Genomic DNA, 121,608 nt, shown 5'->3' on the forward strand with positions numbered 1-121,608 from the left:
TTCAGATTTGTTTATCAGTACCATAGCAACGCTAACTTCCGCTCGGATTATCAGATAGGAACCGTCCGTTGCCTCTTTGACCCATTTTCAAAATGATTTATCTTACTGATCTATTAACTAGCATTCTTCAGGTATTCTCTTTGCTGAGTGTGAGTGCTCTTGAGCAAGGCAGTTCACCCAGATCTTTGGGCCCTCTTTTTATTTGTTTAGTTGTGTTGCTTCAAGAGCTAAAATGGGTCACATGAACCACTGCTTTAAATTCACCTTACTGATGTCATCATATCATGACAAATAATTCAAATTTAAACATGACTTTATTTGAAATAAAATTATGTGGTCTTATGGGAAAAAGAAGAATTACTGAATCTCACTCTGTTTCTCCCATTGTTATTCTTTTCTCAAATCCCCAAACTTGACCGTAGCCCATGTTTGTCTCTTCATCTAAATCTTATTGTAAGTGACAACAACTCTGTTTACATGGGGGCTCTTCCCTCGATTAGTCTTTGTTTTACTTACTCATAAAGTCTGACGTCAGAACCCAGGATAGCTCTTCCTCCCGAGGGACCACCAGAGGATGAGCTGTGAGAAATAAACATGGTTTTAAAAAAAAAAGGAAAAAAATAGCGAGATAGTTTCAGTGTTTACTTTGCCGGATGTGTGATATACCCTACAGAACTGGAACGATAACAAAATAAAGTTGACCACAAAAATTGACCACTGTGGGATACTATTGTGAACACGATGAAATGATAATCTGCCAAAGAAGATCTGAAGTACATGCTGAGAGTGAGACAAATAGTCTACCAACAAGCAATACAGGTGTCACTAAAGAAGCTGACATTGTCTTAAAGAATCCAGAGTACAAAGTGCTCGCTGACATTGTGTCTGTGGCCAAAATGAAAATGATTGATGCCTGATGATTGAGGTATATGACGCACCCAGGTGTATACCAGGGGACCAATGTCAATTACATGTTTATGTACTACATTTACAAAATGATTTAAAAATGCAAAATTTTTAACTAAATGGGGGGACTTGAAGTAAAGTGTTGACATTTTCTTTTTAAGGTTATTTTTTGGGCTTTTCCACCTTTAATGTTGACAAGACAGCTAGGTGAGAAAGGGGGAAGACATGCAGGAAATCATCACAGGTCAGATTCAAACCCTGGACCTCTGTGTTGAGGCATAAACCTCTCAGTATATGTGCGCCTGCTCTACCCACTGAGCCAACCCGGCTACAGACATTTTATTTTCTAATGACCTGACGACATGGTCATCTTATCATGTCTAACACACATTTGGAAGTAATGCTTGTAATTGGATTGTTCCTCAGCACATACAGATAATATATAATGTAAGAGCCAGTTAGTACCAAATAAGCTGAATTTATTATTGTTGTCAGCAGCTCAGTTTTTCTCCTCTTGTAAATAATCAAACCATCAAATTGTAGAAAAACAGGACTGTTTAATTGATTGTGTCATGCACAGACCAAAAACAACTTCTCTCTTTCTATAAGCTACAGAGGCATGCAAGTCACGTACAACCAATAAACAAAGCACGAATAATCTTGAATCTTAAATCAGAGATGGGTTTATATTCTTAACCCTTAATTCCGCCAAGGAACTGATATCTGAGATAGATATATTGTGTTTAAAGTCATCTTCTGAATGAATGTAAGGGGACTGTCAAAGGTACAAGATTTTTGTGTAGTGGTATCCAAATACAGTATATTTCCCTATCTGCACCAGATGGAGCCAAGCAAAACTGAGTGACACTGTTTACTAACATATAATATCTATATACTTTAGCGATAAATCTTCCACTATGCAACTTCAGAGGGAAGATTTACAGCAAGTTAAGGCAAGTTTTGTTTAAGGGCAGTTGTTATTGAATTCAGCAGGAATTCAGGCTGATGGTTAAATGTATTTTTGGTCATATAAAGAACGTTTTTCAGAAGAACTTTTGTAACTGCCTTATGTAAACTGCAATGAATGAATAGGAGTGAGTGGGCACTGACCTCTTTAACACTCTATAAAATCATTCATCTCATGACCTATTAACATATAACAAGAACACCACAATAACTGCTGTGTCTTCCCAATAAATACATTTGAGCCAGCAAGTCTGTCTTTTTCCAATTACAGACTTAAATTCTGCTGCTCTCCATCATTTGTTGTTGAGTTCAGGCAGGGCAGCTTAACATGGACCCCTAATGTCTCAACCAAGCACAGTCCACTGTCTCTCCCTGCAGGGAGTTACACCTCCCCTCAGCAGATCAGATCATTCCAAACAAGGAGCCTCTCATGGTGGGGCAACAACAAGTTCTAGACAGGCCGAATTGAATTACACATACAATAACATTTACATGTTAGGCCTTTAGTGGATACCCTTATACAGAGCCGTTGGCAGTGTGTGCAGGAGTACAGTAAGCTTCAGTTCCGACAGTATGGAGGAAGTATTCAGATCATTAAAAGCAGCAATACCAAGCTTTAAAAATACTCAATTAAAGTAAAAGTCCTGTATTCAAACTTTTATTGAAGTAAAAGTACCGAAGTATAAGCAACAAAAAGTATCAAAAGCAAAGTACTCATTTTACAGAATGCCCCTCGTCATATTATTATATTATTGATTCATCAACATACAAGCATTGCTTTTATTTTGTAGTGTAGTTGGTTGAGGTGGAGCAAATATTTACTGTGTCATACACTGTGGAGTAGTTTATTTATATAATGCATCATTTTAGAAACTGATTATATGTTTTGTTTGTAAAATCCTAATATGAAAAGTGACTAGCGACTTTAGCTGTATATAAGATGTAGTGCAGTAAAAAGTGTAATATTTCCCTATGAAATGTTGTGGAGTTGAAGTATAAAGTAGCATAAAATAGAAATACTTAAAGCTTTAGGCTGCGTCTCATTTCTCTATCTTACCCCTACCCCTTAGATTTGCGCGCTCCCGTGAGAGTAAGTGCTCATTTTGGTCGAGGGGTAGGGCTAAGGGTAAGGGCTATATACCCCTTAACGCCAAGTAAGAACGCAAGCTTACTTGAACAGCAAGGGACCCAGATTGAATATCAATGACATTCAAAACAGTGATAACTGAAACAGATATACAACACACCATACAGTGTGTATACAAATATTTATTGCAAACAGACCTAAGTATGTATGATGATGAAACCAAGTGGCGTCCCATTTCATAGGGGTATGTTTTCACCCCTACCCCTTACCCCTTGTTTTTCGAGGGCCAAGGGCTAAGGGGTAGGGGTAAGGGGTAGGGGTAAGAAAGAGAAATGGGATTCAGCCTTAGTGTGTAACTTTTTGATATAATTGAACGTCCGTTATATTTAAGCCATTGCCAAATGAGTTGCTACAAAGCTAATTAAGACTATCAGCTCCACACAACTCTGTCAGTATTTCTCAGTATGGCTATGTTCAGAAGATTGTGTCGTCCGGTGACTTTCCCGCGCAGAAGCTCGAGTGAAGATAATTACCTCTTCTGAAGAGTCCACTATTCTATACCACTAACACCACTATAGTGTGCACACTTGTGATGGGGGGTCACACAGTGCAAGATACAACAGATAAAATAGGAACGTTGACATCATGATGATGCTTGTACACATTGGGCAGTTTTAATGTTTGCTCTCGTACTGTTGATGTTGAAGATTTTTGATGAGGCCCCAACACAAGTTGCTGCAGCTTCTGTCAATGTGAAACCAACTTCACCACAGCTTTACATTGATAGCTGATCACATTTAACAGGCTGTTGCTTCACACACAAATTAAGTTTTTGGGCAAGTTCAAGCAGGATGACAATTATCATACTGCTTCTTGTCTTATTTTCCATTTGGATGTGTTCACAGACTTCCCTATCATCTAATGACCCTCTTAACTGAATAATATTTAAAGGATTGGTGCACAATTAGGCTGTCTTGAAATTATAATGAGATGAACATTGTAACAGTCTTTGCTTGATATAATTATTCCTTCTGTTTATACAGGCCATTAGGCGAATTCCCTAACATACCTCCAATGTACGTGATGGGGGGACAAAATCCACAGTCCTCGTTCTGTGTAAAAAAATATTCAAACGTTTATTAGAAAAGAGGTTGCGCTTAAACAATGGGATTCTCAGTGGAGTGCTAAACCCAAAAAATCCAATGAGCATGTTGCAAAACAAATGCGAAAAGCCAGCATCTCACATTTCACTTCATCTTCAAAAGCTTATCTGAAATGAATATGAGGCTTAAGTATCCTGTGCTAGTTAAAAAAAGGAACAACAAGGAAACAAAGAGAGAATTTGGTACTAAAAAGTCAGTTTCTTTAAATTATACTCACTTGATTGTCTAACTCAGACCGCTGAAGACGCAAAATGAAAACTATGGATTTTGAAGTGCACATCTCCTAACAGCTAGTATGAACAGGAGGAATTACTACAGAAAGCATAAACTGTTTATGGACACCTGAATATTGTTTCAAGACAAACTTGCAAAACTGTGAACCTATCCTTTAAACCACCATTGCCAAGGCTCCCTCTATGGGGATCTTTGGTTGGATGCTATTTAGAGGACTCTGTGCCTATGGATCTATCTAATCAGGTCTTTATCAAATGAAGCTCCAGCCTTATTGTTCACTTTTGTTGTCTTTTTTATTTTAATTGATATTTTATAGGCCTACATCGGGGAAAAAAGTGTGTGTCCTAGTAAAATTAGCTCCTCCATTGTTTCCACCAGCGCTGACCCTGGTTACCATACACGGCAGCAAGAAATAAAAGTATATCAGCATATAGTTTTGGCTCATTGCCTCTTGCTCATTCCTGCCTTTCCACACGGTGCTGATAGCTCTGACCACAGCAGCTTTACTTTACACATACACAAGATGCACTCAGGCAGTAACGAGGATTGCTGTGGTTCTCTTACTTCTGAGGAGTAACAATTGTGTCAAGAGGAGAAAGAACTAACAAGCTGAAACAAGTACTGCTTAATGCTTCATTTGTTGATGTCAGAAGCCTAGTTTTTAAAACTCACAACAATAGAACAGCAGCTGGCACAGATACAGGCTGAAATTATAATAATTTACCTGATTTCAGTTATCTTTCACATGACTGAGATGGCACATCAAGTGCATGGTGTGTAAAAGCAAACACCCCACCTCCAAGAAGAGGGAGGCCAGCTTGATAAAGAAGTGCAAATTTGATTATTTGTTAAGTGTTTCAGCTGCTGTTTGGTATCTGAAGATTTGACACTTGGCTCTGATAGGATGAGTAATACTGCAGAGCTAATAGTGTTTATCTATAAACCTCATGAGGAGCAAAGATCATCTGCTCTGTTGCTTTCAGCCAAGTGAAATTTGGAAACACAAAATGTGAAAGGAACTATGAAATGTGTGGTGGCATTAAAGTGCTTAAAAAGCTTCTCTACTTTTACAGGCAAAAGAGTCGCTGCTGTTTATCTTATGTCTCCTTCTTCTTCAGTGCATTTCAACATTATTCAGGATATTGGATACCGAGCTCTGCCACACACCCTATTTCTGCTTTAAGAGTATTTACATCTGACTTGTTCATTGGACATAGTGTTCTCTTGGTCCTGGAAAGCAGGACGATTTGGCAACAGGCTCAAGTCCAAACTTACTCGTCTCATCAGCTTACCCCCACAATTGTTTTTCTGCTCTCAGTTCTTTCAGAGAGCTATGTGCTAATCTTGCGCTCCTTCCAAGAAAAATACATTCCTGAATGCTGCTTTCATGTGTGTCACATTATGAAGGAGAAAGTTTTTCCCTGCAGACCTGGCAGGCAGCCAGCTCTCCCTACAAAACAACCCGGCCACGTGCACCGTCGCATGGGAGGGGAAATAACTTGCATATGTCTTCTACGCATATAACACACAGGGAATACATTTGCACCATCTGACCAATTCACTGTGTATTTGAACAGGTAACCACAGTCTGCTGACTGAAACTACACTTGGTTCGTTGATGCCGCTGACAAGTGACAGACAGGAAGCCAGAAAATAAAAGTTAGTTTGAATTTAAAGTGTTTTATTTATATGGCACAAATTCCAATTTATTTTGCTGTCCAATTAAACCATGCATCTTCTGCTGCATAACAAGTTGGTATGATTAAGTGTTCCCTAATGGATAGAAAAAACACTGCTACTCCTTAAGCAAAAAAAAAAAACACATTTAAAATCCCATTGGATTATACGAAAAATGCATTTTCACATTTAAAAAACAGGGCTGTTGTTTTAAGCTCATTAAAAGTTGATGTTTTGGAGATACATGGTTTACACAGGACAGCAATGTTTTACTTTAGGGGCACGTAATATTACTACATTATCTATAATGCAATTATAATATTAATTTTAAATTTTGTTAAATGTGTGTCTGTATATGTCTGGTTCTCGTCAGGTTTTGATTTTAGGTTCTGAAATAATCACTTCTTTTTTTAAATATCTGATCAAATCAAGCTCTGGCTTGTGTTGATGGCATTTCAACATACTGAAGATTGATTTATTGTAAAAATCCATCACATCATGCATTTTGGGCTCTGTGTGGAGCCTCCATTGTACTGAGGAAGATTCACGAACAAAGAGCGCCACAGAGCCCTGAAACAAAGAGAGACAGATCATAAGCAACACAAAGCAACAAGTAGATTTTGTGGAACTACAACCGTGGGAGGAGCAGATATAAACAAAGCTGCTCTTTTTGCATGCTGTTTGGGGATGTTGTTCTTACATGGTATTTTACCCCTTCCAGAATATTCTGGGGAGCAGCTTGGTGCACAGAGCTCTGCTGTCTGCTCTGTGACCCCTCTGAAGTTACACTGATTTCCATGAAGCTTTGGAAAGGGAGAGGAGCTGCAAGCCGATCCCCCGTCTCTTTAGCGTCAACAAGGCCCTGATCTGAACCAGCACCAATGTTCTGATGTCACAGCGCCTGTACATCTAGGCAGGACTAAGCGGCATGTGGGCGTCACATGGCTAGAAGAGACTCTTCCGTGGTCAGATCATCAGCTTTGTTTTGACGTCAGGGATTAATTCATGACACCCAATTCAGTTATGGATACCACAGTTATCACTCACAGAGCAGAGAGAGGCTCCCAGGAGTTTTAGAGCAGAAGTGAATTGAAATATATATACATATATATATATATATATATATATATATATATATATGTATATATATATATATATATATATATATATATATGGTCCATCTAGGGACGTGCATTACAAAATAGCTTAGGCTATAAATGCTGTGGTGTCTGGCATAGGTCTATGCCACATACTTGGTCAAAACAAAACTCTTTTCTTGAATAATCCAGTGTGTTGACCATCATCAGAACATTTTCTAGCCTTTTGCCATTGCTCGTTGGGTGCGTCTTTGGCTTTAAATTAGCTATAAAAACCTGTTTTGTTTTCACAGTGTTGTACATTACTCAGACCCATGCAAGGAAGAACTCCAAGACATGCAAAGGCATAACAGAGACTGCTGCAACTATTCAGCCCTAAAGACAAAACATAACTGCATTTGGCCATGGACGAATCTGCACACTTAAACACACAAAAACTCTCTGTGTTTCCCTCGAACACAGCACATAACAAAGCCTTATGAAGTCCTCCAAAACTCTCCGTTAATATGCCCTCCCATTCAGATACCTTGGTGCTGGGGGGATAAGCAACTTTGACTTGTTTTGGTTTGTCTCCCTTCAGTCTTGTTGTGATCTGTTTGGAATGTGACCCGATACTGATTTTAAATGTAAAAAGGAAAAAACATCTGAACAACTGATTTCCTCACGGCAACCTTGACAAGTCTTTTCTGCTCAGACATGTCCTGATTGGATACATTTTATATCCAGTTTTATCTACAAAAGAAACAGGTTACAATGGTGCCAAATGTGTCCTGATAAGACTGATGCTACTTTAACACATTACATATTTGAAGGATTACATGGTTAGACAGCTCAGATACAAGAAGGGCTATAAGAGGAAGTCTGGTATCAGTAGTCCTTGGTCTGCTGACTGTTTGCCAACCACAGTCTCTAAATAATTGTAATTATACAGCGCATTATTACATTCAAATGCACTGCAGACATGGTACAAAAACACATACAGTAATAATAGATACAAGAGTATCCAGGGTCAAGTTTACAAAATGTTTTCATAAAGCACCATTAGGGCCATACATGTAACACACTGTAAATGTGAAAAAAAATAATAGAATTTATACTAAAAAAGGACATATACTGTACATGTTATTACTTACCTGTTTTCTATATACACCAGCTTTTTTTTAACATAGCCTAAGTAGCATGCCACCCTTGATTTCACTACACATATTGTATAAGGATCCTTGAAACCTGAATCTAAGTGTTGAGTAAATGTTTCCATCTTCCAAAAAACAAGGACTTCTCTTCAAAGTCTGTTTGTTGAAACTCAGTTGGCATGTTGCATGTTGACATGAAGCATATGACCATTGTCATTGTAATTGTAATTGAGGCCTCATGTTTTACTTTACTCATTTTATCTTGAAAACTATAACTTTGAAAAGTGGATTCCTCAGGGTGAGAAGTAAGGCCAATGTGAGGAAAACAGGTGGATTCATATTTGAATCACTGTGAAAATCCACCCATTTACTTTCAAAGACATTTTATTTTTGGCAAATATACAAACTTCCGAGACTTTTCAAGGTCCTTGTGCACTTTGTTATATTGTTATATGTTAAGTGTATCTCTGTTCTAATTAGCTTTAAATCTCTGTGTTTCATAACACTTCTAGTGTTACCAAATTGGCATATGACATCAAGCAACTTTGGGAATAAAGTAACGCTCATATGCCTAGCTGGCATGTTCTTGGCACAATATAGAATACTGACTACATCCGTTTTTGTGTTCTTGGTCATAATTTTCAAGAACTAAATGTGCTTATTTTGCACTAATTGGTAAAGACAGTTCAGTCTGACAAGAGTCATCAATGATGTTGACATTTCACAGATGGCAACATCAAGGATACAACTCAATGAACCACACAGCCAACGTTAGCCAGACTATGGCAAGTTAGCAAAAATTCTGACTACATCCTGAATAGTAATGATAGTGTTAGTAGTGTTAAGGATTTAACTTGCTCTTGGTTCAGGAGGCCTACTACAGTTTATACTGGAGACACTTATGTGATTGGTGTTTCTGTATCTTTTGAAATCCTACAAGATGTTAAAAGGAAGGTTTCTTTGTATGGAAGCTGGCAAACAACTTGAGCCCTTACAAACAGGAACATACAGTAGTTTGACGTATTTGGAATTAGCCACTACACAAGACAGCCTGTCATGTAATATCCAGAAACTTCTTCATTTATGTGAAAAACACATCAGCTTCTCATGTGTGTATGAGTCACCTCATTGCTCCATAGTGCCACAACAGCAAATCTATGTTAATACAAAAATATATATATTATTGATTTAAAAGGACTGATTTCTAAACTGCTGACACACTGAGCTCCTCTCTCCTCTTTCTTTTCATCTGTGTGCATTCATGTCCCAGTAATGCTTGTTACTAACTTAGCTCTTGTCTTTTTCTCGCCTTGCAGTTTTCGATGGATTGGGGTGGCACCTGGATCGTGGTTGCAGCTGCTGCCATGGTCCTGCTCGATGCTCTGCTTTGCCTTGCACTGTTACCACTATTAGTTCTAGTCATAGTTCTATTATATTTATTGGTACTATAATTGCCACTGTTTATCATACCGACTGCTATAATTATTATGAATCATATTTCTCCATATCTGTATATCTGTATCTGTGTCTCTGTGTCCCAACCAGCAGCGGCAGATGGCCGCCCACCAAGAGCCAGGGTCTGTCCGAGGTTTCTGCACGTAAAAAGAAGTTTTTCCTCGCCACTGTCGCACCAAATGCTTGCTTGTGGGAAATTGTTGGGTTGTGTTGTGGTGTAAATTATAGAGTGTGGTCTAGACCTACTCTATCTGTGAAGTGTTCTGAGATAATTCCTGTTGTGATTTGACACTTTAAATAAAATTGAATTGAATTGAATTGAATTGAACTGAATTGAATTGAATTTTCAGGACGCATACTGTTGAGAAACATTTTTTCCATAAGCTGCATGGACCTGTGACAGAACTTTTTTCCATCGTGAATCAATCGTAAGTCCAACCTTGCCTCAAATAGTCCTATTTTCTTCCAGCAAGTTGTTCCCAAATGTTTCTATGACACACTGGATACAGGCTCACATTCAGTGGCTTATTTGTTTATATGTTGTTTGTGCCATGCAACCATCTTGTAGTCAATTGCCGTTTAGAAATGTAATTAGTGATTGGGGATACACTGCCACTGCAAATTGGTCCAAAATGAAACACTTTGTCTCTTTTTGTTTCATGTGATTACTTTAACCTAATTTAGCCCTGAACAAATACTTGAAATGATCAGTTGTGGTCAAAGTTGGTTTTTTTTAAAGTCCAATTCTGTTTGTTTGTGAGAGAGAAAAAACACAGGATGTACAGATTTCTTAGAACACATCGCTAACCAAGTTGTTATTCCCTGGATCTAATTGCTTTTGAAGCGTCCAAAGAGTTATAAAAATCACGTTTAGATTTTAAAAATATTTGTATTGTAGTATTTGTAGTTGTATTTATTTATATTGATTCTACATTGTATGTATTTATCTTTCACTTTATGTTTTGAACATTCTTGTTTTTAAACTCTTAATTGTTGGCCTTTGGATGTTGTCTTTTTTGTACTGGAAAATACAAAAGTTATAAAATCTTTTTTTCTCTAGAGTTGCTCTTGGTTATTTTACCTCAGAAAACAATATTTCAGTTAATCAAGAAAACAGATAAAGACCTGTTGAGCATGTCCACCTTAACTCTGGGTACAATGTGTAAACCAACCAATGTGTAGTTTCCTTCCAAAATAAGACGTTTACCTTTTGAAAATCACAATAAGCAGTGATGGAGGAAGTATTTAGATACTTTTCTTAAGTAAAAGTATGAATACCACACTGTAAAAACACTCAATTATAAGTAAAAGTCCTGCATTAAAAATGTTACTTGAGCAAAAGTATGCAATTTACTTAAACATATATCTTATTACTCATCCATTAATGTGTAAACAGCATTTCACTCTTGTAGTTGTCTGAGGTGGAACAAAGTTAGAACTATTTAGTATCAGACTGCAACTAATGATTATTTAAATTTAATGAATCATTAATCTTTAAAATTGTTTGGTTTGTAAAATAAAAAGTCAAAGTATAGTATTTAAAAAGTGATAAAAAGTCATGTTATAGTATATCGAAAAAAGTGATAAAAGAAAAGTGATAAAAAGTCATGGTATATAGTATGTTCAAAAATGTGATAAAAAAGTCATAGTATAGTATATCGAAAAAGTCATAGTATAGTATGTCAAATAAAGTCATAGTATAGTATGTCGAAAAAAGTGATAAATAATTCTTAGTATAGTATGTCAAAAAAGTGATAAAAAGTCATAATATAGTATATCTAAAAAAGTCATGAAAAAGTCACAATATAGTATAACAAAAAATACAGAGTATAGTATGTCGAAAAAAGTGATAAATAATTCTTAGTATAGTATGTCAAAAAAGTGATAAAGTCATAGAACAGTATGTCAAAAAAGTGATAAAAAGTCAGTGTAGCATGTCGAAAAAAAAGTGATAAAAAAGTCATAGTATGTACTGCATGTTGAAAAAAATCATAGTATAGTATGTCGAAAAAGTGATAAAAAGTCAGTGTAGCATGTCGAAAAAAAGTGATAAAAAAGTCACAGTATGTACTGTATGTTGAAAAAAATCATAGTATAGTATGTAAAAAAAAAGTCATAGTATAGTATGTCAAAAAAAGTGATAAAAAAAGTCATTGTATAGTATATTGAAAAAAGTGATAAAAAAGTAATACCATAGTATGTCGAAAGAAGAGAAAAAAAGATCATAATATAGTATCTCGAAAATAATCATGGTATAGTATGTCGAAAAATATGTTGAAAAAAAGTCATAGTATAGTATATCCAAAACAATTCATAGTATAGTATGTAGTAAAGTGATAAAAAGTCGTGGTATAGTATGTCGAAAAAAGTTTTAAAAAGTCACATTTTAAAACGTTAAATGGTGGCACAAATGTCAGGATGTCGGTCGGACACCAGGACGTTCACTTTTCCTTCATGATCAGTCAGATACAAAAAGATATTCGTTGGTTAATTGTTCAGGACTCATTCTTTAGTTTAACCTTATTGAGACTAAGGGCATACAGCTATATATAGCTTTTCATTCACCGAGGAGCAGAACCTGTCAATTTCATACATGAAAGTCATTTTGTAAAAGCTTACAAAGGACACGTTGAAGGCTTCTTTTTGTCTAAATCTACTCTATGTCTAGTCTATAATAACTGAAGGTTGAAATACCAGAATGGTCTAGTCTATAAAACTGAAGGTTAAATACCGGAATTGAATCCTTAAAAGAGCTAAGTGAAGCCTTAAATGTGTCTTAGGATTTTCTGTCTGTGTTTACGATAACGATTAATCGGTTTAACCAGTTAATTAAAGGTTTATTTAAGTAGCGTGATGTTGTAAAGATAAGGTAGTAAGGTTAGTGTAAAGGTATAGGTTCAGAAAATGTAGAGTTTAGCGGGGCTTTCTAGGGTTTGGCATTTATTTACAACCAAAATTATGCTTTATGAACTATTTTCCACACAGTTGGCTTTAATAATGCTTTATAGTTTTCATTAGGGTCTGTGTCAATGTCATGTTGGTCTAAATTCTAAACTTTTGGCAGTTTTATACCTATCCTTGTCAAGTAATGTTTAATATATATCTAGTGACTTTAGGACAGTGGTGGCCTAGAGGTTAAGAAGCAAGCGTGGGACCAGGAAGTCGCCGATTCAATCCCCCAGACCAACAGGATAAAATCTGGGTGGGGAAAGTGAAAAAGCAGTGCTTGTCCCTCCCACCGTTGAGCAAGGCCCTTAACCCCAACTGCTCAAGTGGAGCTGCTCAGTGGCCAGCACATCAGACTGTGATTGTACTGGGCAGCTTCCAGGTATGAATTTGTAACCGTGTGAATATGAGAATTTATTCTCAATCAAAACATTTAAAAGATGAGATTGTGCACTTGTTACATATTTTTTTAGCCTTTTATTGAAAGGCTTCTAGATTGAATCTTCCCTCCCTGCTGAGGTGTCCTTGAAGGGAACCACTAAGATTTGATACCTAAAAAAGCAGACAAACGTCAAGGTTGTTTTTAAATGATATAAAATCGGTTTTATTCATAATAAAAGATGTGAATATGCCACTTCCTCTTCATCCTCTGACATTTACAAGATTGTTATAGTCTCTTATTTCTGGTCCTGTGTCATTCCTTTGATGACGACAGCTGTGAAATGACGCCACACCACTGCAAATCCTACTGAAAGACTCCTGTCAGGTGTCAGGTTAAGATAAAGGCTAGACCAAATGTTTAAATTCGTCATTTATTTTTCTATCTATTTTTAATTAATTGTTTGGTCTGTGAAATAGCTTGTTTCGTCTGATTCACAGTTCACCAAGTATTCAGATAACAATGATATAAAACAAACAAAAAATCCTCACGTTAGCTGGAACCATCTCCAAAGTTTCATTTGAAAGCAATTTGGTCTGACTAAATCAACACAAAGTATTTTACAAGTATAAAACCTTCTCACTGAATCTCTCATCCATCTTCTGCACATCTCGCTGTCCTCCTACTTTAAGATGTTTCAGTGAACAGAACCCAGAGAGTTTCTTCCGCTTGGCCTTCAGCCATGTTTATAGCTTTGTGTGACAGTGTTTACTTCACTGAGCTGCTTGTTTGTTCCCATGTGCTTATATGTGGCAAAAAAACTGGGATCTTTGTTGAATATTCATGTAAACAAGGAACAAACTGTACAAGAGGACACTTAATGAGATCCATATATGAGCTGAACTCTGTGTGGCAGATGATTCAGTGGTGAGAAGAAGCAATAACTTTTGTTTCTTGTTTTTTTAATGGGAAGAAAAAACACCCAAAAAAAAACTGGATTGTGCGTGTGCTCAATATTAGAGCTGTCACTGGTCAAACTTGTCTGTAATGGATGTTTTGAACCAGAGTGTAGCATGTCTCCAGTGAACCGTGCCCTTGGCAAGGATATCGTTTAACTCACAAATGTTCAAGTGTACATGATGTACCAATCCAATGGCACGCAACATGCTAAACAGAGGCCCTCTACTATTACCCTTACAAAGTGTGTACAGCTTACATACCAGTCAAAGTTGGAATGAAACACTAAAGACAAACATCATTTCAATCTTTTTTATTATAAAAAAAAAAACAATTACAAAACATTGGCAAGATTGTGAATCAACAATTTGTATAAAAATATGTTTTTTTTCAGTGCGTGCCAACAAAATCACACAGCTGACCCTGAAGACTTCTTTAAAAACAGTTTAACTAACTTTTTGGAAGTTGAGGAGAATAAATAATCCTCGAGACAGTTTTTGGAATGTTCTTTGTCCATACATTTCAGTGGCATCTCCAGTTTAAGGCACGACTTGAACGCTGAGCACTGTACTCTGGTTGAGCTTTAAGAAGCGCCCCGCAGCACCAAGGCATCTGGCTTCCATCAAAAGCTTCAGACCACATGGCTCAGAGGTCTCCATCTCCTCCTGCTTTGTTTAACAGCTGGGAGAATTAATGTACGAGCCTTGTGCAGCTTTATACACAAACTGCTCATCCTATTTTATCACGGTGCTAAAATCAACAACCAAAGCTTGACACTTCAGTGCCTTAAGTCTTGCATTAACACAACACCTCTCTTGGAATTCATCCACATACCATCCAAGTTCTTGCAGAATACATTCAGCTCTATTCATCTCCACGAGAGAATGACTCCCTGAAACTCCCATGTCAATCTTCAACTGCAGATAATTAAGGCATACGTATTTTTCCCTTTTACATTATTGTGACCTGCATGCATAAAATACATCTACATCTGCTTACTTGACTTGTCTGCTCCACCATCACACCTTCAGATACAGTATATGCTTAAGTAACAGTAGAAACCACCAGGCACATGGTTGAGTCACACAATGCATAGCAATGTACGGTGTTCAAATCTACTGTGTTGCCAGGACAAGGAGAGTTGGAACGTTAAGACAATTGCACTTCTAAACATGTCAACTTATCAAGAGCGCTTTTCTTCAAACATTTGAACACCAGGTGCAACTCCAACTCTCCTACTGACAAATATCAAGTGAACTTTCCCCCCCCCCAATATGTCCCCAAATCCCCTTCCAAAATTCGCTTCACATGAGGGAATCGTTGATTGGGAGGTATTTGTAGCTCGCCTCCTAAAAAGGAGCCAAAAATCACTTGGGGAGGACAGGAACTGATGTGGAGAAGTTACTTTCCTCGGAACAGAACAGGGAAGTGTCCACTTTTCTTTATGACCTGGAAACAGAATGGCCGCGCCTCCACTGACATCCAGTTCCTGTGAGCTCCGTCTCCTGAACTCTCCGTGGGGCTCCAGTCCCTCTCCACGAACACTCGGTGGGACCAGGTGCCATTTATCGGAGAGTAGTAATCCAGGAGAAGACAAATCTCTTGATTTGTTTATTTAAGTTAAGTCGCTTGACGCTCAGGTAGGGCTGATGGTTCAACACGTCATGCAGCGAGGTCTCATGTTTAAGGGCTGAGGGTTGGGGTCAACCTGTAGGCAGGAAATGAAATTAAAGACACATAAGATAAATGTTAAGTAAGCAGATAATAAAAAAATAAAAAACCGTATATATACACATACAATTCAGCTGTGATCTCAAGGTTTTTTTTGGTAGGAAAGAACATTTTAAATATATCTACACAAAAAAATACTTTTTATGCCAATCAAACAACAAATAAAGGTTGTAGGTGGGTGTTGTTTACAGTCTTTGGTGACTCACCTCGCTGTATATCGGCGGAGGTCGGAAGCGAAATTCTTGGACAAAAGCCATGAGGGGCCGCTCCAGGATCCCACTCAGGTCTTCGGCGGGTTGCAGGACGACCGTATTGTGGCGCTGCACGGCCTCCTCCTCTGTCACCACGGAGCTGTAATCTGGAGGGGCTGCAGGGAAAGAAGCAGGATTAGTCTACTGGTCTGACTCAAAAGAACAGTACAGTTCCAAACACTAAGCTGCTGAGTCATCACTGCAGTTAAAACTCTTAAAAACCCACATAACATTTGTTGCCTTTTGCACCAACAAACACTGATTTGATCCAACATGAATGTCTGCTGAATCAAAACCTACAAAACCCTAAATTCTACTCTTTAACCTGAAAAGAGTCCCTATGCACATCTAGACCTACACATCTCTGTTGTATTCAAAGGACACTTACGCTCAGGCTGCTCGGGGATGGCCATGCGCAGCCACTCAAGGTTGACGCTGTACTGGCTGCTGACGCTGGAGGTCCGGCTGCCGAAGGGATGGAGGGGAATGGTGCCTATGACCAGCGGCAGCTCCAGACACATCTTGGATGTCCCAGGAACATCAACACAAACCTGGTGAGAGGAAAAGAGGAGAATCTTTAGTGACATATGTGAAAAGTGCAGCAGCAGTGTGCATGAAAAGAGGGAATAAATCACTAAAATTCCTGAGAAATAAAGCAGTTGCTGACCAAGCTCACCTTGAGCATGTACTCCACTTTGATGATGCGGCACTGCAGGACGGAGGGACCCACAGGTGGGATCTTAATGGCGCGACCGTGCCACGTCTCCCTGCATCTGGCCCCCACAATATCACCGCACAGTGTGGCCACCACCGCGCGCTTCTGCTTCATGGTGCCACGGGCGATGAACGTCTGTGTCTGAGTGATGTAGGCTCTGGGTACAACTGATCTGGAGGTAGCGTTGTCAAATTCTGCAAACACAGGTATCATCTCACCTGCGGAGAGAGAAAGTACGTTAGAAATTGCAGACACTTCTAAACTAGCCTACAAAGACTGCGTTTTTAAGAGGGAGTTGCTTTAGCTGGTAGCCTCTCACCTGGCGTGTAGCCTTTGCGGTCGATCTTTGCGGTTACAGACACCTGTCCAAAGTTGCGGTACCATGCTCGTGCCATTTTGTCCTTCGTTCCAGCCTGTGGTGCCTGGGAAGGTTAAAACCAAATGAGCCAAGTGCCTCAAAAACACCCAGAAAATCATGAAGTGTGCAATGACAGAATCATGAAACATGAGGGCTGAGATGCTTACTAGTAAGGCTGGCGTGTTGATGTCAATGGGCTCGATGACTGTAAACTCCTTCTTGATCTTCCTAACGGTGGCCCACGGCCTGTGTAGCTTAACTTTGACCCAGTAACGGATGCTGCCGTGTTTCCCCTCGAAGGAGGTGACCAGCGTCTCCTCAGGCAGCTGGAAGCTGAATGGAAATTCATGTCTGCCAGCAGGAAGGACTGTCACATCACCGTTATCTGAGAAGAGGAGGGGAAAAAAAGTAGAACATTTTCCATTTTGTTCATTTGATTTCAAGAGAACAGGACAGTGAGTGTAACTTCCAATTCCAAGATGACCAGTTTCTTTCTGTTGGTGTCATAATGTGAACATAAAGTTATATTACACTCATTCAGCACAATTGAATAATAAAAGAGTCTTAATCTTTACTGGGACCAATTAAATGATTCTGTGATGATATGAAGGCAGCTAATTACTTTATTTGAAGGAAAAGAAGTGCTGATAAAACTATGCTAAACCTGCACAACTAGTTCAAACTTTTAAAATACACATCAGTATTCTTTAGAAATACACATAAATAGAGTTGACTTCCTAAGAGAGTAAGAATAGCGTGACTCTTGTTGAAATAGAAATCTCTGTCTTTCTCCGCAATCACAAGGCTTCTCTTCTGTGCTTGCTCAAAGGGGCGGTTCCTGCTCCATTGTGCTGACTGAGAACATGTTCTCCTCTGTATAATATACAGCCCGTCTCAACGGCTCTGTTTTTTCTCTCTTGCTGCACAGGTCCAACAACATGTGTTTGCGTTTAACAGACTTGATGTGTTTTGTGTCCCTTTTGTGAGCTGGAAACTCCGTCTTTATTTATATAACAATATTGTCACTGTTTAATCCTCTTAATGGGTCAAGTGGATTGTTATGAGCTTTTTCCTGTTCTGCGGTTTGTACATGGTCTGCAAAATACTTTTGAAACATCACCAAAATCTTTAACCTTATGTTATTTTATCTTGCAAAACAGTTTTTTTTTTTTTATAAAATACCAAATCGAGCAGTGAGACTGAACACTGCAGGAAAACATCATCAATTAAGCCGATGAAGCCCTGGCTGTGAATTTCCTGTCTAGCAAAACAACTCCGTGCCAAATTAATGAAAGCAGAAACCGGAAGTTCTCCCACATCGCTGTGGAGAAAAACAACCCTGGAGTTTCTTCGAATGACGAAAGGTCTGATGTCAGAACTATTTCTTTCAATAAATACAATGATAAAGGAGTGCAAAGACAGCTGTTGCAACATGTTTGCTCTCTTCCTACATAATGAGGGCTTTTATACTTCTATCTTATCTATACGTATACTATCCAGTTATGACCAACAACAAAGCTTCTTATATGGCCGAATAAATAACTAACAGTCCCCTAAAAATGCTTTTGTCGATGAATGACTGGATGCCGGAGTACTTGTTTTGTGCATTTCCTTAATCTGGATGTTCAGTTTTACCATAGAATTTCTGGTTTTACTTCAAGGAAGTAGCCACAAACAAAGAAAACATCTCTCGAAAGGCTCCTGATAAAAACATGTGAACTCAAGTTTGACTTCATTCACAGAGATGAACCTATTATTAACTGTGCATCTACAGCAACAACACGTTTATAAATCATGGCATAGCCAACAAAACATCTCAGATGTAAGGAAAACAGCTCACTTCCAAAAACAAGTTACAATTTGACTGCACTGGACACTAATACAACCAGAAAAAAAGCAGGACAATGTTCACGATCCGTTTAACTCGCATGCTAAAGCCATGAAAACCATAATATTCCCAGTCTGCTGACAAACAACCAGTCCAGTGTCCCAGTGACAAATAACCCACTTTCACTATTGTTTCATTCGCTTGGCATAAGCTCACGGAGAGGAGGCTGGTTTTGCCGTTTTGATATCCTACTAGCTGACACTTTGATAGGTTTACAGACAGGATGCACCCCCTGTAGTCTTCCCCATCACCGCGCCTGCACAGCGGACTGACCTGCCTGCAGCAGCACCTCTCTCCGGTTCAGGTACTCCACCTCGTCGCTGTAGTTCTGGGTGTATGCGGTGCTGGAGCCGGCGGACCGTGACTCGGTCCAGTGCACTTTAGCGAATCCCTCGGCGTGGAGTTTCAGTGAGTCCACCCGACACTCCCCGGACAGGTCCACCACCACCCGGCCGGACACCACGTCCCCGCTGCTGAACACCGGAGGACAGTCCCCCTCCGGAGAGTCGAAGAGGATGTCAAACTTTTTCAACTTGTCGAAAATCATTTTGCAGCTTGTGCAAGTCCTTTCAAACGCAAAAGTGAATGCTTCCTTTATTCTAGTTCCGCAGTATATTAAAGAGTTCTGACGTGGATCTTGAGACGACTTTCTTTCACTTGTCTAAAGCTCTACTGTGAGCACTTTCAGTCTGCAGCATTATTTAGGCTGAGCATGTGGGCGGGATTTCTACATTTATTATGTAAGGCCTCAGGAGAGGGTCGAAGGCTGATGCTGCTTTCAGGTGCTCCTTCCTTGGCTCCGACTTTTCATTGCTGCACTTTTATTCTAAGTAAGACATGTAGCGGAGGGAGGAGGGGGGGTTGCACTTTTGTTTAAAGCATCATAACACAAAGGAGAATGTTCTCATCAGGCCAAAAAGTATATTTCCTTAATTTACTGATCAACCTTCAGGTATCACCAGCTACAAAACGTAACAAGTCTGGACAAATACTAAGAACAAAACCACCTCATGATGTCAACATTAACAAACATGATTAAGATAAAACTAGAAAGAGAGAAAAAAAATTATGTATCACATCTTCACAACGTTTCATGACAGTCACCCACCTGAGAGTCACATATTTCAGTCCTAGTTACAACTTAGTTGGGTAACTTTGTGCAGCTCTTTTCATAACACCCTTATTTCCGTACTGAGCTTGAAGGCAGCATAATAAACATGCAGACAGGGTGTGGAGGCAGCAGAGAGGAAAACAGGGCCTGCTGGTGATTGATGGTTACAGGTTCTTAGAAGAAAACAGGCTTACTGAGCATGCCTCCATCTGGCAGAGATCCGCCCCGCACAGCTCAAAGGAAAATAGTTTCACTCTGGACCAAAGCTGTTTACTCCACTTCTTCCATGTCACTTTGAACATACTGTACATAGCACATGGAAAACACACAGCTATGCACAAAGGCATTCAACTTATGCCACCAAACAACTGCAGTCATTCTAACGTCAATAATAAAGGGATCCCACACAGATATTACAGGAAACGCCCCAATAGTTTTTGTCTCACAAACTCTGCAACCAAACAAACACTACCTCATTTCTCAACTGGGTTACTCTCTTCATACAATTCAAAAGTCCTCAGAACAAAAATCAAGTTTGGTCTGTGAAAAACAAAGTTGTTTACTCTTTTGTTCCCTGGGAGTAAAGAGTTAGCGCTCCAGTGCCACCAACAGGCAATGTGGAAGTGTGCACAGCTGCAGGACTGCCAAGATGTTTTTACACAGCCCGACAACTGGACTGGAGATTAGTGGGAATCTAGGAAAAGTTGTAAGACTTTAGGTAGATGGTGCTCGTAGAAAACTGGGCCTCTGGAGGGGCTTTCCAACTTACTATCTCCTCACTGTTATTTTACTCATTGCAGGTTAGTACAAAAGTAGAAAGTACTAGAAAGGAGGTTTCCCTGCATCTTTCCTTGAGTATAATCAGTTCCTCCGCCCAAATAAATGTGAAATTATCAGCAGAATTCTTTTGTCATATTTGGGAGGCCAGTGTTCCAGTTTGCATCAATTTGTCAGTTTTTGCTTAAAATACATTCAGGAAGTTCTGGCCTTTGGTAAACTAAAGCCCAGCCTGCCACCTGCTGGTGACCAGAAGCAGCAGCCTGGCGCTACCAGTTCCTGCCTCGGTCTTGATAAGATGAATGTGTCTCTGCACAGAATGATGGGCCTGATAAAAAGTCCTGCTGTGCAGATGACTCAGTAAAATCACCCTAATCATGGCTAAAAGCATGTTACCACTGCTGCAGGCTAAAGTAAACATATTTATCCATGTGAGTTTCTCTTTGTTTAACTAAAGAGCTGCTGAGTGCACAACATTGTAGAACAAATATTAGCAAGCCGTATACTTTAGAGCAAAAGGGGGGCTTGAGAAAGTGTCATTCTTCAGTGGCGTTTGCATGAGAAGCACATACAAAAAAATCCAATCCAGTCCAACTTCTAAAACTGGAACAACTCACAAAAAACACAACAAACCTCTCCACTGAAACCAGACTGACTCTCAAATACATTCCTGTCTTTAAAAGGGAAAAACAACTGTTTATGAACAAGTTAAAAGATAAATGAGATGATCATGACACCATATTGTAAAATGAATGGAGAGCAGCAGCAGGCTGTGTGGTAGACAAGGACGGAGCCAAGGGGAGCCACGTGTTGTTTTTCTGGTTGCTGCGGCGACGCAGCCTGCATTTTTTAAACAGCCCCCACCCCTTCCTTCCTCTCTCCTCTGTCTTTCACTTTCTCCTCATTTCTTGTCCCAAGTAAATGGTACCCAACACAACATCCTTATTTCTACTTTTTTAACATATTTACCGCTTTGGTCAATCAATTGCACATGCAACCATAATACAAGTGATTCTGTTTCTGAAAGGATTTGGAGTTTATATGAGAAGGTTAAAGCACTGTTATTTCCTGGACAGATTCTGCAGTTAACATGTGTCTATACAGAATGTCGGTCTGAGAGACATTTACAGGTCAAACCACCCACGTACTGACAGCTCCTTAGCCTCTCTACTGGTAGTAATTGTCCACAATCCAGAAAACAAAATTGCCTGTAATTTGACAGAAGAGTTCAAGCTCCATTTATGAATCAGTTACATTAATTTTTCAGATATTATGTGTAAGGGACAAAAGAGCACAACGAATACTGATGATTGCAACACTGTATTTGTTCATAACAACAGAAGCATATTTCTATACCATTTGTTTTGATTATTTGAGATTTTATTTGACTTTATACATTTCATGATTAATCTTGAGTTGTGTTACTTTTTATAGAAGATCTTATATGGTCTATCAGAATATCCTTAATATAATATTAATATCCTCTCATCAGATAAATTTGGTAATTTTGGGTGAAATGCTATCATATCTCATTTGTATTAGTATTTGGTAGCCATCTGCTGTTAACACTGTATTAAGCCAACCAGTACTATTATGCCTCCAAACCCCCAGACCCTGACCCAAAACTGCAGTATTGAGAAATCCTGTGTAGGGACACCAAGTCTAGTTTAAATACAAATCAAAGTACTTCACCACAATGATGCAAACATTGTGTAAAAATCCAATATTGCCATAAAAAAATCATATATTATCAGATATCAAAAGGGATAGATACCATGGCATAAATGCTCTAGAAAATGTCTGACAAATGACAGATTGATATCATCTTATGGTATATAACGCAATATTTCCCCACCTCAATGCTTGGTCCAGATTTTCCTGTTTCAGTGCTTAAACAATTACTTGATCAACATAAAATTGATTATATTATATTGTAATATTGATGAACTATTAACTGCTGGTAATTCATAAAGAAAAAATACAACAAAAAAAAATATTTATGTATTTACAGATAATTCTTCTGCATCTCTTATCAAATTAATACTGTTGTTTAAGTGGTGGTCTAAGTTAAAAGTTGGTGGTAGTCTGACTTTTCAGATGTAGACTGTGGGTATAAGCCCGCTATTGGCCACATATTTCATGCAGCATTCTCCTCCCCTTCCACTGTCTATTTTGCATGGGCACCGTCGCTGCATCCTGGGCTTAGCACCACCAAAGACCATTGTGATTGGGTTGTGTTTTTTTCCTATAGCAGAATAATAATAGGAGCAGCAGCAGCCAGACCTATCATATTTGGTAAATGGTAACTGATGGTAAATGGTATCTATGCCCATTTAAATGACATGTTAAATATTTCATACTAAATAATAAATATAAAAAACTGATGAACAATCCATTATTGAAATATTTGTTAGTTGCAGCCCATTAGTACAGCATCTCAGTTAATGGGTGATGTGTTACTTTTCTGTAGTCATTGTTTAGTCTGAAATGTGGGCTAGATATTAACATACAAAACCTGCCCAATGCACCTTTAACCACTGTGCATACACAGCTGTTGCAGCAGCAAATGACATGGAACTGAGACACACAAATTATATTCTAGATTCAATTACTCTGCAACTTGTTTGGCTGTGTGCATTCTGCGAAAGCGACGACAACAACAACAACAACAACAACACAAACCCTGCTCTTATCTGAGACTCAGCCTCTCACCTCCATTCATGTTTACCTGTACGACCACACTGGGGAATCAAACCAAGTATATTGTTTACAGAGCATCTAATAAAACATTAACCACTGGTTACAGTTTATCTACTTAGCTACAATGGACTATATTCTCTGCCTGTCTAATTTTAAGCTGCCAGTGCCTTCCACACCAGGGGAATTTCACACTTTACAGAGTTATGTCCTGTACAACACAGCACTTAGTAAACCAGTTGTGTTTATTTGGACTCAGCACTAATGGATGTGTTTAATGTTAGGATTAGGTTGTCGGGCAGATGTATCTGGACGACCCAGAGTCAACTTGTCCCCAGGTTTCCATGCAGCACATTTGGCCCAGGTGGCTTCATTTTGCAAACTGCAGCGACTACAAGATACAGTGGCTACCAGCTGGCACTTGGAAGAGCAAATCAGCAGTTATACACCACAGAGAAAGAAGTTATGCATCAACCCGCTGCAATACATGCTGATGTACAGTTACAATGTATATCACAGCAAAGCTACAAAGGTTGAATTACTGATACAGTAGGGGACAAATGAAAACACAAAAACTACAACAAGGTCAGCACAAAAAAAACACATTTTCATAGAAGTGAAAGCAATGTTCTGCATTTTCAAATAGTCAGTCAAGATTTTATTTCTAGTCACCTTTGTACACCTTTGGATTTGCTTTCTTCCCTGAACAAGCACTATTGAAATGCTTTTATTTAGCTAAATAACTATAAAATACAATTTTAAATTTAAGGACATTTTACATGCAAAACATATGACAATTTTAATTGAAGCAACCTCACCAGCTGCAGCTGTAATTCACCTTGGTTTTACTTGTCGTTATTCTACAACCAGTCTAATAAATAAACACAGTAAGTATAAATACTGTAAACACATGGAGTATGAACCGTTTAGGGGATTAACACCATCTGCAGCCTTCACCACTGACCTCGGATCAGATGCTGTCTCTTCCTGAAGTATGTGATCTTGGAGGTGTAGTCGTTATAGACGGCGTTCATGCCACGGTTCTCCAGCCAGTGTGCTGTGGCCACCCCTCTGCCCTGCACCTTCATGGAGTGCACTCTGGTGTCCCTGCGGAGCTCCAGGACCACCTGGCCGGACACCACCTCCCCTCCGGTGAACGCTGCATCAGCCGGACCATCCAGCTCCAGCTTGAAAGACTTAATGGTGTTCACCATCGTTTCTATGAGTGAAGACAGTTAAACTGTTTGACAAGGCTGAGGGATAGACACTAACTAATACTCATAGGAGGTGTGTGTAGAACTGATTTCAGGTGTTTTAAAAACCACACAGCAAATATCCAGAGCCAGCTGGAGGCATGAAGGATTTAAACATCTAGGGCTCCAGGACACCCTAACAAGCAAATTATACACGTGAAGTCCTGTAATAACTTTTCAAATAATAGTATGCAATGTCTTGGGCTGCTTTTAAATTTCCATTAAACAGAACATAGGCTACTGTTGATTTTTGCTATTTTCTGTTAGTGATCTTATTATAAGGGTGGGGTTGGGTGGTTCTGCATAGGGTCCCAGACATGCCAGGGCCAGCCCTGCCAGTAGCGACAGTTGTGTAGTCTGTTTGTTGTTTTAAAACACGTTTTGGAAATGTTCGATATCATGGTGTCAGGTGTTGTGATCTTGAACAATACAACAACGAGGTTATAAGGTGTTACAGTATACTAACCTCTTTAATATGCAGACAAACGTTTACATTACAGCAATACCAAACAAATAAACAAAAACATACAAACATTCATACACATGGTCAAATAACTGAAATTCTACTTTCAGTCAACAATATGTAAATAATATTGTATTAACAACTGACTGTCATGATTTTGAAATAGTTCTTTTACAACTGTTTCTGTGGGTCTAATAATATATACATTGTCCGTTGTGCGGCCGGTTTATCGTGCATTTTATAAACGGCTGTGTGGGGGTCTCAGCCAATCAGGATTGAGAACCACGACGGTTTTTTAAATACAGTTGTGAACGTTAAACTCACCGGCAGGACAGGAGCAAAGTAGTGGTCTTCTCAAAGACGAGGTTTATGGTGAAAAAGCCAAATTGTGTGTTCACTCCGTCTGGACGATGTTCAATGGAAGCTCAGCCTTTATAAACGAAGGTTTCAACGCCCAGAAACACAGCATTACACCAATGATCAACAGTACGCCCGAGGCACGCCCGCCCCCTTTAACAGGAGGAGGACCTTTTTTTTCTTCTTCTTTTTTTCTTTATTTAAAGAACCACACAAAAACTGTCAATAAACCGTCTCTGTCAAAAAAAACAAAACAAAAAAATATATATATATATATATATATATATATATATATATATATATATATATATATATATATATAAAAATAAAGAAATAGAAAAAATAGGGAAAAAAATGATAGGCTACAAATACAATTCCATAGTGATGATTTTTGTGGTTGCACGTGAGCTTTTATTATAAAGGCAGTGTGTCTTTCAGTTTGGTATCTCTTTTTTCTTATAAAAAAATGCATAGAAAAAGAACAAGTAGGCCTGCAGAACATATGATGAGATAGGCTACTTGAATTATGTAAAGACGGTATTTCACAAAGTAGTTAAAAAATTTAAAACCAAAAATGTAATGTAAAATATATTTTAGAGGAGAATTTCAAATCACCTCAGCAAAACGTAGTGTCTCTGTTTTGTTTTGTTTTAGTCATGTGTCTAATTTGAAAGAGTTCCTCACATTATCATGATGTCATATGTTGGCTTAAACTAAAGTTTATGACATTGGGTGATCACTGAAGCAGCTGTCTTTGGAAAACCTTACAGGAGTACCTGTTAATAATACAATTCCATATAGTAAATACATTTAATCACTGGAGAATTCAGTAAGAAATAAACTTCCTTTGTATCACTTTAAATAAACCTATGCGGAGACATTTGCATGTAATGTGGTCAAATATCTATAACTATTGTTCAAATTAAGCCTTTAGAAGCATGTCCTTGAGCAGGTCTTACTCACCCATTAGATATTTTTAAACAACAAGGTGCACAACAAATGGCATGAATATGAATATGAAAGTGAATATGAATTTTTCATACATTCCATGGTCTTAAATTAACATATCTCTCTGAAAAATGTATCTTTATTTGGCATTGCTCTTGGCACAACAGAAGGGCAAAATCAAAGAAGAGCTGTCATGTTCCTGCAGGCTGCAGCTGTACCTCACCTGAGCTTGTTGGCCAGCTGACATTCCAGCCCACACCTGGACTGCTGCCTTTTCGCCAGGTTGATGACCTGATTTACTAGATTCAGTTTATTCATATCTGCTTGCCTGCCAAGAGAGCCTGCATCTTAGGATCAAGGCTGTGTTATTGCTACAACACAGATTGTTTTCACAGTTTTGTGGTCAATCATGCTTGAGAGAGAGGATGAGAATCTTTCTGCGACATAGGCACTAACCTTCTTTTTAGCAGTTATCGTTGACAGTGTAAACAAGGTGGAAGTAGGACAGTCAAGTCCATGGCTACTCCCCCCTTTGGCCTAAATAAGACAGGCGAGGAGAAGGTTTATGTTTAAGCCACCTAACTGCTAAACCTGCACTTGCACCCTGCTTCAACATTACACAGTCTGATGGCCCATGTACTCTTCTAAGTAAAAAATGTTATTTATTAATCAGCCCAGCAAGATTATGAGAATTATGCAGTTCATTAAAAAAAACCACAAAACTAGGGGGTGATGACAGAGTGGCTTTAGTTACAGCATGACAAAATGAGTGCTGAACTGGCTGTAGGCAGGTGGCTGCAAGATCATAGGTTTGGCCATGTAGTCTTCACTGTGGGAGGTGCGGAAGTGCTGATCAGCCAGCGGAAACCTGATGTTGCTCTGATTAACAGAAAAAGAGGCAGACAATATCATATTATTATATAATATTACACTGAATGATGAGAAAAATATGAACCCATGTACAAAGAGATGGGGATGCATCACATTCTTTTTCAGGAGAATCAAGTACTACACTGCTGCTGCTGCTGCTGCTGCTGCTGCTACTAATACCATTACAATTACACAGTTGAGTGGGAAGATTTTTTATTTGTGTTTATGATCTCTCACCCTCTGCTGTGACGGACAAGGTGTCTGTCTGCAGGTCTTCAAAGGGAGGTAATCAGTCTTGGTAGTGCTACGGTTGAACTCATGTTCTGCCAAACAGATTAAACATATTTAATATCTATATATACCTCCATTTAAGCACACAAACACAACCAATCCGTCACCTGGTCCACTCAGTATGTTGCTCGGCAGCTGAATGGCTGGTCTGGCGCGTTCTCCCTCCTGTTTGCTGTTGTGTTGTTTGGCCGTGGATGTGTAGTACAGGCCCGACAGATGAGGTGGGCTGAACTGTACATGGCTCTTGGTCATCAGGTCAGCCCCGAGCACGTGCACTGGATGCTCTCTGTGGTTCAGCTACAGGGAGGAAAATAGTCAGCATGATCAAATATGACACATCAAAATCAACTCGTAAGTCTAAAGGAACATGTGTGAAAAATGTTCACTTGATTAATGTAATTATGTACCAATGATATTACAAAAACAAATAACTATGTAGAAGATATGTTAGCTCACATCAGAGAAGGAGATTCTGTTGGTGGTGACATACATCATCGCTTTGTTGCACCTCGTATCAGTGTCCCCCTTGGGTAAGGAATGGCAATTTTGGTTCTTCCTAGTCACAACAACTGGATCTCCTGGGATTAAAACCAAATAGAACAATCCAGGAAGGATAACAGAGACAGATTAATAGAGTAGCATTTTATCTGTATCACAATGCTGTGTAATCTTAGTTTGATTGGTTGAAAATAAAGGTAAGACACATTTACAAATAGTCAAACTGTTAAAATGTAAGCACCCATGTTCTTAAATGTGCACAACAGTCAACAAAAACCATAATCAGTTTTTTAAGTAACCTGTTCATTACAGTTAGCACAAAACAATATCAGTTTAGTACAGGTTCCTCATATAAAGTAAACAAACACGAGTTCAAATTTAATTAACAAAGGATTTTACTTTTGTTCTTTGCCCATTTGGGAAATTCTTGGTATTTGAAGGCCCTAAGCAGCTGCTTAGTTTAGCTTAGTTTCTTTATAGAATGGAAGACATCCTCACCATGGCAAAATAAAGTAATAGATCTGAATTGTCAGTTTGCAAGAATGAAAATTGTCAGGACATTAACACAGGAAACACTCACCTAGCTTGTGGTGACAAAATGCTTCTCTGGATGTGCATGACCATAAATCCTTAGAGAAATTTCCAAGACTGAGCTTCAAATGCTCCTTCACCACAGCTGGCCTGTATCAAAAACACATGTGTATAATGCTTTTGTTATATTTGTGTGGAGATAAACTCACCACCAAATAATCTGAACTTTCAAAGAGTGACAATAATAATTTTGAAATGTAATATTTTAGACGTTAAGGCCTGTGAGTTAAATGTCAATGTTTCCATCCAAGACACCTCAAACATCCTTGCATCCCAAATTTAAGCATGCAGTGAAACCAAGAGAGGTCTGAAATGAGATCTGAAAGGTTACACCAGGCCCTACAGCCATAGTTTCTTCTACTGTTTGATGTCTGCTTGTATAGGGGAAAGAGGAGCGAGATGGCAGAGAGCTGCAGACCTGCAGACAGTGGGCCAGCTGAATGATGCAGCGTGGGTCGTCTCTCTCTCGACAATCTTCACAGGATCACCCATAGTCACTGAGGAGTGCTGAAGAAAGACATTGTTAAAACAGTCAAAGTCACAGTTTTGGGCTAATAAAACGTTCTTCATAGAAAGCTTCATGTAAAGGTCAACCCCTCATGCACATAGCTGAGCTGCATTCTATAACCTGAGTCTGTCAGTCTGTGAATTCTGAGAAAACGTCTTCTCCTGGAAAGAGAATTTAAAGATTAACAAACCACTTAGGGTTGTTCCGAAATCTACTTCTGTGCCATGACTAAACCAGTAGTAATACACCAAGGGATGTAGACAACAAAAATATAAATTTTGGGGTCAAAACATTTCAAATTTTGATTACGCCTTCTCAACAGTATAGGGGAAATTATGCTTTAGTACCAGTGATTAAATAACTATTCAGATCTTTTACTCAAGTAAAAGTAGTAATACAACAATGAAGTACTCTATTCAAGCCCTGTATTTAAAATCAAGTGACAAAATGTCAGCAAATTGACATAAAGTATCAAAAATTAAAAGTACTTGAGCCCCTGAATGGCTGTTTTGATTATTGTTACTGATGCAGAAACGTGTGAAGCATTTTAATGTTGTAACTAGTCTAGGTTGAGCTACTTTGAATGATATTTTATATGTTTATCATATGTTTTGAATGTAAAATCTTAATCTTCAAAGAAACTAGTGGCTATAGTTGAAGTTCAAACATAGAGGAGTATAGGTCTAAGGTAGGAGGAAATGGAAATACCCAAGTTAAGTAAAAATGTGCTCAAAATGGACGTACTTACAGAACTTGAGTAAATGTAGAATTTTTGATGCAGCTTTTAGTCTCAAAACTGTTGCTGTTTTAATTCAAATGTGGAGTGTGTCTGCTGCTAATTCTACATTTGACCAAAGGAGTATACAGGAAGGATTCTGGATTATATCTGAGCTAAAGCAGAGACATGAGGATGCTAAGTAGAGTGTGACAATTTCTTTTTCTTTCACTGTGACTTTTAAAATCAGTGTTTGAGTCTTATGGCAACAGTTTCTTTCAACAGTTGAAATGTTTGGTTGGATAAAAAACCATGATAGCTCATGATGACCAACATCTGCTGCTGCCATTTTACCTTTTCTACAGGTTTAGCCACTCTGCTCCAGGCTCCCCGGAAGGTGTTGTTGTAATGAGAGACAAAGCTGTGACCGCGTCTGTCCCCTTTGATTGTGGGAAAGCCCTCTTCTACAGAGAAAATATAAAATGTTATTACATAATATGATCTGCAGGATTCATAGATTAACCCTCACACAGATTCTCTCAGAGTTACTCATTACAACGTGATGATGTTTGAAGGTTTACAGTTAATTCCTAACTAAGTTTGACGAATGTTCACAATAATCATGTGTAGTTTAGCTCTGAATCCATAATCTAGTATGGATTTATCAGTTTACTCAGAAAATGCAGAGACAATTTCAGAATATGCTGTCACTAACCTAGATGTTTAGCTGTGGCTTTTACAACAGGGCAGCGACGGTGTGGAGTGAAGGAGGCTTTGTTGGTGCTCTCTGGGAGCTTTTCCACGTGTTTGGTCTTCTTGTTGGCCTTTGTGTGTCGGATGAGAGTGGGAGGAGGCTGGAAGGGCTGGGGCTGGAAATTCTGGGACTGTGTGGTGAGGAAAGCAACCTCCCCTGGGTCTGTTTGCATCTTGAAGTTGGTGTGAAGTGTGGTCCAGCGTGGGGTGCGGGTGATCTGTAGCATTGGGTGACGGTGGTAGGACACCATCGCCTCTGTCAGGTACTCCTTGATGTGCCTCAAGTCCTTGTGATCCAACTGGGCTTGGGCGGGCGAACGGAAATGTTCTGCCTTTTTGGAAGAAAAAGGCTGGAAGTCCTTCTGTGAACATGTTGAGAAGGCATCTGGATTGTTCCTGTCCAGAAATGGGATGTTGGTAGACAGGTGGAAGTCTTTGCCCACAGTACGGGCTTGGGACAGTGTTTTTACCACTGCAGTCATATTGGATACTAACAGTGCCCCCCTTTACTAATGTAACCCTTTGGTTAAGCCAGCCATCTTCTACTGCAGCAGGTGAAAAATGCTACAATGCCTCACCATGGAAACCCCTGTGCTGTGGAACATGATGATGATACTGTTGCAGCTACTGCAGAGAAACAAATGCATGGCTGGTGTCCTATTACATGGACAGATGTAATAAGTGGACTGGACACACAAAATTATTCAATTGTAACATTTTGTAACATTCAATTTGACACACAAACAACTGCTCACAGTTAAGTAATGACCCTTGACAGAAAATAATTCAGATCTTCCTGGTTCATTGAGAAATTGATTGTAGGCTATAGCTATAAACCTATCTGGTTTTGCTGGTATTACTAAAAGATAGCTTGATATAGGGTTACTCACTATAGGAACCTACTAAATATTTGGAGTGGACATGCTTCCCATTTTCAAGAATCTTATGCATAATTCAGCATTACCTTAGATAAAATTACAATATCAACTTGCAGTAGCATGATTCAGTCTGCACTTGAGTGCACAATGCAATTCTGTTGAAAGTGTGTGGTGCCTGTCAAATAAATCACACATAACGGTATATGTGCATATAGTATAACACCACATCAAAAGAAAGACTTTGGTTAGATCTAACATGCACGTTATATATGGAAATGTATTTATAGAAGATAGAGTAGGCAACATCAAATTTGTAGGCTACAAATAACAATTGATACATTGTATTTGCTGGCTATACTTGCACAAATTCACACTATTGTTTTGGTCATGCATGTTCACAATGTGGTTCAACATTACTTCCATCATTACAACAGCAGGTGTCAGTCAAACTTCATTTTGGAGCAGTCCAGCGCAGACACGGCCTACTGTGGTGTATTGACCGACTTCTAAAAATGAAAACCAAATAATTTAGGTGCTCAAAACTCAAAATGTGACTCAACACCGTTTCTCAATTATAACATTCTATTATATTAGGCATGATGTTTTATTAAACTGTCCGCTTTTAAAGTTAATCATACTGCTCGCTGCCGCACTCTCGGTCTATTTTTGTGACATACCATTCTGGGATATACATTTAATAATTATATATTATAATAATAATAATAATAAAAATAATAATAATGATAATAATAATAATCATAATGTGGCTTGTAGTTTTATCTTTTACTGTAATTTACAACGGCTGTCCTCATTACATTTTTATCTTATTAAAGTTAATTATTAACATTAATAATGGCTAAATAAGATGAAATGTTTCTAAATAATAATTGTAATAGTATTTTTTTAATTAACAGAATTTAACCTTTTGGTTAAAATCGTATGGTCAAAATACACTCGGGAGCTTTCATTCCCAAGGAAACAAGCAAAAGGAAGTGACGTTTAGCAGCGTCAGCCTTTTCCGCTCTCTTTTCATTGAGGCTCAGCTAGCGGCCGGGTGGGTACACGTTTTGTCCAGTATATATTTATCGATTTATAGTGAACGTTGATTTGTTGAATGCGATTAAAACAATATTTTGATCGTCGTATGTCGTCAATAATTGTGTATTAAGTATTACGGTCTCATTTTCAACGTAGAAAATCGAGAAAATTGTGACTAACCGCCACGCTAACGTTACGTGCATGTGGCGAGGCCCTGCACTGAGTTCACTCTGTTGCTAACATTAGCTAACACACATTGTGAGCTGCTTACCAAAAAACAGGAAACCTATCACGATTAATACAAATGTATAAAACGTTACCATTTCGGTCCTAAAAAATGTGGATGACGGATCTCTTTGTCGTTGACTTGTCAAGATGGTGCCTGCCAGTTATCGTGTTGTCAGCTATTTAGATGCACGTTAAACTTTGAGCTAACGACAGTTTTTCTCTCAGCCTGCAAACATGCAGATCTTCGTGAAGACGTTGACGGGGAAGACCATCACGCTTGAGGTTGAGCCCAGCGACACTATCGAAAATGTCAAGGCAAAGATTCAGGATAAGGAAGGTGAGCAGTCACATTTAAGTCTTAACGTGATGGGAGTCTTGACAGTTTGTTAGCTAGCAACTTTGACTCTACAAAAAATTCTTTGGAAGCCATTTACCTTCAGGTTGACTATTTATGCAGTGGTGATAGGTGTGTATAAGTTTAAGTATAGGTATTTTGCTTCAGAGCAAGCCAGTATATTTCGTCTAAGTTAATGGTAGACTAGATTTGTTACTTTCATCTAAGGGACTTGTGATTTAAAAGCAGAAACAAGTTTGTAGTAGGGTAGACATTACAGTGATGTGTTTTACCTGTGTGAATCCGTTTTTTTTTTTATCCACTTGGCATGTCTGCCTCTTGAGCTAAAATAAAAATTGTTCATGGTCAAATGTAAATTGCAGTTTGGCTGAAAGTATTGTGTTTGCAGGAATTCCCCCTGATCAGCAGCGTCTGATCTTCGCTGGCAAACAGCTTGAGGATGGACGCACACTGTCTGACTACAACATCCAGAAAGGTAACTGCTTATATCAATTCAAGCTGAATGTGTCAATGGTCACAGTAAACCATAGACGAGATTCTTATAGTGAAACAAAAGTTTAAACAGCAAAAGATAAGTTAAAACAGGAGTCCAAGAACTGTACGCTTTTACAGTGTACTTGGTTATTGTAAAATGCTTAGGTAGAGAAGTTTTTCTGTTGTGACTGAACTTGAGATTGACATCAAGGTGTCTTACCTGTCCATCAGAATCCACTCTGCATCTGGTTCTGCGTCTGCGTGGTGGCATCATCGAGCCTTCTCTCAGACAGCTAGCCCAGAAATACAACTGCGACAAGATGATCTGCCGCAAGTAAGTCTTTAAAATCAGCCAGCAGTCTATTTAACTTTATCTAAGGTTGTACGATACTGCAGTTTACTGTGAAGTAAGTGATAAGGTTAAATTTAAGACAAACACTTTAAATGGCACCACAATCCGTGTGGTTTGATCAGTTTTATAAAAAAGACTTGTATTGAACTACGTGGATTCAAAATAAGATGGAATAGTACTTTAATTTGATTGCAGAGTGTCAAATTTAGTCATTCATTTGTGTAATTAATGAATGGCTATTAGTGTTAAGTTTTTTTCAGCATTAAGCCGGTGTTTCACAAGATTTAGTCTTAGGCTAAAAACTGATTTAGATTATTTATTTATTTATTTCTCCAAATGGTGGCAGATCATAAATTTGTTAGCACCAGAATTAATGTTTTCGCAAAAACTGTACATTAAAATTCTATTGCAGAACTTTAATGTTATTTCAGGAGACATTTCTTTATCGTTGGCCCCTGACCACTTGTTTTGCAGGTGTTATGCCCGCCTGCACCCCCGTGCTGTCAACTGCCGTAAGAAGAAGTGTGGACACACCAACAATCTTCGCCCCAAGAAGAAGCTGAAGTAGAGATTACGCAAGAATTGGCTCTCTATGCCATTTTGTGTTAAAATAAATGTGAGAAAATGATGATGCTGCTTGACTGACTTGTATTTTTCAGTGGCGGGAAGAAATTGTTGTCTGGCTTAATTTGAATTCATGTGTGCAATCTGAGATCTTACGGCTGTGTGAGGTCAATTTAACTGCAAGAAAGAATTAACCAGACTGACAAGATAAAGCTGGTGCAATAAACTCCTGAACTGTTTGCTAACTTCTTCCAAAGGTAGATAAGATATTCATAAGAATTTGGCAAGTAATTGGCATCACAAGCCTGTTCACGGAGGTATCTGGGTAATTCAGTAAACCTGCTGCTTGGAACTGGTGCTAGTTGAAACGAACACAGTGCTGGTTTGTGCCGGCTGGGAGTGGTTTTTACTTTTATTTCAATATGGCACACAAAATAGCACATGCTGGTTGGGTTAGTCTGAATTGATGGCACTGTGCGGCACAAACAGAATCTCGTGTGTCTGAACTGCATCGCTGCAATACCGTAATAAACCTCAGGCAGCTGGTAGTGGATGACTCACAAAGACCACAGCAGTGACTGTATGACTGAGTTTTAATGTTGAACAGTTCTATACAAATATATAAGGAACTTAGCTCACTATCAAATTCCATACAAACACCTACTCTTCTCAAATTAGTATTCTTGTGAAACAAATCATAGCCTTGAATTCTCATTTACCAATACTTCAATGAAACTAAATGAAATATTCTGAGGTATTTTGACTAGTGCTGAAATGTTTTAGACTGAGCAGTTAAACTCAAAATGTACATTAAAATTTAAGAATCTGATGAGATGAACTATTATGCAGAAGTTTTTCTTCCAGTTGATGTGGGTTTAGCATGACAGTGGTGCATCTTTGGTACTGTGTTCTCTCTTAGCTGTAGCTTGTGACATGTTTTAAAAAGGCCTTATTCCAGTGTACATAAGGAGGAACCCACCCACTGATAGTCAAACATTGTTTATTGCAATTTTTTCTGTTTGTGATGTCCCTTAATCGGCATCTACTATTTATGCTTCAGCTGTTGATTTCAGCATTTTCCAGAATGTATTCTGATATCCCCCACCCACCCAATAAGGGGTATGAACGGGCATATTTGAACAGAATATATACATCACCAGCAGGTCCCTAAATAGTCTCAAATATAAGGTGGATTCCTTCTTTAACCTGTTGTAAATACAAAATAATATTAATGGTCTAATTTACATTCTATTATAAAACTACAACACAGTAGTATACCTTAAACGTGCTGTTACACTCTTAAGTGTAAGTACAATAATCCCGAAAGGCGTCCTCTTTTGCCCCCACAACTTTTCAATAGAAAGGTCAGATACCAGGGCGGAATGTTGGGCCTTTAAGAGGACAGTCTCTTTTCTGTGTATACGGAAACAATAGAAACATACGTTATTGTGCTTTAATGATACACTGCAATAAGGCTGTTTTGAAGCAAAGTGTTTCAACCATGAGGAGCTGATGGCCTCTGCATTTTCTTTATGCTTGATAAATGGCTGGTAGCATTCTGTCATAATCTGGTGAAGTCAAAAAAAAAAAAAAAAACAGTTTAAAATGGATGAGAACAGGCTTTACAGAGGTCTCCTTACCTACAAATTACTTATATTAACTATAAACAGGCATCTATGCTAGAAACATTATTGCTAATTGTGTGATGCTTGCATGTAGCAGCTGAAGCCAGAACTCCCAGAAAGTGTAGTAACTTGTCAAAAATATAAAACGTCAATCTTATTGTAGGTATAATATAACCTCTTAATGTGATCAATAGCAACATAATGCAGTGAGATATTAACTGCCATTACTGTATTTGGCTTGTTGAACTGTAGAGGTCTTTGTTTTATCTCAAGCTATAATATAAATTGTGGTTATAAATAAACCATGAGTTGAAAATTGTATAACACTTACAAAGTAATGTTATAATAGGTTTCTAATACATTATCGGGTAGCTCATTACATTAACAGGTTTTTTTGTTTTTTTTTGGCCAGTTTAAAATCACATGTTGGCATGTTAATGATTCTGGAAGTTACTGCATCATCAGCTGCAAAAGACCGCATCTTATTTGTACCTATATTACCTTTATATGAAGAAATCAATAACTCATTAGGGGGGTTGTCACACACACACACACACACACACACACACACACACACACACACACACACACACACACACCTTGGCAGGTACAGGGCTTCTGCAGAGCTCATGCAGTGCTCTCAGTGATCTATGCCCTGCGGAGCTGCTCTTCAGGTTATTAGACTTGTAGTGTTGAGCAACACAGAAGACGTACATAAAGGAAAACTGGATCATTTTGTTAACACTGACACATGTAAACTAAATCAAACTTGGCACGAACAAAATCAAGTGCAACCTCAAGTTCAACTAAACAGGGTGGGAAAGCGGCATCTCTGTCCACAGGCCACAGTGACCCATCTGGATCTTTCCTTCAAATGCTGTGCTTCCTGTCAAAGTGGTGGAGAAGACAAACCTACCAGCCGCAGATTTGAATTCAGCAGAAATTTCATCTGTGATTTCCCATCGTGACCAAGTATGAGTAGTACCCATCGATGAACATGAATAATAGAACAAAGTGAGAAAAGAGCAGTCTTCATAAAACAAACAGTTGTATGCTGGCGATCCTCAGAGGACAGAATGGGAGCAGGTTGTTCTGAGTTTGTTAATGTTCTGGCTGGTGTGAGACCAGCCCAGGCTGCTGATGGTGAACTGGAGCTAACTTTATTCAGGGTCTTTGCCTCCATGTGTCTTTATCCTGACCAAACTTCTACTGGGTGCATCTCCACAGCTTATTCATAAAGGACTAATATGTGTGGGCCTCATGCTGTTTAATGTGTCAAACTGCAGTGAACAAAACATTTATGAACAGTCGCTTGGTTGTTCCTATCAACCAAATGTCCAGAATTATGATCAAATATTTATGATTAATATAAGTATAAAATGTAATTGTCCATTTAACTTTATTGTCTAACCATCTCAAGCACTGATGCAAGTCCTGCTGTTACAGGACTGAAGTTTTACTATCTGTGCTCAGACATGGTTGAATGGTTGGGACCTCCAGCTCTGCAGGCAAACAGCACCGCTGGCTTTTATTAAACACCATCAGGCCATTAGCTTTCAATTCTTTCCTAGTTTTACTGCTACTCTTGCCTCTTGTTCAGTAAAACAATATTTTAATACAAGTGTATTGCTCACTCTGTATTGAATAAAGTACATCGCACAAAAATAGTCTAACAAGTAGAAAATCTTTTGATATCTGTTGGAAATGTCTATTTTTGCAATATAGCAAGCCTAAAATCAGTTTTGGTTAAGTATTATTTTCTGTCAATAAATCATTACATCAGTCCTTTTGAGACATCAGTATTATTACCATAAACAACTGAGACCATCACTGCAAAGACTGTCAGCAGCCACTACTCAGCGTTTTAAGCCTCTGAACACCCATACAGGTGATTTCAGTTTTTGTGGCTGATTAGACCACTGCTCAGGTTGAAAATGGGCTGGAGCTTAGATGGGAATTTATTAGGTCACAAGTCTTTTCTACCAATAAAAATGGTAAATCTGTCAATCTTCCTGCTCTAACTGGTGCAACAAGGCTAACAAGAGACTCAGAAACATGTCAATCAATTAGACTAGACACACCCACACAGTCCTGGGAAGCGGTCCAACCGGCCTTAAAACCTGTGTGTGTGTTCAGGGCCTTTAAGTACACTGGATTGCAATGTCATGAAAAAGGGCAGAACAAATTCATCTAAAGCTAAAGTGTTCGGTGATGGCAGATTGTGAAAAGAGTAAAAATCATTATGAGGATCTGAAGGACATGCAGCTGCTGGGAACTATGATATGGAAAACTAGTAGTAGCCAGTTAGACCACACTGTCAACTGTTTATGATAATGACATCCACCAAGATTGCAGTATGAATGTGACAATGCTTTTTATTTTGTTTCTGATACCTGCTGTTTACCTGCACTGATCTTAAAAACACAGATCCATAAAAGGTAAACACCTGTACCGTTTCCCACCATATTGCTTTGATTGTTGCTCTGCTGATAAACCAGTAAAACACAAATCAAGGCCGCATGGGTGAAACAAGTGCTGATTGCGGAGATGCAGCCCAACTGCTGCTGTGGCTATTTGTCGATGAGTTTTGCCAGGCTCTGTCTCAGGTCGTTCAGGTCGCCAATTTTGACGTCCAGAACGTCGATGATGTGTCGGACCTCAACCGCCGCCTGGTCCTGCTCCTCCCGGTTAGATGCCAGCGTCTTTTCAGCACTCTGGACACGATCCTCCAAGTCACAGTTTCGTCTCTCCAGATCCTGCAGACACATTAACTGTTGTTAATACAGTTAACTCATCTGAATGCATTTCTGGATTATTTCTGCATGGATTTGGTGTCCAAATGATATGCTTTCTTTGTATTTAAGCATGTAAGCATTTGTAAGTAAGCATGAACAACCAGTGCTCTTAAATGTTTAAAATGAATTGTAGAAATAATTTTGCAGAGTAGTATTGTAAATCACTCTGGTCCAGAATGTCTGAATGTAATCCTCGAGTAAACCGTTTCTTGCTGTTATTTCTGTCACCTCTGTCCATGATATATGCCCTGATAATAAAAGTTATAATGGGAAAGAGCGCCAACACTTAATGCACGTGGGCTTTGTACATTGCTTTTCTTCTGCCTGTATGGTTCAAGATGGATCACAAATACTTTATCAATAGGATATTTTACACGTTTATATGTGCAAACTGAGTATAACAATCAGTACAATTTATCCCAGTTTATGTCTCCATGCCTTTACTCTATTTTGCCTTTGCAGTATTTGTGTATTCCAACATCAATATAGTACAGATGCATACAGTATTAAATACTAGATTAACCATATAAACTGGACTACAGTACAACAGCTTTGGAGCAGGTACAAGTAAAGCATCTTGGCCCGTTGTTTCTGCAGGATTTAACAAGAACCGGTTCAGCTTTTCTTAAATGCATGTAAATTCTCTCCTTGTGTGGCTGCTGACTGCAATAAAGTTTATTGAGAATGTCACATCATTTATTTGCTTTAAACCATTTATACCACATATTTAAATGTGCAATTTTGTGCTTATGAGGTTATTCTGCATGTTAAATGCACCAATGAATAGATTATGGAACGAACACAGGACAGCAAAGGTCAAATATGAATATACATAATTCACAGCTGACACCACCATTAATGATAGAGGACCTAATTAAGGCTATGCAATATGCATCAGGTACAATCTCCTGAATTAGCATAGAGACTCAATACTATTTGTTTTCTCCTTGAAGTCCTCAGTTCTTCTGTACCGATTCTCTGCTGCAAGTCTGAACTGTGCTGTCTCTGTTATAGGTTCAGTATCAGTGATTTGTTTTCCACTTGTCGGCTGTGTGGTTGTTTGGTTTGGAAAACAACAGAAAACATGTAAGCCGGTCAGCACTCTGCAAGCCTTTTGCTTTCCTTACCATAAGGAAGCTTCTAGTCTAGCATCAACACTTACAGGGGTGAAATTGGCCAGGTCTCACATCAGCCTACTCTATGTCATCAGGGGATGCTTAACTTAGCACATCTTCAACAATGTATATATTTGGTACACTTTTCTGTGTCTTAATAATTCAAACAATGACTAAATCATCTTTGTAGCTGTAGAGAACATAGTCTTAAATGAGGTGATGTAAGAACGTGCGAACATCAGAACTTCTACAGGGTTTCACGCGAGAACCACAGGACCACATATCACACGGAATTCCATCTTGTCAGGCTTAAGTAAAACGTTTGTGTCTAAACAACCATCTGTTGGACCGCGTCCTGTGCGGAGCTAATGGCAGCTACAGGCGTGGTTAAGGTGTGTGTGACGGCCACTACTCATTCAAAAAAACATTGGTGGACGTGAGAAACAGGTGGTTCATCCAATCACCTGTAATGTATTCTTTAAAGGGTTGTCTAACCTTGTTATATATTTATTTGCAGTTTGTCAAATGATTTTGTAGTCTATGCGCACACACATGCATCCATGGCAACCCTGAAACCAAAGATATTTTTGTGATATAATACAAGCTCTACAAGTTTAGTAACAATGACAATGTAGGTGAGGAGAACCAATTTGTGCAGCAGTACCACCAACCAGTCCCATTCATCATGTTTTGTACGGGTTGTAGCCTTGAAAATCACAGGTCTGCTAAAAGTCTGTGAAGTTTTTCTCCTCAAGGAAGATATACAACAAAAAAAGAAAAGATTTGACAGTTTACTTATTGAAACTACAATTTCACAAGAAATGTAATTAGTTTCCATTGTTTTGTAAATTCTCGTACTGAAAGAAGCCAATCTATGGGTGAACGCTAATTGCCCCTCTTTTTGTTTATTTGTTGTGTATTCTTATTTCTCTTGCTACTGTATATGTTTACATTTTTCTAATTGAAAAATGTTGTAATGTAAAACTAAAAACACATTCTTTGACCATAAAGCCTGTATGAAGCAATGTATGTGCCATTTTCCAGTAACACAAGGGTACTGGATATGCTAAAGTTGACTACAACATGACATTTTAGAAGGGAGAAACAACCCACTCAGCCAGTTGTCATCTTACCTGGAGTCTCTGCATGGCCTCCTCTCTCTCTTTCTCCAGCTCACCCACATCGGTTTTCTTGCTTTGCAGATTGTGAATTTCCTGAAAACACAGTGATTTCAAACTGTCACAACACCACTTTCACACCGCCTTCCCACACATCCACCATCCCTATTTATCAGAACATGAGACATTCATCTCTTGTTTTGCACTAAAATACTTCATGTGGTTTTAAAATATCAATCAGTTGTTGATAGAATTTAGGACACCTTGAAGTTTCCAGCGAAGAGGGTGATTCTGCCCCCGGGGAAACATACCACCGTGACCTTGCACAAATCCTGTTGCCAAAACTGAAACTTGTTTAGACGACGTGACAGACATGGTTATGTTAATCAGGCCGGAGGACATCAGCGAGCTGCTTTCAAGGAATATTTCACTTTAAGGTCTGTTTATTTATTCGGGAGAAATGGGTTTTGGCTGAGCGTGCCTTGCATGCATTTGATAGACATTAACATGGTTCAAACAAACAAACTATTCACAAGGTGATACTTTGGCATCATTAAAAATAATATTAAAGCAAACTTGGAAACAGTTATGAAGGTGAGTCAGAGTCCTGATTTCACTCCACATATACTATAGGTGGCAGCTCTGGGTATGTTGTCTGAAGCTTGTGGTATTTTATGAAAGCTCTGAATCCACAAGAAGATTTACAGTTGCTTGAAGATAAATTAAGGACTTAGTAGAAATAGACACTAGAAGGGCATTAGTAAAAAACCCAAAGCACATTCTTTTCTCAACATTTGTTTAGTTATTATCTTTTGGTTGAGACAAAAACAAGATTATTAAACCAGAAAGACCTCATTAAAGCCTTAAAGATGATTTAGAGAATAAATACTCCAACTGGCACTTGCACAATACATTTACTATATAACAGTTTTACTGATCGATTCCGTAGTTTTTAAATGAATATCAGCTGGAGATTGAGGCTCTATTTTCACAAACTGAAAACAAACATATCCAATTGATTACTGGAAATATATTATGTTTGCAGGTGTATGTACAGTATGAGATGGCTTTCCACACTGAGGTTCCCTTTAGGTTGGTAAATGGATTTGGTGTCTGGTGTCTTGCCTGATCTTTGGCGCTCAGCAGGGCTTCCAGCTCCTCCAGTGAGCGAGTCAGCTCCTCTCTAGCAGTCTGCCCTGCAGCAGGATGCCCCAGCTGGGCCTCAAGCTCTGCCACCTGGAAAACACACACACACACACACACACACACACAAAAATGAGCATGATATGGGAAAAGGGTCCATTGTAATGAGGAGAAGAATGTACTGGGATCTAATTTTAGCGGTTATCCAAATGAAAAGCTTTGTATAAACCTGTGTGGGGTTATTTTATGACCCTTTCCCTTCAGCGAAAAAATGGAAACCATATATCACAATATAGTCACATACAAATAGTTTGATGATTACTACTGATGGAAATGAGGAAAACCAACAGAGGGTCATCGCCTACACACAGGATGACTCATTCTATCTCATCTCTCTTGACCACACACACACTTCTGTTGATAAAAGCTTTACTGCCAGTGGTCACAGTGCTGAACTCTTTCGCCTTGGAGATTTTTTTTAATTGCTGGAGGAATGCGACTTTGTGGAAATGCATGAAAAAAGTTCCCAATCTGACCCACTTTTTTGTGTTTAACATATTATTAGAAAATCCAAAGCCAGTGAGTGAGAGTTTGATTAAACAGGGACAAACTGTTCAGCCTTTGAAGTCTGAACGTGAAGTACTTATCCATAAGTATTGATCCCGCAAGGGAAAGTACAATTGTTTCACTCAGTTGTTAGAACACACATTGTATTGCGTGACTTTGGTGAATCCAAACTAACCCTTTAAAACACCAAAGTCAGACAATAACACATGGAGGCAGCAGTATACCAGCAACTGCCATGTTCTGCAAAGTAAAATTACTGTTTTTGTCAGGAGTCTGGATGCTTTAAAAAGAGCACTGGGACTTCAAAAAAGAAAAGAGAAAAAAGAAAAACAATATACTGTCATGTTTGCATGTGAGAGTAATCAGATTAAGACAATAATCTAATTGTGTCCCCAGTGTTTACACAGTTTGAAGTAACAGGATTTGTTGATAACATGCTTTTCACCGCGTTTATTTAAAAACTGATAAGACTTATAGTACATCAGGTTTTGTTTTCTAAATCAAACATTAGCTCTACTGACCTCTGCACAGTTTAAAAAAAAAATCTGAATAATGTGTTTATATGCCCTAAAAAATAGACGTATTGTTGATAAATCTATAAGTGTTAGGTCTAACCTGAGAGATCGCCCCCCCCCCCAAATAAAGATAATTAGTTAAAAAGGTTTTAATGATAGTCTGGGTATTCTGAACGTTGCATTAACTGGACTAAATGGATCAAATGTGCATGTCAGTATGTACTCATTACTGTTAGCTGCTGTAGATGAAACCTGACTTTAGTCGTGATCACAGCTGACATGTGAAACATTTGTTTGCTAACTTACACTTGGGCTGTTCATCTTTTACACACGGTTATTTATAATATCTAGGATAATCTTACATTTCTCAACTGCAGGCCAAATGTTTAACTGTGAGGAGTGTAAGGATTGAAATCACAGTACTGTATGAAAAAACAGATTAATTGATAATGCTAATAATAGTTTTAGTTAGAAATACTGCTGGCTCCTTGTACTGACAATGTATGATAGATAAGAGTGTGTTAAAGAAATCTGAAATGAAAAATAAAAAGGAAAACAGGAGAATTCAAACAAACTCTTGACCTCTTTCATATTGGTGATGAGGAATCATCACAATGCTTTTTATTTCTTACATTTCAATTCACCCTTGATATCTGTGTCAGATCAATGTCTGAAATGTAAATGTGTGTGTGAAGCGAGAGAGGGTTTCCTGCTCCCATGTAATTATTTCCCTTTCCCTCCCTTTAGCATCTCCTCTGCATTTTCACAGACAATTTGTGTGGCTCTTTATAGATTCCACGCTACGCAACGTTGCACGCCATCCTAACTGAGCTTCAGAAAACCGCTGCGGGTTGAGGGGGGGGTCCACGTGATCCCAGAGGACTCAACCCCTTCGTATCCACCGAGTATATGACAGCTACTGTCCCCAGAGGCACCAGCTCTATGTCTCTGAACTCCACACAAATAAACATGAAGAGAGAAACCTGTGACACCATTGATTTCTTTCTAACTTAATGTTCCCAGGAACGCTTTAATCTCAATAGATTGACAGGAGATTGAAAAACGATGGTGTGATACACATGTGTATATATATATATATGTATGTATATATATATATATACACACACACACACATATATACACACACACGGTATATACATCTTATACATCAAGGAGCAGTGACCTCAATAAAATATCAATGCAGATGCAGCAACATCAACAACAAAAAACAGATGGTGACTGTCAAACAGTTGCTTTTTAATGTATTCACTATATTCTACAAAGTTACATTAGGAATGCCCATCTGTCTGGGATTTTTACCGTACGTTCATCTCCATTCATGGCAGTTACCATTGATTCCAATGCTGACCCTGTTTAAAACATAGCTAAAAACTCTGCTGTGCATCCTGTCAGTATGTTCCAAGCACTCTGCAACATTAACCGGCAACTATTTTAATAATTAATCCTTTCAGTCAAGCAAAATGCCAAATATTCTCAGGTTTCAGCTTCTCAAAGGTGATGATTTACTTATTTTCTATGTCACATATTACAGTAAATTGAATATATTTAGGTGAGCTCACCATCTTTAGACAGTTTATGACTAATTATTTGTATTCAGTGTCTAGAAATTTGATTTCCATCCAAAAATCACAGTTGCAAAAAAATCCCCAAAACTCAGAAATACAAACCAAAAGGCAAACAATACAGTCACGTTGGAACCATGGTTTTAGATTCAAATCACATTTTTTTGTGTTTTATAAAATTTAGGTCTTTGTCATATTTTTTATTCTAGTTTTGGTTGCGATTGTTGTTTGTCATAATTCCAGATTTCATATAAGATTTCCATAATTCAAGACCTTACAACAGATACAATTACAAATGTCGTAAAACAATCCAGCAAAGACCTACTAGTAAATGTCAAATTAATTACTAAAAAATACCAAATATGAACAAGAACAAAAACACCTATTCAGGTATCCTACAATTAAATACAATAAATAACCTACGTATTGCACTCTACGTGTTGCTAATTCTCATTAAAAATGAGCAGGGGTCAGAGTCAACCCAGAAAATAAATGGTCTGCTGTGGATGAACACAAACATAGCTGATGCCGGGAGTGTGACGAGGGAGAAAAAGCCAGCCAACCGCTCTCCTTCTGCACCTATGATGATTTATCTTCTTCCTCTAACTGGGGCAGAGAGGAGGGAGAAGGGTGGGCAGTATAGGGTGTCCTGTCCCAAAAAAAAAACAAAAAAAAAAACATCCCTGCCCCCCTCAACACCCCCTTGCCAAACCCTGGAGGCCTGCTCTACTTCCAGCCACCTGGTTGACTTTGCTGCAGTGTGTGTGTAGCTGTGTGTGTGTGTTTGGAGGGTGGTGGGGGGGTAACCTTCACCTGGGCTCGTAGAGATAGATGAAACCACAATGTGGGCTAAAAATAAAAGGGACAGTTTTCTGTCACTGGTGGTAATAGTTCCACAGCAGACCGGTTTGCGGCAGCACTTCATTCTGTCGCATTGAAGAAGCCTTGTTAAGCTTGACCAAGGGCATAATTTTCCCTCTCTGAATTAAAGATGAAATGTCTGCGTTCTTCTGGCCCTGCGATTATCACGGGAGCCTGTCAACAGAAATATCCCAAGGAGGGGGGGCTGGATGAAAAATGCATCTGCAGTTTGGAAGAGACCAAGTCCACGTGGGGATTTCAGTGTGATAGTTATAGATGCATGAATAAAAAGAAAATCTGCATAATATCCAGTTGCTATCCGAGTGGTCACATAGTGAGGGAATGAAAGGAAAATGTTTCATAGAAGCAAAACATACTTGTATTTCTGCTTTGATTTTAAATAAAGAGTTTTTTCTTCTCACCTCATCGGTCATTTTAAACCATATGCATACATATACGTTATGTCACATGCTTCCACCTAAACAATTATTAATTAGTGACAATGCAAGTTCAAGTTAATGTACTGATCTACTGCATATCTAGTTTATAATTCCCGCAGTTATGCAGAATAATTATAACATCTACAAGATTTTTGTGAGTTTTATTTATATATTAGGTTTACAGTATTCAAACTACACTGAGAAGGATGACGTGCAGCAGATGTAGATAAAAAAAAGACAAAATAGTTCATAGAATAACTTGTTTTGGAGAGATTAGCTGGAGAACATATTTCATCCTTTGGGCAACATGACATGACTTCGCGTAAACATACACGCCACTTTCTTAAAGCCAAGTGGCATATTATCTGTACGCATTTTGAGCTATCCGCATGTATGTCTACGCCTTATACAGTGGACGGCAGTCTGCAACGTCACAGCGTAGCCACGTGGCGTGTTATCGCGAGGCTACGTATTATCGCGAGGTTACGGTTGGGTTTAGGAAACGTCACACGCGGGTTTGGTTTAGGAAAAGAAGAAATGGTTGAAAAGAAGAAACGGTTGGGATTAGGAAAAGAACGGGGTTGGGTTTAGGAAAACAACAAACGTGGAAAGGAAACATCACACGCTGGACACAAAGGAAACGTCACACGCAGGACACGATTCCCGCTCTCCTGGGTGAAAGTCCTGTGTTTTACTCATCCTCCACCCCAACCAATCTCCCTAGATGGATTCAATGGATGGATGGAAGTCAATGGAGGCCAAACGGTCAAAAACCGAGTATGCATCTTGATAACACGCCAATAATGGCATACGAATTGGCGTGTCATACATACGCCACTACATGAGCTCAGTCTGCTTTGGGTGTGAAGTGATTGACAGGAAGCAGACCTTTGGAAACTAAAGTGGTTACTATTGGACCTCCTACTACAATCTACACCAAGACAACAGAAAATATTGGTTTGTGGTTCATGGTGTAAAAATGGTCCCAGTCAACTATGGTTCTAAACTGGTGCTCTAATGGTGTCAATTTTACATGTACGTTATACAACCAAAAATCACAAGTTTGTCTAAGAAGGCGTTACAATCTACACAACAAACAACATCCCTCAATTCTGATTGGAAAAAAAAATAAAAATAAAAAAAAAAGAGAAGTGAAAACCATATACTCAAGGTATAGTATTTTAAACTGCAGGTAACCATAGCGACAACACTGATGCGCCATGCTACTACTCACACAAAACAGATTACAAACAATTGAAACATAACCTCTTTTTGCCTTTAGTCATGGTTTGATAATACACTTTGAAGTGTCCCGAAATAGGAAATAATGATCCTCTGATACTGGGTAAAATTGTTGTGCATTATTATTTGCATCCAGCCTGAACTGCTGGTGCACCAGTTGCAAACACTTCAAAAAAATGATGTGATGAGGCACGAATAAACTCTCTAAATTGTGTCAAGTAGAAACATAACACTTCATAAACAACCTCAGAAAGGAGAACGGAGTTGAATCATCAACACCTCAACAGTGTCAGCCTTCACCAAACATTATGGATTGCACTACATCGTTATTATCTGCAGGGATATTGTGATATGAGGTGTTCATTTGTTCACACTCTGTACGTCACCTGGTCTCTGAGGCGATCGGTCTCCTCCTGGTATTCAGCCAGCTGTTTCTTCCACTGCTCCACGCTGCTGTTGGCTTCCTGCAGTGCTTCCACTAACTTGGAGTTACTGTCCTGCAGGGTGAAGAGTTCAGCCTCCAGGTTTATCTCACAAATTGACCTGAGGGGATGTCACAAAAAGACACAGACACTCAACGTAAAGCTGGAATTATTTACTTTATTTTAGTGGTGAGAAGGTAGTCGAGTAGTTTATTAGAGCTTTGTTTTTATCTGAGCTTTCACATACTCATTTGATCTATTGTTAACATACAAAATATAGATTACATTTATATCATGCTGCACCAGCTGTTTGAAGAAATTTTATATTTGACATGTATTCATTAATTTTAAGAAGCAATAAAGCCATGTACTGTAATGTCAGACAGAAATGGATTACTCTCTGTAATAAGTTTGTCTCTTTTAATCTATCCACTGACTTGTAAATTACCCTTAAATGTGAGTTTTATTATCAATTTTTTATTATAATTTATTAAATATTCTATCTCTTTGGTTTCTCTTTTGTCATTCATGTCTTTGAGACACACCTTACAATTCAGTCCTGCACAAGTGGAACTATGTCCACTAAGTCCAACATGGCTACAGATGTTCTTATCCAGGATTGATGTGAAAATAGTTATCACCTAATGAGTGCAATAATTACCAGTGTAGTAAAACAATGTTATATTACAAGTTCAGTCTCAAAATAATGTTTCACATTAGTCAATATAGTAGGTTTACTCAGGTCTTGGCGAGTGGACTTTTTAAAAACAATGTGGCTAGGCTGGGTATCGTTCAAAAATATTCAATACCGGTACCGATACCATTACCGTGACTTCCATACCGGTTCCTAAATTATACTTTTTCCGATACCAATTTTATACACAAAAAGAAATTACAACATTACGGCAAAAACCTTTTTATTTATTTTTCAGCTCCTACAACGTGGGCCTCTTCTCTGTGCGTAACGTAGAGTTTTTCCTGCCTGCCTCTGCGACATGTAACGTTAGACAACCAATCACAAACATTGTTAGATCTTGGTAGAAGCATGCTGCATGCTAACTGGGTCACTGTCGCTGATGATATTTACTCCTTACATATTGAAATTGGGTATTGAATGACAAGGCATTTTTTGATACTCAATACTTCAGATGCAATTTGGTCGGTGCCTAAAAAGTATTGAATTCGGTACCCAGCCCTAAATGTGGCTTATAACCTGCAAAAGAACAGAACAGCATATTCCTTTATTAGTGGAGAATTACAGAGACACAGGGTGCTATGGAAAAAATAAACCAACACGGGTGAAGTGCTATCCTTTATCAACATGCGGGAAAGATGGATCGGGTCCTGTGTGGCGGTAAATGTCAGGATTCAGTGGGTACATTTACTATTCCAGAGAGCTTTCAGACCAGAAGATGGAGTTTAGGAAACAGAGTAATTTCCATGACTACCAAACAAACAGCTTGGCAACCATAAAACCACTCACCATGGCAATAGGAAAAAAAAACCTAAATAGGCTTATGACAATCATAAAATAAAACCGACGGGACAATAGGTTGTAAAGCAGCCGGGTCAGAATGTTTTTTTCTGCTTCCTTGTCACAGATCAATAATGGGTACCGGGATCCATCTTGATGATAATTATGCTGCTTAAGTTCAGTGCCAGTAGGCCTGCCTGGTCTTAAGACCAGCAAAATTGGTGCTGAGTAGGTAGTTTACGGTGAGTTTTTAGAGCTATTTCTCTGAAACAGCTCCCTACCTGTAAATATCGATCATGGCCACTTACATTTTTAATTTGGATTCACTGTGTGAAAAAGAAACTAGAATTTAGTCTACAAAGTCTCGGGTAGTAGGGATGTGATGCTCCTCTCTGCTGCAGCCACACCTTACTGAGAATCTTTCCAGTTTATAATATATTTTGTATTTTCCCCTGTCAGTTATGTGTCATTTTTTCAAATAGCAGCTCTCATTTTAGAAAGAAAACCCTCAGCTGCAATGGGTACCAGCTCGGCTCTGTGGCTGGATAACAGTATGTGTTGTTTACAGAATAAATCCAGAGTTCTGCAGTCTCTACAAAACGTGTTCCCTGTGCCAATGAGGTCATGTTTTCAGCTTAGTTTGTTTAAAAGAGATCTCAAAAAGATATGCATGTAAAATAAAAATAAATAAAGATATTATAAAAAAAAAAAATAATAATAAAGATATCTCAAAAACCTGTCAACAGCTTTCAGTGACTTTTGGCAAAAAGTTGAACCATGGCTGAGGCAGAGAAAACATTTTTGGTATTTTTCATGAACTACTAAAATCACTTGAAAACAATTCAGAAAAAAACAATGTGATGCAGAATAACATTTAATAAACATTTATTTTGTTAAAATAACAAATGTGAAGAATTGTGGGCCTTACCAGAGGTACGCACTCTATAAATGCTTTGCATTTTAATGGCTTGTAGTCGTGAGGACAGGCTTTTAACAGTTTGAGTAAATTCCATTCACTGTACAGAGCTCAACAAAGTGCTCTGGTTATTTCGATCTGCTCATGTAGCCAAGCTGGGTGTCAGAGATGGGATTACAACCTTTGTAGTAAACTTGTTCAACTCTATCGGATAGAATTTCCATTTCAGTCCTCCCACACACTCACATATGCTGCTCTCCCTGTTGTTTTATTTTAATGTGTACTTTATGTCTATTTGTTTTGTGTATTATTGTTATTGCTATATTGCTAGTTATTCTCATGCCATATGTGTTGCTGCAGGCAAACTATTATATCATAAACAATCCAGAAACCAGATCACACTGAACATACCATGTACAGCTGGCCTCAGGAATTGCACAAGCTAAACAAAAACATTGGTCTCTATAGGTAAATATTCATTATACTGTATTGGAGTGGACTGGAATGTTTAAAGTGTGACTATACAGCATGGATGCATGTGCAGCATGTTGAATAAAATAAAAGTCTTAAAGTGCTGTTAACAATGAGATCCTCTCAGAGTCTGACCACATGTTCTGATCATTGCAGGTTATTAATGCAAAACTTAAAGGCAGTGGTGGAAAGTATATATATTTACTCAAGTGCTGTACTACTACTGTACCATTTTGTTATGTTCTTGAATATTTTTATTGTATGCTACTTTATACATTTCAAAGGGAATACTTGTAATTTTAACTTGTAACACTACATTAATTTGACAGATATAGGTTCTAGTTACTTTTTACATAAAAACATAAAAAACAAAACACATGATATGCTTATATGATATAAGGCAGTTCTATGCCATCTACCATGTAGTATACAAAGTATCTAAAATTGGCTCCCCATTGAAGGACTAACATTAAAATGCTCTTACGTGTATTCGCTAGTGATGAAAACAGAATAATATAATATTCTATAATAATATAAGACTGTGAAAGGAGCCATTTTGCATAATGAGTACATTTACTTTTGATCTTTTAAGTAACATTTTGAATTCAAGAATTTTACTTAAGCAAAGGACTGATGTACAATGTACTTCTTCTACCACTGCTAAAAGGCTAATTAGGTAACAAAAAACAAAAACTACAGAAAGACTAAGAAACCCAAACTGAAGACTAAACTTGATAATGTAAGACTACATTGAAATGTAAAAAGTATTGAGCGTCTTGCCCATGAATCTCAAATACAAGAGGGGCTTATCATGGCCTTAAAGTCATTAAAAGGCAATACGCTTTCTTTTCTCTCCAGACAATAAGCCTGGTGCAAACAGAGGCATGAGGGATAAACTTCTTGCTGAAGTAAAAAAAACATTGTCATTACCCTTCAGACAACATCTTTTTGACCCTCTCCTTCTCTGCCGTTAGCTCCACTTCGGCACTTGTGCTGCGAAACAGCTTTTCCTCGCCCGGACCGTTGACTGCGAGCAGCGGCGGAGAATGACGATCCTCCGACAACTCCTGGACCAACAGGGATGACAACAGGAACAGGACATGAGCTCTGTTGTAAAGTTAAAATCAGTAGCAGCTCTGTTAATACAACATTCATTTTATTCGGTATCGGCACTAAACCTGCTACTGGAAAACCAATAAAGAAGTAGAAGGTTAGACAGACCAGAGTCCTCTAATATAAAGTGCCCATTTAGAGGACAAGAGCACTTAACAGGGTACAACTAGTACATTTTCTCTGCACTACATCATTTTGTTCAGAGTGGGTGTTCTAAATTACATTAAGTGTTCCAATATGCCAGCATACCCATGAATAGATTTTCGATTGTGGCTGTTACACTGTTCATACAAGATTAAGCACAATTTACTTGGCTAAGAGGTTTAGGTTGGAGCTGGTAACAGGCCCATTACTGTCTCCATATCCAGACCTGTCATCAGAACAAAACGGACAAGACAGCAGCGGAACAGGACAGAGCTCAACCTGTCAGTGCTCGATATGTCTGTGCTCCTGTAAACAGGCTCCATGCAGAACAACCAGCCATGTGTGGAGCCCAGCTGTCTTCATACAGCCTCAGAGATCTGACTGGCCTCTGATTCAACAGGAAATGACTAAGGTACAGGAACTAGGAACTACTGTAGATAATTGATTAGTGATCCATCTGACTGTTTTGTCTGTTTAGAAACCACTAGAACTAACTAGGTCCTTCATGATATCACTAATACAATAAGTAGTGGCTAATAATTGCTTGTTAATATTAACTCATACAGTTAGCTTGAAACAAGGGGGCTTCAAACAAGACAGTTGGTGTCTGATACAACGAGGAAGGTTCAACTCATTCCTTGGGAGATTTGTAAGTCAAGTAAACCACTACTGTATATCTGCAACATAAAAGTCAGCAGCCTTTGCTTTTTCTTACGTATTTAGGAGTAGCCTACAGTATAAAATAAAGGTTAAATAAATTGAACAGTACAAGAAGAGCCATTTATTTTCCTCTCATGTCAAAAGGAGACTTTGAATGTGACATTACAGCATGCAGATGGCTTGACTCCAGCCTGGCACAGTCAACTCTAACCAATCTGCTTTCATATTTTCCTTCCCTGCTGCCCAGAAATGGGTTCAAGCGTCTTTTCACAGTGTTGTGAACCATTTTCCTCAGTTTGAGGCTGTGGGCTAAAAGCCTTTTATCAAAAGCACGCAGATGAATTAGCTTGGGCACATTTCTTTACGCCCGTCTACGTCTTTCTTCTTCTTCTTTCTGTGTGGTAACCTAAACCTGAACTTGTCAACGACCAAGTGCCTCACTGAAGCATTACAACCCTGCACTTATTGTATAAAAAAAAGCTTGTATTATTAATTTGTGCAAGCGTGAGTGTATTCCCCTGAGGACGAAGGTTTATTATATATAGCTGAGCAGCTCTCTCTCTGACCTTATGGATGGATATGGAAATAAAACACACAGCAGACTCATGTGGATGAGTACTGTGTCCAGTGAAAGGAACCCAAGAACGGTAAAAATCAAAGCTAACACAACTCCAGTCCGACCCCAAAGCCAAGGGATCGGCTGTGCGCATCTCTGAATAATTCATACTGTGGATCATGTTTAAGTCATAAATGGGATTACAAATTTACAGCAGTTTTTCCGTATGTTGTTCGCTAACAGGCCGAGTGGAAACGAGGCAGAGACACTAGAGTACAAGCCTGCGACCAACAACTAATTAGGCAGAGTTCAGAGGAATTTTTTACTTTTAAAAAGGACAATTCAGTGCATTGTCTGTTCTCAGGGGATATTTGATGAAGTGTGCAGTCTGGATCTTCTCAACTCTGATGAAGTAAATTCAGATGTATTTAGCTGCCATATTCTGTACATCTTCGATAGAATGTACATATTAAAATTACATTTTGTGTTGTTGTTACTGTTGTTAACAAAACTTTACTTTTGATGTAGCAAACACCAGCTGTGCTTTGAAGCTAAAGTTGCTCTGAAGTCAACTTTGATCAGACTCCAGATGAATTATTGAGCACAATAGTCCGCACAACACTGAGAAGCATGACTACGAACACCGCAGTGAAGATGGTTGTATTTGGATAGCTTTTTGATTGTGGAGTGGAGTGTGTGTTTTTACGCACCTGGGAGAGCTAAGAGATGAAGATGTCCCGTGGTGCATCAGAATCAGGGAGAGGGGAGAGGCCGATGAGGAGAAACAGAGAAAATAGTTACTACATAATTAAAACCATGCCATTATTTCAACCATACAGTGATCCATCCTGAGCTCAGTTCATGAAAGCTTTACCATTCACTGTTTTCAAGGGGTCTTTGTTTATGCACAGGTATTCATTCATTGTATGTGTCTGGTTTGTTTAGAGAGAACAGAAGAAGACGAAGATCATCAGCAGGAACAGTGACTGAAACTGAAGGCTGAACAAAGAAAACAAACGGTTATCAAAAGAGTCCAAGAGGTCATAGTCCCGCCCACATTTGTTTGAGTGACATGTGATCCCTGGGAAGTGAGCAGCAAGCGCTTAGCAACACCAATAGAGACCAAATATAGATGCTGATTGAATACATTTGTTCTTCTATTCTTTACTGTATCATCGACTACCTAAAATACAATTAAAAGACCATAAAATCCGAGAAAAAATAAATGTGTTTGTGTGGACATGCATGTTGAATTAACCCCAAAGCAGCAACTTAAAAACGTTTCTAGGTCCTGAGAGGAGGCTTGCTTTGTAATCGATGGAAATCCCAGATACTTTAAATATTCAACGGCTTTCCTGAGAGCTTTCATCATGACGTCTCTGTGCCACTGTTAGTCTTAAGTACATCTACAACGTTTACTTATTTATCTGAGCATCAGTCCATTTGCTCCCTTAGCTTTATAAAGCTCCTGTTTCTACACCGTGTTTCACGGAGACCACACACCTGATTTATTTATTCATGCATCAGAGGTCCATGCTCAGGCTTCCCTTGTAGCACCTGTTCTTCCGACTACACAACACACACAGCCCAAAACCCACCCTTGTTTTTAGCTGGTTGTAATGCCAAGTCTGTGGTTTAAAATATTGATGATTGGCATTTCTGTTTGCCTCTCTGCCTCTGCACAGATACCATATATGGGAGGAGATAGCGGAGGAAAAAAGCGCCAATCAGCAAGCGCAAATAAATGACATTGGTTACCTGTCAGAGAAGGAAAATGGCTTATGTGTCCTTATACTGTTGTTCAGATGATTTATGGGCAGATATGTCATTTCTTCTACACTCTTTTTTTGGCATTTATGTACCATTACTGTGTGGATCATTGGTTCACAACCTTTGTTTGGTCTGACAAACACCACAGCCCTGCAAGATGAGCTCATCAACACCACACGTCATGTTCCCAAATGTGTTTTTTGAACGGATATTAAACTGGTGAACAGTATTCACTGTATTAAAGACGGATATTGTTACAATAATTTGTTAATACAAGACACAGTGCTCTTGGAATTGTCCATGTTTAGGCTTTGTCTCTATTTTTCTTTTTTAAGTAGAAAAAAAGAAGATACTACCACCACTTAAACTGGCAGAGGCTGGTCATTTCAACCTTTTATCCATTACTTTAAGCAATCTATTCTGATTTCTCTCCTCACTTGCTCGCTAGTTTTTCCAGGCACTCTCAATCAATTACAAAATGTGCCTACCAGCACCTCTAAAGTTCCCCAATTTCGTTTGTTCGACATAAACCAAAGAAAATAAAAGTGACAGTTTGCGGTTTTTCGGTGGCCAAACTATTTCTTGGCTGGGACCAGTAACTTCCTGGAGTCTCCTCTGGTTGCCTGGAAACCTTGGCCAATAAGTAATCTGACACATTTTTAACATGTCATAAATCATGTTTTATTTTAAGTTTTATTTGTTAATTATTTATTTGTTCTATTATTGTTGTTACTATTCTATTTTTGGGGGGGATTTGGGTCTTTTAAAACAAATGTTAACTCACCTCTGAGTTAGTTAGTGTTAGTGGGTGTATCCTCTATTCATTTTAATATGTCAGTGATTCAATTAGCATATTATGACTATTTATCCTCTTGACTGTTGCAAATTCTTAAAGAATTAGAAAATGTATTAATATATATTTATTAATTTAAAAAAAAACTAGAAATTAGCTATATTATACTGCACAACACATGACAAACAGCAATGGTTAGGGTCAATACTAAAACCCTTAAATAAAGCATCTACTAAAAAATGTAATATATCCCATAAATATTTCATGGCATAAAAATGATTTGCGTCTTTGCACTTGTCAGTTCTGCAATGCTCTCTATATTGCTGTTGATTATTCTTCATTTTTATCTCACTGGACTACACCATCTCCTCCTTTATCTTATCTCTGAGCTCTGCAAATAAGCCTGAAAGCTGAAGCTTTACTGCATGCAGATCCCCTGCTGCCATCCACATATATCAGAGGCAGACTAGGCATAGAGCACAAGGCTGCAGAGACAGCTCTGCAATACTGTAAATGGTTACTGACCACGACTGTTACTGACCAGCTGAATGGGAAATAAAACAAGACAAAATACTGCAGCTTCCCTCCAGCATTTGCTGTAGGTTCATCGGTTTATTGCATATTTGGCTGTTTGTTTGCTCCCAGTATTATTCAATTACCTTCCTTTTCTTCTACCTCTTGACTTTTTGTATCTAGAAACAAAAAGGTAGTTCCAACATTTAACTCAAGCATTGTAGTTATTGTGTATACTTAAAACTCCAAAAGTCCGTGATCTTTACAGTTTTCTTTTCCTTTACAAAAACGATCAGACGTTTGTAGAAAGCTTTAAACAGTACTCACACGTTGGTAAATAAAAGCCTTAATGGAGCTCTTAACTGGCATTATAGCCATCAATACTCGGCTGTACGTCACACGTACAATAACCTTGTGTACTCACACTCCATAACAGCTTTGATTGGGTATTATTGCTATATTACACAGGTTCAGACAGTCAGCACTATTGTGTTTTACAACGCGTAGCAGTGAGTCAGAAGATGTGGTAATAACCTCAACAACACCTCTGTGTTTGCCCGACACAAAATCAATGACTGCTGCTGTGTTTCTAGAAATCGGGGCAGGCTGCTCGCCCCAGTCCGACCTTACAGCTCTGTCCAGGTGGTGTTTCTGTGTGTGTGTTACCCAACAGGCAAACAGGTCTCTGGTTGCCATGGTAACAGGATGTAACACCAATGCTTGCTGACCCTGACCTTTGACCTCTCTGTGTGCAGTTTGACTCTGCACTTTACACTGAGGGCATGAATTCAGCCGTTTTATACTTAATTTCTTCACCGCCATTGACAAATTCATCCATTCATTGTTATCCATTTTTATTCCAACATAGGAACACCAGTATTTTAGAGTACTGTACTAACTCTTCCTGGTCAAAGCGGTGTACAACTGGCAAGAATTGCAATATCAACATACAACTCATGTGTGAAACAGGATCAATTTATTTAATCCATCCAGTTTATTACGTTATCTGTTTGTTTTTTTTCCTTCTAATTTACAAACATTTAGATCTCAAACTAAGCGGTTGTCATTGACTCCTAGTCTAAAAAAATTTGAGATAAGATATTAGAGTGATCGAAAAGAAAGTAGCTGATCAATGTCAAATACACTGAGGCATTAGCAAACTGAGCCCTAATCTGATCTGAAGTGTTTCAATTAAAAGCTAATTTGCAACCATCAAAAGGACTTTTTACACTTCAGACTCAATCAACCTAAAATATATTTTGAGTAAGAGTAGAATGACAGTATTTCACTTAGTTTGGGGAGTTATCTACCCCAGAAATCGGACTAACTACATTAAGTTAAAAGATGAGAGGTGATTGAGGGGAAATTACTGATTAAGTTGACCTTTAACGTATCATGCCTGCTTCTGTACAGCTCAGTCCAGCATCATTACTCTGAGAAAAGTGGTCCCCTGGCCTTGATTAAAACAATATTTAATACAACTTTACCAATAAATGACAGCTAAGTTGATGATTTATTTTGTTCAGTTTGTGCACCAGACGTCTTGTGCCGTTGATTTTCTTGGTATTAATGCTCTGTTTTGTCGTATCCAGCAGTGTTTTCTCTCTGCTCTTGCTAAATAAATAGACAAACCACACACACACACACACACACACACACACACACACACACACACACTTTAGTCTGTTAAGAATCCATGTCACATGGACACAACTAAACACACTCTTAATGCTAATACTTGGCAGACTAGATAAACAAGACTAGCAGAGCAAAAAATTTGCAATGAGACAGTTTCCTTCATTTTTTAACAATTATTCTGCAGCCGCCCAAACAGGGTGTGTCCTAGTAGTTGATGTCGATGTTGTAAATGTCAGAATAACTGCCCCAGAAAAAAAATATAATTTGTGTCTTGTAATCTACTTGTAATGTCACTACAGTGTGGCTTGTTGAAGAACGAAAAGTTTCCACTTCAGGTAAACTTTTACTTCTCCAACTGAACCTCAAAGTTATCAAGTCTACCAAGAAATCACTGATGCTGGCAGGATAAAAGCTGGCCATTGTCCTTTCAGCAGCAGCCAGATTCTCTTCAATTATAGATGATTCAGCTCTCCTCCATTCTCCTGATCCCTCATTCTTCTTTCTCTCAGCCCCGGCCATTACTGCCCCTCCAAACACCTTCAGTGCCAGCGATTCTTTCTGCCTACCATATCCATTTGTCATGCATGAAATCTTTTAATGGAGTTAACCAATGGGAGAATAATGGAGTGGCCAGATGGGAATATATCTAATCCCTTGTGATTCAGTATATGTTTAAAATAGAAACAAAGCCACTAAGTTCATTGGGGTATTACCACTCCGCTCTGTTGTAATGGCCTGGGGGTTACAGACACCATCATGTCCCTTTAAGGTCCTGAACCTGAAACTGTTGACCATTAACCCTATTAAAAGGCCATGGCTAGACCTTTTCACATTTCAAAATATAATAATATATTTATTCTAAAGTCTGATCAACAAACTTTTCACAATTTTATAGAATAATATTAGTGGTTTTTGAATCCTTACCAACGCTGGCAGTTCCCTGGTGTCTGCACACAGTGGACAATTTGCTTGTTATAATGGTCACACTATTATAAAAAAAGATTACCATTTTATTACTTCTCATTAGCCCTAATCTTCTTAATCTCTCTTTAAATTGGAATGAAAATATCCTCCATGCAGATTGTTTTGGTTTATATCCATGCCATTTGAGAATTTTTCCACCACTCCAGTATAACGGCGGTAAAGAAACATTAACATTAGTGCTCAAAGCATCTCAAATATCAATTTAAGAAACTTAACAGTAATGTATTTCCAGAAACAATGTCCTGATTACTTAATCCACAACCCCCCTGTGGGCAGTTTTCAACACTTTCTTTTCCTTTCCAAAATAGTTCCCACTAAATGTGTTTGCAGTGAGGTCTGCAGTAAAAGGTTTTTTTTAGATCAGCAAATGGAAAAGCTTTCATGGGGTGATTTATTGTTATACTATACAACTACTAATAAATAAGCATAGCAAATGCATGTATTACTATGTAAATGTTCCCTTATTAACTTATTTTGGCTGATTAGGGCTTTTGTCAGATCTTGATGATAACTTATAGCTTTGGTTATTTTGAGTATATGGAGTTTCCATTTTCTACTTGGGGAATGCTCCAATCAGACAAAATATCAAAACTTTAAGAAAGTAGAGTTTTACCTCTGGAGCTGCAATGTTGAGCGCAGGGTTGGCTAATTCAAACCTCTCCTGAGATTTCTCTCTAGCCAGACGGGCCGTCTCCTTCACCTCCTTAAACTGCTCTGCAAACTGCAGGTGGAGAGAGAAGACAGAAGTTATACGGTCAGCCAAGATAACCTGGAAACTCAAACAACATACAGTACCTACAGCATCCTTAAATCTTCTTTTGGTACTTGTACATGATAATGTAAGTTCATTTAGAAAAATATCTTTGACGTCTTGGCTGTATCACTTATGTATCATGCAGCTTCATTCTGGAGTAACACAAATATTTGTTCCATTTATTGTCGAGGTGCTGTGACCTCGGACTCCTTTCTGTTCTTCATCTGTAATTTCATTATAGTAATTTAAGCATAGTTTGCACTCACTCTTGATGACAGCTGAATTTAATGTAAAAGAAACACATCTGTGTGTGTGACAGATGTTCTGTTTTCTCACAGTAAAATCCAAATCTTGCAGCTAAATAAAATAATAATTATTGTGGGAGGAAGTGTACGACAACCTGCATCATGGTTAGGAAAAGATACTGGAGACATTTTGTGTCTATGTGTAAATTAAATCCAGCTGCATCAGACACTGACAGTATAAAAGATATGTTAATATGAATTGAAAATGGAGGGGGGGGGAACATCATCACATCACTGTACTCTCCTGCTGCAGAGTTCCTCTTTTTCACCCTCACCCTCTCTGTGTAATATCTAATAAATGAAAAACTCTGAAGTATTGAAGTATTTTGTTTGAATGTTGCCGAGGTGTGTGTGAGCTGTGTTTACCTGCTGCAGCTGCTGCTCCGTGGAGAAGCCCAGGCCGTAGACGGTGTTGGCCCTGCTGTCTGCCCACTGGCCAAACTTCTGGGAGGTTTTGGTGAAGGTCATGTTGGGGGTGATGGTGCTGTTGATGATGGCCTGACATGACAGACAATAAAACAAGTAATAAATAACATGAACAACAAAAGTTTTTAAGGTGATCCCAGTGGGAAAAGTGGGACGTTGTTGTGATAAAAAAAAAAAAAAAAGATCCTGCAAAGAAATACAGGATATATACATAAAAGCACAGCAAGAACAGAGAGTAAAAATAAACATGTTGTATTATCAATATGCACACTGGAGGGTGTTCAGCCACAATCTATAGAGGGTCAACCCTAACATAAATCTGACATACAGATAGAAGAGAAATTATTTTTATATTGTTACATTTCTTTTTATGATTTATACTTATCTTTGCTACAAAAATAAAGTAATTTGTTCACTGGAACACATTTATTATTCATATTTATCATTTTTGTTTTAATATTATTTACAATTTTTTTTAAAGTCACATTTTTGATATTTTCTTCAACTGTATTTAGAACAATGTTTTCACTTCATTCATTTCTTCAGTATTTGAATTTTTAAGTAAATCTACAACTACAATAGCTGTGATGAAGGTGCATTAACTGCTGGGGTGCTGCAGTTCCATGTTAATCATATGCATTAATCAAGCTACGTCACATGCTTAAAATACCTTCAAAATGTAATTTTCAAAGACAGAGTATTCACAATATTCAGAACCAACAAGAACATTAATAATTTAGGTCACCTTTAAAAGCCAAATTTATTTCAGCTCATTGTTATTTTTCCTTTGCATGTACTTGACCAGAAAATATGCTGATTTTCATCTGATTATCAAGAGGCCAATTATTCACTGTGCAGCAGCTGATTACAGTAAACAGGCTGGTGTTTGCTTTCAGTTCTATGGCTTTCTTTAGGATCATTAGCAACAATAAATAACACGGCAACATTAATTCCACAATTCACATTTAGATAATGTAGTTGTCTGAATCTGCAGTTGTATCCTTTACAGTTAAAAACATTATAGAGGTCTACTGGAGAACAATGTTTGCAAGAAAAGACATCCAACAGCCAGGCCAGAATAAGAGCTAAGTGAAAAAGCTTGTTGTGGTGTGTGTTGATCTGTTCAGAAATACTCTCTAGCGAACAGTCTGATGAGGTGGATTTGTTGCCAAATGTAGATTTCTTTGGTCTCTTCTCCAAAAGCCTCACGTCTCAGGGAGCTAAATTGGCACAACTGGGTGATAACTACAAAGAGTTTTCATTTAGGTGCTGCTAGAAGATATGCTGTCAGTGCTGGGACTCCCGGGTGTTTTACTGTTCTTGTGGATGCGGTATTACCGATGACTGTGTGTTATAAAGATTCTTGGACTAATGCATCCACACCCATAACAGCCACAACCAAATGGAAAACAGATTTATTTACATTTATCTGAAGAATCTGCAGGATAGGATGCACAGAGGGAGCTAATGAGGATTTGATACAGAAGAGTCCCTACACCAATACTAATATAATACCATATGATAAAACAACAAAAGCTTGATTCAAGTTTTCATGAAGTCCCTTGTGCTGGCTTTATTTGACAGAAATACTTTAATCAGTTTTAAACACAAACCACTTAAGAATCAAACAATGCTGAAAAAGACTTAAAAAAAAAAAGTTTAAAGGACGATTTATTGGTACTTAACATTTCTCGTCTTAAAAGAGTAAGCAGAATGACATGCCTTTTTGTGTGTCTTGACCTGAAAACCAAATATGTGTGATGTGAACATATGAAGTAGCATTTATGCATATGTTTCTGTGCAGTCATGTGTGTGGTGGGCTCCCACCTTTGTCCCGCCAACACTGATGATGCGGTAGACACTACGGCTGGCATCGTAGAAGAAGGACACAGTGACGGCGTGTTTGCTGGCCGGCAGCCAGTTGCGCTTAGTGGCCGGGTCGATCTGGAAGACATGAGCTCTGGCGCTGAAGATGGGCTGCTCCCTTAAAAACACACAAGAGAACTTAATGTTACAGGTGATTTAGTGTCACAGTCATTTACAAATAAGTCTCAAAAACAACTTCATTTTTGCTTTATAGTGAAGAAAAACACCAACTGAACTTTGAGGAAGCAGGTTTTAATAAATAAAAGATTGACACTAATAGAACAATTGAAAACATAATATGAGTGTAGGAATTATGAAAATACCTTTTGGAGAGCATCTCATTTGGTGAAATGTTGTGGTATTAATCATTTTGTAACAGCATGAGTCACTTTTTTGAGGGAGGTGAATGAATCTCTCTTCTGCCTGAACTTTTCATTTTTCACTCAGCTCTGTCACAAACAGTGAGGTAAGCCTGAGGTCAAGTGTTACACGCCTGAATTTTAAGAAGCATAAGACAGTCGTCGCTGAGCCAGTTTCTCTGCGGAGAAACTGGCTCAGGGGCTCCAAATATAAAGATGAGCGAGCAGACTGTCATCCCAAGTCAAATGCAAACTGTATCCATCATTATTATACACTGATCTGAAAGTTAGTTAAAACCTACAAAATAACTTTACCATTACATTTTTTAAATGTATTTTTCAATGCTCTGAGCACCACAACTTCCATTCATCTCCATTTTATTGAGGTGGTGGGTATCAGCAACAGAGACCAAGACAAATAAAACCAAACCTCAGGCAGAAAAACTGCTTTTGCGCGTGCCATTATACTATTTGTGGTGTGTTGCGAGTCACGCACTACACCAAGCCCAATGTTTTGTCATCAATATTCTCCCATAACGTTTGCTTTATTCATTTTATTGACAGCATGTTTATAAATATACTACCTAGTATAAGTATATTTTTGGATGGTATAATTTTTCAGAAAAAGAAATACATTTCAGTTAATAAGCTTTTATGTGCTGCTTTATGAAATAATTAAGGCAACAATGATTAAAAAAAATAAAAAATACATTCACAGTTATCCTTATGAGCTACGCAATACTTGGAAAATGGAAATATCTCACACACACACACACACACACACACACACACACACACACACACACACACACACACACACACACACACACACACACACACACACACACACACACACACACACACACACACACACACACACACACACACACACACACACACACACAGGAAACCGCTTTTTTAGTACACCGATCAAAGCCAAAGGGCTAAAACATCTATACACATCACTAAAATTAATGGAATATCATTATTATCTTGTTCATCTGTTCGAGTGCAAATCATTGATTTTTTTGGCACTTTGAGGGCCCCATTAACGATGGATAAAGCTATAGATAGGGCAAAAATAGACAAATAGACAAAAATAACATTTCCGAATGTAATTGTGTTTTTTAGGAACCCTGGGGTCACTGATGTTCTGGTGTAATGAGGCTATTGGTGCAAATGAAGCTGAAGATTTGCTAACCGCTAGCAGTCCAATTAGCTATCCTGCTCTCTTTGAAGAACCATGCTGTGGGGCCTCTAACCGTGGATAGAGGCTCACAGGCAATGAGGCACTATGCGGTGAATTCATGCAACATTACACAGCTAATAGAGTTTGCATAATGCCAATGTATGCAATGAGCCATTCCCATTGCAAGTCAATTATATACCGACATTAATGAGGATAATGTGTGCAGGGAGAAGGCGCTGTTCTTTGTCTAAGCAAGATAAATAACCATGTATATAGGTCAGCACTGTCTATATGAAGCATTGTTCCCACTGGGTTTGGTTGGAATTACTGTATATTTGCATACAAACAATAGTTGATATTGTTTCAAAACAGATTACTGAAGCTACAATTGACAATAGACAATAGCAGCACAAGCATATTTAGGTGTCAGTCAGGTCCAGATGGCAGCAGCTAAAATACAATAAATACAAATATGGGTCTAAGTTGACTGAACAACACAGAGTCACTGGACAAAAATTATTTTTCCAGAAACATTGCATTTTTCCAGTTTGTGATACACAGCAGTTTTGTTTCAATTCAAATATTCTGATAACTCCCCTTCCAGTTTCTCACAGGAGTTAAACTCTTGTTTGGTTGCTGCCACATAAATAGGATTCCTATGATAGTTAGTCAAAGATTGAAAGCTGAAGACTAAAATGTTAGATTTTTGTTTCAAGTTCAATCAGAGCACACTAGTATTACTTTCATTAAAAAAATGTAATCTTAATGGATAAAGATTTTGGGTGCATGTCATTTATAAAGTAAACAGGACAACAAACTCTGGTCAAAGTAAAAGACAATGTGTGTTTTTTTCGTTTATTTATAATCGTTGAGTTAATGACATCATGGGAATACAAGGCTTGTACCTAACTAGCTTAGCTTATTATGTCTTTGACAAACTACATTTACCCTTGTCAACTTCACTGGACAACAGCCTGATTAGATTACTGCAGCCAACAGCAGTTTTGTTTCATGTTGCTTAGAAAGTTGCTTTCAGCCATGTGAGCTCTTTCTATGGGCCTTTTCCACAGCAGATATTTTGACACAATTAGCAGGAAAGGTAGTCTGGAAATCCAGACCCAAATCCAAAAGATTAAGGGTCTGGCTAGGAGTAATGAAAATGGCCCAACTCGTGGGGCGGCACCAAGCATGCATTTGAAAATATCAGTGCACGCAATTGGATAACACTACGACCAATGTTTACTGACTGATTCCGGACTTTTTAGCTCGCCTCTGGCCTGCCTATATTACATCGATGTGATTGGTGCAGCTCGGCTCCAAGGGCATAGGTAATGAACATCATTACTCATTGCCAGAGTGACTCGCTGAGCAAATTCAAATTGTGCTCTCACGAGAACTTTCTCTTTCCAGGGTACAGGAAAGGTGCAATCAATAACATTAATAGTGTCCCACTACTGGGTATGCTGGCTCTCTGTCATGACTAACTGGGACACCTCAATGGAATGAAGCCAATAATGGTTTCATTTACACCTGTGTTTCTCCCTCTACAACAAGCCAAAATGTCTGCCAATAAAAACTACCACAGCCATAAACAGGGAGGTGTTCAGCGCTGCCTCCCCTCAAACTTTTCTTTTAAATATCAAAAGGTGCTGCAATAAACATCCTGCTGTTGCAGTACAGTTGTTGCTGTTATAGCAGCGAAACAATACAGTTATGTGTCCTGTTGGATTAAATCTTAGAACATTGCCAATGCCAATTTTTTACTGCACGTTTAATTTGCAATACATGCTTCATGATAGCACTGATAAGGAGTTTGGACTGTAGTTGACATGTCACTGCTGGGTTTCAGGTTTTTATCATGTATGTGTAGGTTTTTATGCCGGAAACACCAATAGCAAAATGTGAAAGGCTGTTTTGTGTGCAATGTTTTTCAACCAGAAAACACATGGAATATGTTGCCACTGCAGAACTGTTGTCAGCCACTTGAAAAAGAGTCACAAATTTAGCAACAAAGTTGGCAACAGTCCATCATCACTTGGCCAGGAAAACAGATTTTATGTGGTTTTTAACTCAACCACTTGAATTATTTCTAGCTGTAACCTCTGACCAATTATGCCCACAAGAAAGGTTGCTGTAACCTAAGAGTTCAATCTGCATCCTGACAAAAACAATAACCAAACACTGCTACAGACAGGGCATCTGTAGGGCAACATGGCTGTTGCCTCCAAGCATTCAATAACTGCATATTATTCCCCAGCTTGAGCATTTCAGTGTATAGACAGTAGAGTTATCATCTCTATCAACAGCCACTGTGCTATCGCCCTTGAGCAAAGCAGTTTTAGCAACAATTTATAAAGTGAAAAAATGTTTTAGGTAACAGGAAAAATTGCTGGTTCTTTCACAGTCTATTTACCAATTTTAAGAAAGAAAAACAAGTTTCCAGGATAGTGTAACAAAGCTTTTCAGGTAGGAGAGTTTGAGCAAAAGGTTTTTTGGTAAACTTCAACACTTATCTCACTTGCAATAGGTAAAATCCTGCTTAAAATATCAGACACAAATCAAGCAAAGAAACAGCACCAAGAAAGTGCTTAATTATGCTCAATAAAACTAATGATCTGGCTGCATAGCTGATAACCAGGACGTTAAAGGAAGAGTATAAGTCCATACATATCCTTCTCATCTCCGTGCGTGTTCTAAATCTTTCTGATGCACCCACCGCTAGCCTAGCTTAGCACAGATCCTGGAGGTAAGCGGCTCCATCCAGCCTACTGCTCCTAATAAGTGACAAAATAACACCAACATTTTCTTATTTACATGTTATGATTTGTATAGTCACAGCGTGTACAAATAAAAAGGTCACATGAGACACAGCCATCTTCTAACCATATACATACTGGGAACTATTCTCAGAAGGCGAAGCATTGCTGCTTCTGCTACTTGGGCGGAGTGATTTGCTCGCAGCACCTGAGAAGCCCCGGTGAAGAGCAGAGAGTTTGCCTGGAGTTCGCTCAGTTGATTATCACAGAATAAGCCTGGCTGAACACACTTATCACGGATGGCAGCTGGCAGCTAACAGCTAACAGCTAGCAGCTAGCAGGGCGAGCTAGCTACCGGCAGGACAGAGACAGGGTAGGTGAATTTAAACAATGTCTGAGTTGAAAACGCATCTTGTTGTCACGTAAGGGCCCTGTTCATGTTGCACAGACATTTTAATTGCATTTTGTGTCTGTTAAGAGGCACAAAGGCACTCTAAAAACCTGCCCCGACAACTGCCGTTTTAGATCAGGGGAAGCTCGTAGATGTAGCTGCAGCTACTCCGTGTTGACCGCACCGACTCTGCTTTTTTTCTTTTTTCTATCGACTGTCCTCGCATATTTATAGCGATCAAGATTAACGTAAAAATTGGCCTGGAATTCTCCTTTAATGACAAACAATGACTGACTGCTCATCAGCTCCCATGCCGTCATAGCGAATCACACAGAAATGAACAACAAGGCATTCATTGGGCTTGTCTTAATGTTGCTAATCAGCTCAGCCAGGATGCATCCCGTCAAGGTTTGATGAAATGAGCAGATTAAAACTGGATTCAATTTTACTCCCGAGGTAAGGGAGAGCAAACACTGCACAGCCGCTTGACAGCCACAGCAGCTGTATAACCTAATGCAGAGCAGTAGAGAGGAGTGTAGTCTGATGTGGTACTGTACACGGACCTGATCCATTTACCATGAACCTGTTATATACACTCAATGCCATGAACCTGTGTAGCCTTTTATCAAATCAGGTGTTGTGAGGGTAAAACCCTGCATGACTAAAAGAAGCGAGCTAAAATTAAAGAACCTCGAATCAGCCCAACATATTTAACCCCAAAGGAAGACAAGTTACCACATTTAAGTCTGATAAACGATCAAGATTGGTTGTGCAATACCACCATGTAAAAATGCTCAATTACAATCAAACTTCTGCATATTTTAAAGTAGCCTACAGAAATTTTCGCAGCAAAATATACTCAAGTAACCAAAGGAAAACAAACAAAAAAACTCATACAGCCATCATTTTATCATAACTGAACATTACCATGTACACAGAATGATAATGTTGGGGCTGGTTGAAGTGGAGGTACTTCATATACTGTTTGGTAGTCATCAATCTATTCCAGGTCAAGTATACATTGGCCCATCCCCCCTCCGTCATACTGTACACACTCACTGCTGCACATCAGTGTGTGAGTGGAGGGAGAGCTGTGTTCAGATTACAGCTCAGTAATTAAATGGGTCAAAAACATGTTTTTTGGGGTGTAAACTGTTTCAGGCACTACGTCACATTTTTGTTTCCCCGGGATTGAGAATCAAAACTTCAATGTCTCTGTATGTCTCACAGTGTCGTACTTAAGCCTTTAAGATGAGGTCCTATGGGGACTAAGTTAAGCTATAACATACGGAGGTTTAATATATTATGGAAAAACAAGGTACCATGACAAACTACTCAAATCTGTTGGAAAGGTGTCATTTAAAAAGGTATTTAAAAGCTGTGTGTTTCCATTAAATTTCAGATATCAGTGTCCAAGATAATTGTACTATGAAAATTTCATATGCTACTGTCCACTTAGAAACCACTCTGACCTCCTAATAAACAGATTAAAATGTTTTTATTTTAGGGGCATTTGAGGCCTTTATTTTCATAGGACAGATGATGACATGAAATGGGAGAGATAGGGGGAATGACATGTAGCAAATGGCCGCAGGTCAGAGTCGAACCCGTGGCCGCTGCATTGAGGAGTAAACCTCTATATACAGTATGTGCGCCTGCTCACCCAACTGAGCTAAGCTGGCCACCAGATTAAAAGTTCTTTAAAGCAACTTTATAAAAATGTCTCTTTGTGTTTTGTTCTGTGGAGCACTAATTATAAATATTACTTTTAGTCTATCTTTCAAGAGACATGTGGGAGGTTATTTCATAATTAGAAAAACTCACCCTCAACTAAAAGCCCATCACAACAAGTGCCTCAGCTGTTTTCAAACTGAATTCCTCCCTGCTTTCTCAGCGTAATGCACATCATATTATATGGGAATTAGAGCCAAGTAATGATTATTTCAATCATTTATTAATACATCAATTATTTTCTCCATTCAAAAATCATTTGGTTTATAGATTGTCAGGAACAAAAGTGAAAAATGTTAGTCACATTGTCCCGGAGGTCAACAAACACTCAAAAACTAAAAGATATTCAGTTCATAACTTGACATTAGACAGATGCAAAACAGAAAATCCTTCCAATTAAGAAGCTGGGACAAAGTAATATTCAACATCAAATGAGATTAGTCGATTATCCAAATAATTTTCTCTCTAATTTCTACATTGTCTCTAGAGGGAATACCAGGCCAAAAAAAGAGAATTGTCTTCAATTTTAGTGGCAATAGTGCTGGAGATATGCTAAAACCAATGTGAGTTACCCAAGAAGCCTTTGGGAGCTGGTTTTGTGAAACACTGGCAGAACAACCACTTTTTCAATGAAGAAGAACAACTAGTTCTCCTTGGGATTTAAAAAAAAAAAAGAAAGATACTCAGTAAAACCTGGGCAACACAAGAGAAAGCTCGGACGCAGGGGGCCGTCACCGCTGCATCATCTGATGATTTTAATGTGGTGCCAACTAACGGATTTATAACTACACTTTCCCTCAAAAAGGCTTCTGAGAGTTTGCCTTGAAAATAATCTTCTTTGATATTATGCCATTGTCAGAGAATGGGAGAGTAAAAAAGACTGAGTCTGAGCTGAAGTTTCTTTAATCCACTAACCGTCCTCTACCTACTCCTTAAAAAGCACACAGCAATGACATCAGAGAGAGGCTGAGGTACGCATGCAGCCTTGAGGTCGTCAGCTACATTCCACCCTTATGATAAGTTAACTGGCATTAAGCATCAGATGAATTTTGTGGTTACATACTGGATGAGAGATCTGTTGAAATGTCGGACCGAGCCAAACAAACAGCCCTCTTAGAAAGGCTTCTGCAGAGCGTGCAAGCTCTTTCTCAGAGTCTCAGTAAAGGCCATAAACAGAGGGACTTCTATGATAGCTCCATCTGGACGACAGACGTACGGTACGAGGGCTGAGCTTTCTACAGGGAGCCATGAGAGAACAAGCCTTAATACACTTCCTCTGACCTACAAGGCTGCATTCACTGCATGCTCAGTTTCAAATTGCTACTCGGGCATCTCTGATAACAGTTCATTAGCTCCTTTGGAATATAAACCCAGATAGATCTAAACTGACAGGGATGTAGGAAAGACATTACGGGTGGGAAAAATAATCGATTCTTAGATGCATCACGATTCTCTCTAGAATGATTCGATGCTCGATTCTGATAAGTTTCAAATGTGTTGATTTTTATTTAAAAGTTACTGTCTCCATACAAGTACAAATCAGAAAACAGAGTGACGATGGACAACAACAAGAGTGCAGAAAAAAAACACAAAAATGGCCAAAAGGAGAACTAACACACACACACACACACACACACACACACACACACACACACACACACACACACACACACCTGTAGTTGAGAAAATACTCCTCAAACTTCCAATAATGGAGCTATATAAGCTCGGTAAGCTGTATATAGCCTGGGGGGAGGGTGAAGCTGAAAAACTTGCTTGCCAAAAATCCTATTGGATGTCCTTAAAAGCTGAATGTTCACACTTGAAACAGAAAATCAGACATCCTGCAGGAGATCGGATGAGGGGAGAGATGGCAAGAGGTGAAGGGTCAAAGCGAGAGCAGTTGCATAGAAATGATCAGTAATGACAATTGTGTAGGAAGGTCTCACAATACTGTTGCTATTTAAACTGCTTTTTTTCCCCTTTCATTTTTAAATTAATCAAAGAGATTTTTGGGCTTTTACATTTCTGTGAATTTTACTGCAATGTGTAACAGATTTATACCTTAAAGCATGTTTAGATGATGAGGAAACAAAAGAAATCACTGATTGTGATTGGCTGACAATCACTTGCAATATTGTTGTTACACTGGAGATATAACATTGTAAATATTGCAGACTGTCTTATGTTAACATTATTGGATTTCATCTCTTTTTTCAGTCACCTCATAAAAAGAGCTTATGCAACAACTCACATTATATCATTCAGATTCAAATATCTGTCCATTTGAGAAGAGCAACTTTTATAGTTGAGAGGGTGAGAACAGCAGTTATCTATAGAATTATAACAGTTAATGATGTGAAATGAGAGCGTCCGCTGAATGCTTCAGCAGAGCATCATTTTTCCCCATCTGTGCATTAAGACATCATAAAACTAAAACTCTGCTGTGGTTTTACAGCCTCTGGGGACTTCAGGTTCCGCATTGACAGAAAAAGGTTGTCATTTACTTTTTTTGTCAGTTTCTCTTTGTTTGTCTCAAAGCATTTCTCCTTTAAGGGTCTGCTTCCTCTGACCTCTGAGAGTAAGCCGCCTCATGTCCACATTCCTGAGCCAGCGAAAGTGTCTGGTCCAGTCCGGCAAAACATGACACGCTACAACTACATACCAAAATAGCACAGCGAGGGGAAACGCTAACTCATACTGAAGCTTAACAAGTCACTATATCTGCAGCACAAACCACAGCCCAACATATATGCTGCCAAGGCTTTTCACACTGGAAAGCTTTGGAGTAAAACGAGGATGATGGTTGTCAGTTTTTCAGAAGATCTCAACCAACTCACCAAGCATCTTTTACACTAAATGACCAAAAGCTTTTAACTGGCAAAACACTTGGAAAAATGCCCGAAACATGAGCTCTGGTTGGGTTCAAAGACAGCATGGCACTTCACTTATCTGAAGGTCAGCTCCACTGACTGATAACTTACTGCTGTCTCACACTGTGAAGGTGACACAAAGCTGGAGTGTTTTCTGTATTCAGGATGTGAAGGTATGGGAGAGACACACAAGAAAAAGAGACATGACTCATCGACACTGCAAAGGCACGGTTATTACTTTCATGCCAATAAAACATGGTGAAATGAAGTGAACAGAAAGAGAGTGAGCTGAGATGAATGTTTATTCATGCAATTGTCTCCAAACAGCAATTAAGAAGCTCTTCTCCCCACAGAGCAGCTGGTTTTTCCTTGGCCAGTGGGAGGACGCAGACGCTGAACAGCTTTTGATGGTTTTATTGCTGCAGATTAACGGATTATGTTCTCGCTGAAAGTTTAGACGTCCTCTGGGCTGCAAAGGGAGGCGGCACGGTGATGTTAAGAGAGATTTCAACAGTAAATGAGATGATTTGGACAGCACCATCATCCTCCAGTATCACTCCTCTGTAATTATGTAGATAGATGATCATATCAATATAATATTTTGAGTAATCCTATTCACTTCTTTTCTGAGAGTTAGATGAGAGGATTGATGCCACGATCTTCTCGTCTAACTTTTGGCTATAATAATAATTTTAGTTATTGCGATACAACATCTTTTGTGTATCAAACATAAAAGTTAGCTATAAAATAATAAATGCATTTAGTATGTACTGTATGTAAATCCAGAATGCAGTTCTCCCACACTACACATTGCCTATTTTGCTGTGAATGGCTAAGGCCAATCCTAAATCCAGGACAAATGCATCCATGGTCAAACCGCACACACCAGCCTATCCACTACGCTCTGCTACTGCTAGTCGACTTCCTCCTCCCTCACTATGAAGGGGCCAGGCTACTGCTCTTCTGGTGGAACACACTCCCCATTGACATCAGGACAACAGAAACTCTACACATCTTCCATCGCAGACTGAAGACTTTTTTTCTGTTCAGAACGTACCTTTGCCCATAAATTAAGAAAGTAAATGTAAGTCATTCTCTTATTGTCTCTAAATAGTATAGAGAACTTTGTTCATCCCCATAGGGAAATTCAGATGTCAAGCAGCTCCAAGAAGCAGCTCCAAGAAGCAAAAAGTACTCGGATGATTCTTGGAACTTTTGCGTCCTGTAATTTTGCGTACCCACATGGTTGAATGTGGGTCAAACTAAATGAATGTAATGCGATGTGTCTCTTGAGGATTTCCATTTATACTTATAATCCACAGTTCGGAATACTGTCTCTTCTCTGGAGTGGTAGTCAGTGGAAAGGTATAGTGCAGCAAGGGAGCACTGGCACACAGAGAGAACAAAAAAAAACGGATTTATACTACAGCCAAGTGCAAGATCTTTTTTTACATCACTATAGCGCATATCTTTGACGGTTGTAGTTATTTTAAAAAACAGTTTTGCATGCAAAACATAGCAACAACGTATAAAATAGAATGCACTGGTAAAGAGTTTAAACCAGAGCTCTTCAACAGGGGGTCCGGGCCACTAGGGGGTCCTCAGAGTTACTGCAGGGGAACCACCAGAAAATTGTTAATTATTGAAAGTCTTTTCAAAAATTAAAATGTCTTAACATGAATCTAAATATCAGCCTATTTGTGAAAAAAACACAATGATGATAGGCTCACTAGCCTATAAGCAAGGAAATCATTAAGGTAGCCATACACAGATACAGTTAATCGTAAGGATTGACCATGCCACATTCATTTTTAACATTAAAACATGATTTATAGAATCATGCCAACAAATATTTTAATAGCTTAGTATTTTATGCACTAAAAAGGTACGTATAAAGGTTTTAGGTTACCCACACATTGTAGGCTCAGTTTATTATGAAACTTAATTGTATACAGTATGTAGTAGGGGGTTCCTGTTCCGTCTCTCTCTCAGTTAAGGGGTCCGTGGCCTAAAAAAGGTTGAAGACCCCTGGTTTAAACAAATCCAACAGTATATGGAGCAATGGAGCAACTGACAGGGGGATGATACGATGAAAGAGACACCATACAACAACAGCAAGAGGAGGAGAGCGTGTAAACACCATCTGCACATCATGACAGGCTGACACCTCTACTGTGTGAATCAGATCTCCCAGTTAGCAGTATCCATAGATACTGAGGGGAGGATAAACATTATGGGGACGTGATGAAGATGCATTTTGTTCAGAGGCAAATAAATGTTTGAAGTAGGGATGGGCGGATTGATCCCCAGAATATCAATCATACAGATCCTGATGTTGTATTCTTGGATATCAAACGGAGCCAAAGAGTATAAAAATCTCTCTCAGTTTTATGATTTAATTTTCCATTCAAAACTGCCATACTGTATTGTTAGTTCTGTTATTTCTTAACATTTGGAAAATGTCCTTGTTTTTTTTAGCCAAATAACAAATCGATATTCAGACAAAGTCATACATTATTAACAAATACTCTAGCCCAAGCTGGCATTTAAGCAGCTTTTTGCTGATGGAAGGTACAGGCATTGATAACAGCATCATCTGATGCTATGTATCATTTGGGAGGAGATCAAAAACTAAACTTGAGTTAATCGCCCATCCCTGCCATGCAGAGCCACTACACAGAGACAACGTGGGTTTGTACCTCTCTCGGTGTAGCGGGAACATTTTACAGCTCACAGAACTTCTCTGCAGCAGAACAAGAGGAAAGAGAATACAAGTTACACAGTGAAAATAATTACCTGTGGAGCTTATCAGGCATTATTTAGTGATACCCCAGTGAAGTAGCTGCTGATACCAAATGCTAATCCAATAATGACATTTTTCTACACAGTGCAGCTACACCTCATACCTCTAGTGGACTGAGGTTGGAAACTGTAACTCTATTCAGATCGAACGTGCTTAGCAATTGAACAATCCATAAAGAGAACAGAACCTGGATCACAGCTATGTTTTGACCGATTTCATTAACAAAATAAACTACACAAATATCGTAAATAGCTCTTATAAATAATGGGTGGACAAGGCTGTCTCAGTCCAGAGGCTTCTCAATCTGACCAAGAAATGCTGCTTTTTATGCACAAATTTGGAGGACACCTCCGGCGAATCATTCGCTGCCCAAAGCATCCCTTATTCAAAAGCACAGTGTTCAGTCCGTGCATCCGATGGTCTGGAATTGGTCTGGAATTCAGAATATATGACGTGGTTAACAGGTATTTGCGTTCATGTGGTCATCAGTTTCTGATATCAAATTTGAGTGGATGAATGGAAAACCTGCTGCAGGTTGTAAATAATGGAAGCCGTCAGTAGCCTGTCTGTTACAGAAAAATATTAGATCTCCATTAAATCAAGACTCTCTCCATCAAATTACATATTCTGTTTGTACAAAGACCTTAATGGGCCAACATGGTTAGTAGTAGTAAGTACTTTAAGACATGTATGCAGCATGAGAGCACCTGCGCACCCAACACTCATTTTGTTTATGGACCTGAAGTGCCTGTTAATCAAGACCCTTCTCCTCCTGGTGCTCACTTCTTTTAAGAGGGTAGAGCACCTGCATGCTGTCTCCGTCTGTCAAGAGTTGTGCAGGTTCCTGTCTGAGTGTGCATCATCGCCCTGCGACTACATCCAGAATATCCTCCAGAGGTCCTTCATGACTTTCATGTGATTGAACTTGGCGTCTAGTCACCACAGAGGGATAATGCAGAGTTGATGTCTAGTCCAAACTCTGACAGTAAAAGCATCAAACACAAGCCATCAGAGTTTGTGTTGAGGCTACTGTCAAAGGCTCAGCATTCCCACTGGATTACAGACGTTATACAGCCGACAGAGCCAGTCTGACTGAGATGTGCTGATACCACCCATCCCCATACATGTGGAATAAATATCTGGGTACAATAGATTGGGGCTGGAAGGTTAACATATTGATGTTTGAGTGACGTTTAGAGGTTGCTTAGAGACCCACTGACAGTTGTGTGCTCAGGCGCTTAAAAGCTGTGTGAAGTCAACTCACAGATAATTTGTCTTAAAAGTACTTTAGCCTCTGTACCCAAACAGAGATATTTCCCAATAACCAGTAACACTGTCGCCAATTACTAATGTGTTGAAGTGGAACAATTAAACTCTAAATAAATGTTATATTTACCATTTTGTTGGTTAGTTGAGTAAAACATCCAGGTGGTAAACTTGGAAATTTGACTTTACAAGTTGTTGAAGATCACCTGAACGCACCATTAGTTTCCATGTGTCTCATTTGAGGAGGAGACGCAGGTTCAGCCTGGTCTTAAAGGGCATTCGAAGGACACACCATGTTTTTTTTGAGGGATCCAGCGACTGATTTGGGATGCAGCCGTTTCAATTTAGGCAACAAACAGGTGAGCATCAACATTATCCTTCATCAGTGCAGTTTTACAGGTCTGAAGAATTTGGAAATCCCAATTACAGCACTTTAATTTTTGAACACCTCCATACAGAGTTCAATTTGTTAGTAATAGACCATAAGACTATGATAAGACAGCATTTTGTAAGCAATTTATGCATTAAAACCTGTCTCCATCTGATAGCGACGTGTACATTAATACATGTAAAACTGGCCTGCAATGTTTCTTTTCACCGTCACTCTGAAAAGAAAAAATATATATAATTTAAACCCCATTAAAGACAACAGAGTACTGTGAGGGTGCTCTAATACTGTTAATACTACTCATGCAGTCACTCAACTAAAGTGTCACTAAACCAGTTAGAGGAGGCTGACAGCATGGACTCTGGTAACGTGAAGAGGGTTCAGGTGTGTCTGAACCAAGCTGAAGGCCTGCATGTATAATTCAACACACAAACTCTACACACACACACACACACACACACACACCTAGCTACTGAGACTGAGCACAGCTTGACACCACGAGTTTCCCAAAGCAAACCCATCCAGGACCCCCTGCACAGCAATCGACCTGGAAGTTGTCCAGTTGAAGAGTGTGTGTGTGTGTGTGTGTGTGTGTGTGTGTGTGTGTGTGTGTGTGTGTGTATAGAGGAATAGAGGAATAGAGAACAGGAAATTACAGTAACTCTGTTAACTGCAGGATGCATGAGTAATCTGTCCGTTTTTATCATATGGCCATAAAAGAAATTGCCAACATTTTAAACAAGCTGTCGGTGTATCAGCCAGTATTGAAATTATAAAAACATGTAAATTTGACCTTTTTACGGTCACACGTGTCATTACGGTGTAAACGGACAATAAACTGGGTCGAGCTCTACGGTTCACAAATAAATAATTCCTCTCTCGGTAATGTCTATCAGAATGTAAACAAAGAAAATAAGCAGTGACACATTATGTCAATATCCAAACACAATCCTAGAAAATTCCCACAAGTGACCACAAAGTTCACTCTTAAAGCATTTCGCCATTTGAACAAATCGTTTCCAAACAGCGAGACTGTGCAAACTGTACATTTCAGACACAAATGTCTAACTTACCCCATGCTCCGAGAATCTGGATGTTGTTTGGGTAACTGATTCCACTCACCACTCCACTTTTTGTCCTTTTCTCCTCGGTTTGCAAACTGATTCGCTTCTTCCCCAAAATCCTGGGGAAAAAACACAAATCACTTCCGACTCCAGATTTCTCCCGTTACCCCTCCAACAGTACTCCTCTCTTCTCAAATCAGCTGTTGTACTCCAGCCTGTCTGCCTTCCTTTGTCCGCAGCTTTCCACGGCGAATAACCACAGATATATCGTCCCTGTGCGTAATTACGCACCGTGAATCGTTTGGCTCAGTTCTGCGGGCCAGACAGACGGAGGTATGTCGATAAAAGTCGGGCACCAGAGTGCTTTTGGCTCAAACCTCATCCAGGACTTGTGCTGTGCTCCCCTCCCGCCTCTGTGCTAAATCACACTGGTATCCCATTCAACTCTCTCGGTGAGACCGAGGAGCCTCTTAAGCGCCATCTGATGGTCATAATGCAAACTAAAAACCCGCCCCTCTTCCCTCCACCTCATCCCCACCTACATGTCATAATGTAAAATACTACATGTAGAAATAGTCTGCAGACAGTCTTAAAAGCCCTAAAAGTGCATATTTATGAGATGCAGCGTAAAAAAAAATGGAAGTATCTGAAATTACTGGTGGAAGAACAGAAGCCAATTGGCTGTTTACAAAAAAAGATTTAGCAAATAATCAGTCAGATGTACAATCATGCACCCCTGACTGTGTTGATCTCACGTTAATCTCCATACTAAGCTGTTCATAAAGAGCTATACATATGGTAATCCTATCAAATTCCTACATGAATATTATGCATTGGTATAATGATTTCTTTTATTAGGCAGTGGAGCACATGACATGGCCTTGTTCATCTCTCTAAAAATCACAATATGAACGATAGCAAAGATATTTCTTTAAACATAACTGAAAACCTGCACAAATATGACCCTTTAAATATCACACAGAACATCTAACCAAATCAAAAAACAGAAAAATATGCTCACAATAAGTAATATATATTGAAGGCGCTCATGAGAATATAATATGATTGTTCCAGTGATTTTTCAGTATAGTTCATAAAATGCTTTGCATATTAATGCATAAGATCAACAAACTGGTTTTAAATTGCCTTGTCTCATTTCACCGATCAAATGTATAAGGTTTATTAAAACAAAACATGTTTTTTTGACTTGATCTGACAAACATCAAATACAAATTAACACACATGCACATATGCAATTATGAACATTTTAGATATTGTATGGAAGATAGCAATTTACCCCAGACATAAAATATAGAATAAAGTGCAATTTTTGAAATGTAAAACTTTTATGGAGCTGCTAATTGGCAAAAAAAGACAAGAAACTTGGCAGACATTTCACCCATTTACTTTTTCATATTATGGTTTCAAAACTTTCTTCATAAAACGGTTGAAAATCACATGACTTAGTTTGAAGTCAACTCTGTTTCAAAATAAACCAATTATTTGCATGAATACAGGGTGAAAATGGGAGAGTGGAGCATTCAATTTAGTGGAAGAGTGATGGGAGCAGCTCCTGTGCATTAATCGTGCTGCTCAGTGGCCTGTTACAGTGATGCAGCTGACTGCTGCTTTGTGCTGCAGGGAACATCAGATGTCCGCCTCACATGAAAACAACCCTCATGCTCATTTAAAGAGATACTTCTCAGCTGGTCCAAGGCAGTTTGCAGCACAGCTGGACGGTCTGGGCAGAATGGAGCTGAACCTCCAGCCCTCTGCCTTTAACACAAAGAGTATTAATACCTCTGGCAGCCCCAGTGTGCACACACAGATGGGTCTTCTTGGAGAAGATTTTTCTCCTTTTCCAAGTCAAGCAGCGACTGAATCAAACTCATAGTGTCTTCACGCTCACTGTGGCAGACCTATTTGTGGCAAACAAAGCATCAGCACCAGAAATAAAGTCTAGACAGAGATCATCATCATAAAATCATAAATGATTAACATTTTTAAAGGAGCTGTTTTACAAAAGAATTAATCTCATTGGCTGGACTTTAATTTTAAAAAGGTGAAAAAGCTTGTGAGTGCAATCCTTTTGAATGTCAGACCAACGCATACAAATCAACTTCATAAAAATCAGAAGGTCCTTTAAGCCTAATTATTTCATGTCAGTCAGAGGAACTAGTCAGTGTGGTCAGCAGGAAAGCACAGGCTGCCAGTAAAGACTGATTAAGGCAGCCACCAGTTGCTGAATAAAAATCACTTATATGTTTGGGCTTTTACAAGGTAAAATTAGGGTCATAGTAAAAAAGGAATACTCACACTGAAATGATGTTCGGATTAGAAATAAATATTATTTGTATATCTGTGATTGATCAGTGGTCATTTATCAAGTGGGAAAATAGACCATAACATGAACAACCTGACACCTGATTCCTCTGTCTCATGGAGAAAGTAGGTTTTTATTGATCTGAAACTCTGTCTTACTTCATCATCAAGATCTGAGTGGTGAGACTGTCAGAAAAGGAAGGAAATATCTATCAAATGACTGAGAGGTTTATGGGTCTCTTTGAATAAACGGAAAAGAAGAATTGCTTTTCCTCCCACGTGTTTCTATATTTTCTGTATCATAACAATCACAAATAACAACAATTAATTTTGTCCACTGACCAAAAGACACTAGCCAAAGGCCAGGAGCAGATAGAACAGGTGCATGCAGCACTGAAGGGCAGGAAAAGATGAACCAGATCAGATCTAGAGAACTGTGGAGGTGTATATGTGACCCATTAGATTATATAACACTATACAAGGCTGGATTACTAACTGCATGGACAAAGCTGGCAAATGCGCTATCCCACTGAGTGAATGGTTTGTGTTCATTTGAATAATTGCACATTTGTTTGTGAATATGCACCACTAAATTACAATATTGAAATGAATAGGGGCCCACAGATCATGTAATCTTGAGCCCCAAAAACTGTTAATTATAGATAGTGCTTACATGGTGCATATTCCTATATTCCGCTGATCAGCCTATGTATGTGTGGAATACATACACAATGCACAACAAGATGATGGTGGGGTTTTCGGTAGGGGACAATAGCTCATTTATGCCGCAAGGCTCCCAAGTGAAGGGTCAACTATAGATAAAAGATGTAGGGTGAGGAGGTATTGTACTTAACTTCCATTTTCTGCTACTTTATACTACTACATTTCAGAGGGAAATTTTGTACTCCACTACATTTATTTAGTAACTTTATGTACTGGTTACTTTGTAGATTTAGATTAGTAATACAAAATATAATAATTGACATTCACAAGCAACCTGACAGTATACTGTATATTTAGTTTTTTTTTTTTTTTTTTAAAACACCTTTACCACCTGCAACATTAAAAAGTGATGTAATAATTATAATTCAATAATAATTATAATTCAATAAAATAATAAAACTTATTTTGAAATGGGCACAAAGTAAAGCACAAAATAAAGTTTGAATGCGGGAATATTTCTTCCACCAGCGGACAAGACAGGCCTACAACCATGGATGTAGGCTATTAAGAGAACAACTACAGCTACTATCAACTTTCAGTATGTGACCGTATTAAAATACTAACCGCGGTTAAAAGTATGGGGGGGGGGAGCTCATTGGTTTATGATAAAGGTGGGTCAGCCTATCAAAATATGTGACCAACATTTTAAATTTCTCCAGGGCCAAGAAATACTTTACATTTGCATTTGACCAGCAGATGGCAGCAACGCGTCTGCGCAACCTCCAGTCTGCCGTAAATTTGGAGAAGGAGACTGTAAGCGCTGTTACGTAATCATACAGCGACATGTAACACACGCACGAGGATGCTTTACTCTACGTTCAAATTGAGTATTTCAGTGATTATTTTGTAAAATAAAGTGCACAGAAGTATTCATCCAGCCTCAGAGAACGAGATAAATCAGAAATGGCTGACTTTTCGTCGCTGGGTCTCTCAGACTGGCTGGTTAAACAGTGTAAACAGCTGGGGATCAACAAACCCACTCCTGTCCAGGAAAACTGCATGCCGCCCATACTAGAAGGTAAGACAGCTTTTGTTAAAACACCCTGGCCAGCTACCTGTAATGTAACCATCAGAATCAGCAGTCGCGACAGGTAATGCAGATCTCTATTGAAACATTTATCAATTTAATGGTCAGTGATTATCAGGCAAGGTAAACACCTGAAGGAAGACAAATACTCCAAATTAGGAATTGAATTTCCCCTTGGAGATAAATGATCTATCTATCTATCATCTATCTATCAATCTATCTATCATCTATCTATCTATCATCTATCTATCTAGTTCTGCATGTAGCTATGATAAACGTGACGATCAGCTCTTAGTTCCAGTTAAATTATTATTGGAATTTATTATCATATTATTGTTTAACTGAGAGGTACGATTTAGGAATCCCCATTACTCTCAACCTCAAAATACACAGATTAGTAGTCCACAATAAATTGTTTTTCCACGTCTGACTGTCGCCAAATTTGCCAGAAAAATATATGGATCGGAAAATGTTTAAAGTTATGATCGGATCCATGTCTGTGAGTTTGTAGATACAATGCATGATCTGACATTTTCTCGTGGAGTTTGGGATGGTCATCAATGATGAGAAAAGTATTGTTATACTTATTAGTAAAGTCACCACAAGGGTACTACTCCCCAGAGTTTAGAGCAGGTGAATGAAGGTGTTTTTTTTTCTACCAGGTCGGGATTGTATGGGCTGTGCTAAAACCGGAAGTGGGAAGACAGCAGCGTTTGTGCTGCCGGTGGTGCAGAAACTGTCAGAGGACCCATATGGCATCTTCTGCTTGGTGCTCACTCCAACCAGGTCAGTGTTGTGTAGTGTCAGAGAGCAAACTGGAAGACCCTGCTACACTTTTATTTTGGGGGGGTTCCACATCAAAACACGTTTTGTTGTTTAATGAATGGCTATTCTTCCTGTCAGATTGTGTCATTTCCAGATATTCCTAGACATTAAATCTACATGTTTATGTGATCTGAAACATCAGTGTAAAGGACAGGTCGTCAGTCTATCAAAATAAAAGCACAATGACTCTGACTGAACAATCTTAATATCCAAGTCCTTTGCATGTCAGAAACACATATAAGCCTCAGATCCTAAATAATGTCTACATCTGCGTACAACACAATACAAAACATGTTTCAAATGAATCTTTGTTTCTATCACATCTATAATGCATGTGTTATTGATACTTAAGATTAATAGCACTGTAAAAAATATGTTCCCATCCATATATCCAGCTGATGGTGTTGTATATGTGATGTCGTGCAGGGAGCTCGCCTATCAGATTGCAGAGCAGTTTCGAGTCCTGGGGAAGCCACTGGGTCTGAGAGACTGCATCATCGTCGGTGGAATGGGTATTTCCTTTATTCTGAGAGTCTGATGGGGTTTTAAAGTCCCGGTGTTGCGTCGCTGCTGCAGAAACTTAAATGAAACACGGCTGCCAGTTACTGTTGAATTCTGTCTGAGCCTCTCCTCTGTGCTGATGTTGTCGCTGTTGTGTTACTTAACAGACATGGTGAGCCAAGCCCTGGAGCTGTCCAACCAGCCACATGTAGTCGTAGCGACGCCCGGGCGGCTGGCTGATCACATCCGCAGCTCCGACACCTTCAGCATGAGCAAGATCCAGTTTCTAGTGAGTTCAGGACAGACCACAAACTGAGACTTGGACAAGGTTTCAACGGTTTGTGACATCGTCTTTGTGCGTTTGTCAGATTCTGGACGAGGCGGACCGGCTGTTGGAGCAGGGCTGTACTGACTTCACCAAAGACCTGGAGACGATCCTGGCTACTTTACCGGCTAAACGGCAGACGCTTCTGTTCAGCGCCACGCTCACTGACCCTCTGCACGAGCTGAAGAACATCGCCATGAACAAACCTTTCTTCTGGGAGAGCAAGTCAGAGTGAGTAACCTGCTACCACTTAATGGCTGTTTATAGAACTATTTAGCAAATTCACAGGACATTGCAGGTGTAATTTTGATCTGTTTTAAACTTTATTTGCAGAGGTGTATTCAGTGTATTTGTAGGTATTGGCCTATGTATTTCAGGTCATTCAAAAAAAAAAAAAAGACGAAAAAAAAAGAAAGAAACACTCAGCGTCACATTTGCTGAAGCTTTTGTGTCTCATTCAGATGTATTCTGTGCGAGAAATCTTCGTTATTTATGAAACAGGAGCACCAGCCTGGAAGATCAGTTTGCCTGTCATCTGATCTGAGGTGCAACTAATCGCCAAAGCGTTTCTCTCGCACAAATGCCTTTTGCGTGCGAGGCAGAGTCGTGCAAACGAAGGGAGTTAAGTGTGGTTGAATGAGCCATCTGCTGGGTTTATGAATCATCCGACCATTTGCAGCCCAGGATTCAGATATGCGCAGAAAGCAGCTACAAACTCATGCAGGTGTATCCAGTGTGGAACAGAAAATGTATCCAACATAACGTTCAAATCCATCTTGCACGAATCCTGGCCTGAATCCATGAGAGCTCCAGGTTTGCTGTTCTGTACTATGACGTCTGACCTCTCTGGCAACAGAAAACCTATCTATACTGTATATATCTATAGGAAACAGTGAAAGATCACAATGTTGTTAACAGGACACGGACAGTGGAGGAGCTGGACCAGAGGTACATCCTCACTCCAGAGAAGGTAAAGGACGCCTACCTAGTCCACTTGATCCAGACGTTTACGGACGAGCACGACGACTGGTCTATCATCATCTTCACCAACACGTGCAAGTAAGAAGCCCAGAAGTAACTGTAATGTACATATATAGTACATGCCAGTACAATCTTACCCTAATGCGATGAAGGGTTTCTAAAGCCGCAATGAAACTAATGTTGCCAGTGTGCTGTTGATACAACTCCATGATGATTGTTGAGGCTGCAGTTTTGGGTTGTGATTAGCAGTGTAATAGTGGGAAAAAGTATGTTACCAATAGCGTACATTTTTGTCTTTTGTTTTTGTAATAGGTGACCAGAAATTTAGCTTATAAGGTGAAATTTGAACCTGAGTGTGATCAGCAGCCAGAAGTCTCTGTGCATGTACATGTTGATTTGATGTGGTTCATGTGAAAAAGTATATTTGTTACATAAAACAATTTGTTGTTTCTTACTCAGGGACTGCCAAGTCCTCACCATGATGCTGCGGGAATTTAACTTTCCAACCATCTCCCTGCACTCCATGATGAAACAGGTGAGACTAGTGCAACTCACAACATTTGAATTTAATCCATCACGGAGAGAAAACAGCATTAGTGATTTTTAGTACCGGAGGCCTGCTAAAGTATGTTTTCAGGGTTATGAGGGACCCTGCATCAGAGAGAGTCTGTATCAGAATCTGTTTTACTGTTCAATTAAGTTTGCACCTTCAAAGAATTTGACTTTGCTTTTGTGTGAGAGAACGGTGAGAGCAGAGATTTCCTCCAACATGGTGTTGTGTCCCTTATCGCCGGTCCTCAGAGCTCATTAAAGGGACAAAGACAGAAACGTATAGCGAGCACAAAGCCATTGTGATAATATAAAAAAACGTCTGTGTAAGGGATTACAGCAGATTAAATGGAGCCTTCAGAATGAACAACTGCTCTTTATCTTCTCCAGAAACAACGATTTGCAAACCTCGCCAAGTTCAAGGCCAGCGTCTTCAAAATCCTGGTTGCGACAGACGTGGCTGCCAGGTAAGAAGCTCTGCTGGGTCGCTGCATGTCTCAGGGATGATGGCTGTCTTCATTTATTTATTTATTTATCACCTTTTAAAAGTCGACCATCCACATTCTATTCTTCCTCAGGCTGTTAAACCTCAGTTTCCGACTGAGAGATTCAGTCTGAAATCACCTTGTTTTGACATCCTTCCTGTTCTTTCTGATTCACAGGGGTTTGGATATTCCAACTGTCCAGGTCGTCATCAACCACAACACCCCCGGCCTTCCCAAGATCTACATCCACAGAGTTGGACGAACAGCAAGAGCAGGTAACCTTTAACAACTTTCAAGCAAATGTTAACTTTCGATAAGTTCAGAAACGCCACCATCATCCACGTGTCCTCCACCGATGACTCACCCTGCATCATTAAACCTCCAAAATAAATGCAGCTCGTACATGACAAGGTTGCCTCCTCTGCAGGGAGGAATGGAGTGTCCATCACACTGGTGACGCAGTACGACATCCACCTGGTCCACTCTATCGAAGGACAGATTCGTAAGTTACTTGGTTATAAAGACTGAATTAAAATGTAGTACACAGGAAAAACCTTTTCCTTTTGTGCGTTTCCAGAGCTCAGCTAAACTCTGTTCTGACCTGTACTGGTGGCTGCAGTGTGAACATCTGTTCTACTTGAAATGAAGCTTGTTGCAAAGCCAGTGTTCAGTCACACAGGATAGAAAAAAATCCTAATGTCAGCTGTTGTGTGTCAGTGGAAGATCACCAGCACTTGCCAGCCCGGTGACTTTTTATACCGATGTTCTTCATTTCTCGTTCTTTTTCTGAACATGAGCTACAATGTTAACATGTTCACTTCCAAAGCATCGATATGGCCAGTAGCTCCTTTTAATATAAATATTTAATAGTTCCATGCCTTGTGTTTCTCACTCTTGCTAACGTATTGTTCATCAGACGTGACATTACAAAAGCATTTCGTTTTCACATGCGGGTGCTTAGCTAACGTTAGCCAACATATTTATTTAAAAAAAACATTTGAATAGTAATTTCAGCATTCGAATAGTATTGATTTTTTTTTTTTTTTACTATTCAAACTATTCGACTTTCGGAATTAATTTCAACAGCCCTAGTCTTAACCATCTGACAGGAACCCCAAGACGCTGGAAACACCAATGTGTGTTGTGTACGCCTCCAGTATTTAAAGTGTGGTGTATCTCAACACAAACTGGCCTGTTGTTTTACTAGAGACAAAGCTGAAGGAGTATCCTGTGGAGGAGAAAGAAGTCCTGAAGATCCTCACCCAGGTCAACGTGACCAGACGGGAGATTGAAATAGTATGGACGACCTCTTATCTTCATATTCAGTCACCTCTTGGTAGTTTAGCAACTTTGTTTTATTTGAGCCCGTCTAGTGTTCAGGAGACTATATATTAACAATGGATCCATCAGAACCAGTACATAGTACTGTACATACATACTTTTTCTTTCTTTGACTTAATGACTGACAACATATACTGTAAGTCATTGCTGTTTATATTTTTCACACTAGACACTTGTCAGATTTTCTCACTATAATGACTTGTAATGTTTTGACGGTAAACTCCTTTCTGCATTGTAGAAACTTGAGTCAACAGACTTTGATGAGAAAAAGGAGATCAACAAAAGGAAACAGCTGATCTTGGAGGGGAAGGTAAGTTGTTTTTTTTTTATTTCCCCCCTCCCCCCCACGCACAGTTGGCACATTTTAGCAAAGCCAAGTTTGTGTAAATACTACCAAGATTAAACAACAAAATGTCAAGTTCAGTTTATTTTAGAGTGATTTCCTAGAGAGGAACGAATATGTAGCTGTAAATTCCCAACAATCGGGACCAAATACCCTGGGATGATTAAATGATATAAGGCTTCTGAGAATCTGACCATGCGAGTTGAACTGGCCTGTTGATTTGTGGTCAAATTATTGTTTCAGGATCCAGACCTCGAGGCTAAGAGAAAAGCCGAGCTGGAGAAGATCAGGAGCCAGAAGAAGAAGTTTAAACTAAAAATCCAGGAGAGCATTCAGAGACAGAAACATGGACAGCTGAAAAAAAAACTGATTAAGAGAAAACAGATGAAAAAGGCAGCACAGGCAACAGCGTAAAAACTGCTGTGACCCATGTATATACTAAAGATATTACTGTACAATGTCTAATAATTTTATGTGTGATCTGCAAATAAATTTGAACTCGTGCTGAATTTCATACCATCAAAACTGCTCAAATTGACAGCCTTTATTGATTCAGTTTAACAAGAAACCATGTGATGAAACTTCACTGCAAAGATGTTTCAGATAGGTATTTACATCACATTGAGCTCTCAATCTCTGCCTGTTGACATAAAGAGGGTTTGGATGCAAATGTAAATTGCAACAACTCATTCACAACTGAATCACTTCTTTAATGACTGCACATGTTGCAATTCATTGTGGCTCAGAAGATGGGAAAACACCAAAGCAATAATATCACGGCAGCAGGTTCTGAAAGCTACAACATGTTAGAATCGCGGTGGAACAGGTTCATATGTGAAACTAATTCATTGCACAAGAGATTTGCACGGTCAACAAAACGATTATTTCTAAGTCAATTAAACATGGCAACATCTACTTGTAACATGATTGTCTGCTGAAATAAGAAGCAGGTGAGAAACAGCAGTGGAGTACATTCTTACTGTGTTCAGAAAGCGTCTTTCCTGGAAGAGTTAAAAAACTACAATTCCTCGGAGAGTTTGAGGAGGAGATACAAAACTAATGAAAGGAAACGGTGTCCGCCTCATTACTGTTGTCAGCAAGTTGCTACAAAAACAGATTTTTAGTAAAACTACACAAAATGGCTAAATAACACCCAGCTGAACAAAACATGACACACACAAAGCAGCGAATCCTCTGACAAAAGCAAAGTTTGGATCAACTCAAGGTTCACACAGGTCTCCAGGAAGAGGGTTTAGGATCCACATAAATCTCGAGAGGAACTCTACAAGGAATACATAATGCAGGCAAAACAGCTTTGCACAAATCAAAAGTCCACAGAAGGAAAAATAAATTCTACCAGCCTTCGTTTTATTTTACTCCACAGAGAAGGAAGGTGGCTTTTTTTTTCTTTTTTTTTCCTTCATCCGCCCATCCTTTGAGAAACAACCCAACTACTAAACTCACTGACCTCATCTTTACCTGGCCTGATCATTTAAAAAAACATAATATACAAGTCCTTTTTCTGTAGGTTTTATGAGCCCTCTGTCTGGAAGGTATTAATGCTGGTAGTTTGATTTTAACTACATTCATGCTTGTGCTGCAGGTGTTTATCCGATGGTGATTGGTTATAGGCACTGATTCAGGTTTCTCATTCACTTTCCATCAATCGCCTCGTCATCAAATCAGTACTGATGGCATTTCCACTGTGTGTAACTGGGGTTTAGTAAAGTTTAAAAAAATAATTTCATCCACAGGAACCAAAGATCTTTCAGATTGTATAGATTTTTTTTAAATTATAGGGTTTTGTGGAGATTCTACACGCAGTTCCTTTGTGAAAGACTTAATTCTCCACCCCTGATTATATTTAGATTTGTGTGGCTGGGCAATACGGCCATCAGCGTGGCCATATTGCTTGTCGTGTGAATATTATTCACAAAATCAAAATGCTGTGTGAAAGGACACTGGGTTTACAACTACATCTAATTTGGGGTCATCTAGTGGGACTGAACAGTCCTAAAGCCACGTTTCCCTTAACATGTCTAACCCCGTCAATGACCTGAACTCATTTTCCAGATGTGGAAACTCAAAACCTCAAAATCTCTTCCTCAGCCACCTTCCTTTTCTACTCCTTACCTGTGGTGGATTGATTGCCACGACCGCCTGTAAGCCTTGACTACCATCATCCTTCTTCCCTCCTCGTTTGGTTTCTTTTCTCCTCAAGCAGGGATTTGTGTGATGAGTGTGGACAGTCCACAATCCCCTGAGGAATTGATCCAATGCAAAGCATTCGAGCATTTGCCAATCTAAGCGTACACGGAGTGTTTTCAAAAAGACATCTGGTCATGAAGCACAGCAGGACATCAACAACCCCTGCTTTCAAAAGACTTAAATAAGGAAAAGCCTTCGCTGAAACATCAAATGACTGAGTTGAATATTCAATGCTGGTCGTGTTTGATAGTTTCAATGACTTTTTTGCAATTTTGTGCTCTGTGATAAGAAAGGTACTTCAGAGAAGGAAAAACTGTCCCATGATGATCGCGATATCGGTGGGATATCGTTGTGTCTGAAATCCCCGTGCTGCGCCACCACTGACGTGGTCGAAACCACCCTGTAAAAGACCTTGTGAAAGAGCCAGTGTTTCTCAAGGCGAAAGGTATTTCAATTCAAGGCTCTTTATTCTCAGACTCAAGCACAGAAGCCGTGTTTTTTTTATTTCCTCTCCGAGAGTGTTGACTGCTGCTTCCTTCAGAGGCTGCTGAGGTTTTTGGGCCCACTAGAAGATTGATGGTGCCGCTCTCCTCCCATGATAAACCAAATTTGAGAAATACAGGTTGAGAAACCAACCGACTTTTAGCATTGGGATTTTGTGTTTCCTGTTCGATGGCTTTCTGTAATCATGCGCCCTGCAAGTTTGGAGAACAAGTTCTTCAAATTCAGCTGGAAAGCTTTCGATCCCCATCTGAAGTTAAGATAGCTTTCCTTCGTTTCCTGGAGGCTGTGGGTTGAAGGGGCTGGCTGGATTATTTTGTTGGGAGTTGAGCCTCATTTGGATTCCCACGAGAGACCGTTGAGATCTCCCCTCCGTTTCCCTCAGCAGCTCGACCACACGCCGCCATCTTCTCGACTTCCCTCCTTCACTTTGGACGGGCATCGGTCCCTGCCTCTCGCTTGTTCACTCGGCCTATCTTGCCATCTCCATGCCCGTCTGTTCGTGCCCTCTTCCGTCTTCTACCCTCTTATTTCTCTCCCTGGTCATTGGTTTCGTTTCGCTATCCCGTCGCTTTCACTTGGTGGTGCTTCGGTTGTAGCAGAGGAAAACAGGTATCCATTTTATGTTTTTATTATTTCCCAGATTAAAAAGCTGATGAACTAAGCTCAGCTCAAGCCTAGCTCCCTTCTTCAAGTGACCTGCAAGACACAAAACAGGTGTATAGCCTTTTGTCCACAACATAAAGGTGATTTTAAAAAACACAAGAGATCAGCAATACTGGCTTTAGCAGAGACCGGAGTCAGATGTCTCCAACTGAAAGAATTATTTCTGTCTCCGGTGAAAGAAAATAAGACATTTAATACAGTACTAAATATCCTTATAATCTGCTAAATTGCTCTAACTAAACCTTCCTGAAACTCACAATCATTTAAAATACACTGTCACTAATTCACAGTCACAGCGAGCCTAATGATCTAAAAATCATCAAAAGTCTATTTAATTTCTATAGCGCTGAGTAGGAAAACACACAGACACAACCTAAACACACACAGACACATTCCTTTCAGTAAGGAAACATAACTTCCCAAACCTTAAATGTGCCATGCTGTAACTACAAAGACTATGTTTTAAGGTTATGTCTATGTACTTACACTTTAGAATTGTGACAGTCCAGTCACCCCACCATGTTGGTATGCACGTTCACCCTGGTAAGTCGAGTCCTGGGACAGAGCCACATCGATTTGGGACTTGAACTCATCGCCCAGGTAGCTGTCCTGGAGAACAGGAGGACAGAAACATCATTGCAGACACATTTCACACATCAGCCTTTATCTAAATCTCTTCTAAATGCAAACCTATATATTTGATCTAATATATATTTATATTATTCCTTTCATATTTTTTACTGGATTTGCTAAATTCAGATAACGAACAATGTGACCAATTCAACTAAACCATACCACTTAATATTGATCATCTTAAATGATAATTCTTCTTTCACTAAGTGACAGTGATGCGTTACCTGGGACAGCTCTGGCTGGGAGAGGCCAGGCTGGCTCATCTGAGAGGGCTGGCTCATGGAGATGTAGCCTTGTGTCAGCGGCCCCTGGGAGAAGGGCTGGGAGGCCCCATCCTGGCTGGCCTGGCTGTTTGGTCCGTTACCCTGACTGGCACCCTGGTGTGCCGATCCACGGATCCTCTGCCGCCCGCCACGCCCAGGCTTACCCTTCATAGCTCCACGACCTTGATAGAAAAAAGAGAGATCAGGACAACAGTAACCGATATGCTTTTGTTTGTGGCACAGCCGGACAGATTGGATAACATGGGCGCCGAAATGCAAATAGCTCCGCTTACGCGTGCAGTGTGTTCCCGGCGTAAGTGGTGATATGTTATTTATACTAGATGGTTGAGAGGAACCACAGTGAGTGAGGCTTGGGATATAGTGGGGATTATTGCTGTTGGACAATAAAGACAGTTGAGTGTGATTTGGTCCCTGAAACTTGTGGATTGTCAGCTCTAGCAACAGTGAGTAACTGTCAGTTTATCAGGGACACATATTCTTGCACTTTCATTATGGTGTTTCATTGTAGTGAGTAGGCTACGTTTTGAATTACTGTTTGCACTGTTTATAGCCTATTTTTTGTTAACCTTTGCCATCTGATGTTAATAATCTGTGTCCTTATGACAGCTCATTCCGCTGTGTGTCAGCTACTATTGATGCTTTACAATAAACAAATAACATTTATAAACATCATGAAATCTGGGGACATTCATCCATAATAGAAAATTAAACAAGTCTTTTACTAGGCAGCTAAAACAATGGATGGTCAATACATGTACATGTTAGCACTAAAATTATTTATTATGTATGTTTTCTGTTTTTTGCCAAGTTTTGCTCTGCTTGTATTGTCTTTTTGTTTGTGGACTAAAATGTGCTCATTTTCAGATTATGTAAAGGTTCAGTGGACCATCTTAGTGCTGTACTGTACCTGCAGCAGGGCCGTTGGTCTGACCCAGGTAACTGGGTGGAGGCATTGGTGGCATCACCAAGTTGAAGGGTATGGGAATATTCATAGCCATGTGACCGGGGCCTGCCCCAATCATCCCAATCTGGTCGTGAGTTTGAAAGTACATGTTGGACGGACGTCCGGCTGAAAGAAAGCACGCACAACAAGACGTGTCAGTTTTTTTTACGAAGAAAACCTTTTACCACGAAAGTCTGGTTTTGCTGGACTGTTATGCTGTAAACGTTTGTCGTTTATTATTATTATCTTGAGTCAAACCACAAGATACTAAATATATATTAAATAAATACCACTGCTGCGGTCATAGGCGGAGCCAGGGATGAGGGCCTCACGGGCATCGTACATCGCATTGCTCATAAAACGTCCCCCCTGGAAAACACCAGACAATTGCTATTTCATACAGTTGCATAATTCACAGATTTAGGGCTGAAACTAACAATTATTTTCACTAGTGAACCCTACAGTAGTTTGTTTACTCACAGGGTTGATGGTGTTGACCAGTTTGCGTGGCTTGCTGAACTGCATGAGGCTCTCCCTCAGGTTGTTGAGGGGTCCCTCCACGAGGACCTTTTGCTCCTTGTAGTTGTTCAGCAGGTTGTTCCACAGTGGCTGCTTGGAGAGGGCCTTGGGGTTTCCCACGATAATCACGCCATACCTACATTCACAACACACAAAACTGCTGCTCAGGAATGGGATAGAAATTTTGTATTGAACAAAACTCTGTGTAGAAATATTTCTCGATAAACAATTGTCCTGGCACAAGTTCTTGTGTATAGAAATTCTAGGGGTCTGATTATTTCTACTATACACACCTACATACAAATAATAGTAGACATGTCTAATCTAAATTGTCAAGTTTGTTACAAAGTCACCAAGCTGAATTTTTCAGTCTGGCTGTCAATTGTATCGGATTTGTTGGATTGTTAATTAGCTTTCTTCATGGGAAATCTAAATAGCTCATCATAAACGAATGAGCTAGATGTGTGCTGTGCAATAATGATCCACTGTGAAGGTTTTTACTTGGCTCTGGTCAGCGCCACGTTGAGACGACGTGGGTCATTCAGGAAGCCAATGCCCTGGTGCTCATTGGCACGAACACAAGACAGGATGATGAAGTCCTTCTCTCTACCCTGGAAGGCGTCCACGCTGGCTATTTCCACTTGCTATAATAGGACAGAACAAGGAGGATGAGGGGGAGATTGAATAGTAAAAATCGAGGAACCAATTTTTTTCAACACCACAGAGCAACCACACTTATAATTCAAGTTTACAATAAATTTGAATGTATTCTCAGCTCAGTGAAATACAAAGGATAAAGTTAAGATACATCTTCAACCAGGAGGTTACTCAGATGCGTGTGCTACCTGATAGAGTTTGGTGTGCAGGGAGCCGCTAAACTGCATGTACTGGACTAGGTAGGAGCGCTGTCCCTCGTACGGGGTGATGATACCGATCTGGTCAGGTTTGGCTCCAGCCTTCAGCAGCCTGGTGGTGATCTTCTCTACGTTGGAAGCCTCCGTCCTTTAAAACATCAGCATCAGTTTAATACTGCACTGCTCAGTCCTAATTACATCTAAAGTTATTTGGAGTAGACTAATGGTAGCTTAAAAATGTCTAGTAGGGGTGTAAAGATTCACCGATACGAATCGGTATCTGGTTGCATTATCACATATATGGCTACATCGATACACGGACCCCTGCATTGGTCTAAATGGACTAAGGTCGGCCTGGTTCTAACGTTACGAAAAAATTCAACGAAGCTGCTGCGGTGTGGGCAATGCTGTTGAAAGAGACGGGTGTGTGTTTATGTGTGTGGGGTACTTTCCAGAAGATCATCTCTCAGTGCAAATCAAACCAGCTATTAGGCTAACTGAAATAAAACCATGCCAATCTGTGGGTATGGTGAAGGGTATGTGATGATGTGGGGATATTTTAATTCCAAAGGCCAAGGGAACTTTATCAGGATGCATAGTATCCTGGATCCATGAAATAACTGGCCTATAAAAATCAGCCTGGCTCTATGGGAATTTAACATAGGGGTGTACTTACTTATGCCCCCTGTATTTTAAGGAAGAACATTTATTTATTTATTTACAATACATTATTCATTCACAGAGAAAATTGGTGTCCTTAAAGGTTGGATTTTTCCTAATTTTTTTAATTAAGGCATTAAGATCAATTTCCAAAAGATGATTTTTTTTATTCCTCTTTTTAGTCAACTTTAGCATGGGTGTATTCACTTATGCTTAGCACTGTATGTATTTGGGTGTGTTAAGTTTATATTGACATTTCAGTGTTTCCCACACATAGACTAATGTGTGGCGGTGCGCCGCACTATCAACACCGGCCGCCTCACATTGCGTTTCGTTATTATTTTTTTTAAAACGCTATTTAAAAACACCTTCAATTGCATTTCCTTTCTCCACTCTCCTCCGTCTCTCAAATAAATTAACTGTATCAAATATTCACTGTATCCATCAGACTGAATCGTATCTCACCGTATCGCACCAAATCGTTTCAACATCAAATCAAAATCGCACTGAATCGTTTCATATTAAAATGTATCGTCCCTGAACTGTATCGTAGCCCGTGTATCTAGATACGTATCGGATCGTCCTATTAGGGAGAGAGATACACCCCCCGTCTATGGTGCCTCAACTTTGCACACCCTGCAAAATGAGGATCAGAATTATTTTACCTACTAAAGCTGCAATAACATGAACACCAATTTGTTTGGGTGATGTTCATGTAACTTTCATGGTTTAAAAAGAAAATGCTACTAAAGAAAAAAAACACAACTGCACCAGTTTAAATCTTGCTTCTCTGGAAGCCCAGCCCCCCCTTCAACAAGGTAAATTTCAAAAAAATAAGTTGATTATTTTTGGGAGGTGAGTCTAGCATTCCTGTTGATCATGATTAACAAATGGAGGACTTTCACCACCAGTAAGGTACACTTAATTAAAGCAACTATTTCAGCCTGCCATACTGGTTTAGATGTGAAGGCTGATACGAGCACCCCCCTAGTGTTTGGCTTCAGCTAGCCCTTTCCCTCGCCCCCACCAACTGTGTACAATGCACTTTGTATTGTAAATTTGTCAGAGTTTTGAGGTAAATTATGCATATTAAACCAAGAAAATGTGTGATGTCACCTGTTAAGGTAGGAGGTTCCAGAGCTGGCAATCTCCTCCTGACCCTGAGTCACGTAGAAGAACATGGGCTTGTCCGGCTGTGGCCACTGGAAGTCAAACCCTTTCTTGATGCGGTCAGCTGAGGAGAAAGATTTTGTCACAATTTTAGTCCTGAATAAGGTTTTTGGTCATGCTAATGTACCAGCCACAGCGGCATTTAATTTGCTCCTCTATCAAACCAGATAATGAACTGCTAAATCTTGACCAACCTGCAGTGACACCATTCTGCAGGGAGCCCTCATAGAAGATGTTGGAGGGGAAGGCGCTGAGAGCCGGGTGCATGCGGTACTGAACCTGCAGGCGAATTGGCCGTATCCCCAGAACCACCAAGCGTTCAAACAGGGACTGGGACAGACCTGCTTTAGCTGCTTTCTTACACATCACCACAGGACCCAGCTGGCAGTGATCACCCACCAGAATGAGCTGGGAGGAGGAAGAGGAGTCACACAAGTGTGAAAATTGGGTTAATATAACAGCATAATAAGTAGTTTTAGTTTCTGGATGTTCAGGGCAAATCATTTTGCTTAACTCAACATACACATACATACTTTATATTGTTAGCCACATAATTTATTTGACATGTTGATTGAAAGTTATAGTAAATGCTGACTAGGGATGCAACAATACACTCAACTCACGATTCGATTCACGATTTTAAGTTCACGATACAATTTCACGACTTTAACAGAATGACATGAAAAATATTCCTTTATTTATATAAACTGTGCAAAACAGCAGATGTGTCCTCTATCAAAAGTGCAACTGAAATAGGATTTTATCTTAAATAACAAAAAATTAATACAAAATTAAAGAAAGGCTCGTTTATTGCTGAGGCCATATGGTTCAATTTAAATGATTTATTTAAAATGTAATAACTTTTTTTCACCAGTCGTTTGCTGTTAAACGATAAAAAGACACTAGATGGCTGAAAGTGTATATTACAACACCACCGAACGCAACACAAGCTTAGGGAGCCAGACCCCAACGCAACACCAAAGTCCCATCACTGTTGATCCACAGCGGCAGTGTCCATGCGGTCTGAAAGTGCTGCTAGTCTCCTGCAGACTGCCGTAGTCCCGGTGTTGGAATCCTTTCCAGTGAAATACTAGCCAGCTAACGGTAGGCCTGTTTGTTAACTAGCGTCACACCCTAGGCTGTTTAGAATCGCATTGAGATACTTTTTTTTTTTTTTTTTTTATCTCAATTGGTTGTAATCTTTACACATTTAAATAAATGTTTAACAGATTCCTGATGTATCGTTACATCCCTAATGCTGATGAGTAGCAGTTACAATTGGTATTCCCAATTGTCTCTTGCTGCTTCAATGTCCTGATTTCAACGGAAAGCAGAAAGTTCCTTCAATTGTAAAATGTTTTTTTCATTCAATGTTTTAGAGAAACTATAACATGGGCAAATGCGGGGTCATATTATTGCTGAGCTTTTACTATCTGCCTCATTCATCAAGCTGTAGGGATGGAGATATGTTGTCATTTAGCTGTGTAAGTGTATGTTTACCTGCTTGGCTCCAAGCACCACGGGCACCATGCACTCTGGCTCTGTGGCCTGGGTGCTCTCATCAATCAGGATGGAGCGGAACTGCATCTTGGCCAGACGAGGGTCTCCAGCCCCGACGCAGGTACAACAGATAACGTCAGCATTCTGGACGCATTCACGGAGGAAGACAATTTACAATCACCAAACGGAAGAGGGAGTCGGGATACAGTTGTGAAACATAGGGGACCTTCTACTATGATTAAGATGACAAGTGATCATCCTGTCAGGTGGAATTGTTTCTATATTGAGAATACTAACAGGTCTGTACTGACCAAAAGAAAATAAAAAACAAGATCAGCAACAAGCTTCCTGGTTATCACAAGACTCTCGTGTATAATATAAAGTATATTGAGATGGTCATAGCACTTGTACATATATGATAATTACAACAGTCTTAGAGAATTAGTTTTTAATTGTTTGGCAGAAACATGTTGTTGCATTAACAGTGCCTGAAAAGCTGTAGCCGGCCTCTTTTTAAGCGGAGTTTCAGCCTTGAACTAATTTGGTTTAACACTTTGAAGCTCCCCCTCACCATGAGCAGCTCCCTCTCAGCTGTGCGTTTCAAAGCCCTGTAGCGTTTCTCATCAGCAGACGACAGCTCACCGGTCTCATCCTTCAGCTGCTGTAGTTTCTGAAGCTCCGGCATACTAGGGAGTCAAAGACACATCAGGGTAACTACAGAAAACACAGTTGTACACTACCAATCTGTGACTTGGGGGGGGGGGGGGGGGGGGGGCTTTGGGGGATGTAAACAGGATGGATAATGTTGCAATGGTCAGTTAATTAGCTGCAGGCTGCAACTTGAGCTTTTTTTATTTCAGTGTATGTGTGAAAAGTTACTTCTCAGACAGTTTATTCTCAGACAAGTTCTTAAGTTATAACAAGCATCTTTTTGTATGATTTTAAGCAGTTTTAAGGGTGCTTATTCACAATTGGATGGACTAAACATGTGTGTAGTGTATGAATTAGGAATCCAAGGAATACAAATGTTGACACAAATTGCAGCAAACGTGAACTAAGCTGTGACACAATCATCGCAGCTGCTGACTATTGGTGAGCAGGCCAAACTACCATTCTAAATAAAAAAAAATACCTTTCTATTGCTTTTAGAACGGCGGAATGCACCTGTCCCTTTCACCTTAAGCAATACAGTATATTTGCCTCATGTCTCCCCCTCCATCTCACCCATATCCCCCTGTTGAGGCGCACCTAGCAGGCTGAAAACTTCTGATCTAAGGACTCCGAAATGCATGCAACGTGGTGGCAGCCTCCTAGCATTAAGAGAAATTTGCTTGCGACTGCAAGATTTCAGACTCAATATTCTCAGTTGCGGAAATCACCAGTCAATCACCCATTTTAAAAGATTTGGTTGTCCTTGTTGGCAGACATTCGTCATGCCTGACCTCAGATTTCCTTCTCCTATGGACCTGTCCTCCAGGTATCAATTACACAATATATAGCTAAAGTACCAGGAATGCTGACAAGAGTAAGTATGAGTAAGAGAACATGGTGACATTTGAGGTCAATGTGACAGAGCAGGATGAAGATGGAGGTGTAAAAAAAAACAATGATTCTGGTGCTTTGCCGACTAGCTATGGCATGAGTGTTTGTACAAAGCAGCAATCAAGTATAAATAACTTTTGAATCCAGAGTCAACTCCCCTACATGCCACTGACCTGTCCATGTTGCTGATCTGGTTGTGCAGAGCCAAGAAGGACACTGGTGACTCAATGGCCTCACGGCTTTTGGCACAAAGCCTGACGACCTTCAGTCCTGTCTTGTCAATCTTCTCAGTCAACTGATCCACGGCAATGTTACTGGGCGCACACACCAGAACTGGTCTGCAAACATACACACCGCACAGAGCATTAGGACAGGAACAGTAGTGTAAAACACAGTTGCTGGAATAAGAAAAATTAAAGATTTTTTTAAAGTATTTAAGTAATGCAAGATATATTTTACCCGTTGCCTTGTCGGGACAGGTGGTAGACGATGGTGGCAGAGGTGACAGTCTTCCCAGTGCCAGGAGGACCCTGGATCAGACTGAGAGGCCTCTGCAGCACCGTCTTCACAGCATACACCTGAACATACAAGTAACAAAAAAGAAAAAGAGGATTTAACCCAGGTGAACTGTTGCAAATACAGACAAATATTTCTTAGAACACACTCCACTGAATCTACTTGCAATAATATGGTGAGATGAGATCAAAATCCCACATTTAAGCCAAAACTAAAAATGCTTTCCTTGTGTAATTAAAGGGTTGTCCTACTAAATCACTCTTCCTTTGTTTTTCAAATGTATTTAAAAACAGTTGAACTATATTGATGCACATGATAAATCACAGAAAACGGGACAACTCAACTCATACTTTTTCCTGCTGTCATGTCTTGAAGACATAAGAAGAAAATAAAATAACAGGAGGAATCACAGCAACTCAGTGTTAAGTGAGGTCTGACCTGTGAGTGATTGAGGTCGGGCAAGCCCTGGGCAGTGAAGCGCTTTGGCAGCTGGCACTTGATGGTGACATCCTCTACCTCGTGGCCCAGCAGTTTGTGGTAAATGTAACCAGACACGGAGGTCTCGTCCACTGCAAACGTCTTCAGGGCGCTCTGCATCCTGCAGCAACACAAATGTGAGTCATTTTCACTTATTCATCAGTGAACCTCCGTCCTTAATACCAAGAGGATGAATTTGGCTGACATCTTTACTTTACAAATGACAGACGTGCCAGATTTACATAAAAGTACCTCCTGTAAACAATGCAAATAATTTAGTTATGTGCACTGTTTATTAAAGAGGAAAAAAAGCACATTCTGTAATGTGGAGTAATACGTTGAATTAAGGGCAGCAAAATTGAATGTTTCCATCACATTAGGGATTTGGGGGTATGCAATTTCAGCCTACCTGTCAAAGGACGTGGACTTCCACACAAAGTCCACCTGGAAGTTATGGGGGATTTCAACAGGTGCTCCAACACTGCTCCGCAACTCAATAGCAATTTCATCCCCATAGTCTTTAAACACAGGCTGTTAAGGAAGAAAACATGTTGTCTATACTAGTCTAGTTTTATAGTTAAGACTATACATTCACTGCTATCTGGGCTAAGTGCCCAGTACTGAGCCCAACTTGAAGACACTGTAATGCAATGGATGATACACATGCAACTGCTAACAGCGTAAAAGATACTGTCAGGGACTTTGATGACATGACCAATGCCTTTCCACAGCGGGGCCAGGTCTCCCTTGTACCTCAAGCAGATCTCGTCACCTTGCATCAGCCGCATATCTGGGATTGATACAAGGACACAAGTTAGACACCCTTCTATGCTCAAAATGACCCAAAAATACACTAAGGAGGATGGGCCATGTTCATACATCAAAAGGATACAGTACCGTGTGCGCACAAAAAACACTACAAAAACAGAGGCAAGGACAAAACCAAGCACACATGCTACCAAAAGATGCAGGATTGGGGGAGGTTGCGTGCAATTCTCAGGACTGAAGGGGGATGGGGAGGGGCTCTATCTGTACCACAGAACCACTGGGAGGAAATCAAACTCAGAGAATTACCACCTGAATCCGTCTTGGGCAGAGTGAAATAGGCAATCCGCTTTTTATTCAGCCCCAGGTCCCACCTGACTGTTATATTGTCTTGGGTCTGCAAGAGGAAAATAAAAAATAGATGAATATAAAAGCAACTCATATTAAAAGAGGTCAAAGACATAATGTCACACCAACAGGCATTATTTCGGTAACCCTAAAGTAAGACGCTATTTAAAAAATTACAAAACAGAGCTCAGGCAAAATGCCTCGCACCACAAATACGTCTCAATGTGGTCCGGATCATAGCGGCAGGAGAAGAGCATTGTGGTGTGCTTCACTTTTTAGACATCCAGTGTGATAAGAATAAAATCCTAAATGTATATTTGAAACGTTATAATGGATTACTGGGTTTGTGAATATTTTTTACGTCACCTGAAAACAGCTTTGCATATAAACAACCATGGGCATTAAAAAAAAAAAAAAAAAAAAAAAAAAAAAGAAAACAAGGTTCTGAGTTACAAAGTGTCCTACTTAGAAGTGCAGTTCAGGTACCTGGGACTCCTTAAGCTTCTTGTCGTAGTCAGCCTCCAGTTTGACCAAAGGGCCAAAGATGTTTTGGTACTGGTAGGCATCCTCGTAGCGTAGCAGCACATGCTGGGGCTCCTCGTCCACTCCAGGTTTCTCCAGGTCTTCCAAGGTGGCAGTGGGGTTGTCCTGAGAGGAAACAAAGTCAAAGCAACCATCAAATCAAAGTACATCACACATCCTATCACAAACTCATATTCCACACACAAATTCTACAGTATAGTTGCAGATGCCTTTTAAAACTGGTAAGCCACAGGTGGATACCAATCCCTGTAAGCAGCTGTCACTTACAAACCTTTAGCCTGTGCTTGTCACAAGTTTACAGAATTCTGGTAACAACATTGCTCTGAACATGTAACCCTGAAGAAAATGCCTCTATATACCTTCCAGAGCTCCTCCAACTTGTTGATCTGCTGGGCGGTGATCTGACGAGCCCGAAGCTGCTCCTGCTCCGATGGGATTTTCACCAGCCAGGACAGAAAGCAGCGATCCTGGATCAGTGGTTGCCACTGCGAGCTGTCCCAGTTGATGTCCTTCAGGCTACTCTGGCTGGCGCAGGGCTGCCTGCATGGAGATACAAGGTTCATACAGACAGAAAATTAGCTTATGTATAGTTTTTTTGAATAATTAAACTATTGCAGAGGATGTAAAAAAAAATGCTATTTGTCTTACTGCCTGAAGTTGATTTCTCACAATACTTCTTGCTGCATGTCCATGTGACCACAGAGAGGGTTAAATTAATTTCCACATAGCAGGAAGCACTAAATGTCAGTGCAACAGTTCCATACTAAATAGCCAATTACTTGCTCTGTCACAAGTAATCAGTGGGGGAATCAAAACAGGTTGTTCAGGGTTTCCCGCAGCACTTTGCAGTTAAGGTGGCCGCCATACTCGGACATACACGCCGGTGTCAGTCTCGCAAGCGGTTTCAGGAAAGTGGCTGCATGTGTCCGACAATGCACAAAACATCAACACCGGTACAATCCTACAGCTGTCTGTGGACACGGAGTGTGCAGAACCTCCCACACTGTGAACTGAGACTCTGTTACCTGCTCGTCGGTCAACAGTTGATGATCGGTTTATTTTATTGTGGTTCCTTTTGGAAGGCTGGCTGCCAAAAATCACCACTTACTAGCTAATTAATCAGCCTGAGGTAAACGCTAGCTATCAGTAAACACAAGTGATGTGGTGTCTGGTGTGTGCGCCAGTGTTTGTGCGTGTGTCGGCCCACCCCCGTGAAGCTCCAACAAGCAGAGGAGCAGAAGAAAGTAGCTGCACCTTCACCACAATGAAGACTGAAAAACAGAACTATTTTGGTACAAACATTTACTCGCCATGTGGCAGATAGCCACATAGATATAATTTATTAATTATATATTATTTAAATTTAATAAATAATTGTTAACCCCCCCCCCGGTCTGACGGCAAACACATTTTCTATGGGAAACCCTGGTTGTTGAATAAATGTGATTTTAATCAGTGCAAGCAAGATGCCAAAGATGTCTGTACACCAGAGAACACTGACAACTTGTTCTTTGACTTTTTGACTAAGGGATCCAAATCTGTCGAGTTCCAGTTTTAAGTAATATCATAACCACACTGTCCTATATAAAACAAAAGTATATTTAATTATATTTTGGTATTTTGTAATGTTTCATCTAATTTTAATTGAGAAGATTTACCCTACAGCTGTTTTAGAGCGGGCCTAGCTTTATGTTTGAATAAAAATGTTTATTTATTTTATGTTTTGATTGTCTATCACTGATTAGGGAATTTTTTGTTGCCATAATCTTTCATCGACTGGCAATTTTTTGTATCTGGCTGATTATTTAGGCATTTAATGGACTCCGCATCAGTTTCCTAAGCATTAGAATGCATGAAAACTCATGCAGCGTAAGGTCTGAAACCTGAACAAACCTCATAACAGACTTCCTGTTTCAAAGCAGGAATTTGTATATTTAGCTTTAAGTTCATGCTTCAGAGTAGCTGATAATGACTGTCATTCATTGTCAATGCTGTCCTCAAGGACACTCTTGACAGAACATATCTAGTATGTTCTGTCTTGTGGGCACTGGTTACAGGACAGTCGGTCTTTGTACAAGGCCATCCTTACCTGCAGAGTAGCACCACCACGGAATCGGCCTTTGCCGGGATGAAGCCCAGGAGGAAGACGTTGCGACAGCCGCAGTTGTAACACTCGAGCACCGTCTCGCCCAGCGGCCCATCTTTATGCAGCGTCACCTCTTTGCATTTGGCTCTCACCAAATGGTTCACAATGTGACTGGAAGTCAGAGAGCAGGAGTCAAATGGTTGAGAAAATAATCAGAAACACTTTGATCTCTGTGACATTTGTCCTGGTAGCATTGCTGCAGAAATCTATTGATAGTTTGCATAACAACACATACTGACCCACAGTACAAAAACAGGACAGACAAAATAGACTACTTCACACAATAGTAGATTTCCTATTGCATTGCTTGCAAATGTCAAAAGCTGACAGGACATATACTTGGACCTCCACTTTTTCCTACTAATGCAACTGCAATGAAAAGGTCTGTAGACACTACATTATACAGATCTCTCTTCACACACATTTAACACGTGAGGCAAAAGTCTGGCTGATTGTAATGTGGCTGAAAATAGTAGGAAAATAATGTTTTTTATTATTATATAAAGTTTAAGTGAGGTGTTTACATTTTTTGTTCTACCTCAGTAGCTTCATGTTTGGGTGCTTATACGTGAGGTAATTAGGTGAAGAGGAGAAGCTTACACACCTGCCAGATGTGTTGCCACGCCCATTACAGAACCACTTCTTGCTGGTATTGCAGTACACCACACACGCTGGATCATGGATTCCACAGTAGCTAAAAAACAACAATGTAGCAAAACAGTATCGGAATTACTGCAGTATTTAGTCAAAAAGACACATGAAATTCCGAGGGCTCTCTTCAACCATGCAGGACTCTTACACACTCCCAGTTCATTTTCAATAAGTCAATTGTTTGTCAAAAACTCAAACTTCAGCGTTTGTTATCTTCAAAAATAATACGCCAGGAAATTCTAACATTCCTTATACAAAACCTATATCGGTTTAGGATTTTCATCTAAACTAGCTATCCCAAGGCTGAAACACAAATATATTTGTAAATACAGTAATAACATTTTACGCCATTTTACAATAACTTCTAAAGCTCAAGCTTTTCCACATGTATATTATTGTATATTTAGTATCATGTTTTTGTATGCTTACAGGAATGCAAATTATGAAAGTTGTGGATCATTTTCTGATAAGTTCAATAGAATGGGCGCTAGGGCTGGGCGATATGGAGAAAATCAAATATCAGGATATTTTTGACCAAATACCTCAATATCGACACCGCAACGATATTGTAGTGTTGACTATTGGTGCTTTCACAAAATATTTACACAATGAGATTTTTGATAAATAATCATCAGTAAGGTGGATATAATGACGAAGTGGGTAAAGGCAAATAATAGAACAGTTACAACAGTCTAATAAGTTCAGAAAATGACATCACTTTACTGTAATGCAGCCTTTAAAACCAGGAAAAGACAACACATAAGCCATATTACGATATCCAAAATCTAAGACGATATCACAATATCGATATATTGCCCAGCTCTAATGGGCGCCAGAATTTTACTTCTAATAATGATCTGAAAACTGTCACTGCAGCTGGCTGGTGTGTCAGTGCATCATTAGTGATATGTGCAAGTCTTAAATGAGTAGCTACTACTTGTAAACGTTGACAGTATGCTGTGCTTTTTAGAAAATGTGTAACTGTTAGGGAGGATAATGAACATTGATGAACTTTGGGTTCTGTATGCCCTGTAAGTGGTGTGAAAGATCAGGGACTACACACAAAATAAGCACTATAAATATAGTATTGTGTTATCGTCAAGGAAAAAAAACCCACTAATGTATGGCAATGACTTCCTCAGTGATCTACCGACATCCTGCATGGTGTAGCTCTTGTCAGTGTAACGTTACCTGCATGCGTGCACAGGCAGGTCTTTGGTGTAGTACGTGTCTTCTTCATCCTCCTCAAAGTTGAGCTCGGCCAACAACTGGCTGGGTTTGGCCACGGGGTCATCCACTCCACCGTTGTGAAGACCTTCATCAGGACCATTTACCTGTGGCACAACACAAGCTTTCACAAACAAACCGAATGCTAACGATTAGCAGCTAGCGGCTAGGAGACACACAGCGCGGAAATGGCAGTTAATTGTGAGATTGTCAGTGCTCTTATCTTTGGTATTTGAAATTACACCTGTGTGTCTGGTTTGCTTCGAACTGTTCAAAACAAACGTGCTTAAACACCTAACTTTCCTTCAGAATTTGAGTTAACGTGCTTGCTAGCTAGCAGCGAGCTAACACGAAGCTAGGTAACGCTAGATCCAGTAATAGCGGGCTAGCATGCAGCTCTGGGTGAGCTAACCGAGCTAACGTCACTAAACCGCGCTTTATTGTGCCTTCCTGTAAAATTGAAAGCCTCAGACCTGGCTGTCCAGCTGGCTCTGCGTCTGGCCTTGAGTTTGCGTCTGGCTGGGAAGGGTGAAGTCGGTGAAGTCGTACTCAGAGCCCTGGGTGTCCGCTCCGAGTAACTCTGCTTCCTCGGTGTCCAGGAAGGTGAGGGTCTGGGAGCTCGGCCCGTACGCCTCCACACTCATCTCGACTCTCAACTTTCGCTTTACTGCGCGGTTTCCGGTCTTCGTCTAAAGATGAAAATCCTCACGGTATTTGTTTATCGAAAAATGGTTTAGAGGCCGACGCTCAAAGTCTGCGTTTGAACCAAAACAAAAATGTAACCGAGCAGAACCTCGAAAGCTCCAGCGGCAGCAGGTCCAACAGCGATGGTGACGAACTTCCCTGCGCCGTTCAACGTGTGACGTTCACACTGTAGGCTGTAGAGCCCGATCATCAATGGGGAGTGAGCTCTCACTCTGATCTTATTTCCGGGTATTAAAGCAGAATCGTGGACCTCTGCAAGGCAAATGTAAAATACCCGTGTTGGAAAGTACCAAAGTGCATTCACTAAAGTACTAAAATAGAAATTTGAGGTATAATTGATCTTCTCATTTAAGTTTTTAAGGCAGTTGGCATCCTCAATGTTGCACTACTGCTTCCTTCAGCTAGATCACCTTTATTAGGTATTTTTATTGGCATTATACAACATTCGCTGTGAAAAACAATATTGCTATTGCTAAGATAATTGTTTTATGCATGAGCTATTTCAGGAGTGCAGATGTCAGGCAAATAAATTACGACACAGTGGTGCTTCATGGTAACATCTGTGATCTTTGATAGGCTTTTTAGGCCAATTCTACCAACCTTACATTAGCACAGTTGGCAATTAAATTACATGCTTTTAATAGGTATAACTAATAAGCTGTGGAAAAACACAGAGAAGTAATAAAAGACACAAAGATGTTACTTATAATCCTTTAATTCTCTTTTTTTCAAAGCCTTTCCTTTTAAAAGCCAACATTATTTATTGTAACAAGTGCTTTGTTAATGTCAGAAGCAGAAAACACCTTTCAGTGGATTCTCCCTAAACAGAGAAACTCACAATAAAGCCATAATGTTATTGTACAACTGAGCACACCAAGATAAAAAAAAGTATTTTTGAGGTAGCCACACATCTGACTGGACAGCATCAGTAATATATCTTTTAACTGACCCACTGAGTATTTTTAAGGCCTTTTCATAACACATAAACAACAGCAAGGCACAGGATCAGAGGTCACCTCACATGTAAACTTGAGGATTTCACTTTTGTGAGCAGACATTTTCTGGGCAGCTCCTCCAAACCCCTTTCACTTCTCAGCACTCACAAAGCCACACATTAAAATATCAGCACCTGCAAACTCAGAACCCAAACCTGCCCTCCATTTCAACAAGTTTATAAGAGATTGTTAAACCACACACAATTAAGAGTTAAGTTTAAAAAAAAATGTAGGTGTGAGAAGAAGTTCAGTTCTGTGCTCCAAGATGCTACTTTGTGGTACAAACCATGGTGCTGAATAGCAATTAAAATGACACACTGCTAGAAATAATGCCAATCTACTCAAACTTACTGGCAAATACTTAACTGAGGAAAAAAACATTTAATTAAAAACTCAATGAAAGGCCAAGAGACCACTACTGCTTCAATGCTAAGCACAGCGTTAGTTTGCTAAGATTAACTGGGACAGTTTAAAACAGACAAATCGTTTTTTTCTGGGGATATGCAGAATTCTACTAAAACTGATCCAACTGAAGCTGTGTTGGGTGTCATGGGCTGTTCTGGCGTCTCAACAGCCAGGGAAGCGCAGGTCTACACAGTGAAACACAAGACAATCCAATAAAAAAAGGATTCTAAAACAGAACATTTACAGCTGGGAGAGGCACTATCACAAACACAGTGATGAAATCTGCTGCAGTTCATTTAACAGTTCGGAACAAACCAAAGCTCAGGAAAATAAAGGAAAACTCCCCTATAAAGCATACCTCACATGCATAAATTATTGTGTGTGTGTGGGGGGGGGGGGGGTTAAAATGGATGTCTGGAAAGCTACATATTTTAAGTTAAAGTGACTAAAAATAAAAATGCAAGCATTCACATGACCAACCCATATTCCAGATTAAGTAAAAGATGTAAAAACAAAATAAAGAAAGTGCTACAGAAATAAAATTTCAGGCCCAACTCTGACTGATCTGAGAGTCCAACTTCATAAAATCAAATCCTCAGGTAAAATAGCTATATCCAATTTAATGAAGATAACAGAAAGCTTTTATCAAAGAATACAAATTAGGCTGCACAAAAAATAAAAACTTGAGATTTTGCAAGTTTGGTCTTGAAATGTTGCAAACCTTTTAAACAATTAGTTTAAATGGTAGGTATTCTAAACAGTTTAAATGAACAACAGCGACAAGATCTACTATTTGTTCAGTTATTTATAAAGAATATCAATGGATATACAAATTAGATTGTATACCATATTTTGTGTAGTACACAACTTCATAACACAGCTCCCTCAGAGGAAACTGTTAAATTCAATCTGAAAATGTCTGTGGTAATAATTGCAATGCTCAATATCATCTCAAATAATTGTGCAACCATAATATATTTATGATAAACCTATGAATAAACCACTGAACTTGAGATCTGTACAATAACATTGCACAACCTGGGGTCCAGAACTCAGTGGGGTGGATTTGGGTGTTCAGTTAGAATTGGGCCGACAAAACTTGGGGGGGGGTATGAGCTGGAACCAACCCGTTCCCTTATTTAAATAACCTTTGTAAAAGAAGGCAAAATTACAACTTCTTATAAAGAAAAAGGACTCAAGAAACAATTCAACATCAAGTGTGAAACAGCACAGTTAGGCTTGAGACTCCCATTTTATCTTCTCACCATCGGGAGACGTTAAAACATAACTGAGTCAGGGCTAGAAAAACATGAATCAAAAACTTAAGACAAACAAACACTGGAAACATGGGATACGCTGAAGTTTTCATTTTGTAGAAGTTTGGCTACTTGTGGTTAAGTGCAATTCCTCTTGTGTCGAGAGGGCCGGAGAGGCTGGTTGGCATCTGGAGGTCACTTAGTGGAAGTGCTGCTGGCAGTGGATTTTCTCTTCGGCCTGGTCTAGAAGCTCCAGCATCTCCTGGATGATGGCCTGCAGTGCACGGCCCAGGTCTTCCCCGCTGTAAGGCTTTCCAAGAGGAGGCACATGTACGAAGGCAGAGCGACCATGGCTCAGGTACAGAGATGTGTAATAGGTGAAGTCACATAGATACCTGTTAGGGAAGACAGCAGAGCATCAAATGACTGTAAGTCTCTACATACCTACACCATAGATTTTCTCAGGTGGGATTTTTTCAGGTGGTAAAATTCGTTTTGCTGGTGCCCCCGTCCCCCAAACTGGGGGAGTGCCGACCGCCATCTACTGTAGGTCATACACTGACTATGGGTAAGTATCTCATACAACCCCACTGTCCCTTTAAGCAATAGTACATCCTACCTTTACGCCAGACTTTGTACACTTTGTTGCACACCGTTTTACTTCTGCTGTCTGTCAAACTGAATGCAAATTGTCAAACTAAATACACCTCATAATGCAGATAGTACATAGTGTACAGCTGACTTGTGTGTTTAACAAAGTGATATAAATGTGTTTTAATGCCCTATCCCTCAGGAGCTGTAGCATGTGATCTAGAAGTGAGAGGAAACTCAAACGGCAGATTCAAAATGTAAAATATAAAGTAAATCATTACCTTCCAGCATCTTTGGAGACAGACACAGCTACTCCCAGACCCGAGGCCGTCACTCTCTTACAGACTGATTCCATGTCAATAACTGAGTTGATACAGTCCGGGCCTCCCACAATGCAACACTGCGAATCAGGACAGAAGCTGCTGTTGTCCAGGCCCTTGTAGCCGTGATTTCTGCCACACTTCTCCAACGTAACGGTGGTGGCCATACCTGAGACTCCAACATGAACTACCAACTGTCAAACAAAGGAAACAATAAAAACACAAGTCAGAATTCATGAAATATTACTGCTCCAAAGTAAAAATTATATCAGTGGCAGCTCTCTTTGACTTCTCTGCTTGTTTGGACCCAAGGTGTCTAAAAAGTAGCAGAAATCCACTTATATTCAACACAACACACAGATCTGAACCCAAGGAACCAGAGCCAATATGGACCCCTATACAACCCAGGTATCAATTCCTTATAGAACTTGGGTCAATGCCACACTTAAGAGAGTAATTTGCATAATTTGATAATTGTATGTAATTCAACATGTGTTGCACATATTTAGTATTATCTAATTGTTCTCACGGCCGAGCAGTTCCACTTATAACTTGCATTTGCCTTTACACAACACCTGAAACCTGTGGCAATAAAATCAGACCTAACCTGGAACTAAGGCAGACATGAGTTGTTGTATTACTCTGTCAAAAGTTGAATAAAGTGGAGAGGTCACACCACGTTCTCCTCTTACCAGTGGATGATACTTCTTCCATAATGAAGGAACCAAACTCTGGACTGTCTGGTACTCTACAGGAACCTCGGATACATGCAAGTCCACTTCACCTCCCAGTCCGAGCTTCTTCAGTTCCTATCAGGACAAAACAAAAACATAAAAGCTAAAATACTTTTTTGCATTTTAATATAGATATTTTTATCTCAAGCATCCTACAGTGATGAAGGTGACAATAAGTAAAGCTAGAAGGTGGACCTTTGAGTTTAGAGAATACAAGTTATGAAACTATAGTAGATAACCTTGACAAACAAAAAGTCAAAGTGCTCATATTTTTTTATTGTTACTTTCTATTTTAGATGTACGATTCTTGACTTTTGCGGCACTTGTTTTCTGTTACGCACAAAAATACCAAGGCAAATTCTTTTTCAAAAACTTTTTTTGTTTCTGATTATTAATAATAATAATAATAATAATTAAAAATAAATAAATAAACTATTCAGAACCAATGATAATAATCTATGGCCAAATGTTTCTGTGAAATGTTATTTAACTTTTAGTAAATTTTTTTAAATTGAACAGGAAAAGTCGGTCCTTTTTGCGTTTTCTTAAGGCCCGGACACACAGAGCTGATAATGGTCAGTGACTCAAGTCTGATCGGTGCGTTCCGTGCCGTCGTCCATCTGAGGGGCCGTCGTCCTTCATTTTGGCCAATTTGACATATATAATCGGCAGGGCGGGCACTGCCGGCAGTAAGACTCAAATGACCCATCTGATTGGTAGAGTGCTAACCCGGAAACGGGGAGCGGGATGAGCGTGACTAGAGTCTCTCAAAATGTGACGAAAATCTTTTAAACTGACCTTTGTTGATCTGAAATAAAGACAGATTCAGCAGCTGCATTACCTATTTCTCGCTTAAAATGTTGAACTATTTTAGTACAATATGAGATCATATTCTGAACAAGCCGCCATGACAGTCTGTCTTTGAATTTCCAGAGAAACCAGACCCACGTGACGCGTTCGTCCAATCAGCTGCCGGTTTTCATTTTTGGCCAACAATACAGATTAGCGCCGCCTGCTGTTATGGAGATGTATTACATCTCGTCGCTTTGCTGTGTTCCGAGGCACTTTTTTGACCAATTTGGGGAGACTGATCAGCCCAACTGCCTTTTCTGCCGACGTTTGGCCGTCGGCTCCGTGTGTGTCTGGGCCTTTAGGGAACAGATGTCTCTTTTCAAATAACATTATTTTGCACTTAACTTGAAAGAGGTGTATTATGAAAAAGACGTAACTGCAATACTCAACCGTCTTCCTAAATAGTATGTAGTAAAATTGCAATCATACATATTATAAGTAAGATAAATCTGTGTCAAATTCACAGCCTGTGGACCGACACCTCCCCCAATCTCAGGACAAGAAACCCTGGACACTGACCCCCACTTGTATTAAAAAGAGGCTTGTTTGACCACGTCAGTGACCCCGCCACAAAGCGGCCTTTTGTTTGCCTTTAATATCCTTATCAAGTCTGTCTAGACACCCTGAGAACCACCGTCATCCCCCACATGCAGTTTCCCCAGCAGGACACAGAGAGCCTCTGACACGCTGCTGCTGCACGGTGAGAAGCCGGCCGGTAACTCTCAGAGCATCATGTAACCGCAACAAAAACTGGAGAAATTCATTTTGGAAAAGTCACACCTGCTCTTATTTTATCACATTTACTAACAACACAACATGAAGACTATTTATGCAGACTGTCTAGTCTTGGCTAAAAACATGATGAGCTTTATTAAGTTGGTGTGCCATATTTAAGAGGTGATCAATGGCAATGTTTCTGTCCAAAATGAATATAAAGCAGTTTGGAAAAGCTTCAGGACTTGTTTAGTCTAGTTTTACTATATTTAAAAAAGGATACATAAATCACCACATTAAATATGATAAATGTGTGCATTAAAACCGCAAAAAACAGGTAAAACACACCTGTACTGCTACCCAGCTGGCGTTGACTGCATGCTCTCCAAATGGCCCAAAACCTGCAAAACACATGTTATTTTGGTTGCTGTACTGAATTTACATTATGTAAACAATTATGGATTCTGTTTAAACTAAAAAAAATTACAAAAAACTAAGCAAATAGATTTAATTCAGGAGAAGCAGATAGTGTATATCCACAACGCTGTGGATATACACTTATTATGTAGATATTGTATGTAGTGTAAGATTTGAATAAATGATAATTTTAAATGTTTTATGGAATGACTGCTAGATACTGTCAACAAAGTGTAATGGGATTAAATTGCAATATAAACTGTCAACAGTATACAGACATAACACTTCCAAAATACTACATTTTCAGAAAACATAAACACTTTGATAAAAAAAAAAAAGTCTACAGTGCTGCAGCATGCTGCTTTTCTTAAATTTTCAAATTAAAATCAATCCCTATCACTAAAAGTCCTTCCATGCGTCACTCCATATGAACTATAAAATTGCAGCAGCAGACTATGGATATTCACTCAGGCTTGTTTATGTAGGGATCTATAACTGATCCTCTCCCACCACCCTACCAAGGGTCAGTGGGTCCCTGGGGGTTGGGGGGAGGGGGGATCAGTCTGTCTGACAGGCTGCTGAAAAGGAGCAGAGTGAGGGGCCGGCAGCTGCCAGCCGGCCCGCTATTGTGAAGGTGATGTTCCCAGACACATCTTGTATCAGCTGGGACTGCGAGCTTCTGCGCCCCTTTGTGTTTGAAAAGTTTCTTTTATCCTCCACTGATTCAATGTTCAAGACTGTAGTTTGTGCATTTAGAAAATATTATATCTACGTGCCTGGAAGTGAAGTTGCATTAAGTCTTGTTTTGGGGAAAACAAACCTGAGTAATATATCAATATTCAAGGATATATTCATTTCACTGTAATCATTACTTGGGATTTGTCTTATTTAGTTAATAGTGATGCAAAAATGTGTTTCCTAAAATGAAACATGCAAAGAAGCTTCTATGACAGATTGGTAGGACGCAGCAGGAAATATCAGTTCTAGGCCATACTTTTATTTTGTAATAAAGCAATGTGATTGAATCACAAATAAAATGCATGAGCTTCCATACAAAAACCTATACATAAATACTGGAACACAATCATTAGTTGGTTATTTGTTATAATGTTATTTACTTTTAACCACTTTGTAATAGCTCTGCAATGACACCATGTCTGGACAGAGGCCTGATGTTGAGAACAAGTCCAACTGTTGAGAAACTCACAAAACAAAGCCATGAAAAAGAAACACTCAGGCACTCGTTCTTTGTCAAAAACGCTGAACATGTTTCACTATCACTACAAAATACCTCCCTTAGATATTCCATCTATAGCTCTGATATCATGATACTAATAATAACCATAAACTAATGTTTGAGATAACTTTTGATTTTATTATCGTATGTATATGAATGACGGTCACATCTCGATTTTATTGACGTGTTTCGCAAAGAATTACACATTTGGAGGATCTGTAGATTCTACCAACATTACATTTCTACTGAATTATGTTATATATTGGCTATTTATTCATGCTCAGCGTTACATGTTTACCCCTATTTTGTTTGATGTGCGAAAGACAGGAAACATTTAAAAAAAAATAATTTCACCTAGCTTGTCAGTGGCGCTAATTATATAAAATATAATACACAACTGAATACCACTGTTACGTTGTTATTATTACAACTGTAAGCAGAACATTCTTTAAACTGTCCACAAATGCAGCGGAGTGAAGCAGTAACATGAAGCAGTAACATGAAGCAGTAACAGCCTGACGCCATTAACGTTAGTAGCTGTCATCTCCACAACTTTTCCTCCACTTCACCCTGATGTTCAGTCGGCCGACAAAGACGACAACAATCAACAATGGCTGGAAAAAGAAGACAAACCTGTAACGACCACAGTCCGTTTACTGTTATCCATCTTCCGTCCTGTTGCAGAGGATCTGCTGCCTTTTTTTTGTTCTTTTTATGGACCAGTTGACCGCAGAAAGAGTCAATAGCCTCCAGAGCTGTCGGCTCCGTCTGCCAGACAGACACAACTAGAAAACAGTCCTCTTTACTGCAGGCTGCGTGAGACGTGACGTGATGCGTCAGAAATGATACGCTGATTATTCAGTGGGGGCGTTCTTATATGTTTTTGTTTCACTGGTATTTTTTATCTGTAGGCCTATGTGCTGTTTTTTTGTGTATAATCATTTCGTCAATAATAATTTCTAAAAAATTTAATTATGGGTAGTCAACAAATATATAAAAAAGTGTACTACACTACACACTAAATGACATATGGACAAAAAATAAAGTATTTAAAAAAAAATTTAATTTACAATCCTACACATTAAAGTGACAGTAAATAACTATCATAATCGTGATAATAATGACCATAAACGATTTTTATTTTGTGAAATACATAGACTGTAAAAGAAATGTGACTGTTTTTGACTGTAGAGGGCAGCATCTTATAATACAGCCACGATTACACACCGCAACGCCGGAAACTCGTTAGAAGACGACGAAGAAGAACAGTAGCTAGGTGCAAAATCGTGTCAGTGAAGGGCCAAGACAGCAAGTGAGACATCAAATCATAAAGCTATTCAATCACAATGGTAAGTATTTAACTGTGGTGTTCAGATAAAGCGTTAATAGTTGTCTTTTAGATGTTCTGTAGCACGCCTGCTAACGGTTACTTATCTAACGCTAACTGTAGCGCTGGGTGACATAATGCTAAATTAAGGTAGCTAACGTTAGCTAAATTAAACACAATTGACACAGTGGTTGTTTTCAAATGCGTGCAGACTTAACATGCAGCTACAGAAGACCTTAATATTGTGTTGGTGATTTACACTTCTTTAACTTTACAGTCTAGTGTGTTGCTTTGCAAAGCGGAAAGTACGGCGAGTATTATAAAGTAGCGCGAAGCTATAGCTACATAGTGTAGGATAAACCGAAACCTTTTCTGAACTTTTTGAAAATACATAACGTAAGTTAACCATTAAACCTGCAAATAACAGATTTTGCCAAACACACTGCAGGACGAATTTTGTGAACTTTTGAAAATCCAGATTAATATTTTGCACACCCTGCACAAAACCATACACCCTTAAAACAGCTTTATTGTACATATTTGTTATAGTGTATTTTACATAATTTTATTTTAGTACTTCTATTTTTACGTTCTTGACTGTTGCAGTACTTTGCTCTATTGTTTAACTAAACTAATGTTGATGAATTCCTACATGTGATCTGTTTTTGTCATTTTGCAGCTTCCACTATCTCTGCTGAAGACTGCCCAGAACCATCCTATGGTGAGGAGACACTGAAGCACTTAGCACTCTTGATGGGGCAACAACTTGACATATTTTACTGTCGATGATAAATACATGAATCAATTAATATTTAGCCTATAACTGTTCATCATTATAAGTAAAGTGTATTTCAAGGTATCAGATCAGAAAGTGATCAGTGAAAAATTGCTTACAGACTGAAAGCAGAATCATCTAAACTAAAGTATCAGATTTGAGGTAAAACAGTTTTCCTATTATCTTACTATATATTGCATCATGTTCCTGTTGCTGCTTCAGCTCTGGTTGTCTCATTTCCAGGTTAAATTAGTTAAAAAGTCATTCAAAAACTACCTCCAATCTTAACTACCTTCTGAACTTCCAAATTTAATTTAAAGTTCAGTTTGTTTGTTTTTGCTGTTATTGTTTATTGTAACTTGAAATCTGTGTAGCCTATAATTGCTTTGTCTTGTTTTTTGGAGAAAACTTGCTCTAGCCTCTGTCATGTCATCCACCCTTGCGTTGTGTCTTCAAGACTCTAAAGCAGCATGCTGTTTTTTGTGTCCTTTCTCTCCTCAGCTGGTGGAGCTGAAGAACGGCGAGACGTACAACGGTCACCTGGTCAGCTGTGACAACTGGATGAACATCAACCTGAGAGAAGTCATCTGCACCTCGAGGGTAAAGCTGAGCTCTGGTCTCACATCTCTGCTGTTACTTAAACTGTAGATCTAGTGCTTCTTACTACATCTCTATGGTCCAGTGTTTACATGTTCAGTAGATTAGGCTGTAGCTGTCAGTGTTGTCTGCTGTATATTAGCTACATTGCTCTGAAAATGTTACAGACCAATAACCACAGACGCTTTACCAAACACTCCCATGTACACATTATTTTTTTATTATGACACAAACAATTTGGGACATAAGAAAGAAAAACAGACAACAAAAAATGACAATCACTCCCATCAAAACAGTACAATAGAAGACAATACAACCTAGCCTAAAGATCTTCTACAAACTGAAGCTCGTTGAGCCCACCTTGTTTGTTTGTTTGACAAAAAGTGACATTATGTTTAGGATGCACTGACACCCTCACTCCACTCTAACAGGATGGAGATAAGTTCTGGAGGATGCCTGAGTGCTACATCAGAGGAAGCACCATCAAATACCTGCGAATCCCTGACGAGATCATCGATATGGTGAAGGAGGAGGTGGTGTCGAAGGGGCGTGGACGTGGAGGCACCCAGCAGAACAAACAGCAGGGCAAAGGAAGAGGAGGAGCCGGCCGCGGTGAGTGGAAACACTTCTGATGATCAGTTTTTGGTTGTTTCCGAATTTCTCTGCTAGTCCACACACTATCAGGAGCATCAAAGGATTTGCCCAAAACACTTGTAAGAGGGCTCTTACAAAAAAAATCTGGCAAGTGATGATAATAATAATAATAATTAGGGGTGTAAGAAAAAAAATGTCTACACTTGAGTATTGCAATATTTTATTTTGCAATACTGTATGGATTTTCAAAAACACAGTATTGATTATTTTTTAAATTTTTTTTTTTTTTAGTTTACGTGCAAAAATATTCATGTACGACAGTGGTTCATGTTTATGTTGTGTTTAAACCCCCTACCACTAGATGGCTCAGCTGAGACGCACCACTAGTGTCCTTGCCTAACAGTGCCTGACTTTTTGCTAGAAGCTAACAATGTAGCTATGGCTGAACTTTGGCCTACTTTAGCATATAACAATTTTGCTCACCAAGAACCTGTGAACCACAATCCCAAACCGGCTGTTTGATTTTCTGTGTACTGAATTGTTTACCTAAAGTAAACTTCTTTGACTTTTATGCACATCATGTCTTTTTTTAAATATTAGTTTTTCTAAAATTATACTTAAAAAAAATCCCAGTATAATCCCGATACAGTATATATATATATAAATCCCGTATAATCCCGATACGTATCGTATCGCCAGATTCTTGCCAATATACAGCCCTAATAATAATATAAAAATGAACGGACCATTTCTCTTTATATTTATCTTGCTCTCGTATTTCTCTCTGTAGGTCTGTTTGGCGGTCGCGGCAGAGGAATGACTGGTCCTGGTCGGGGCCAGCAGCAGCAGCTGCAGCAGCAGGATAAGAAACCGGGCAAACCACAGGGAATGAAGAACCAGCACTAACATCACACCTTCAACAACACATCCTGTTAATCAGAGTAATTCCTCCTTCAGTACATGAAGATAAAATTGACTCTCTGGTCTTTCCTTCTGCTGTGATGTTTTGTCAGGACAGACCATTGCAGAAATCACACCGGGAGATGTTGAGAAGCTGTGCTTTTGCACTGAATTTTGTTTTTTAGCATCTGTAAGTTGGTATTAACACTTTTTTTAGTATGACCATGTACCAGTGTATCAGTCAGAGCTGACAGACTCCTTCTTTAGAATCATTCATCATAATATGTCATCACAACTTTGCAAGAAATTTTTTTTATCGTAAAATCACATTGTACACAACAGTTTCCTATCAGTTGGTACACTGGAATGAGGTTTTTTAGTTTTAGTTATTTTTGTCAGCTGGTCTCCTCAGGTGTAGTTTTCATGGTAAAGAAACTGCCTAGCCCCAACTTCTGTTGCATGAATATTTTTTTAAAGTGCTCTTTATTTTTGTGTCGTTTGTGACTTTCTGTGGTTTGTCTGCTGCGCCGTACGGTCCGATCATGGCAGGTAGACCAGTAGACTGGCACTCGGGACAAGAAATCAGTCCCTGAAAATTTACACTTTTGTTAAAGCATTTGTAAGATGACACATAATGATCATTAGGATTTCCAGAAAAAAAAGATTCTCATATTCTTAAGTCTGAAATGGATAAGTCCAGTGTGTGTCATGTTGGTTGTTTCATTTTATTTTTGTAACAAAAGACGATGTTGTAATTTATTTACATTAGAACATGAGAATAAAACAACTTTTGTTAAAACGGTCGTATTTATTTAGAACAGTGTTCTTGTCTGCTCTTGCAATATTTTACTGCTACACTTTTTCACTTCCCTTGGATAAGTGTGTTCTTTAAATTATATAGAGAATTCTTGATTTATATCCAGGTTTAGCTAATGGTGGGTTTTAAAGTCCATAACAAAAAGAACTGTAATGAATAAAATTCAAGTCTGTGGATGATATGCTGTATAATCAAGACAAAAGTTAAAACCCCATGGGGATTTGCAGTCATGCCAGTTCTTTGTTCACATAAACAAGTTCATATCTTGAATGGGACTGAGTAATTTTTTTTTTTTTTTGGTAACAATCTTAGAAATTGTCTTGACAAAACGTGTAAACCTGATGAAATGTCTCATTTATCACAGAATAAAAAGACAATTATGTTAAGATTTTAGACAGTTGGTATTTACAATTAAGTATGCATACTTGCAGTACATTTATATTCCTGCATAAAGATTAAATTCTAAAAATAACAGAGTAACAAGTGAGAAAAATACAAAGGACACAGGTGCAGGGGAGAGAGAGGTATGTGTATGTGTGTGAGCATTTGTGTGCCCTAAAAGTGCCAGACCTGCTGATAAAACAGGTTATGACTCCTTTCCATAGCCAAAGCAGTCTACGCCCTCATCCTTAAACTGTTTCTCACTTATGACGTGAGGCTGGTGGCCCACTAATGTGTGACCAAACAGAATTGAATCCGAGGTCCTTTTGGGACACGCGTATGATTTTGTCATGGTTGCTGCTGATCCATACTCCATCTCCATGCATTAAAGGAACACACCGACTTATTGGGACTTTAGCTTATTCACCGTATCCCCAAGAGTTAGATAAATCCATACATACCCTTCTCATCTCCGTGCGTGTTGTAACTCTGTCTGACGCCCTCACCACTAGCCTCGCTTTCGCACTGCTACTCTCTGCTCCTCGTCACCACGGCGCTTCTCAGGTGCTGCAAGCAAATCACTCCGCCCAAGTAGCAGAGAGTAGCAGTACTTCACCTTTCTGAGAATATAGTTTCCAGTATGTATACGGTTAGAAGATGGCTGTGTCTCATGTGACGTTGTTATTTGTACCTCTGTGACTATACAAATCACAACATGTAAATAGGAAAATGTTAGCGTTATTTTGTCACTTATTGGGGAGCAGTAGGCTAGTTAGAGCCGGTTACCTCCAGGATCTGTGCTAAGCTAGGCTAGCGGCGGGTGCCTCTGACAGAGTTACAACACGCATGGAGATGAGAAGGGTATGTATGGACTTATCTAACTCTGGGGGATACGGTGAATAAGCTAAAGTCCCAATAAGTCGGCGTGTTCCTTTTAAATATTTCATCTTTTCAGACCCTGCCATTCCCTAACTGTCCAGCAGCTGTCCCTAGAGAACTTTCCTGCCTCTGCCACAAAAGCCATTCCCCCAATGCAGCCCGCTGCATTGAGGGAATGGCTTTTGTTTATTTATTTTTATTAGTCCTCAGTCAGTACCAGTACCTTTCCCTTGCCAGTTTGTCTTTGTCGCTTATGGGGCAGTACAATATGAGGAAGATATGTGATATGCGATAACATTGTTGAATATCGCAATAAAGATACTACTTGCGATAAACAGAGACATTCAAATATTCTCTTACATTTTACAGTGTAATTACTATGGAATGCTATTTTATTAAATAAATGAATTTTACATAAATAAATACATATGCCTATGAAATACATCCTAAAATAAACAAATGAGGCAATAAATATATACATAAATGTAAATATAAATGTATAGAGTCCCCTAAAATAAATAAATGTAAAACCCATTTATTTATTTATTGAACTACAGTGACTCATTTATATTTTTATATTTACATTAATTTATATTAATATATATTATATGTATTGCCTTCATTTATTTCAGGATGTATTTTTTAGGCATATTTATTTATTTATGTAGCCTAATTATTTGTTTATTTATATTGAATAAAATGGAATTCCAAAGTTTTCTACTGATGCTTAGTGTCAGTAGATAAATCCCTTAGTGTCTTTTGTTATGTGATACAGTCTTTCATGATGTGTTAATTGCGCAAGTTGATATCGCAATGACAATAAAAAAATGATTTATAGTAAAGCCCTAGTCTGCCTTGTCTGCCCGTCTCAGCACCAATGACCATTTGCCTGTCCTTAGTCTTCTTGGTACTGTGGCTTGTTCAGACTGATCTGTTGCCGACCTTTTGGCTTGACACTTGTAGGAGTAAAGAATGTTTTTTCGAATCCAATTCTACCTCCGTTGTCTGCATTCAGGTTCCAACATGTGTACAGATTGTGATGTCTAGTTGTCCAAGTTTACCATTAAGTTCTAAAATCCTTAATGTTATTACATCCATCTGTGCTTTGGAGTGTTGTAAACACAGTGTAATAAAGCTGCAACTTTATCATGGATGGAGACACTTTCCATGGGGACACAGTCTACACTAGACACCTTTCAGCCATCTTTTTCAGTCATCTGTCTGACAGAACAATTTCCAAGACAAATTGCCTTTGTACTTAAAGATACCCTGTGGCAATTTTCAACAGCACAGTGTTTTGATGAGCGAGTCTCTGTATTTTTTGCATCTCATGCTCTACTACCAGCTTTAGCTACAAAATGCACTGTAGACAAGGAGTAAATGTTCACCAGAAGCTTTACCAGTCCAACGTGTCTATGCCATCTAACTTATCAGATCCTGTAAATACTGGATTTGTATTTAGATCGCAGGATGACATTTTCACTGTATGCCAAAAATGACAAGAAGAAAAATCTTCAGCCAAGATGTAGTTTAAATGTCTTGTCTAATTTCTTTCTTTTTTTTTTTTTTTTAAGATTATGTTTTTGGGCATTTTCAGCCTTTATTTGGATAGGACAGCAGAAGACATGAAAGGGGAGAGAGAGGGGGAATGACATGCAGCAAAGGGCCACAGCGTCGAGGAGTAAACCTCTATATATGGGCTCTACCAACTGAGCTATCTGGGCGCCCGTCTAATTTCTTTAAAAACCCATTCTGGATATGTACGGTTAATTTGGTAGAACAATTTAAAATTCCTCTTTTTATAAAATAAAACAAGAAAAAGGCTGTAAAAGGTGACTGGGAAAGATAGAACAGGACAACTGGAAGAAAAACTGCAGTAAAGAAGAAGACTAGGGAGCAGAACAACATTTGAAGTTTAATTAAATTCATTAAATTAAATTTATGGCACTGAAATGAGTGGGATGGGTTAGGGTTAGTGGGATGCGTTGAGTTCATGTGGGGGGAATGTGTGGAATATTTCCTCCCAAAATGCAGGCATGCATAATATCCAAGATGGCATTTGTGAGGGAGGAAAATAAGACCATTTTCCACTGCCTCTGAAGTCAGTGCTCAAGGAGCGTGCTAAATCATATCTCATTGCTAGGCTGAATTGTTGACCGTGCTAACAGGCTTGGACTGTGTGTGTGTGTGTGTGTGTGTGTGTGTGTGTGTGTGTGTGTGTGTGTGTGTGTGTGTTGGGGGTGTGGG

The 121,608-nt window shown here is 39.2% G+C and overlaps 7 protein-coding genes across 9 annotated transcripts; 3 read left to right on the forward strand and 4 right to left on the reverse strand.

Moving 5' to 3' along the window:
* Positions 1-14,298: 14,298 nt before the first annotated feature.
* On the reverse strand, positions 14,299-25,671 carry arrdc2 (arrestin domain containing 2). 2 transcript variants are annotated; one of them, XM_078258674.1, is made up of 8 exons: positions 25,569-25,671; positions 24,493-24,747; positions 17,223-17,440; positions 17,017-17,119; positions 16,659-16,915; positions 16,371-16,533; positions 15,938-16,098; positions 14,299-15,708 (listed from the first exon to the last, which is right to left on the reverse strand). In XM_078258674.1, exons 2-8 carry the CDS (start codon positions 24,740-24,742, stop codon positions 15,655-15,657), a joined length of 1,206 nt encoding a protein of 401 aa, XP_078114800.1. In that variant the 5' UTR covers positions 24,743-24,747; positions 25,569-25,671; the 3' UTR covers positions 14,299-15,654. The 2 variants fall into 2 exon arrangements, with proteins under 2 accessions (XP_078114800.1, XP_078114799.1); XM_078258673.1 differs by lacking the exons at positions 24,493-24,747; positions 25,569-25,671 and adding an exon at positions 19,217-19,642.
* A 6,953-nt stretch (positions 25,672-32,624) lies between these two features.
* uba52 (ubiquitin A-52 residue ribosomal protein fusion product 1) lies at positions 32,625-34,729 on the forward strand. Its single transcript, XM_078258675.1, has 5 exons — positions 32,625-32,707; positions 33,145-33,256; positions 33,663-33,749; positions 33,980-34,082; positions 34,575-34,729. The coding sequence occupies exons 2-5, from the start codon at positions 33,154-33,156 to the stop codon at positions 34,666-34,668; spliced, it is 387 nt and encodes a 128-aa protein (XP_078114801.1). The 5' UTR covers positions 32,625-32,707; positions 33,145-33,153; the 3' UTR covers positions 34,669-34,729.
* A 510-nt stretch (positions 34,730-35,239) lies between these two features.
* Positions 35,240-77,822, reverse strand: LOC144523943 (homer protein homolog 3-like). Its single transcript, XM_078259914.1, is given in 12 exon segments — positions 35,240-39,045; positions 41,333-41,413; positions 42,443-42,553; positions 48,055-48,211; positions 51,882-52,018; positions 54,135-54,143; positions 59,736-59,843; positions 60,548-60,679; positions 62,435-62,591; positions 77,300-77,376; positions 77,378-77,430; positions 77,582-77,822. Coding segments are annotated over 12 exon segments (1,449 nt in total). The 3' UTR covers positions 35,240-38,859.
* A 3,266-nt stretch (positions 77,823-81,088) lies between these two features.
* On the forward strand, positions 81,089-87,646 carry ddx49 (DEAD (Asp-Glu-Ala-Asp) box polypeptide 49). The gene is made up of 13 exons (XM_078258677.1): positions 81,089-81,353; positions 82,025-82,148; positions 82,614-82,699; positions 82,856-82,977; positions 83,057-83,244; positions 83,932-84,072; positions 84,454-84,529; positions 84,934-85,010; positions 85,206-85,303; positions 85,456-85,530; positions 86,236-86,324; positions 86,608-86,679; positions 86,956-87,646. The coding sequence occupies exons 1-13, from the start codon at positions 81,239-81,241 to the stop codon at positions 87,124-87,126; spliced, it is 1,434 nt and encodes a 477-aa protein (XP_078114803.1). The 5' UTR covers positions 81,089-81,238; the 3' UTR covers positions 87,127-87,646.
* LOC144523238 (regulator of nonsense transcripts 1) lies at positions 87,242-105,736 on the reverse strand. Its single transcript, XM_078258676.1, has 24 exons — positions 105,339-105,736; positions 104,830-104,972; positions 103,592-103,681; positions 102,931-103,098; positions 101,201-101,381; positions 100,785-100,946; positions 100,260-100,347; positions 99,877-99,975; positions 99,595-99,703; positions 99,147-99,306; positions 98,652-98,770; positions 98,366-98,530; positions 97,222-97,336; positions 96,651-96,794; positions 95,345-95,558; positions 95,097-95,214; positions 93,312-93,468; positions 92,968-93,110; positions 92,428-92,602; positions 92,238-92,316; positions 91,912-92,073; positions 90,945-91,165; positions 90,574-90,696; positions 87,242-90,120 (listed from the first exon to the last, which is right to left on the reverse strand). The coding sequence occupies exons 1-23, from the start codon at positions 105,507-105,509 to the stop codon at positions 90,577-90,579; spliced, it is 3,303 nt and encodes a 1,100-aa protein (XP_078114802.1). The 5' UTR covers positions 105,510-105,736; the 3' UTR covers positions 87,242-90,120; positions 90,574-90,576.
* A 533-nt stretch (positions 105,737-106,269) lies between these two features.
* LOC144523240 (pyroglutamyl-peptidase 1-like) lies at positions 106,270-113,893 on the reverse strand. Of its 2 annotated transcripts, XM_078258678.1 has the most exons (6): positions 113,725-113,893; positions 112,973-113,045; positions 111,786-111,838; positions 109,830-109,946; positions 109,099-109,331; positions 106,270-108,621 (listed from the first exon to the last, which is right to left on the reverse strand). In XM_078258678.1, exons 2-6 carry the CDS (start codon positions 113,007-113,009, stop codon positions 108,426-108,428), a joined length of 636 nt encoding a protein of 211 aa, XP_078114804.1. In that variant the 5' UTR covers positions 113,010-113,045; positions 113,725-113,893; the 3' UTR covers positions 106,270-108,425. The 2 variants fall into 2 exon arrangements, with proteins under 2 accessions (XP_078114804.1, XP_078114805.1); XM_078258679.1 differs by lacking the exon at positions 112,973-113,045 and having other exon boundaries at positions 113,725-113,883.
* Positions 113,894-114,328: 435 nt separating this feature from the next.
* Positions 114,329-118,083, forward strand: lsm4 (LSM4 homolog, U6 small nuclear RNA and mRNA degradation associated). The gene is made up of 5 exons (XM_078258680.1): positions 114,329-114,440; positions 115,098-115,139; positions 115,695-115,793; positions 116,222-116,402; positions 117,175-118,083. Exons 1-5 carry the CDS (start codon positions 114,438-114,440, stop codon positions 117,288-117,290), a joined length of 441 nt encoding a protein of 146 aa, XP_078114806.1. The 5' UTR covers positions 114,329-114,437; the 3' UTR covers positions 117,291-118,083.
* The last annotated feature ends 3,525 nt before the right edge of the window (positions 118,084-121,608 follow it).

The sequence above is a fragment of the Sander vitreus genome, chromosome 9, assembly GCF_031162955.1.
Source record: "Sander vitreus isolate 19-12246 chromosome 9, sanVit1, whole genome shotgun sequence".
NCBI lineage: Eukaryota > Metazoa > Chordata > Actinopteri > Perciformes > Percidae > Sander > Sander vitreus.

Excerpts from the sequence above, each read along its gene's own strand:
- LOC144523238 (XM_078258676.1), bottom strand. The coding sequence starts at position 105,509 with ATGAGTGTGGAGGCGTACGGGCCGAGCTCCCAGACCCTCACCTTCCTG. Across the intron at positions 104,973-105,338 it reads AGAGCCAGCTGGACAGCCAG|GTAAATGGTCCTGATGAAGG; the intron begins GTCTGAGGCTTT and ends GTTGTGCCACAG. Across the intron at positions 98,531-98,651 it reads CTGTCCCGACAAGGCAACGG|ACCAGTTCTGGTGTGTGCGC; the intron begins GTAAAATATATC and ends GTATGTTTGCAG.
- lsm4 (XM_078258680.1), top strand. Across the intron at positions 115,140-115,694 it reads CTGCCCAGAACCATCCTATG|CTGGTGGAGCTGAAGAACGG; the intron begins GTGAGGAGACAC and ends TTCTCTCCTCAG. Across the intron at positions 115,794-116,221 it reads AAGTCATCTGCACCTCGAGG|GATGGAGATAAGTTCTGGAG; the intron begins GTAAAGCTGAGC and ends CCACTCTAACAG.
- LOC144523240 (XM_078258678.1), bottom strand. The coding sequence starts at position 113,009 with ATGGTGTCATTGCAGAGCTATTACAAAGTGGTTAAAA. Across the intron at positions 109,947-111,785 it reads CCAGCTGGGTAGCAGTACAG|GAACTGAAGAAGCTCGGACT; the intron begins GTGTGTTTTACC and ends TTGTCCTGATAG. Across the intron at positions 108,622-109,098 it reads GTCTCCAAAGATGCTGGAAG|GTATCTATGTGACTTCACCT; the intron begins GTAATGATTTAC and ends CTTCCCTAACAG.
- arrdc2 (XM_078258673.1), bottom strand. The coding sequence starts at position 19,490 with ATGATTTTCGACAAGTTGAAAAAGTTTGACATCCTCTTCGACTCTCCG. Across the intron at positions 16,534-16,658 it reads AAGTGGAGTACATGCTCAAG|GTTTGTGTTGATGTTCCTGG; the intron begins GTGAGCTTGGTC and ends TCCTCTCACCAG. Across the intron at positions 15,709-15,937 it reads CTCCGCCGATATACAGCGAG|GTTGACCCCAACCCTCAGCC; the intron begins GTGAGTCACCAA and ends TCCTGCCTACAG.
- uba52 (XM_078258675.1), top strand. The coding sequence starts at position 33,154 with ATGCAGATCTTCGTGAAGACGTTGACGGGGAAGACCATCACGCTTGAG. Across the intron at positions 33,257-33,662 it reads AAAGATTCAGGATAAGGAAG|GAATTCCCCCTGATCAGCAG; the intron begins GTGAGCAGTCAC and ends TTGTGTTTGCAG. Across the intron at positions 34,083-34,574 it reads GACAAGATGATCTGCCGCAA|GTGTTATGCCCGCCTGCACC; the intron begins GTAAGTCTTTAA and ends CTTGTTTTGCAG.
- ddx49 (XM_078258677.1), top strand. The coding sequence starts at position 81,239 with ATGGCTGACTTTTCGTCGCTGGGTCTCTCAGACTGGCTGGTTAAACAG. Across the intron at positions 84,073-84,453 it reads ATCTTCACCAACACGTGCAA|GGACTGCCAAGTCCTCACCA; the intron begins GTAAGAAGCCCA and ends TTTCTTACTCAG. Across the intron at positions 86,680-86,955 it reads AGCTGATCTTGGAGGGGAAG|GATCCAGACCTCGAGGCTAA; the intron begins GTAAGTTGTTTT and ends TTATTGTTTCAG.